This window comes from Crinia signifera, chromosome 9, assembly GCF_055691185.1.
Source record: "Crinia signifera chromosome 9, ASM5569118v1, whole genome shotgun sequence".
NCBI lineage: Eukaryota > Metazoa > Chordata > Amphibia > Anura > Myobatrachidae > Crinia > Crinia signifera.
In genome coordinates, this window is record NC_139225.1 from 93,300,659 (window position 1) to 93,444,837 (window position 144,179).

General features: G+C 45.3%; 1 long non-coding RNA gene across 4 annotated transcripts; it reads left to right on the top strand.

Annotated features, from left to right (window-relative positions):
* Positions 1-8,013: 8,013 nt before the first annotated feature.
* LOC146036654 (uncharacterized) lies at positions 8,014-119,879 on the top strand. 4 transcript variants are annotated; one of them, XR_014460901.1, is made up of 5 exons: positions 8,014-8,205; positions 14,545-14,637; positions 88,056-88,159; positions 118,527-118,814; positions 119,746-119,879. It is a non-coding gene; the product is annotated as an uncharacterized LOC146036654 (long non-coding RNA). The 4 variants fall into 4 exon arrangements; XR_014460903.1 differs by lacking the exon at positions 8,014-8,205 and adding an exon at positions 8,383-8,503; XR_014460902.1 differs by lacking the exon at positions 88,056-88,159.
* The last annotated feature ends 24,300 nt before the right edge of the window (positions 119,880-144,179 follow it).

Here is a 144,179-nt window from a genome sequence, read left to right on the forward strand (position 1 = left end):
ATGGCAAAGAAACAGCGGTATTCACAGGTGCTCAACGCGTTTCCCCGGGTATCACCGGCTTCATCAGGAGCAAGTATGTTTGTGATGGGTTCAGGGCATGGTTTTATACCTGATAGCTAATCAACTATGAGATTCACCTGCGTACATAATTACATACTAAAAACATTTCTATTTTGAGAACCGTGTCTTTCAATATTAGACATAACAGTCATATTTATAATGGAGGCAGTCATATAATCATAAAACCATTTTGCATATCAGAAAAGGTTTTTTATATTAAGAAAAAGAAATCAGGGAGGTCCCTTTGTTGGGTCATGTGACCCGCAGTAATTAGTTCCGTTTTCGGATAGAGGAATAGGTCAAAGTATTTACTTACATATTTTGGGAGATGCTTCCCTGGTTGTGCCACAGTGGTCCCCGCGGCGTATCGCCGTCACGAGCCGATTGCCGGTATCAGCAACGTTGGCGGCGACCCACACACGGGGCTCCGGGCACAACAGATGCGTTGCCGAGCAACAGACGCGGTCACGTGATGCATAACGTGATTCGCGTCGCGCTCGGCAACAGGATATGTATCCTTAGCCGCACTCGTCTGCCGGGGAAGACAACGTCATTACATCACACACGTGTGATGCTCCACGGCAGGGAGGCGGGGTCCGGACACAGTATCGCGTTGTCATAGCAACGCCCAAGTGTCCGATCTCGAGAGATCTGACCAGGGAGCATATTATACTTAAATATGGATCCTATTATGCAAATCCACGTATGAGTTTAAACACAGGCAGTATACCAAATAATGATATTATTATAAAACATCTTTCACTTGTGATGGTCATTTCAAATGAGACAGGCAAATAGCAGAGAATGAAGTACATAAGAATATGGAGTTATTATAAAAACACTAATATATAATATATAGAATATACATAATATACAGAAGAATCATGAAATGTAATCAATAAATGATCAATGGAAAAAAGGGGGGTCATGTAAAACAATCAAGAGTGAAGAAACTTTTTTATATATATAAACAATAATTCATAATAGATAATTAATATCCATAATAATAACGATAATACAATAATGAAAAATGAATAAATAATAAATAAAAAAATATAAATATGAAAAAATATAAAAAAATATAATATAAAAATATAAAAAAGAGAGGAAAGAAAGGAGGCTGGTAATGTATAGTATCACAATATAGTGTTCATTATTTTTCATTATTGTATTATCGTTATTATTATGGATATTAATTATCTATTATGAATTATTGTTTATATATATAAAAAAGTTTCTTCACTCTTGATTGTTTTACATGACCCCCCTTTTTTCCATTGATCATTTATTGATTACATTTCATGATTCTTCTGTATATTATGTATATTCTATATATTATATATTAGTGTTTTTATAATAACTCCATATTCTTATGTACTTCATTCTCTGCTATTTGCCTGTCTCATTTGAAATGACCATCACAAGTGAAAGATGTTTTATAATAATATCATTATTTGGTATACTGCCTGTGTTTAAACTCATACGTGGATTTGCATAATAGGATCCATATTTAAGTATAATATGCTCCCTGGTCAGATCTCTCGAGATCGGACACTTGGGCGTTGCTATGACAACGCGATACTGTGTCCGGACCCCGCCTCCCTGCCGTGGAGCATCACACGTGTGTGATGTAATGACGTTGTCTTCCCCGGCAGACGAGTGCGGCTAAGGATACATATCCTGTTGCCGAGCGCGACGCGAATCACGTTATGCATCACGTGACCGCGTCTGTTGCACGGCAACGCATCTGTTGTGCCCGGAGCCCCGTGTGTGGGTCGCCGCCAACGTTGCTGATACCGGCAATCGGCTCGTGACGGCGATACGCCGCGGGGACCACTGTGGCACAACCAGGGAAGCATCTCCCAAAATATGTAAGTAAATACTTTGACCTATTCCTCTATCCGAAAACGGAACTAATTACTGCGGGTCACATGACCCAACAAAGGGACCTCCCTGATTTCTTTTTCTTAATATAAAAAACCTTTTCTGATATGCAAAATGGTTTTATGATTATATGACTGCCTCCATTATAAATATGACTGTTATGTCTAATATTGAAAGACACGGTTCTCAAAATAGAAATGTTTTTAGTATGTAATTATGTACGCAGGTGAATCTCATAGTTGATTAGCTATCAGGTATAAAACCATGCCCTGAACCCATCACAAACATACTTGCTCCTGATGAAGCCGGTGATACCCGGGGAAACGCGTTGAGCACCTGTGAATACCGCTGTTTCTTTGCCATCATCCTCTCTGCCAAGTGACCCGTCCATCTCTCCCCAAAGACCCTCGTTTTTCCTGGACTGCCTTATTTGTGGGAAAACTGCATGATCCCTAAAATGATCCAGATGTACACAAGAGGACACTAGTGGGAACCTTGAGTCCTTGAAATTATAGGACACCTTATTTGGACATCGTGTCACAACATCAGGCCATTCAAATCGGGCCAAATGGGATGGTAATATACAGCTCAATTCTTTTATTCACAAATTGAACTCCAAGCTAATCCAGCTCAAATATTTGATTATCCCCGTGATAACTAGCTTCAATTTTTCACCAAGTGATTCACCTTTTTATACTTTTTATATTGTTACAATATTGTTATTAATAAATTGTTATATTTCTCTGAGAACCGTGCATTATATTATTCTTAAAACAGCCAGCGCCGGCACAACATCTTTAGCTTTAGGCATTTGCCTGTGCGCCGGCCGCACCCCCCCTCCCCCAACCCCCACTACCACCACCGTGGAGTCGGGTGAGTGGCGCCAACACCACCCCTGCCGCTGACTTGCAAGTCAGTGGCAGCACGACCCACCTCCCCATGTAGCAGGTCGGCGGTGTCTGCACTCTCCCCCCCCCCCATGGAGCGAATAGGCATGTGAACAGGTCCCCTCCCATGGAAAAAGTGAGCAGTGGGGCAGCCGCACCCCCCCCCCCCCCTTCCTGTGGATTGACACTTAATATGTAGATGCAGGGCCAGTGAAAGGCATCTCGTTGCCCAACACCCCCCCCCCCACTGAGTTGCCTTGCACTGGCCCTGATTGAATGCACATGTTTCCTTATGGTTTGTACCATGGGAATGTTAAGGCCAATACACAATAAATAACCCTGCCAGGGCCGAAATTATTAACAATATCAGCCGCAGGTGGGCATTTGGTAAACAATAGTGACATTCGTTCAGTGACATTGCTGGGGCCCGTTGAACATATGGGTCAGTGGCTTTATAGCCAAATTGACCTACATGTTCGGTAGACGGGAGGATAGTTAACGATGCGTGTGCATTCTTAACAATAATGAGAGTACACACTACAGGATAGAGTGATATCTTTTACAATATTGTCTAGTGTGTATGGGCCTTTATTCAGACAATGTCTAGCTCGACAGTCAAAAGGTCGACACCATATTGCCGGTATGGTCTACATCAGGCATGTCCAACGTTGGCCCTCCAGATGTTGTGAAACTACACATCCCAGCATGCTTTGCCACAGTTTTGCTATTAGAGAATGCTAAAATTATTGCAAAGCATGCTGGGATGTGTAGTTTCAAAACATCTGGAGGGCCAACGTTGGACATGCCTGGTCTACATGGTCAGAAGGGTGACACAAGCTAAATGTCAATATGGCTATGTCGACACATGGAAGTTTTTCTTCTTTTTTTCTTAATTTTTTTATACCTTTTGTCATACTTTATTATCCAAAGTTACCTGAAGCATGGGGACGCGGTAGACTAATTGGAGACCATGTGCTAGGGTGTCAGGATAGATACACCAAAAAAGTTAAAAACGAATGTTGACCTTTTCAAGTATTGACCTTTCCTGTGTCATCCTTTTGCTTGTGTGGACCGCTTGTCACTATTTACCTTGAACACATCAACCTTTTGGTATCGACCTAATGTACAACACCCCATGGGAATTACATACAGACATTATGGGGGAAATTTACTAAAGGAAATTTGTAAAAAAATAGGTGTATTTGTATCCAGAAATACACTGATTTTTGACAATTACTATCCCGAAAATACGGCAATTTGTATCCGCATTGATGTGCTATCAATACGAATACGAATTGCCGTATTTCCGGGATAGTAAATGTCAAAAATATGTGTATTTCTGGATACAAATACACCTATTTTTTACAAATTTCCTTTAGTAAATTTCCCCCTATCTTTCAACTACAGGCCTCACATTAGACAGCCTGGACCATAACCTGGTGGTGAGGTGAGACCATTCTAAGGGCGAGATGTATCAAACGGAAAATGCGGTAAAACCCCGGTTTTACCGCATTTTCCAATGTATCAAAAATGATACCGCATTGAAGGGTATCGCCACCTTTGGGTGGCGATACCATATAGAAGCCTATGGGCTTCTTTTCGCCGCCGCCAACGCAAACCTGCCACCTCGCCGACCCCCCCTCTGGCTTACCTTCCTGAAGGGTCCTCCTGGACCCTGGAAGGTAAACCCCTCCTCCCCCTAGTGAAGCAGCCGGACATCCTTCCGGCTGCAGGGGGGGAGGAGGAGGCGCCGGGGACAGCCTGCTTAGCTGTCCCCGGCGTGAGGGGAGAGCCAGGCGGCAGGGAGGTGACGGAGACCCCCCGCACACCAGAGTACAGGTATCGCAGGGGGGCTCCGTCACCACACCGCAATGCCAGCCACATCGCGGCAATACATCCCGCCCTTACCCTGAACCGGTACAGGCTCTCATCACAGATCGTGTCCCAGCAATAGAATTGATTCAAATGGCTCAATAAAACTTTCTTATAGCCGCTCAACGTGTCAATTGTAAATTACACTAATAGGACCTACACACATGCCGATATTAAGGCATTTTCTAAGCGACTTTGCTTAGTTTGGCAAAGTCGCTTAGAAAATGCCCCTACATCGGTGTATATGTGTAGGGGCTATAGTGACAGCAATGCTCGTCCCCGCGCATCGCTGGCCGAGATTGATGAGCAGTGTCCAGGGTTCACTCACCGGAGAACACTGGAGCTGTCAGCTCGCTCAGCACACAGAGCTTGCTCTGTGTGTAGGGTGTCAGCTCTGAGTGCTGAGGGACAGAGGAGTAGAACGGCCCACACACCGGCATGTGTGTAGGGCCCATTACTGTAAAGGGGCAAAATTGAGGATATCCTTAAAGTGGCCCCTAAAAAGTATAGTGTAGGGAAGAAAAAACTATTAAAATACAACTCTAGCATTGCAGCATGGTTTGTTCTTAAATCGCCATTGCAACATGAAATAAATGTATGCTAAATTATGCAATACTGGGAAGTAGGTGTAACTTTTATTTTAACTGTGCCCAACACCCTACATTCCTCACCAACCGCTTAATGATAAAAATATCATCTGTATAATTGTTGTTGATTTGTATTAGAGATGGGCGCTGGGGCCGAAGATTTGGATTTGGATACGTCACTGAGATTTGGATTTGGATTTGTCAAGCGGCGGTTAAAGGTTTTGGATTTGGATTTTTTTTTTAAATGGTCAAAAAACACCCAAATCACATAACTTTTGCGTTCCCCCCCCCCCCCCCTAGAGTAATATTAACCTCAATAACATTAATTTCCAACCCTTTACAGACAATTTTGACCACTTTACAGCTCACAATGTTGTTTAGGCCAAGGTCTATTTTTATTTTTTTGAAGCTGCAGCTTGTCCAAAACTGCGTGGAGGCAGAACAAATCACACACGGAACTTCTGACAGTATCTCACTATGGTGTATTGGGGTGCAGTGCTCACAAACAATAAACAATATTGTTTTTTTATATTTACATTTTATTAAGGAAGCAGCTTATCCAACACTGTGTGGAGGCAGTACAATCTGATAGAACTTCTGACAGAGTATATTGGGGTGCAGTGCAGTGCAGCACAATTATTTATTATAGAGTAGACAAACTGACTGACACAGCCTGCCTGCCTGTACACTGTGACTACACTGAATAACACAGCCTCTGACCAGCACAGTGGCGTAACTATAAATTTTGCTCCCCCCAGCCAAAAATATTTTCTGACGCCCCCCCATGTACTGCCCCTTATACATTATGCAATACATCTCAATGTCACTTACACTATATGATACACACTGTAATGCTACTCACGCTATACACCCCACACCGTAATGTGGTTAGGGCTATAGGCTGCGGGGTTTGTGTGTAATAATGGGCGGGATTCTCCAAACTAAAAATGCAGTAAAAACCCAATTTTCATGGTTTTTACCGCATTTTCATATGCAGCAAAGCCCCACCACCAGTGTTCCCTCTAAGCTGTGCGCTCGTGCGCGCGCACACAACTCGACAAGCGTGCGCACAGACATTACAACAGAGCGCACAAAGCAGCAGTGGTCCCTTTTTTGCAGTTGTGGACTAAATTAATGTGTGTTTCACCCATTAACTACATCATGTGCTGGGTTTTGAATGTTTAATATCATTTTGAAGTAAAGTTAACACAAATGCTGAACGTCGTTTTCTAGTTATATATGTGACGCACAAAAATAAAAAATTCCTTCCAAAGTTGCACAGCCAAAATATTTTGCCGCACACAGCCTTCGTAAAATTAGAGGGAACATTGCCCACCACTGAGGCTTTGCTGCGGTGGGTTACACCAGTTCTAGATGACGTAACCCCATAGAAGCCTATGGGCTTCCCTCCGTGTGCCCTGCGCGCCCCCCGCCGATCCGCGCTGCCCTCCCCTCACCCGTGTCTGGGCAGCCTCCTGCTGTGCTGCCTGGACCAATGACCTCCTCCTCCCTGCACAGCTTCCGGGTGCAGGGAGGAGGAAACGGAGCAAGGTAAGGGTTCAGGGAGGGTGGCGGGACCCGGCCATCGCTTTTGCGTTAATAATCGCATATGTTACTGCATATGCGATTATTAACACTGCGAGTGCTGACGATGTGCAGCCGGAGTTATTAGAGAATCCCGCCCATAGGCTGTGGGGTGTGTGTATGGTTAGATGGTTAGGGTTACAGCCTGCGGGGTGCGTGTATGGTTAGGGGTTATAGGCTGGGGGGGGGGGGAGGGTGTACACAGGCAAACTTCAGCAGGTGTGTTGGTGCAGTTATCGTACTTATCTGCTCCTGTAGCTTTAGAGATATACAGCAGGCAATGCTCTGTGGAGGTCTCTGCTGGCTTGAAGTCTGCACAGCCGTGGAGCTGGGGGGTTCTGTATAACAAGCAATGAAATAGTGCTGCAGGCGCTATGTGGGAGACATCGTCGGGCGCAGGGGTGGATTTAAGGGCTGGCGAACGGGGCGGTCGCCCCCCCTTAGGCCAGTGGAATCACTGCCGGGGCGAGGGGTTTACTCCTCACTGCCGCCAGCCGCATCTGCACCCGCACCTACTAAGTAATGATTGTAGTGATGATGGGGAGATGATGACGCCGCCTCTCTCACCCAGTAGCTGATACAGCTGGGCTTTCTCTCCCCATCCTGCCATCCTATTGGATGGTGGGCTGTAAATTAGGTGGTTTGCCACCCTGATTGCTCACAGACAGTGTGGGGTGAGCTGGGTCTGCAGCACTGCCCGGCGGGCACACAGTGGGTGTGTGCCCGTTGTGTGCCGGGTTTCAGCATGAAGTCACCTGATGAGCGGGAGCAGCCACAGCCTGAAGCTCCCTTATGTGTGCACTGTCCGGCTGCTGGTGTGTCCGGCTGCACATACAGTGTGTTTGTATGTGTGATATACTATGTATGTATTTCAGGTGAGCTGTGTGTGATGTGAAATGTACATGTGTGTTTGTGGTGTGCTATGTATATGTGTGCAATGCAGACCCCCATGCAGGATTTTTTCTTTTCCATTTATCATTGTGTTTTTTATTATTATTATTATTATTATTGGGGGGGGGGGGGGGGGCAGTCTTACAATGGGAGGGGTCAGGTAATTGGAAGGGGAGGAGTCAGGACTGGAGGGGGAGGGTCAAGTTTAATCAGTACCCCCCCCCCCCCACACACCTAGAAGAGAAGTCTAGATCCGCCACTGGTCGGGTGGTGATTGACAGCTCCCCCAGCAGCGGGCTCCATCTCCTCAGAGAGGCTGCACAAACAGCGGGGCTCTCCTCACTACAGGAGGGACGCTGACAGGCACAGCGCGGGCACACTACAGCACTAGGAAACACCACAGCACTGGGGACATGGATACAAAGCGCTACAATTGACTGGTAAGAGGAGGGCGCGCTGAGGGGCTAACTACTAAGGGGATAACTGCGCTGTCACTCAGGGTGTGACAGCGCGGGATTGCGCTGGGGACCGCCTATACCTACGGATGGTGGCTGCAGGGGACAAACAGCCTGTGGGCTGCTGCTGGGGTTGCCATGGAGATGGTTGCCGAGCGCACCTCTCTAACACCTGCGCCCCTGTGTCACTCACATTTTGCTGGGCAATTTTCACACTTATTTTGACAACTTCCCTTGGCACTCAAAGGGTTAAGGACACTCTTTCTGTTTCCTGGGGACTACTGTAAGGCACTAAAACTGGAGAATTGAAACCAGACCTATATAAAAGTTTATCCAAAGAACATCTTCTCTAGAGCCAATGTTGATCTCTATCTATATGGATAAGTATAAAGTTCATGAGTTTTACTAATAGATATCTGAAATAACCACGTTTTTCACTGCTTCTGTCAGTCGTTTATCCTAACAAGATGTGTGAAATGATAGAGTAGACGACATTTTGATAAGCACGAAACTGCTGCACAAAACTATCTTTTCACACCAATTTCCTGCAATGGTGCCTTGATTTTTGCTAAGGTGCATACTGTAGGTCAGGGCTGGGTTAAGGGAGAGGGGTCCCCCATGTAATGTGCATGGATAGCGGCTGCATGCGTACACACACTCCCGCTATCCCATGAAATTTACAATATGCATTGGAGGACACAGCTGAACAGTGTTAGTTAATATATTCATCCAAATGACTTATAAAAATTTATATATAGTCATAAGGACCATACGCATGGTAGGTTTCCGTAAAAAAAAACGAAATTCTATTTCTTGTTTTCCTTGCAATAATGAAAAGTGACAGAATCATAAACGATGGCACTATGTTACTTGTTCTGCAGTTGTCTTGTTGATGTCTGTGTTCATGGTATTCTGCCCTGAAGGCCTGCAGGAGTAATAGTCACAAGCATAACAGAAATGCGTGTATGGATTTGTATATCAATATACATGCAGCTATAAATATGGCAATTACTCTGTGCATAGATGTTTTCAGGGACTTTTCTGTGCCTAATGCAAATACTCTATCACACTTATCTTTGCTCCCTGAACATCCAGGGAACTCCAGGAAGAGTAATACCGCTTTCATACCAGCCTATATTCCCAGGTTGGCCCGGGGAACATCCCGTGACTATCGCTGGTGTGCAAGGTTCCTCGGGCAAATTCCTGGAAAAATTTCCTGGGAATTCAACCCTGCTAGATAGCAGGGTTGCTCCCAGGACCAGCCAGGGAAGCAGGCCGGTGTGAAAGGTACTTACCCAGCATCCCGGCTTGCTTCCATCTGGACAGCGGGTTCCGATGTCCAGGGGTCCAGGCGGCGGGGTCCGGGCAGCGGGTTCCAGACTGCGGGGATCTGGCAGAGGCGGCTGTGGGCTTGTATTGCTATTTGTCAGGCAGTGGGGCGGGAAGAGCTGCTGGATTTGAAAATACTGGCCTGACGCTCTCAGTCAATCAGCGTCCGAGCAGTCTTTCCAAAATGCTTTCAAATTCTCCCACCCCACTGCCCGGCAAATAGCGCTACAAACGCTCCGCTGCCGGATCCCCGCAGTCTGGACCCTGGATCCCAACACCCGCTGCCCAGACCTCACCAACCACTGCACCCTCACACCAGAAAATGCAGGGGCTAGGATGGAGTGAAAGGCGCCAACCCGTGAATGTCCCTGCATCATCCAGGGACCATATTCCCAGGTAAGTCCCTGCATTTTCTGGTGTGAAAGGGGTATAAGTCATCCTCCAGCATTCCATCCTTTTCCTAGTAGGGTGGAATGATGCATTTTGTCCAAGCCCCCTTTTTACAAATCTGTGATTTGCTGCATTATGCAGTTAGGGGGTGTGGCTTTATAAACACAAGCTCCCAACCACCAACCCCTAACAGTGATCAGGTGCTTTACCCCCCAAGATGTTTCTTATGAGGAAAATGTTAAAGCTGGCAAATACTAACTGTATGTACTATATGTATACTTTGCAAATGACTAAGGGACTAAGATCCCTTCAGTACATGATGATGGAAAGAGTTTGTAGATGACAAGGTCACTGTAGATCAAGGCTGGCTAAACCGGTCCTCAAAACCTACCAACATGTCACGTTTTCCAGACCACTTAGCTGGAGCACAAGGGCAGTCATTGCCAACTGTTACATTTTCAAACATGTGCTGCATTCATTCCTAACCGACACATTCTACAGATCCACAGGTGGCCAGGAAAACATGGACCGTTGGTAAATTTCAACGACCGGTTTGGCCACCTCTATGATAGATGAAATAGATCAATTGTTCTCAAACTTGATTCTCAGGACCACAAACAGTTCACGTTTTCCAGGTCACTAGACTGGTGCACTCATTACTCACTTACACATTTGAGAATATCCACAGGTGGAGCTAATTATTTCACTTGATTCTGTGAGGGGCCCTGAGGACCAAGTTTGACAACCTATGAAATTGATGATTTCCTGTTACTAGGGAAATCAGATTTCATTATTCACTTCTCTTACCCTAAATGAAAAACTCTCAAGTCTACTGACACATGGAGGCCATACTGTATGTAATAGGGTCTGAGATTGCTGAAGATGCGGCATGCCAGCCGATCCTGGACATTTTTATAAAATGGCAATCATTTTCATGGCAAAACGTTTACATATGTCTGGTTATCTCTTTTACTATCCATTTTTATCTTAATTTTCTGGTGTGATCCTTAAACTTAAGTAAACATATTATACAGTGATGTATTTTGTGACAGTTCCTGCTTATATTTTCCTGTACAGTATGTATCAATTACGGCTGTTCAGTTCTCAACAATCTTGACCAGGAAGTTCCTTTCTATTTTATTTTATGAAGGAAACCACTGTGTAAAATAAATTATTATAGCAGAGTGGAGAAGTCGGCCATTGCAAAAGTTGCCCATAGCAACCAATTAGCATCTGCCTGCAGGGTTGGATGAGCCCATAAGGGTACAGAGGAAACCCCCAGTGGGAGCCACTGACTGAGGACCCTTCTGCTCTGATGATTAGGTTCCAGAATGTGTACTGCAATTATGCATATGCTATATTATACTGCACAGGACTATGGTGTATTTTCTACAGTGCATTGCTGTTACTAATGCATGCACTTGCAGAATTTACTATAACTATATTTTCTGAGGGGACCAAATCTAATATGTGTAGTTACACCCCCTCTGGAGACTGACCCCACCCCTAAACATGGGCCCCTACAACTGCATTCCCACCCATGCACACTGTCTACCTATCATTTTATGGATTGTACACAAACTGTATTGTGTTTTTGAACAACTCCTGTATCGGTGACTATTATTAATAATACATGTGTTTAGAACTAATTGGGAGGAGATGGCTGTTATCCATTTGCAGTGTAAATCAGAGCACTCCAGTTGTTCCTTGACTTACTCCACAGGCAAACGCAGGTGATCACCTCCATCCCTGAGCTTGAAAAGCAGCTCAACTCATGGACACATGAGACACAGTAGTGTCTCATGGACACAGTAGTAAAGTATATCACAGGGTTGCCGACCCTCCCGGAATTCCCGGGAGTCTCCCGAAAATCTGGGGGACCCCCCTGAGCCCCCCGAATCACGGCATATACATGCCGCAATCCGCGGGTCTCAGAGGAGGGGGCGGAGCTAAAATGGCACAATCGTGTCATTTTAGCCCCTCCCCCTCCATGGAGATCAGTCATGTCGCCTATTTCCCATAATGGGGGCGGGGCTTAATGACATCACAGTCAAGCCCCGCCCCCGATCGGGTAAGGAAAGTCTCCTCTCCGGGCTTCTCCCGGAGAGGAGCATTTAAAAGTCGGCAACCCTGTTATATCAATAATATGATTTTTCTAGAGCTGTGACAACAAGCAGTTTATTCTCTTCAGGCTGGGGGGAACTGTTGTGAAGTATGCATTACCCTGCTGGCTGTTTGGGCACAGTGCTGGTTCTCAAGATATGCGAAACCCCTACTTATTTTGTCCCCCCTTATTTTGGGAACCAGGACCGGCCCATGAGCCTGGTGCTAGTTTTAAAAATCCAGGAGAACCCCAACTTGTTTACCCCCTGAATTTCTAATACCCGGGGCTGGTTATAGCCGTGGAGGGGGGGACCCCACGCCGTTGTTTTTTATTTTTATTTTAAATTTGGAAATACAAATTTACTGCCGTATATGGGTAGGAATGGCTAGGAATACGGCCATTCATAGCCATTCGTAGCTTAGTACATTTTCCCTTAGGTGATATTGTGAGCAACATCACTTACAAATAGCTTTCTAATAGCCTAGTGTGTCTCTCCATATCATTAACGATGCCTGCTCCTGCGCATCGTTAATGACCTCCACCCTCGTCCTGCATGTTCAGATGAGGAATGTCCTCCTTAATGACAGTAACTGCATCCGTAGCATGAATGTCGCGCCCGACGCCGTCAACACCCCCCATTGCCCGGCACCGGTGTGTATGCCGCATCTCTGCCAGAATCAGCTGGTGTGTAGGGGGCTTAGCTCTCTCTGCACATGTCACATTTTCCCCACCTGCCGTGCAAACAGCAAAAGCTAACAGGTCTGAATCAGTGACCATTACACAAGTATACCTAGAAGAACTGATGCTGTTTTGAAGGCAAAGGGTGGTCACACCAAATATTTCTATTTATTTTATTTAGATTTCTCTTCTGCTCATTCACTTTGCATTTTGTTGAGAAGATAAAAGGTTTTCTTTTGACGCTTCTTTTTATTAAAACATTATTTCCACATCTGCCTAAACCATTGCACAGTATTGAATACATAAAAACACAATAAATACATTTTGTAATCATATATAGGGGGTTATTCTAAATTGTTTGGTCCCCCGTGCATTCACAATAGAGATGGCTACTGACTCAATGTCCCGACTCAGTGACTCGAACCATTAGAATGAATGAATGATTCAAGTCACTCGCTGATTACTGAGTAGAGTCAGTCAGCAGCAGTAGCCCTGCCCCCACCTCTCAGACTCGAGTCGGCAGGAGGGACTTGAGTCGGGAGGAGAGACGGAGAGACAGTGGGAGACACCCAGTGGGAGGGAGGCAGGGAGTAGTCATGACTTACTAGTGAGTCAGGGGCAGGGCTGCTGTGCCTGGATGAATCCCTGAGTCTGTCAGTGAGTCAGGACAGTCGTTCACTGTGCAAGCTCAGTGATTCAGTGATGCGGATCAGATTCATGCAGTAGTGAGCCAACTTACTGAATATGTTGTGCACTGTCTCTACATTGCAGACGAGCAACCAAATGGCTCAAATCACTGACTCAACTCACTTTATTGAACTGAGTCGCGTGGCTCGGTTCGTTGAATCATTTTGCCCATGGCTAGTTTGCAATGGTTTGCGTCTGTGCATGCGCAGATGCATTTCTGTGAATGTGCAGATGCAGGGTATGAGCGGGCACGGTGAACACCTAGCAATGCGGGCGGAGGGCTGTGGGGTGGTGGCAGGGGGCAAAGTCCATGAGAATACCCAACATTTCATGGGCTTCCCAAGAAAAAATGGGCATTCCTCTGGAAACCCAGCGATGACGCAGGGGTGGGCAGCTGGTATCAGCGGATGTCAGCCGCCAGCCTTCTTCCTGCACAGGGTGCTCCCAGATCAGAGACACCATAGAGTGGTCTCTGATCTGCGAGTACTGGAGAAATCTGGAGAAATCATTCGACGAGCGCTGGAGAAATCATTCGATTTCTCCCCGACCGCGATTGTATGATTATGCAAATCATCAATATGCAGCCGTGTGGGGGATCGGCCTGTGCGAGGGGGGCAGGCGGCACTGCGGACGGCGTTTGGTCCACAATGCTGCGAATTTGGCAGTGTTGTGTATGGACCAGAATAAGGTCCATACTGTATGATTTTAATATACATCTCACTATGAAGCATATCAATCAGCTTATACTGTAAGAAACATTGATTACTTTCAAGCAGAGTTCTACAGTGCAATAAGCAGTGACTGGCAGAGAATAGGTTAAACAGATTTATCTCATATTCCCTTGGTGAAGCTTACATACAGGGCAATTACACACAGGCCTTTTTTATGCATGATTGAATAGTTTTGAGTGATTGAATAAATCAGTGCCCCATAGGGTTTCTTTATAAAAATATATATTTTAAGAAATAATGCACATTCATGTGATCAGACATCTAAATGCAATAAATTCAGCAATAGATTGATGGCACCCATTAAAAGCATACAGTATTACAGTATGTCGTTGAGATTGACCTTCAGTGTTTTTCATCATATTTATTTGAAGTCTACTGATCATAATAAATTGTTTATTTCTACAGAACACAGTATACTGTGACCAGAATAATAGAACATATTTATTGCCATGGAATCATAAATCCTTGCTTGTGAAAGGTGTATGAATGCTGTATAAGGTATGTACTATATCTGTAGCTTTATTAAAGCCCCTAGGTTCCGTATATGATGTATGTGGTATCTAGCCTCCTTGCATTAACAGCTTTCCTAGTTGTGATATGCCATAGGGTGTCTTCGTAGGGCTAGGTTTCTTTTTTGCAACTTTTCTGTTTATAGAAAATATATTGCTGATAAAAATGATATGTGGCATGCCTATATTCTGTTTGCGCTTGCAGCTGTATCTGTATACAAAATGCTACGTTACAGTGACTTGCATCCATTTTGCAAAATTAGACCTATTTCGATGGAGAAAGTTGCATGCAAGACTCTCTGCTCTATTGAGACACATGGCTCTTGATTGTTATGTGTAATGCAACTTGTAGTTCACAGAGCATGGATGTACAGATGTAGTGCCCCTCATGCTTGCAGGGGCTGGCGATAGAATTGACAGCCCCCACCAGCTGCCAGGCCCCGCCAGCCGTTGGAAACCTCTTAAACACCTCTCATGCCCCATTGACATTTGACAAGGCCGTGACACGTTTCCGTCTCCTTCCAGACCACAGATTTCCTTACTTTCAAGCTATACACTATTTACAATCTATTCTTTCTAAACTTCAACCCCATGACATCACAAATCCCTTAGATTCTGTTATCCGCACTGGCACCCACTCTATCTCTAATATATATGTTTGCATCCGCCCAGAAATAGACACTGACACTGATCTCCCAGACCTACATAAATGAGCTTCACTAGCTTCAACCCCTGACCCCGATGCTATTTTATCCATATTTCTCTTAACTATTAAACTTATCCCTTATAGCTCCTGCCAAGAAATGTTTTATAAAATCCTCCACAGGGCCTATTTTTCCCATAAAAGACGCCACCTGATGGGTGTTGCGGATACCTCTGGTTGCCCAAAATGTCACTCCCCTGGAGCTGACCTCTATCACTGCCTCTGGGCATGCCCTCGCATACACACATTCTGGAACATTATACATAACTATGCTGCTTCCTCTCTAAAGCTACACTTTCAGTAACGCATCTTGGGCTCTATTTGGCTATGTAGCAGATCAAGTATCCAGGCCTAAAAAGTGATAAAAAAACTCCCTGTGATTCTATCGGCGGCAAGCAAGAAAGCTATATTACAACAATGGATTCATGATACTGCACCCTCCCTGTATATGACGGGTGTGGTATAGTGGTCCGACAGTCTGGGTCCCAACAGTCATTATCCCGACATCAGGACCCAGACAGCATGGTGAGCGCAACTAAACCCCTTGCGGGCACAGTGGCTCGCTACGCGAGCCACCTATTCTATTCTCCCTCTATGGGGGTCGTGGACCCCCACGAGGGAAAATAGCAGGTGGCCGTCGGGAACCCGGCTGTTGGTGTTTTGACAGTCGGGATCCCGACGTCGAGTGAATGCCTGTCAGGATCCCGACTCCCGGGACCCCGTCAGGCACCCGGAAATGACAACTTCTATACTTCCTCTTTTGTTTACCATGGATTGGCTGGAAACCTCCCTGCACAAGGAATCTATGACTCCTGCCCTATTTAAATGCTGGGGGAAATACATCCAGACTTTACCATCTGGAATGAGATTGGCAATTCAGACCTGTTTCCAGTGGACTTCATGGTACACTATCCAAACCCTTCAAAATAGGACCTCCATTGGACTTTAATTGCCCATAAATGACCTTTTTTATATTTCCCTCTACTTCCCCTATCACTTCTTCCATTTCTCTTTTCCCCTATCCCCATCTCCTGCTGGATGGCTGGATCGGTCCATGGATGGGTTGATGGCTTGGAATAGGAATGGGCAGATATCTTGCTTTCCTTTTTAGTTATAAGTTTTCTTCTTTCTGTTGTTGATGTTGTCAAGGTTAATGTTATGTTTCCTACTACTGCTCTTACTAATACCATTTACTGATCTCTTAGATTATATTATTCATAACTGCTGTTTAGTAGTGGTCTCGCTGTGAATTGAATATCTAAACCCCTTTTGACTCCATGTAATGGAACCCCTATATTAGTTAACTCTTTCTTGGCACTCATTTCTTTGTTAATGTTTGACAGCGAGAGTCACTTTACTTAATCTTTTCTTGATCATTCTACAGTATATAGATGAGAAATATTGGAAAATATTGGAAAATGGTGGATTGTTCCTCAATCATACCACACTATGCTCTTAATTTCTGTATTTGTTATTATCTATGATTTTTGAGGTTCAATAAAATATATTTTGACATTCGCGGAATGTTGGCATGCGACATGCCCATATTAGGATGTCAACATTAGGGTTAGTCTGTGGAAAATAGGACTAGGGTCAGGCACTAGAGGGAGGGTTACATGTAAAGGTTAGACAGGGTTAGGGATAAGGGAAATCTGGAGCAATAAGATGATTTCACCAGAACCGATAGTCACATGACTGCCCGGACCAGGATGCCACCACTAAATACAGCACTACCACTGGGACCAGGTACATTAAGGGACAATGTTTATACTCTTTTACATTGACATTTCATCAGTGTCTACATGATTACAGATTATTGTCTGTCCTGTAATTAGTTGCCTACTCTCCCAAAATGGTCGAGAAAACCATATAATATTACGGCATACAGTAGTTTGTCTTTTGCTTGTATGATATACTGTACTGCTCAAATTAAAGAAATATTTGAATTCTAGTGTGTTTATAGTTCATCTAAATTATACATCTGTATATCACTCCTACCTTTACTGTTATCCTCATTAATTTTATACCATGGCTTCCCTAGTATTGTGCCTTCCAAATCAGAGAGAAGGCAACGTTATGTCTGCAGGATCATGGCAGACCAAGTAGCACACTGAGAAACTCCAGATTACAATGCTGAGGCAGCAGGGATACAGTATCTATGGGGTAAATTTACTAAGATTGGAGCTCTATTGCCGATGAGATGTTTCCTATAGCAAACAATCAGATTCTACTTATTATTTATTTAGCATCTTCTGGAAGATAATATATAGCATTTGATTGGTTGCTACTGTATGGGTAACATCCCATCTTCAATAAAACTAGAACTAGATCTTAGCAAATGTACCCCTATATATCATACCCTCCAACATCTGGAGGGTAGAAATCGGTGCACATCCGAAACGGGGGCGTGGCCAAATGGGCGTGTCAGTGGAAAAGGGGGTGTGGCCACGTCCCCTTTCCGAATGTGGACTGGCGTCATTCACACCATGTACCCGGGGCCCCAGGATGAGCCGGGTATCATGTAAGCAGCGCCCACCCCACTTTCTTTACCCTTCTCAGCCAGCTATCAGCTGTATCGGCGATCCCCTTTTGCGCTGTGGTGTGCGCACATTTTGCCCTCCCCTGGAAACGGAGACGTGGTGCAGGGGTTCCGGGGCAGAAATCACTATGCAAGGGGAGGATGGCCGTCCCGCTGAGTCCCTCTGCAGTGCTACCTGGGAAATGTAGTCTATCAGGCCACTCACACACAGAGCAGCCAGCAGTGTAATAGAAGAAAACTACAGTTCCCAGAGACGGAGGAGCTGCCTATCAAAAAGCGGTACATTCGGTACAGTCTGATTTAGCCGGTACAGACCATTAAAAAACGGTACTGTACCGGCTAAATCGGTACAGTTGGAGGGTATAATATATGTGAGAGGCGGGTGGCTGGTGTATATACTGTACGTGTGAGAAGGAGTTGGCTGGGGCAGGGTTGGGGTATATGTGAGTGAGAGGGAAGTGGGAGGAGTATACTGTATGTGTATGTATATATATATATATATATATATATATATATATACACTGTATGTGTGTGTGTGTCAGAGAGAGAGAGAGAGAGAGAGAAAGGTGGAGCTGTCATAATGGTAGTAGAGTAATATAAAATTAATATTATATATTGACATGTTATAATAATACCCACCTCCACAGCCAAAATGTTGTCATTTATAACGAAAAAAATGGTTTATGCACCAATTAAAGGTCCACCCGACACATTTTCCATAGCTCCACCCAAGGTTTATCTGCCTTTTTTCTTAGTCCCAGGCCCAACAATGTATTTTGGCAGCCATATGTACATGTGCAGTAGCACATCAGGTCGGAATTCACACCTCCCTGCAGATTCTCGGTCCTAGTACCCAGTGTGGGTGCCCATAGAGGGAACAGTGCCGGAGCGCACAATTCTCTAACAGTAATGTCATGTATGTCTGCAGTCACATGTTACACAGTGCAAGGTGGGCTTTCTTAATTTTCCTGCAAAGTTCAAAGTGGCTAAAGTAAGTGATTAGATTAGTAATACTGCTTTTCCACCAAAATCCCAGGTCTGACCTGGGATTTGGAACACAGAGCCAAACTGGGTCAGACCAAAGACATATCACATTTCCAGTGCAGCTCTAATCCAGATTATCCCCAAGCCAGCACAATTCACACTGCATATGGGGATATACTGTCAGAACAGTGGGGCATGGCCTTGATCCCATTAGGTCACACCATGTTGTTGATACCTCTCTAAATCACACTGGGGGTAAACACAGCACCCTACTGTATGTGCACTGAATGGACACTGCATGCACTCACACTGGTAGCACATACAGCAGGGGCGAATTTAGGGGTCAGGCCGCCCCTAGGCACAACATTTTTGTTTCCCCCCCTATTTTAATGTAATCATATATGTATATACATTGTTATTTATATATTTCATTAAAAACTGTAGCCCACCTTAATATTTTTTTAAGCACTCTGGACTGCTCACTGTACGGATGATCCGGAGGGAGGGAGGCACTTATTAGTACAGTGATTAGCACAGTGTCTCCATCAGTCTCTCTCCGGCTCACACACTGTAACTGACTGAGCGCAAGGAGGATCTGCGCGCCACTCAGCTCAGCTGCTGGATACACAGCAGCCAATAGACTGTGTGTTCCGGACACGCAGGGGACCGTCGGACCCAGCCACTAAGCGGTGATGTAATGTGCATGGCAGAGTGGGTAGGGAGTGGCGGGTGACCAGCGGCGCTGCCGCCGACATATGATAATTCATGTCTGGGGCGGCGGCGCTCGTCACTCGCCGCTGCCCACCCGCTCTGCCATTTAACAGAATGTCAGCCTGCATGCCGCCCTTAATTGGTGCCGCCCTGAGGCCGGTGCCTCACGGGCCTAGGCACAAATCCGACCCTGACATACAGCATTTCCACCAACCTCTCGACTGTGTTTATTAGGACACATTTCACAGGCTGGTAAACATGGAGGCATGTGTATCAATACTGGTGTCCTGCAGAGGGGCTGATGGCAAGTAAGGAGGCATGTGTGGCTCTGATGACATATGTGTAATATATTTTAAACGTTACTTGTTTTTATTTTTTGTAGTAAAATGTTTGGTGCACCAAATCTCTCTAACTTTTTAGAGTGGGACACTCATGATAATATTTGAATACACATGCTTGGGGTATAGTCAAAAAGTCTACAATAACAGCATTCCTGATGTCAATACCATTATGTAGACCAGGGGTTCCCAATCTTTTTTGATTCAGGGCACCCTAGAGAATCAGAATTTTTTTCACGGCATCCCTAGGTCCAAAAAAATATATTTAGATTGGGTTTATATGCGATTCTTAGCAGCAGTTATGTGGTAAAGGGCAGGATTTGTTTCTGTTTGTACACATTCTATCATTGGCAGCCACCAGCACTGGTTTTGCTCATAAATCATTAACCATTAATAATTTGAGTTGGTCCTGCACCACCAAGCCGCGGCACCCCTGCATGTGTCCTGAGGCACCCCAGGGAGCCACGGCACACAGTTTGGGAACCACTGATGTAGACAGTTATAAAGTTGTCATTGTTAAAATGTCAACAGCAACAAGTCTACATTCTCAGGATGTCAACATAATGGTTAGGTTGCAGACAGGAGGGTTAAAGAAAATATAATGGGTTACGGTTAATGATAGTAGCCAAACCCTTACCAATATGCCATAGTATCAATGGTCTGACCCAGAAGTGATGGTCAGTGGACCACAGGGACTTGGAAGACAAGTCTGGAGCCACATGCCACCAAGAGAGGGTATGTCAACACTGGGCACAGGGTCAAAAGTTGTTATTCTGATTCCGTTCAATCTAAGATTTTATTATTGACTACATGATGAATGTCAATATCGTCAATGTAGACATTTTGACCATGTGAAACCACTGTAACACAACACCCCACTCTACACCTTATATCCCCAAATACTGTAAGACCTTTTCTTTAATTTATAAAATGATTACACATTTTCTATGGTCAGAGAAGAAAGAAAGAGCTTCATGCCCATTTCCCACAGAGATCTGTGGAGGCCCAGATTATGTCCACGTACTGTATTCTCCCTACCAACCTTGGTACCGGTTAATTTATAGTCTCTACAATTTACAACACAGGGGTTAAAGAGTTGAGCTTTACGCAAATGGCATATTTAGCAAGGCTATTAATTCAGGCTGCTCTCTGGCAGTATAAAGCTCCCATGGGGAACCTGAGAGCCCAGAGTAATAAAATGATAACATTGTCGGAATCCAGAAACCACACCATAACAAAGAAGTGCCAGGTGCCTAATAGAAGGAGGAGCAGGTAAATAGTATAAAGATCGATAAATCACTCATCCAGTGAAGGGCACTTCAAAAAGGTGCCTACAAATGCAACTGGCTTTTACCACATAAAGGAGGCATTAAATTCCCATTATTGACTCAGCGACTCTCACTGTATTTCTTTGATTATCATTGAATTGGTTTACTCTTGCTGAATTTTTTGCATCAGGACAGAAATATCCACAGAAGGCTGAAGAAAACTTTATCAATCGCCATGAAAATGTCATTTGTCAGACGAAGCGTCTCACATTTCACATTGTTGTTTCTTTGTAGAAGTGAAATAATAAAAGCAATCTCTAAAATAATATCATATATTGTCTTCTATATATATATAAAGGAACCATCACAATAGGCTGGCAAATTGTATATCTCTGTGTGGATTTGAATGCCTTGAGCCTGGACCTGGAATTCATGGAAGTATTTTTATTGATCTATTTTTCCCATTAACCTTGCCTTGTGCTTTTCCACATTTTTTTTTATTAATGCATGAATGTGTCTAAACATGAATGGAATTATTCTCCTGGACAATTAATAATATATTGTTACACCATGATTAATAACATTTTCTCAGAAAGGACAGCTGCCCTGTCTGCATCTGCTATTAATGTGTGCTTGCTCAGTGAAATATAAAAATGCACATGAAAAAGAAGCATCTCTGTGGAGAGGCTTGTGTCAGCTGGGCCTATGTACAGAAAATGGCCTGTATCCTTGAGTTCATGGGCCTTCCTATAATTTAACCTACGCAGAATGCATAGTGTGTACTTTTTCTGATTACAAAGCCTACATTTTCATGGATTTATTTCCTCTCCCTGGATTATATCCCAGAGCACTCTAATATATTCTAGTTATAAATCTGCAGTAGTTTAGGTTATTTATGGTTATACTGATAAAATGGTCAAGACAAGATAAAGCATCCTGGCTGAACATTCACTTTATTCTACATAGTCATAGATTTTTTTTCTTAAAGGAATATAATCTCCTGTGTCAGTATTTATTATTATATTATAATTTACCAGTTATTTACATACCTCCCGACACTGAGCCATCGGGATGAGGAACGCTTCGCGTGCCTCCGATGCACGCCCAAACTTTGGGGGCATGGCCTTGTGGCAAGGGGGAGAAGCCTATTGCCACAAGGTCACAAACACACACACACACGCACCCCGTAATTTTTTGCCGCTGTGCGGGCATGGCTAGCAGCTCTAGGAGGAATAGATGCATGTGCACAGCGTCTATTTACAGGGGACGGAGGGACTCCCACCTGCCGCACCCTCCACCAAGGGACACTGCCGGCCCACGGGAGGGATGCGGGAACATCCCAAAACACTGGGACGGTCTCGCAAAAAGCGGGACAGTTGGGAGGTATGTATTTATATAGTGCACACATATTCCACAGCGCTTTACAGAGAATATTTGAACAATCACCTCAGGCCCTGCCCCAATGGAGCTTGCAATCAGTGGGGCAGATGTATTAAGCCTGGTGAAGAGATAAAGTGAAAGGAGATAACACACCAGCCAATCACCTGTGTTTGAACTATGACAGTTGGGAGTTTTGACTGGTGCGTTATCTCTTTCCACATTATGTAATACTGTACATCTGGCCCTATATTCCATACCACATATACATGCACACACACACTCTATGGTTCATTATTTTAAACCTACCAGCATGTATTTGGATTGTGGGAGGAAACCGGAGTACCCGGAGGAAACCCACACAAGCAAGCGGAGGAAATATGATCTCTGCACCATTGTTGGGAATTGACCCATGACCTCAGTGCTGTGAGGCAGTAATGCTAACCATTACACCATCCGAGCTGCCCTCACTTGAGCTTTGGTAATTATCTCATATTTCCACTGAAAAAAAAGATATGCCGAATTATAATTACTTTGTAATTACTTTAAATGCAGCAGATGTGTGAGCAGGCCTGAACTTATGGAAATGTATTTTATCCATTTTCTATTGCTTAGTTTTATAATACTAATTATATTAAACAGTGATGTACAGAGGATGTGTAATAAAGCTAATGATCTTCTCCAGAGACCAGTGAAATCAAACAGCATTGTTACTAAGAGTGGGGTGCCCCCCACCCCCCTCTTACTCACCAGCCAAAAGTTCTATACTAGTGGCAGAAAAGAATCATACTTCAGCTCTCCTGTTATTGGGACAATGCAGACCTGACAATGACAGCAGGGGCAGAATGGAAACAAAAAGTGGCCCTGGAAAAATTGGTCTCATGTAGACGGCACCAAATCAAATTTAGGTGGAACAAACATAAAACTAGATGGAATAAATACATCACTACCTCTGGAATCAATATAGGTCTAGGGCAGGGATGAGGAAACTTTTTTCATAGAAGGGCCATTTGTACTGTAGGAAATGCTTCCGGGGGCCGGACCAACATTATCACCTTTAAAAGTGTCTCCCCTCCGGCTGCTGATCAATAACTGCAGCCGGCAACTGGCTGCTGCTGGACACTGGACGGCTATTGTGTGTTCGCGCACCCGCCCGCATCACACTCACAGACGATCGGGCTGCTGGGCCTTACAAACTGGCTACGAGGGCCGTTTACGGCCCATGGGCCAGAGGTTCCCCACCCCTGCTCTAGCATCTCTAACTTCATCCTCCTCTACTAGGGCTGGATTAAGGTCTGTGGAGGCTCTAGACAACAAACTTGTGGGGGCCCTTATCAATAAAAATGCTATAAATATTAGGTATTTATCAATCAGCATCATGATTGTGATCAGTTCCATAAAAAAAAAGAAGATATTGTTTTTTTCTGAAAACTAAAATGTAAATCACACTTTACAAAATGTACCCTAATGTTCCATAAAAATGCTGGGCATTCTCCTGCACACGCAGGCGTGTCGATGCCTTCTTGGGGTGGACACATGATGTCAGCGCCCACCCGAATTCGGAGGACAGCGTGTAAACGAGAAGTCAGTTCAGGATGACTTTTCATTATGAACGGCAGAAAAATCATTCAATGCTAGCGAGGGGATTCACGTGGTGGGGGGTGGACATTCGGCCGGGCAGCATGCTGCATTTAATCGCAGGTCTGAATCGGGCCCATTGAGTGCACTTTAGCCCTTGTTATATTTGCACTAAATTTTATTTTACAAGCTCGGATTGGGGGTGTTCGGGTGTATTCGGATTCCAGAAATCCAAACCCGCTCACCCCTAATTACAATGGTAATTATTGTAAAGGGTTTGAATATATTACTTTGACAGGTTGATGCAATGATGCTAAAATACTTTTTATGAGAGGGTTTATATTAATATTGACTGTTACTATGAAGCGCTCTGCAATAGATGGTGGCCACTTATAATATATATTATATACTTTATAGTGTGTATTGTATTGGGGCCACTGTAATGTTATCTGCGTTCTATAGGAAGAAGATTGCTACAATCTATTGAGGATGGAGGTGGGGGGTGTCAAGCTGACTCTTTTTCGTTTTTATTTATAATACAATTCTAGTAGATGTTCCCAAGCTGACTTGTTCTTCTCGCCTGAGAAAATGGCTTAGTATTAATGCAGACTCTATGCAACACCGAACATACATTTTCCTGTGATAAAATAAGCCAAATGAACACAGTAATGGGAAACGAGTGTTAATTACCCACATAAAACTGGGAGTTGCTGCATCTACTTCTAAAAGAAATTAAGAAAGGTTCTATTTTAGTAAATTCCCAGGTCATATTATTTGACCTGAACATAAAATTTGTCAACGCTAGAGTTAGAAGCTATTTCTATAAGAAAGTATTGCAACAACCTTTCTAATTAAAATAATTTGTAATTAATGTGTGGCATGCTTTTTGGCTCATGTACAAAACAAACCTGTATTACAGAATATCATTGGTACTCTTCTACATTTCTTCCCCAGCCATTATAAATGGTACCAGGGTCATAGGGAGACATCTGCTGCCCAGGTCTAAAAGAAGAGGTGTCAGCACCATCACTGCTTATTTGGCACTTTTTCTAGCTTGTGGGGTCAGTGCAGTGGATTAGCATTCTGCTGAACTAATAAGAGCGACACTAGGAAAACATCAAGTCCATACATACTAGGCGATTTTGAGCAAATTTTTCTCGTTTTAAACTACTTTTAGCTAAAATTCACCTAGTGTGTATGGGCTCCCGCATCATCATTGGCTGACGCTGCCCTTTGGCTGTATTACAGGGTGAGTGAACAACTTTCCATAGTCTTATCCTATTGAAATTGGTTCACCCCCCGTAAAAATGCTGTTCCGGGTGAAAATTGCTCAGATCTTTGTGAGGGTTAGCAAAACCATAAGTACCACACATAGAAAAGACATCAGTAAATACATCCTCCACCAGATTATAGTTATATCTTATAGTGATGGCTCATATACAGCATAATACACAGAGAAATTATGTAAAAAGCAGGGGTTAAAGTGGCTAGAACGCGGTGGAACTAAGTTCCACAATGGTGCCCAGCATATCTTAAAGATAGCAGCTCCAATTATAAAAGATTTGCATAGCGTACCGGTCCCATACTGAAGCTTCTTATCACATGGGAAAGAAGCGGTTCTAGTGCCCCAAGGACCGTATTCAGATCAATTCGCACCCCTGCGTGTTCGGACAGGGGAGCGATGGTCAGCAACTGCATCTTTGTGTGAGCAAGTAAATTGCTTATTTGCCGGAGACGAGGGATAGTGGCCATGGGAATACCTAGAGTTTCATGGGCAACACTGAAAACACTGGGCGTTCCCATGTAAATGCGCTGCTGACGCAGGTGCGGACAGCTGACATTGGCGGATGTCAGCTGCCCGCCCTCCTCCTGTACAGGAAGCCCGCAGATCCAAGACACCAGAGAGGTATCTTAGATCTGCGAGCGCTCGCAAAATCATTCAATGGTCGGTGACCATTGAATGATTTTGTTCCCTGCGAATTTCGCAGCTTTGCGTGTTAACCAAAATCACCCCATAACGTGAGCTGATACAACTTCTCCCTCATAACAATGTAAAATGTGTTTTAGTTCCCAGCACAGTAATATGTAATAACTGGAAGTCTGCCCGTATTTACAAGGCAAACCCAACCCAGTTTTGTCTTGTAAATGATTGGCACTTTAAAAATACGGGTAGACTAGCAGGATTGTAAAAACAAAGATGGATACCCTCAGTATTGTGCACTGGAAGCTGCATCCCAGAATTCCTTCAGTGCTCACTCCACATATAGGGCCTTATTCAGATCTGAGCTGAGTACAAATTTGTTTGGAAAATGGACAAAACCATGTGCACTGCAGGTGGGGCAGATAACATGTACAGAGAGAGTTAAATTCGGGTGGGGTGTGCTGAAACTGAAATCTAAATTGCAGTGTTAAAATAATGCAGCCAGTATTTACCCTGCACAGAAAAAAATAACTCATACAAATCTAACTCTTCATCTGCCCCACCTGCAGTGCACAAGGTTTTGCCCATTTTCCGAACAAATTTGTACTGCGATCAGATCTGAATAAGGCCCATAATACATATAGTACCCCTAAAACTACCAAAAAAACTAGAGCCAGTGACATCACATTTGCACAGGTAGGACTCTACATCACCTTACATGTGCTAATTTTTCGAAACAAATGGATTAAAAAATCCATGCACTATACTCTTCCCATGTGGCGTAAATCCAATCTCCATTAGCCGTTGGAGCCAATCACCACTTTTCTAGATGTACTTTTTCAGACATTTTTATTTTGCTTTTAATTAAAACAGTTTTCACACTATTTAACATGAAGATACATAATAAAATGTACAATTCCCTTCTGTGACTCTTATTTATAATTGTCAGCCTGCAAATAGGTAATCATTACTGGTGATTGTGCTGCTATTGTTGCAATGCATAAAGAAGCATAACTTTTCATACTGAGAAAAGGCTTTGTTTTATTTGTTGATTGATGAGTGGTTATTGTATGGAAGATGCTATTCAAAGGAGCCTATTCAGTAAATTACTTTGTTCTCTTCAAAGAAAAATCACTCTGGAGCATTGAAATTGTGTACAATTTGGTGTTAATGATATACTAAATATAAAAATAAAAATATTAAAGATAAAAAATAACCAACAAACGCAATTTATTTCTAATATTTATATATATTGTAAATTGCAGTGTAAATTTGTACCACTTTCAACTGAATTCCAAAAGAGGATTGAAATCCAACAATGGCCAAATTGAAGGGGGTTATAGTCTGGAACATTTTATAAAACATTTTAGTTCCAAAGACTTCAACCTTTTCATCCAGATGCACATAAGCCTTTTCATCCCAATAAATAATACAGGTTGAGACTCCCAAATCTAAAAATCCGATATCTGAAATATTCTGTAATACATTTTTTGAGTGCGACAGACATAGTGACACTTTTGCTTTCTGGTTGTTTATTTGTACAAAAACTTTTTTATATGCACAAAATTGTAAAAAAATATTGTATAAAATTACCTTTGGGCTAAATGTATAAGGTGTATATAAAATATAAATATAAAACACAAACTTTCATGTACAAAATTAAATTATAACTTTTGTCTAAAATTACCTATAGACTTTGATCCCATCTCCAAGATGTATATAGTATGCATATATATTCTCCGCCTGTGGCATTAATCAGCGGCATCCTCAGATCTGAGGAAGCCGATGATTAGCGCCGCAGGCGGAGAAACGCGTATTTGTAGCCCCACACAGTCCTGTTACCACCATTTGTGCTAATAGAGTGCAGTCTCCGAAATTGAGCTACATGGGACTGATTAGTGTGGACATCAGCACCTGGAGTCTATCCCCACAATAAGGGACGATTGCACCCTATCAAATAGGGTAAACATCTATCGCTCTGAGGAAGGAAACGTGTCCACCATATGTCCATTGGAGACCTGTATATCAACAAATGGGATTGGTAAATATTATCAACATTATTGCCTCAATATAACATCAATAAACAGAGAAATTCAATATCAGTCATATACGCCTCATAAAAAGAACATTCCAGTATTGCATCAATTTATGGGTTATGTGTTGTATGTGCTGTATGTCTTTTTATTGATTGAAATACACTTATGTATACAGTATGTAATTATGTATTATTTTCCTTTTTATTAAAAGAAAGAAATATTTTTTTTAAATCGTATTGCATAATATTTTAAGTGAAGCTGCACCTCCTAAAGGTTGTTGTAAGGTGAACCTATTGTTGTCACCACCTGTATAACTTGTCACCACCCTGTATAACTTGATGGAAGATTAATCAGTTGACATAAAGGACACAGGTAAAGGTGGTGGGCTCAATGTTTAAAATAGGGCAGATTACATGATGGAAAAAATTGAGACAATTCACCACATTTTATCAAAAACTAGAAACAAATCCCACAAAAACATTCACCAGTTAACTTAAAAGTTTACTTGGCTCTGTTGTGGACTTGGGTTTACTATCTAAGGATAGTTGGAGGTGTTTGTTTACTCCTTATTTTCCATTTCCTCAAACTTTCCCAACAACTCAAAACAGCTCCACTTTAACTCCCTTCCTTTATTCAATCCTGTGTGAAATCTCTGGAATACCATAGATCTTATTTTCTTACCAAAATACAAGACATTGTGGGAGGATATTTACTCTTTCCCCACATTGGATGTCAATGCCATAACCAATTCTCTCACAGCTTCAGATCACTGCATAAAAAAAGGCTTACCGTCATGACATGATGATGACCAGAGGCCAATTGCCCACATAATTGGCCATAAATGATGATTATAAAATAATGTAAATGTAATATTTTGATGTATTTAGAAAGGTAGTGGGGCTTGTAGAGAAGATTTCATACCCTTACAAGGAAAATCTTTTTTATGGTCAGGGCAGTCAAATTATGGAACTCTCTTCCTGGAGAGTTGGTGTCGTCAGACACAATAAATACCTGACTTGTTCAGTAGTTTAAAAGTCCTTTATTATAGTGGTCCTACGCCGTTACAGAGTTACCTCCGTCATCAGGGACACAAATGCATAAAACAATCACAGGCATTAAATACCTGAACACATACAATAAACACTCCGATTGGGGGGGACATGGATGGCACCGCAGCAAGATACACTGTTCACAAGCAGAGTGCCGGGTAATCCTGTTTTCTCAATATATACATGGATATAACCAAAGGCTGAACTTGATTGATGTACATCTTTTTTCAGTCTAAACTACTATGTTACTAAGGCCCTTATTCTGATCTGTGCGGAAATTCCCGCATTCTTACGGAGCGGTCGGCACGCCACGGTGTTTTGCCGCATGCGGCCATCGTCCGTAGAAACGCCCACGTGTCCTCCGCATTCGGACGGACTCACTCTTTAAAACAGGGCGTGTTTACGGACGACATACAAAGCATGCGTGTGCGGGAGAAACACTCCGATTCGGCACGGTATTACAGAGTATTACAGAGTATGCTCGGGAATACCGCATCCGAACGGGAGCCAAGCGGTGCTACCGCACGTAAGCGGAGTATTTACGCCAAACAACCCACTATGAAGTATCTTCTGCAATACATCACATGACCCACTTATTCAATTACCTATCCTCATAAAAAACTGCTTATTTGGACTTGGAATCAATTAGATTCCAATATATCCTTACAAGCATGCCTAACACATGCATTGCACACATTAACCCTTACAGCAATTGAAGTGCAATGGTTTCAATTAAAGCACTGACAAGCGGCCTATTAGTGAGTAATGAGTAAAGGAGTAGATTCTATTGGGTTCAGGTGTTAATGGTTTTAGTCATTAGGCGTACGTTCGCCTACCGCATGAACGAGTGGTGTCCGCAAAGCAATAGTACACTTGTGGACACCGCACATTTCTGCCCTTTTTGATCGCGTGCATTCGGAGTGGTTTCCGAATGTACGCCCCCCAACATAAGTGTACTCCCCCGTGTCCGCCCATGTTTCCGCCCCGTTTTGCCCACTTTGAAACTACGCCCATGTGTCATTCCGCATGACGCCCATAATACGCCCCTATTTCCCGAATGATAGCGGTGAACAGTTCTGGACGGGATTTGGCCGAACTGGTACCGAGTCAATGCGTGGCACATGCGCGTAGCGTTCTCCACGCATGTGCAGACGCCGTAAAGACGCGATCCGAAAGTATGCGGCAAAGTCCGCGTCAATCAGAATAAGGGCCTATGTTACACTTGTGTGGCTCTGGCCGCATCCACACAACTAGTTACAGCTCCACCTTTCTCAATAAAGTCCCTGAGACATATTCAGCACCAGGCCCATATTGCCCTTAATTAAGTCTTGAGACAGAGGTTTTTTTAAATTAACTTACACATGCTGGTGATCTGAATTAACTACAATAAAAATATGAATAGAAATTCTAGAACTACAAATCCAAATCATTGTTATAATATTTGAAAAATTATGCTACAGTAGGAGCAAGTTTCATCTTTGCTCCTTTGGTCATGGCTAGCCATGGTTATTCTATTGTTCTCAGCTGCAATACAATACGTATTGCATCTGAGAACAATAGAATAGCCATGGCTAGCCATGACTAGCCATGACCAAAGGAGCAAAGATGAAACTTGCTCCTACTGTATATAGGATCCCCCTATGGTTATTTTTTACAATATATTTATTCTATTATCAATTATTATCTATTATTATTTGTTCCATAGTTAAACCTTAATACTGTATGCATGAAGATTTTTAATTAGAAAAACATAGGGTAGTGAGGGCTTCTTGGTTAAAGGCCTGAAAGTCCTACTGCCCATCGGAGAGCTCAGGTGGACACTGAGAGAGATCCTATTAGATCCCGGTCAGGGAGTTATGTTGAAAGAAGCCCTTTTCCTAATAAGGCAATGCCAACTATCTTACCTAATATTTATCTACATGTAAAAAAAATCAACAGAGAATGCACAGTAGTGATAAATATTCTAATTATATTTATACTTATTTATCTAGTTACACAACACAATCAGAAATTATATAGACTCCAACAATTATTATACGTACTGTAAATTGGCAAGAATATATTTTCAATAGTCAATATTCAAGAGGGAATAATGTAATGTATAATAGTGCATATCTTCTACTTCATCTTTAATTTCTGAGGATCATCGTTTAGAATGTCCATCTATACTGACACCTCCTTCTACTCCAACTACCATAACTTTATGATAACAACTTATAATGAAACCCCTTGCCAAAGCAAATGCAGTTGGGGATTCTAGTTGCCTGGATACCCCCCCCCCCCCGTCCCATACACACCCTTCCTTCCCCACTGCCTGGCCAGCGGCCACTATATGATGTATAAAGGGCAGTATGAAGATGTTACGCAGTAGCAGTACATTTTCCTGTAGTCTGATGTGTGCATGTGTCTGTCAGTAGATCTGAGTCCTTACTCCAGAGAAAGAAATTGGTAAGGGTCTTAGAATTTGTGCCTGCCTATGACTGAAGGACTGTATTACATAAACGCCACTTTGTTGCAGACTATAGCTTGTTATAAAAAACCTTTTGTATTTTAAATTGTAATGAGGAAACGGGAGAAATCTCATCTTATTCCAAGTTGCTAATGTCTTAATAGAAAACAATTTTTGCATTGAACAAATATTCATCCACACCTCATTGCCCGCACTTCCATGTATATCAAAGGAAATTCAATTCTAATTCACATCTCTTCTGACTTAGGTCAATAATCTAAGTACCTAATTATTTATGCAGAGACATGTTTCAGGATATACAATAACCTAAGCTGGGTACACACATGACCCTACCGATACTCTCTATCGCCCTGTACACATGACCCTACCGATACTCTCTATCGCCCTGCATTACAGGACATCGCTAACAATCCCACAGGAACGAGCATCGATAACGATGTAGTGCATTCACACTAAACGAAATGCACGAAAACATTAATAAGATTGGTTATTATTGTGCATATCATTAACGATATTGTCTAGTGTGTACGTACCTTTAGTCTTAAAACACATATAGAAATTTAGAATTACCTTACCTAATTTATACATTCAAAACTGTTATCTGTAATAGTTTAATTCAAACAACAATATTACCTAATGAAATGTATTTTCTTTGCACCATGGGTTAACTATATGTAAGCTAGTTGTACTTCTAAAATTAGAGTAGACCATTGCAGAGAAGCAGAACTTTGTAGCCTGAGCCTGCGGCCTAGTAGGGAAGGGGTCAAGGGAGAAGCAGAGCCTTACTATATCTCCTACTAGCCTGTTGCTACCATACTGTATCTGCCAGGTTCCAGTAGTTATAACTATAGCAGGGTACACACTATCCAATTTCTGAATCGATCAGCCAATATTGCATATGCAGTGTTAAGCCCTATACACACTTTTTGCTCAGAAAGGGGCTTCTGAACAATATCGTTAACAATATTGTCTAGTGTGTACACTCAATATTATAAACAATGCGCGCTTTCACGCTTCGTTAACTACCATTGATGTGTTCTGAACATGCATGTAAGGGGTCACTGAGGACTGAGTATGGGATTCATTGCTACATACCATTTATAGTGTTTATTCTGCATTCTGTAGAATGTTTTATGTGTTGTGCTCATAAGTTTACATACCCTAGCAGAATTTGTGATTTTCTGGCCATTTGTCAGAGAATATGAATAATAACTCACAAACTTTTCTTTCACTCATGGTTAGTGGTTGAGTGAAGCCATTTATTGTTAAACAACTGTGTTTACTCTTTAAAATCATAATGACAACAGAAGCTACCCAAATGACCCTGATCAAAAGTTTACATACCCCAGTTCTTAATACCGTATATTGCCCCCTTTAACAACAATGACAGCTTGAAGTCTTTTGTGGTGGTTGTGGATGAGGCTCTTTATTTTCTCATATGGTAAAGCTGCCCATTCCTCTTGGCAAATTGCCTCCTGTTCCTGTATATTCTTGGGCTGTCTTGCATGAACTGAACTTTTGAGATCTCCCCAGAGTGGCTCAATGATATTGAGGTCAGGAGACTGAGATAACCACTCCAGAACCTTCACTTTATTCTGCTGTAGCCAATGACAGGTCGACTTGGCCTTATCTTTTGCATCATTGTCATGTTGGAACGTCCAATTACGTCTCACGCGCAGCTTCCGGGCGGATGAGTGCAAATTTTCCTCCTGTATTTTTTTGATAACATGCTGCATTCATCTTGCCATCAATTTCGACCAGGTTTCCAGTGCCTTTGTAGCTCATACAACCCCAAAACATCAGCGATCCACCTCCATGTTTCACAGTAGGAATGGTCTACCTTTCATCATAGGCCTTGTTGACTCCTCTCCAAGGGCCTTATTCTAGTTCACTCTTTCTGACAAAATCCTTCTTAGATGGACAAAACCATGTGCACTGGGGGGGGGGAGCAGATGTAAAATGTGCAGAGAGAATTAGATTTGGGTGAGTTATTTTGTATCTGTGCAGGATAAATCCTCACTGCTTTATTTTTACACTGCAATATAGATCTCACTTTGAAGTAAAACCCCATCCAAATCTAATTCTCCCTGCACAAGTAACATCTGCCCCACCTGCAGTGCACATGGTTTTGTCCATCTAAGAAGGATTTTGTCAGAAAGAATGAACTAGAATAAGGCCCCAAATGTAACGTTCAAGGTTGTGGCCAAAAAGTTACATTTTGGTGTCAACACTCCAAATGACTTTGTTCCAGAAGTTTTGAGGCTTGTCTCTGTGCTATTTGGAGTATTGTAAGTGGGATGCTTTGTGGCATTTGCGTAGTAATGGCTTTCTTATGGAGACTCGACCATGCAGCCCATTTTTCTTCAAATGCCCTCCTTATTGTACATCTTGAAACAACCACACCACTTTTTTTCAGAGTCCTGTATTTCAGCTGAAGTTATTTGTGGATTTTTCTTTGTATCCCGAACAATTTTCGGTACTTTTTTCCTAGCACGGCGCCCATCGCATACCATTACATAAGGTATGCGATGCAATGCGATAATCGGGTAAATGATCCGGATTGTACAATTAAATATCACTCAGCATCGCATGCCAGCAAATGGCATGCTATGCAATGCGATTTTTAATTGTACAACCCTGATGGGTGCTTACAATGTTAAATGCACCCCCATTGTCCACGCCACCCCCACTATCAACGGCAACCCAAAGCGTGGCGAGCGGAGCGAGTCCGCGAGGGGCAGCGGTACGTGTCCTCCAACCTTTTCATACCCCCACTATCCACGTCGGCATGGAGTTGATTTTAGATAGTGTGGTGAGCGCAGCGAGCCACCGAGCCCGAAACGTGGCGAGCGGACGCGGAATACATGTTAAATGATCCGCGTGCGCTCGCCACACTATCTATAATCAACTCCACGCCGACGTGGATAGTGGGGTTATGAAAAGGTCGGAGGACACGTGCCGCCGCCCCTCACATCATGTTGATAGGGGGGGTGGCGTTGACAATGGGGGTGCATTTAGCATTGTAAGCACCCATCTGGGTGATTTTACAATTAAAAATCGCATTGCATGCCACTATATTGTATTCGATGTGATGAGATGTATAAGATGCAGTAAGATCAAAATTGTGGGCGCCGTGCCAGGAAACAAGTACCCAATTTTCCTTGTAGTTGTGGCTGAAATTTTTGTTGGTCTACCTGACCGTGATTTGGTTTCCACAGAATCCCTAATTTTCCACTTCTTTGAACACTTTTGATTGGCATTCTCAATTGCTTGGGTATCTTTTTATATCCCTTTCCTGTTTTATACAGTTCAATTTTCCCACAGATCCTTTGACAATTCTTTTGCTTCCCCATGACTCAGAACCCAGACACGTCAGTGCAGCACTGGATGAAAGATGCAAGGGTCTTTCAGGAGACAAAAAACTCACTGACATTTTATACACACAAACTGATTACAAGCAAACAGATCACAAGTGAGGATGGTTACCTTTAGTAGCCATTCAAACCTGTTTGTGTCAACTTGTGTACATGTTATCAGGACAAAATCTCCAGGGTATGTAAACATTTGATCAGGGTCATTTGGGTAGTTTCTGTTGTCATTATGATTTAAGTAAACACAGTTGTTTGACAATAAATATCTTCACCCAACCACTAACCATGAGTGAAAGAAAAGTTTGTGAGTTATCATTCATATTCTCTGACAAATGGCCAGAAAATCACAAATTCTGCTAGGGTATGAAAACTTATGAGCACAACTGTAAAGGTCACCTATGTTCATATATTAGTCCAGGGTCAGTGTTCCAATACTCCACAGAGCATGGGACTTGAACCTTGGAATTGTGCCAATATACAGAAAATAGCATCTCAGATGGGCTGCTACCTCATTTACCAACTTACTGTAATCTATTTCCCTGTGTATATCTGATGTATTATATACATGTTCCAATTTATGTATGTTCTTTTTAAGGTGCGGCACCCAGAACTGAACACAGTATTTCAAGTGTGGTCTCACCAATGCCATGTAAAGAGGCCCTATCACATTGGCATCTCTTTAATCCATTTCCCTTTAAATGCATGCCAGTGTCCTGTTTGCTTTTGCTCCACTTGAGCAGTGTGCACTATTACCCAATTTTTAATCTAAAATGACCCCCAAGTCCTTTTCTATAGCATAATTCCCTATAATAAGTAGCTTGTTCATTTTTGTTCCCATAATTAATTACTTTACATTTATCAAAGGTAAACTGCATTTTCCACCTCCCAGCCCACCTTTCCAGTTTAATTAAGTCACTTTGTAGTGTATCCACATCCTCTCCTGAGATAATTTCCTTACTCAATTTCATGTGGTCCACAAATATTGCAATTTTACTCACTATGTCACTTCCTATAGCATTAATGAATATATTAAACAAGGTGGGTCCCAATATTGAACATTGTGAGACTCCACTTTGGACCTTACCACAGCTGGAATGTATGCCATTTAACACCACTCTGTGTCCCTGATTGTGCAACTAGTTTTTAATCCAATTACAAATTTTATCTCCTACCCTAAATTACCTAGTTTTATTAATAACCTGTTATGAGGCACTGTGTCAAAAGCTTTAGCGAAATCAAGAAGTATCACATCAATAGATTTTCCTAAGTCCAGCCCCCTACTGACTTCCTCATAGAAGCTAATTAAATTAGTCCGACATGATCTATTTTTGACAAACCCATGCTGAGCCTTAATTATCACCTTCTCTTGTTCTATGAAATTTTGGATACTATTTCTTATTATTCCTTATAATATTTTCCCCACATGGATGTAAGGCTGACAGGTCTATAATTTTCAGGGTTAGTTTTGCTACTTTTCTTCCATATTGGTACTACGTTAGCTATGCGCCAGTCCCTTGGTATCGTCCCCGAGTTTATTGATTCATCGAATAGCAGATATAATGGCAGTGCTATTACAGAACTCAATTATTTTAGTATCCTAGGGTGTATTTTGTCCAGGCCAGGAGATTTGTTACTATTTAGGTTCTGTAACCTATTTTTGACTATTTTCCCACTCAAACATACCATTTGGGGGCAATCAAGGGTTGAGCATTTAATCTTTGGTAAATCCTCTGAAGATTCTTCCCCTTTAAATACTGAAGCAAAAAATTGTATTGAATAATTCCGATTGTTCTTTTCCTTCTATTACAAGGGTACCCTGCTTATTTTTTAGTGGCCCAATATTTTCCTTCCTTAATCATTTCCAATTTATATTACTGTAGAAGTTTTCGGGATTAGATTTTCTTTCTGCGGCTATTTTTCGTTCAGTCCCTAATTTAGCCATCTTGATTTTATTTTTACCTTTCTTATTACATTCTTTATATGTGGCACATGGTTTGGGTTTTCCATCTTGTTTAAATGCTTTGAGCTCCCTCCTTTTTTAGCTATTTCAAATTTGACTTTGCTGTTAAACCACATCAGTTTCCTTTTGATATTTTTTCTTTTATTTATTTATTTACAGTTTCTTATATAGCGCATACAGTACATATTCCGCAGCGCTTTACAGAGAAAATTTCAACATTCACATCAGTCGCTGCCAATGTTCCCTCTAATTTTACGAAGGCTGTGTGCGGCAAAATAATTTGGCTGTGCAACTTTGGAAGGAAAGTTAAATATTTGTGCGTCACTTATATATAACTGGAAAATGACGTTCAGCATTTGTGTTAACTTTACTTCAAAATGATATTAAACATTTAAACATTCAAAACACAACACAGAATGTAGTTAATGGGTGAAACACACATTAATTGAGACCACAACTGCAAAAAGGGACCACTGCTGCTTTGTGGTCTCTGTTGTAATGTCTGTGCGCACGCTCGTCGAGTTGTGTGCGCGCGCACGTGCGCACAGCTTAGAGGGAACACTGGTCCCTGCCCCAGAGGAGCTTACAATCTATATTACCTACTACATTTACACACACACACACAGACATTCTAGGGTTAATTTTGATGGAAGCCAATTAACCTACCAGTATATTTTTGGATTGTGGGAGGAAACCGGAGTAACCGGAGTAAACCCACACAAGCACGGGGAGAATATACAAACTCTGCACAGTTAGGGCCAAGGTGGGTATCAAACCCCTACGAATAAATGTATCAGTGACCTGCGGTATTTTTTATTAAGTTTGTCACCTTTTAATAGTATCTATACCTCTAAAAAAATCCTTCCAGTTTATATCCTTTAAGGACTCCTCAATCTTACCAAAGTTTTTTTTTTTTAATTTAAGGACCAAGTTACTCCAATATAATTATCTTTGTTAAAATTTAAATCAAATGTGATCATATTGTGATCACTGTTCCCCAATGTCTTCCTTATAGTTATGTTAGTAAGAATGTCCCTATTGTTGTTTATCAAGAGATCACGGATATTATTATTTACGGTTGGACTCATATATTTTACTCAATAAATTGATACAACTAGTGCTCATTCAGGGCATCCAATAAACATTTCCCTTAGCAGGTACGACTTGACCTATCTTTCAGGGTAAAGTCACCCATAATAATAATAATGGAGGTTATTTTGATCGTAGCGGCCAAACGTGCGTACGTTCCCAATTAACGTACGCTCTCCGTACGCGGCCGTTGGGGTTAAGTCCACCCACAAGTCAGCCGCATACGTACGGCCAGAAACAACGTCAAAGGGGAGTGGCGTACAATTGAGCGTACGCCAACGTACACGGACGGCCCAGCCCTTACACTCCGACAACTGGCGTACAACAGAGCGTCCGCCACCGTTTACGGACGTCTCTCGTCCGTCTTCCCACCGACTTCTTGCGGAAATCTGAGCGTACGCCAGCTTGCACGGACGGGTCCCTATTGTTTTCAATAGAAAACTCAGCTTATGTCACCGCTCGTGAGAGTGAGCGTACGTCCGTGCACGCTGGCATACCCTTCACATATATGGACCTGCAAATCTTGCCTTTCAACTACAAATCAGACAATTAATTAATTATTCTAATTGTTATTCAATTATTGTTTTCTATTAACTCAATTGTCTACCTTAATAAAGACCCTAATAAAACAACATTTTAACCCTCATTACATGTATATTTGTTATGTTCTAATGTGCCATTTTAATCACTATCTATGTGTCCCCATATTGCTGTTACTTTTAAATCAAGTTATGTTGGTGTTTCTGTATATGTGCTAAATTATGTCCATAATTAGTTTGTCCAAAATGTGTAACATGTATACCTACCCTGATGTTATGTGTGATGTTTTAATCTAACAACATTAAACATTCATGCATTTTCACTATGTGTTATTTTACTCAAAAACACACACATTCACACATCAATCATTACCCCTCACCTCAAATTACAAATATAACTTACATTACACATCTGTATGTACCTACCCTTACAAGCCCTCTAACATATTTATTATTAAAAACACAGGCAACTTCTAACTGAACATAAACTTTTATTAAGAACAAACATAATAAGGGGGGGATAAAAATAAATTAAATGAGGGCCTCCAAACGTAAAAAAAGAAGATTTAAATAAAAAAGGGTAAGGAATATCTCCCGCAAGATGTTGTCCACCTCCTCCTGGTGCTGTTCAGTGTCTGTAGTGAAGGGATAAAAAAAAAAAAATAATATATAACATACACAAATGTTTGTTGTATTTGTACATAATAAAAAGTTGTGAGTTATGTGTGAAGGCCACATACATTTTTAAACTACATTGAAGATGGGTCTGCTGTAAACACAGTAATAAAAAATAATATGTTAACACACACATACTGTACATAGTAAATAACATTAATTAAATTACTCCTTCTTGGATGAATGTATGCTGTATCCCAATTGGTAGTTTGGTTTTGGGGAACTCTCCTCTAACCTCACAATTAGGCTGTGCTATTTAAGGGTTATGACATTGTTGCGGCTTAAGCACTCCTTACTATTTTAAATTTAGGACATTGCTGTACAAATTATAGGCCTAAAGCTATGTTTGTAAAGCATGCATCCGCATGGCCTCACACACTATTAACAAAACAATCTATAAATTTATGTTGCACATCATGCTGGGAAGTGGAGTTACCCAACACCTGGACCCACATAACTACAACACCACTAATGTCGGATATCTCATTGGATGTACTGTTATGTCAATTATTCAAGTGGTGAGGCATGGCCACACTCCAAAAAACCACCAAGGGGACCCTTGTTCCTGGAGAAGGACAGGCCTCACCTCATGGTCGCCCTGCAGTGATATGTTGCAACTAATGTTGATGTTGGATACACATATGTGGTTGTTGTGATTGTTTATGTGTAGAAATGTGTAGGTAAACATTAGACACATTATTTACTTACGGCTAGTTGAGCCATCCTGCTCGCCGCTGGTTGGGTGTGCGGTGGTTGGGGGGGTCAGGAGCAAGGGGGATGGGATAGGACTTGGGATACTGGTAGTGGGTTGGAGTGGGGATTGGAGAGGTTTGGGGGTGGGTGGTGGAGAGGTGTAGGGGGGTTGGAAATGGGGTGGGGAGGGGGTAGGGGTGTGGGTGGGAGTTGGGGAGGGGGTGGGGGTTGGGGAGGGGGTGGGGGTGGGGGTGGGGGTTGGGGAGGGGGTGGGGGTTGGGGAGGGGGTGGGGGTAGGGGTGTGGGTGGGGGTTGGGGAGGGGGTGGGGGTAGGGGTGTGGGTGGGGGTTGGGGAGGGGGTGGGGGTAGGGGTGGGGGTAGGGGTGTGGGTGGGGGTTGGGGAGGGGGTGGGGGTTGGGGAGTGGCTGGTGGAAGGGGATGGCGAAATTTGGTGGGCCCCAGCTTGACCCATTGTCTCCTCCTCTTCCTCCTCCTCTTCCTCCTCCTCTTCCTCCTCCTCTTCCTCCTCCTCGTCTGGCTGCTCCTGGGCTGCCTGCTCCTGGGCTGCCTGCTCCCGGGCTTCTATGCGTGCTCTTGCCCGTGCTGAAATGTTCATGTTGATGGCATAGAAATCGAAGATTGGGTTTCATAAAAAAGGGGGAAAGAAAAATTCACATTAGTCATGCTCATAACCTTCCAAATTATCATTGCTGTTATATTTCAGACATTTATCATGCAAACTAATTGATATGCTACACCCAAAAACTGAGCAACTACTTAAACCCCCCCTATACACCCCATATACACCCCCTATACACCCATATACACCCCCTATACACCCCCTATACACCCCATATACACCCCCTATACACCCATATACACCCCCTATACACCCCCTATACACCCCCTATACACCCCCTATACACCCCTTATACACCCCCTATACACCCATATACACCCCCTATACACCCCCTATACACCCCATATACACCCCCTATACACCCCCTATACACCCCATATACACCCCCTATACACCCCATATACACCCCCTATACACCCCATATACACCCCCTATACACCCCCTATACACCCCCTATACACCCCCTATACACCCCCTATACACCCCCTATACACCCCCTATACACCCCCTATACACCCCCTATACACCCCCTATACACCCCCTATACACCCCCTATACACCCCCTATACACCCCCTATACACCCCATATACACCCCCTATACACCCCATATACACCCCCTATACACCCATATACACCCCCTATACACCCCCTATACACCCACATACTCAGGAACATATTTATAAAAAGTACAGAAAACATTGCAAAAAAACGCAGACATACTAGTAAATAAAAACTTACATCGGGCAATATGGCGGCGAAGTGTAGAAAGCAACATTGGCTGCCGCCGGCGCAGGTCAGACCAGCGCCGCTCAACTTGGCCCAGGCTTCTGCGGACGCCGGTCCGGGCGTAGATTAGCCGGCGGGCAGCATTATATGCCCGCCGCTTGTCCATGTTGGACACATATGGGCCCCTGGGCCCCAGGCGCCGGTCCATGACCTCAACCAAGGCCAACAGCTCCTGGGTAGAAAACGCCCTAGCCCTGGTTGAAGTCATAGTGGCAATGGCGCAGTTATTAATTGCAGGTACATATATCACTTTTGGTGCTTGCTGATTGGTGTAAAAAATTGTTTGTTTAGTATTAACTTTATTAATCCTTCTTACATTAACAAACTGGATGCGAATAGAAACTTACGCGGACCGTTCCCATATACACACACCATAACCAACAGCATGCATTCAATGTATAGAGAGCAACTGTATATACAGTGTGCGTAAAAGAATACAGAATTATTATCCTAGAAGAAGCAGAAACCCAGGATGAACCGGCAGCATCTTCCTCTGCAGAGCCACAGGTGGAGCAAGTGGTCCAGCCTCCACCAAGACGACACCCCCAGCCCCAGCCACAGGAGACATGGGATGAGAGCGTGATGGTGATGCTGGAGAGGATCGAGCAGCAAGGGGTGGATGCTGCGATCCGTCACCCCCTATACACCCCATATACACCCCCTATACACCCATATACACCCCCTATACACCCCCTATACACCCACATACTCAGGAACATATTTATAAAAAGTACAGAAAACATTGCAAAAAAACGCAGACATACTAGTAAATAAAAACTTACATCGGGCAATATGGCGGCGAAGTGTAGAAAGCAACATTGGCTGCCGCCGGCGCAGGTCAGACCAGCGCCGCTCAACTTGGCCCAGGCTTCTGCGGACGCCGGTCTGGGCGTAGATTAGCCGGCGGGCAGCATTATATGCCCGCCGCTTGTCCATGTTGGACACATATGGGCCCCTGGGCCCCAGGCGCCGGTCCATGACCTCAACCAAGGCCAACAGCTCCTGGGTAGAAAACGCCCTAGCCCTGGTTGAAGTCATAGTGGCAATGGCGCAGTTATTAATTGCAGGTACATATATCACTTTTGGTGCTTGCTGATTGGTGTAAAAAATTGTTTGTTTAGTATTAACTTTATTAATCCTTCTTACATTAACAAACTGGATGCGAATAGAAACTTACGCGGACCGTTCCCATATACACACACCATAACCAACAGCATGCATTCAATGTATAGAGAGCAACTGTATATACAGTGTGCGTAAAAGAATACAGAATTATTATCCTAGAAGAAGCAGAAACCCAGGATGAACCGGCAGCATCTTCCTCTGCAGAGCCACAGGTGGAGCAAGTGGTCCAGCCTCCACCAAGACGACACCCCCAGCCCCAGCCACAGGAGACATGGGATGAGAGCGTGATGGTGATGCTGGAGAGGATCGAGCAGCAAGGGGTGGATGCTGCGATCCGTCAGCAGCAGGTTGGGGAGGGGGTGGGGGTTGGGGAGGGGGTGGGGGTAGGGGTGTGGGTGGGGGTTGGGGAGGGGGTGGGGGTAGGGGTGTGGGTGGGGGTTGGGGAGGGGGTGGGGGTAGGGGTGGGGGTAGGGGTGTGGGTGGGGGTTGGGGAGGGGGTGGGGGTTGGGGAGTGGCTGGTGGAAGGGGATGGCGAAATTTGGTGGGCCCCAGCTTGACCCATTGTCTCCTCCTCTTCCTCCTCCTCTTCCTCCTCCTCTTCCTCCTCCTCTTCCTCCTCCTCTTCCTCCTCCTCGTCTGGCTGCTCCTGGGCTGCCTGCTCCTGGGCTGCCTGCTCCCGGGCTTCTATGCGTGCTCTTGCCCGTGCTGAAATGTTCATGTTGATGGCATAGAAATCGAAGATTGGGTTTCATAAAAAAGGGGGAAAGAAAAATTCACATTAGTCATGCTCATAACCTTCCAAATTATCATTGCTGTTATATTTCAGACATTTATCATGCAAACTAATTGATATGCTACACCCAAAAACTGAGCAACTACTTAAACCCCCCCCTATACACCCCATATACACCCCCTATACACCCATATACACCCCCTATACACCCCCTATACACCCCATATACACCCCCTATACACCCATATACACCCCCTATACACCCCCTATACACCCCCTATACACCCCCTATACACCCCTTATACACCCCCTATACACCCATATACACCCCCTATACACCCCCTATACACCCCCTATACACCCCATATACACCCCCTATACACCCCCTATACACCCCATATACACCCCCTATACACCCCATATACACCCCCTATACACCCCATATACACCCCCTATACACCCCCTATACACCCCCTATACACCCCCTATACACCCCCTATACACCCCCTATACACCCATATACACCCCCTATACACCCCCTATACACCCCATATACACCCCCTATACACCCCCTATACACCCCCTATACACCCCCTATACACCCCCTATACACCCCATATACACCCCCTATACACCCATATAAACCCCCTATACACCCCCTATACACCCCATATACACCCCCTATACACCCCATATACACCCCCTATACACCCATATACACCCCCTATACACCCCCTATACACCCACATACTCAGGAACATATTTATAAAAAGTACAGAAAACATTGCAAAAAAACGCAGACATACTAGTAAATAAAAACTTACATCGGGCAATATGGCGGCGAAGTGTAGAAAGCAACATTGGCTGCCGCCGGCGCAGGTCAGACCAGCGCCGCTCAACTTGGCCCAGGCTTCTGCGGACGCCGGTCCGGGCGTAGATTAGCCGGCGGGCAGCATTATATGCCCGCCGCTTGTCCATGTTGGACACATATGGGCCCCTGGGCCCCAGGCGCCGGTCCATGACCTCAACCAAGGCCAACAGCTCCTGGGTAGAAAACGCCCTAGCCCTGGTTGAAGTCATAGTGGCAATGGCGCAGTTATTAATTGCAGGTACATATATCACTTTTGGTGCTTGCTGATTGGTGTAAAAAATTGTTTGTTTAGTATTAACTTTATTAATCCTTCTTACATTAACAAACTGGATGCGAATAGAAACTTACGCGGACCGTTCCCATATACACACACCATAACCAACAGCATGCATTCAATGTATAGAGAGCAACTGTATATACAGTGTGCGTAAAAGAATACAGAATTATTATCCTAGAAGAAGCAGAAACCCAGGATGAACCGGCAGCATCTTCCTCTGCAGAGCCACAGGTGGAGCAAGTGGTCCAGCCTCCACCAAGACGACACCCCCAGCCCCAGCCACAGGAGACATGGGATGAGAGCGTGATGGTGATGCTGGAGAGGATCGAGCAGCAAGGGGTGGATGCTGCGATCCGTCAGCAGCAGGTTGGGGAATTTCTGGCGGAGTGGAAGGCCACAAACAGGCAGCAGTGTGAGGCCTTCAACCGCATGAATGACACTCTGGCGGCTGGCATGCAAAGCATTGGCCAACACCTCAGCCGCCAGAATGAAATTCTTGCGGAGCTGCTGACCACCGCCAGGTCCCTAAGGGACAATCCCCCATCTGCTGGCCCACCCCAAGCTGCTCCCCAACCTTCCACCTCTGCTGACCCTCCTGTGTCCACTAGGGGAAGACGCCGCAAGCCATCTGAGCCAAAGGCCCCTGTCCCCAAGGCCCCATCTAAAAGGGGGAAAAAAGGGCCCAAATAATGAGACCTGGTTCACTTCCTCTGTGGTTGGACCCCAAATGTTTAAATTGCACTGGACATCCACTTCCTGAGTTGGCCATCGATCCATTTTCGTGCCATGGGCATTAAAGTTCTTATTTTGACCTCTACAAATGCAGGATACATTTTTGGTGGTGTGTATCTTGCTTAGTATTCACCCTGGTTGTTGCAGTACGTATTCTGGTGTCCCCATTTCTTTCACCATTGCATTTGCAGGGTAACACATGTTTGGAGATATGCAACCTCTTGTTCTGGCTGTTTTTTTATTTTTGTGTCTATTTTATTTGTTTATTTGATTTATGACATTAAAGTGTCAAATAAGCTGTGATGCTGAACAGCAAATAAATTTATTTTACCAATTAAAACAAAATTGTTGTATGTGTAATTTCTTGTGTGAAACAAATACTACATTTATGTGTACTTACTGACCAGGGTATTTTTGAACATTTGTTGAAGTGTGGTAGAAGTTTCCCATGTGTAACCCTCTCCATGGCCATTCCCATGTTCCTATCCAACTTTTCCCTGCTAATTAGTTTGTGTCAGCACATGTGCAGAGCAACTTAATAGGTGAGAAAGCAGTTTGTGTGCAGGTGAGGTAGCTCCTACAGTAGTAGGTAAAAGCAGGTCCAGAACAATGCTTTCCTCATGGAGTGGGTGAGGCAGACAAACAAGGGTGAAAAGGTACATTTGTGTAGGAATGCATATGTGTCCTCCCTAAAAAAAGATGTGTGAATCGGCCAAACATGAGAAAATTGCTTGTGAACAAACATGTATAACTTTTTAAATATATATGATTTTACAGTGTCATAAGCAGATGTAGGAATCCTTTGTTAGAGAGATGTGAGTGCAATAATGTGATTGGTGGCATCTTACATCCAGAGTGTAGTAAAATCCAATTCATAGCAGATCAGATAGTGGTACAGTTCTGTATTTTGGGTACTATACAAAGATTGTGTGCAAAATAGTGGGCATGGGCTTAAAACATTGCTGAAACATCCTTTGTAGGTGTTAGATGTGGTTTATGTTATTGTATCATAAATACAAAACCTATGTTTGTATTAGAGTGAACACGTTGACACATGTCGACTTGTGTAGATTGAGTGTGCTACTGTGTAAAGTCTATGAAAGCACGTAGTGAATGTGTCTAACTGTTTAACAAATACCTACCTTAGCATATATAAGCAGGTCTTAAAAAGATTCTTACCTTAAATTAAACAAACCTTTAAATGTAGAGAAGTATAGAAAGATAAGCTTCCAATGTGTTTGAGTGCTGTGTGTGGCTTGCAGGTAGTGAAATCATGGTTTGGACTTAATAGACTGCAGCATTGGTTATTACATTCAGGTGTATGTGTTTGAATAGTAATCAGCGTAAATTAGCAAACCCAGGCGCACGCAGGCATGCGGTATCTGTAGGGGTGGTCTGAGCTGGCGGTTGGCGGCCGCCTGTTTTGTGTCCGAAATGAACGGTGCTTTAGGCGATCGTGCGGTAGTAGCACTGCTCATTTTTGGTGCACACCCCCGTGTACGCCCATATTTACGCCCATTTTCCCTCATTATTTCGGCCGCTCCCCTCAACACGCCCCTATGCCGCCCCCAATGCCCGTACACTCGCGTACAGGTTTTTTCGCACGGAGAGACCCGTCCGTAAGCGTTGTGGAGTGTTCGCGCCTGCGCATTAGCGAATGTACGCATGCGCAGATCATGAAAAACCCCGGAACGTACGCGTACGGCCCGGCCGCACCAACCAGAATAAGGCCCAATGTCCCCTAAGCTGACCGCTTTTTCCACTTGTTGCAAAAGGTCTTTTTCCTCTTCCGTATTTATGTTGGGAGATGTATAAGATGTTCCTATTATAAATTTTTTAGCCCCTTTAATATTACATGTGATTTCTACCCATACCGATTCTACTGACTCCACTGCGCTTATGTATATGTCTTCTCTAATGTATGGTTTTAAGGATGGTTTAACAAATAAACATCCCACCAAGTTTCAGTAATACCTATAAGATCAAAATCTTCCTCCAAAACTAGGGTCTCTAGTCCCCCCTTCATAATCTACCATTTATGTCACAGTTTAGTGAACACGAAACAAAAAATTTAGCTATATCCTCAATTGGTAGGTAGTGGAGAACCATACACACTTCCTAGCAGCTACCTAATTGTGTTTTTTTTTTTCATTTTGCAAGTGTACCAGTTGTGTAAGTGTAAGTTTACCAGTTTATCCTTCTACTTATGTGGCATTATGTGTATAATGGGCACTACTACTATGTGGCATGATGTGTACAATGGGTATTACTACTGTTTTGCATAATGTGCACAATAGATACTACTTCTGTGTGGCATGATGTGTATAATGGATAGTACTACTGTGTGCAATGCTTTGTATAATGGATATTGCTACTGTGTGCCAGGATTGGTTCTTGTGTAGTTTCACAGCGCCAGCATGGCTTCCGGGTTGGGTACGCTCGCCAAACTATCTAAAATAAAGTAACTTAACTCCATGCCAACGTGGATAGTTCATACCTCCACTATCCACGTTGGCCTGGAGTCGAATTTAGATAGCGTGGCGAGCGTAGCGAGCCACCGAGCCCGAAGCGTGGGCGAGCGAAGCGTGGGCGAGCGAAGCGTGGGCGAGCGAAGCGTGGTCGAGCGAAGCGAGCCCCGCTGGCGCTGTGAAACTACACAAGTACCTCAGGATTTGTATAATAAATATTGCTGCTGTGTGGCATGATGTGTATAATGGATACTACTACTACTGGGTGGTGTCATGTGAATTTTGGGAACTATTGTGTGGCATGTGAATTTTGGGCACTGTGTGGCACAATGTAAATTAGAGCATCTTATTATAATATAATGTCACAACATGCTTTAAGCCCGTCCAGCTCCTGTTGAGTGTGCACGCGTATCTAAGTGACCTTAGAGTCACTTAGATATGCATGCACCTTCCACATCGCGGCAGCCGGCTTCTTTCATTGGCTGGCCTCACTATACAATTAAGCATTTGCCACCCCCATCCTTATCCCCTGCATTTGCTCCTGAACTGTAAATGGGGATGCAAATGAGTTGCCCATAAGTTTGGCTTTGGGCTGTTCTGCATTACTGGCTTTTGCTGAAAACTGCATCAGCACTAGTAAGGTTGCCCTAGGCAGATCTGAAAAACCTAGTTTTTCGTATTGGTATTTCCCCTACGACTGCATACGACTGTTTTAGTCGTATGCAAAGTCGTGTTCCGGAGGGGAAATTACAAAGCAGTCAGATACGACTGCTTTGTAACCCTCCGATGGTGTAATGATTCGTATTAGCTGGCCATATATACGGCTGCTAATACGAAATATTTCTAGCAGTCTGCACGGATCAGTCAGATCCATGCAGGCTGCAGAGTGTAAAAATAATTTTAAAAAATAAATAAATGGAAAAAAAATCGGCGTGGGGTCCCCCCCATAGCCGAAACCAGCACCAGGCTGACAGAGCCTGGAGCCGGTAATTAAAAATCAGGGAACCCGACAAATAGGGGTTCCCTGATTTTTAACAACCAGCCCCAGGCTCCTGCTCTGGGGCTGGTTCCCAAAATACAGGGGACAAAATGACTAGGGGTCCCACGTATTTTAAGAACCAGCCCCAGGCAAAACCAGCCAGCAGGGTAATGCCACAGCCGGGGGGAGACTTTTTATGCAAGTCCCCCCGGCCAAAGCATTCATCCCTACCGACCAGTCAGCCTGGCCAGGGGCCCTGGGGGAGTGGGGACCCCCCCAATGAAGGGGTCCCCCCCTCCAGGACTTACCTGACCAGGCTGAAGCCTGGTACTGTCCCCGATGCCCCTGGGCGGTGGGCATCGGGCTGATTATGGTGTAAAAAAAAAGATAAAACTATTGTTTTTTACTGTGGCACTACAAGTGCCAGCAAGCCTCCCCAGCAAGCTGGGACTTGGAGAACCACAAGTCCCAGCCTGCTGGGCATTAAAGGGCCCGCTGGCACTTGTAGTTCCACAGTTAAAAAAATAGTGCACAAAACACACTGACACACATTTGAAATAAAAGTTTAATACACACATCACAAACACACTGATACTTACCTATCTTGATGTGTCGGCGGCTCCGGTGTCGGCAGCTCCAGTGTCGGCGGCTCCAGTGTCGGCGGCTCCGGGTCGGCGGCTCCGAGGTCGGCGTCCTGTCTGAAGAAAATCCATGTTGGACATGTGGAAGTAAATCCTACTCACCAGGTCCTCCATGGATGGTCTTCTGTCTTCTCTCTTCTTTTCCAGGACTTTATTCTTTCTCTTCTGTCTTCTGTCTTCTTCTTTGTTTACGCGCTGCCGGCTGTCGGGACTTTCAGAGCTGGAGAGATGTTGCCTCCTCGACGTCTGGACTAAGAATGAATTCTAGCCAATCAGGAGCCGACTTTACTGGCTCCTGATTGGCCACTAGGCGGCTCCTGATTGGCTAGAATTCATTCTTAGTCCAGACGTCGAGGAGGCAACATCTCTCCAGCTCTGAAAGTCCCGACAGCCGGCAGCGCGTAAACAAAGAAGAAGACAGAAGACAGAAGAGAAAGAATAAAGTCCTGGAAAAGAAGAGAGAAGACAGAAGACCATCCATGGAGGACCTGGTGAGTAGGATTTACTTCCACAGGTCCAACATGGATTTTCTTCAGACAGGACGCCGACCTCGGAGCCGCCGACCCGGAGCCGCCGACACCGGAGCCGCCGACACCGGAGCCGCCGACACCGGAGCCAGCGACCTACCGACGGGATCAAGATAGGTAAGTATCAGTGTGTTTGTGATATGTGTATTAAACTTTTATTTCAAATGTGTGTCAGTGTGTTTTGTGCACTATTTTTTTAACTGTGGAACTACAAGTGCCAGCGGGCCCTTTAATGCCCAGCAGGCTGGGACTTGTGGTTCTCCAAGTCCCAGCTTGCTGGGGAGGCTTGCTGGCACTTGTAGTGCCACAGTAAAAAACAATAGTTTTATCTTTTTTTTTACACCATAATCAGCCCGATGCCCACCGCCCAGGGGCATCGGGGATAGTACCAGGCTTCAGCCTGGTCAGGTAAGTCCTGGAGGGGGGGGGACCCCTTCATTGGGGGGGTCCCCACTCCCCCAGGGCCCCTGGCCAGGCTGACTGGTCGGTAGGGATGAATGCTTTGGCCGGGGGGACTTGCATAAAAAGTCTCCCCCGGCTGTGGCATTACCCTGCTGGCTGGTTTTGCCTGGGGCTGGTACTTAAAATACGGGGGACCCCTAGTCATTTTGTCCCCCGTATTTTGGGAACCAGCCCCAGAGCAGAAGCCTGGGGCTGGTTGTTAAAAATCAGGGAACCCCTATTTGTCGGGTTCCCTGATTTTTAATTACCGGCTCCAGGCTCTGTCAGCCTGGTGCTGGTTATGGCTGTGGGGGGGACCCCACGTCGTTTTTTTTATTTTATTTTTCTATTTTTTTACACTAAAGCCTGCATGGATCTGACTGATCCGTGCAGGCTTAAAGCAAATACGACAGGGAAAGCAAGGTGTATTTTCCTGTCGTATTTGCGTGGGTGTTTTACACCACTTAGCAGCCGTATTATCAGTACGGCTGCTTAGTACATCAGGAACCACCATTCTTTTGAATGGTGATTTCTGTCGTATCCTATCGATGGTGTAGGACATTCGTATTTGTAAATACAAATACGAATGTTCTATCTTTAGGAATACGAATTGTTGTATTTTCGGGATTGTAAATCCCGAAAATACAAATTCGTAAAAAAAAGGTGTATTTCTCCCTACGAATACACCTTTTTTCTACGAATCCATTTTGGTAAATGTCCCCCATAATGGCAATTTGTACTAGTGATATTTTTTAAATGTTTCTATGCTCTTTTGGATTATCGGATATTAGGCTTGCAGAAAGCGACCTATAAAACCATACTGGAGAGTTGAGTGAATTTTCTTATCTCTATTCCAGCAATTTGGAATAATTCAAAGCTTTAAAAAAAAAATCAAAGCTTAATCTTCTTATGTAGATTCTTGCTTGCTTTCACACTAAACCTCTTTCATTACAAATCTCTGGCATTTTGTAGTTCAAGTGACAATAGCCGAACATCATTCTCGTTTTCATATCAGAACTGTTGTTGTGTGACAGGGAAATAATTTTTTTCCCATTGATAATTTGTTACATGTGGAAATTTTCACAGGTTTTTAAATAAAAAGTTATTTCCTAAATGGAAAAAAACAGCCCTTAAAATACACCTGTTTTACATTAGCATTGGAGAATGCAGGTAGTTTGGGTTTTTATGTTTATGACTTTGACTATGGCACCAGAGAAGAGTCTAGCTACACAGCTGCTGTTACCAAAGGTCAGAATGCCTCCTATGAGGGCCGATTCATTAAGCTTATTATCAGGGACTGGGCAGTGGACCTAATTGTTAAGTTTTCTATATGCCATGAGTCCCGGAGAAATCCATCATTGCTCCAGCGTGAAGACAGCTGATCTGAAAATCATCTGTCCCCACAAATCTTTTCACCACTCTGACTATAATAATAATAATAATAATAATTATAGTAATTTACAATATGACATATTGATGTATTATCTAGTACTGTATAATGAGCTATTTGTTCAAGTTGTGAAAATGGCAGTTCTAAACAGGGGGCAGGAACAGTGGCTTGTCAACAACTGGCACAGAGTGTCCTGGGCCCCAAACCCCGGAAGGGGCATGTGGCAAATAGTCTGCACCCACTTTTCTGGACTCTGCACCCACTTTTCTCCACTGCTACTGCTATCCTAGCTGAACTTAAAAAAACAAAAAAAGGAATAATGACACTCGTTAGCAAACACTACAGTAGTGATCCGACCCACCGCCACCACCATACCTCTTCTGCAACTTAAGTGGCGAGTCCTCCTAGAACTGCAGGAATTTCTGATCTGGACCTGATGATTTATGTGTCATCAATCAAGAGACAATGACAAGTCCCACAGTGGGACAATTAGCAACTTGTTAGGAACAAGTTACTCTGCACTTTGTACCCAAAGCAAAAACATATATTCCGCCAAGAATAATATCCTGATTTCACTTTACTCTTCTTTTAAAGTTATAGTAATTTGTGTTTTCCTAACATGTTGATTCTAATGTTGTTTCTTTAAGACAAACATTTAGGAGCTGGCCCCATGTTGGCCCCATAGGGACAACTATAGTGGGTGCAGGGAGTGGCTAATAGGTTTAGGGGTTACAAAGTTGCATACAAATTCCCATATGTGCCTGTTAAGCAATTGGGCTTGATCCATTGGCGAGCCTGAATTGTGAAACACTACATTTTCAGTGGGAGGAGTGGTTAGTGGGTGTTTTCATGGTAATGGGGAACTGTAATGTGTTATATTATGAACTGTAGGGCACTGTACTGTGTCGTAATATCACCTTCTCATTGTAAGGTGGAAAGCACATAATAATATATCAGATATGTCTTTATCTGGAAGTGACTGAGTTAAATGATTTACTAACATTATTTTACTAACATAATGTGTAAACATAATGTTAACATAATGTGTTTTCACCCCTGGTCACACTATTTTAGTATCATCTATATATAATTATGGCTTTTGGAGTAGTGGTCACGGAAAACTGCTCCAAGTACTTTAATTCCCATTTTTAGAACACATTTCCTATACTTATAATGGGAAATGTGATCCGAACAATTTTACAGAAAAAAAATGGTGAAAAAAAATGCAGTGAGACCGGTGATAATAAAGCTATCCTGAGATAGCGTAATTACAGGATTCACTGTGATATCTCTACATGTGCACCGTTTTCTCTGTCCGCTGACAAATAAGCTGTGCTGAGCTCAGGCCAGTGTCTGATAGTTAAACAAGCCGATCACTATGAAAAAAGAAAAAAGACTATACTCATCTACATCCGATGATCAGTGTGCTGGTGAGGGCTGCCGGTCATTGGGTCCTCCTGTGCTGCTGCATGACCCCTGGTGCAATAAAGTGATACTGCAATTGACAGCTCACTTTACAAGCTGGGTCAGATGCACTAAGCTTCAAAGTGATAAAATGGAGAGTGATAAACAGGCAGCCAATCAGTTTTATCACTTTTGAAGCTTAGAGCATCTGGCCCATGATGTGGTGTTTCCCTATTTTGGGGGCGTGACCATTCGACCAGTCCTCCTGAATTGCCTTGCAAGTACAGTACAAATTAAGTATGAGCCATGCGATGTAATCAATTATCACAATGTGGATTGGGCAATGTTATCACATCACATCTGCACCCTCAGATGCAGATTGTATTCAATCTCCCACTAAATATTGACAACCATGGTGATATCATCTGAATATTGTTACATATCCAGAGTCACAGATGCAGTCATTAAGAAGACTGCTCCTTTTCCCTGCCTGTCCCATTTCTCTGCTGGGTAAAAATTAGGCAAAATATTGTATGTGTAGTATGAACAAATGGGCAATATATCACCAATACATCAGCGGGTGTATGCAGTGGCGTAACTACAATTTGTGCGCCCCCTGCCACTAAAACTTGTGCACCCCCTCACTGCAGCCGGGACCAACAGATCCTCCTTCCTGCGGTCCCGGCGCTTCTCCAGTTACATTTAAAATATCACTTGCAAAATGGCCACCACCTTACAGCAGGCACATTTTTAGAATGCAAGAAAAGGCCGCTGCCTCCTCTAGCATCCTTAATAACTGTCTGCTGTGAGGGGGCATTTATAATAGAAATAGGAGGAGTGCCGGGATGGCAGACCGGAAGCTCTGCTGGTCCCGACAGGCCGACAGCAACAAACTTAGCGGCGGCCCCATTAGCGGAGCTATTGTTATGCCACTGCAAGGGAGGATGGTGACAATAGACATTGATACAACATGTAGGCATCATTACCATGTCAAAAATGTCCTTGCAAAGACTGAAAAACAGTAGCCCCTTAACCCCCGACAGACCCCTCTACTTACACTTTGACTGCCATGCACGCCACTTGTACTGTAAGTGTGCAGTACTGTACATGTTGTCACCAGTGCTATGTTGTACAGAACAGTGGCAGTTGCCGGAGGGAGGTTAATCAGCATCAGACGCAAGAAATTCAGCAATCTGCACTATGAATCAGCATTCATTGGTGGGACCCATCTCACAGTCCAGCAGCATTGGCAGGTGCACCATTGCTTGCTGCAGTGCAGGGTGAATGATACTAGATGGGAGTCAGACTTTCCCAAAATTCAGGTGCTCCTGGGACAGAGCCAATTAACTCTGCAGCTGCAGCAGCTGATGCACCGCAAAGATCCATTGGAAGAGCTCTGGTCAAACATGGATCCTGCTATTAACCAAACAGGTGCTGCTGTACATGCAGGTGCCCCTTTAGGTCTTGGAGCCCGGAAGCAGGGGACTCCATTGCCACTGGGATTTATGCCCCTGAGCTTTACAATGCAGATCCTCCCGGTCACTTATGGTTTTACATTGCAGGCTCCTTTAATGTTTGCAAACCCTTAAAATCACAAGTGGTATACAAAGAATATGCTATGCATATTACATTTAGTAAATATTACATTTAAGGGAAATTGCATGTGTCAGGTGCCTTCTCATAGCAACACATCTGCAGCTAAATAGGCTTGCTCAATGCTTTATTATAATCTTCTTCAGCATTTTATCAAGCCATGATCTCCTACAGCATGACACAGAAATTTGGCAAGCGATACTGTATATAACAATGGGTAATACGACTGCCTCTCAGAAGCAATTCAGCTTAAAGAATGTTTGCATAATGACATTTCCAATAGACTATAATGCATTGCCAGTAACAATTTATACATTTCTCTGCTAATTACACTACGTCATACTGGACAGTGGTACATAATCATTTTGACTGAATTGAGATATTTCGGAATGTGCTCCATGTATGAGTGCAACAGTTGAGTCTGAGAAATTGACAATTACCATGGGATCTCTTCTATAAGTAATGTTGCCATCTTAGTTAAGACTCACGGGGCTCCAGTGTCAGCGTTCTACATATCTGTCAAAGCTTTAAGGTTCACACACTGGACAATTTTACCCAGCGTGTATGGACAGTGCTAATGTGAACATCGCTGGAATGAAAATAGTTCAGTGCATACACACTGAGGGATTTTCCCCCTGGCTAGCGATTTGACAGGGGGTGGACGACTTTCCATGGCAGGACACTATGGAAAGCCTCCAAACCCATCGCTCATCTGCTGGTTATACCAGGCGATGATGCAGTAGCGCGCATCAGCACTCAATGCTCATCGCTGTGCACACTGTGCAGCTTTTGAGTTGAAAGCAACTCAAAGGATAAAATTAAACAGCTTTCAGCTCAAAATCTCCCAGTGTGTGTGGGCCTTTAGAGAATGCTGGATCTAATGGAGCTCAGTAGTAAATGAATAAAGTAACAAAGTAACCTCCACCTCCTGTACAACTTAATTGTTAATTGTTCTTATCCACTCTATAATTACTTGCACTAGCTGAATCATATTTGTTTACATTTCTTACAATGTACCAAACATCTAAAAATGTAACCTTTTTTCTTTCACCACACTGTTTTCTCCGGTATCCGATTTCTTATAAAGTTCTATAAAGGTCCATACACACTGGCGACTATGCCCAGCGTGTATGGACAGCGATGATCGCATTCATCGCTGGGGGGGAAAGCCGTTGAGTGTATACACACTGAGCGGCTTTCCCCTTGCCCGACACCGACGGAGGAGGGAGGACGACGTTGCATAGCGGAGCATTATGCAAAGCCCTCCTGATAGCCGCTCATCTGCTGGTATAACCAGCAGATGAATGGCTTTCCCGGCGATGTTGCGGGAGCGCGCAGCAGCGCTCACCAATCCTCACCGGACCATACACATTGGGCGGCTTTTAGCTGAAAGCTGCTGAAACCTGCTGTTTTGAGCGACTTTCAGCTCAAAGTCGCCCACTTGGTGCGGCCTTAACTGTTCAATTACTAGAACCATTTTGCAACCCCTCTGCTACTGGATGATCCCAAGTACTTAAAATTAAGATAGTGGTAATTTATAGAGCTAGAGAGCAGAAAGAGAATACAGATGGAGCCCTCTCATTCAACTCCGGCGCCCACAAAATGTTCCCGCTGGCAAGCGCTGGCTGAGAGGGACTCCATCAGACTGGGACACGCGAGCGTCTCACACGCACGCACGTCCCAGTCACTCGGCGGTGGAAACCCTGCCGTCTCTGTTTCAGGGAGATGGGCAGGAATATGGTGGTGTGCGGGGAGGCAGTTGGGACCAGTGAACAGCGATGGGGAGGCGGCAGATGGCAGCAGGGAGCTCCGTCGGAACGAGGCATGCGAGCGTCTCATGCACGCGTCCCCTCGTTCCGATGGATGGCAGGGCCTGAAGGCTGGCAAGGGCTGGCAATTCTATCACCAGCCCTCGCAATAATGAGAGGGGCTCCATCTGTAGGTAATATCAGATGACTAACCTGATGGTATCACACCAGTGTAGTACATTAATGGTCCACAACAGAGGTCCTCAAGGCACAACAACAGTCCAGGTTTTATGGTTATCCCGGCACAGATGGTATAATCAAGCTGAGGTACAAACGAAGTCACCTGTGCCTAATACAGGATAGCCATAAATCCTGGACTGTTGGTGGGCATTGAGGATCGCGTTTGGGGACTACTGTACTAGATGATGATTTACTACATAAATACCATCAATATCCAACTGGCAAAAGTCATTTCAAGCATAGACCTCTTCTACAGGAAAGCTACAAACACAAACCAAAAATATGTTCTGAATTGCAATGAAAATATATAGAGTTGGAAACATAAAAAACAAAAACACGTGTCACTTGCTCATGCAAAAAAAGCCCAACTCTAACCTTCTAACTACCCAAAATTGTCCAGCCCCTGATATTTGTCTTTCTAATGCCCCCCATACACGGTCCGTTAATCGGATCCGTTGTGTGCCTAAACAGCACACATCAGATCGGATCGCATCCCTAGTGCATGCAGTGTGCATGCACTGCGATCCGATCCGATGTATAGCTAGTACAAAAAGTATGTGCATCACATACTTTTTGTACCGTACTATGTGATGCGCGGGAGCGCGCATCGCATAGTACAGAACGGAGCCATACACAACGGACCGTGTATGGGCTCCTTACCCCTGATCCAATCTCCAATTGAATCAGGAAAAAGTATGTTTGCTGGTTTTAACCCCTATACACATTCAAAGTTCAGTGAGCTTATCATTTTAATTGATTATACATACTTTCTGCAAACACATATTTAATATAGCCATCTATATTAATATTAATATCTGTATAATATTACTCCAGCATCCACTCTTAGCCATGCTTAAGGCCCTCATCCAATACTGCTACTTCCAAGGGGAGTAGTCTCAGACGATCCACCTTGAGCATGCAATATATCTATGATTGGTTTGGTTCAATTGCACAAGACCATGTATTGTAATGAGGAATATTCAACAAGGAGGCCCCCTGCGTATGGTAATAAGGACCATATAGGGGCATTAATACAGGGGTGTGCTACCACTGACAAAGTACATATGCAATAAAGGAAGGAGAGAAAGGGAAGATTTGTTGTGGTGTGGTGCACCTATTAGAAAAACTTGATATTTAAAACATAACCTTTATTTATTACGGTAAATAAATAAGGCAAGCAAAAAAATATTAAAAGAAAACACATTGGGCCTTATTCTGCTTGGTGCGGTCCGTTCCAAATTCTTTTGAAAGGCGCTTTTTAGCCGTCTGCGCATGCGTAGGCAACGCAATGCGCATGTGCAACGTAGTGTCTCCGCACTCGTTCTCGCCAATACCGTCCAGAAATGTGCACCGAAGTGGCTCGGGAAATATGGGTGTAACATAGGCGTCATGTGGGCATACACAAGGGCGCGGTTTCAAAGTGGGCAAAACTGGGCGTAAATCTTGTCGAACTGTGGTAGGCGTGCATTCGGACAGGACACTGACTGCAAGCGAACCAACACGCATGAAATATGCGGTGTCCATAAGCAAGTTTCAGTTTGCGGAGAGCACTGGTTCATGCGCTAGGCATTCGGTTCGCCCAATTAGTACGCCCGCACTTGAAGCACTATAATTGTAGTACAAATAACATTAGGCAATATGCATAATGATGTATACACACACACTGTGTTTATAAATGTAGTTAAGTAGCCTTTAGTATGTGTTACTCATAATTTGCACATTGTAGATTATTGCATTTGACGTGCAAATAATATATAGTATGCATACATAAAACATAGGTAAAGGGGCAACAATGAAGTAATACCACTCAACATGATGTAAGGGTTAATCTAAAGTGCTAGTAATGTGTTTAAGTATCAGTTAGGAATTAATTTATTACATTTAAAAATAAACAATTTGTTATGAGGTTGGCTAATTGCATAAGTGTGTCATGTTGCAGAAGCATGAGTTCCAAATAAAGTAGTGAGGTTTGCGGAAATACCCCGCATCGGTGCGTAAGGGCAGCTTCCCATCCGTTCGCAGAATCTTTGTGTTCCCACCGCACACGCACGTTTGGATGTAGTCCGAAGACACTCCCTCTTCTTAGAGAGTCCGTCCGAAGGGATGCAGACGACCTCTGGGCATGTGTTCTTACAATGTCCGCACGGCGTGGCGTTCGGCCATTTCCAAAATAATTCGTAACGAACCGCAATCACCAGAATAAGGCCCATATAGACAAACAAGTGACTGGTGGTGTGTGTTTAAAATTACACGTGCGGACGCTTCGTGTGTGTGAGATATTTATTTTAAATAAATATGGAGCAAACAGGCTTATTTTGAAACAAATCTATTCCTTGGTTGTATAACTGCAACTGTTTCACTTTATATATTTAATAAGTTGCTGTAAAAGCGTTTAATTGTTACAAAGTATCAAGTTTCACAGGACAAGGATATGTTGGTTCTTCCTACTGGGGGAATTTATAATTTCTCAAAATGACCCTTTGGGTTCTGTTGAAATAATGATTCCTGTTAACCCCTGACACTAGGTATTAATATGACAAGGAGATGACTTTATCACAAATATAGTTCATCTCAAATAATGGGCCCTTTTCAACCAATTCCTTGGCCGATGTCTCGGAAATGGATGAAAGGGGCCCAAATCGCGCTATTAGATGGGGGTTTTAACTCCACCCCTTTTCCTCCTTGATCATAAACTGTACCATGCTCTCCTTTGCCTTTGTATTCGCATCTGCATATACTGTATTTGGTTTATATTGCATGTTTCTGTTTTAGTCATGCTGTACTCAACAGTACTGATTTGCTTCTGTAATGATTTAACGAAGCAACACTTATAATAAATCAGTTATTCTAAACAAGTACAAATTACAAAGAAATCAGTCAGCAAATGTCTCCTGCAACCAAGACATTTTCAACAGATAAACTCACAAGATTATTTAATAGCACATATATCCAGTCTAATCATTAGAAATTAGAGGAACATATACAGAATACTAACAGACTGCTTCATAATCCAGTTCTCTGGCAGCTTATTTTATGCATTTAATTAGCAGGTTTATGAATATGAATATTCTAAGGTTCATTTACACTGAACACAGATCTTAGACTGCAAATGCAGCTATCTGGATGTTGGTCTTTTCTTTAAATGTAGTTGCACTTGTAAATTCAAAATTCTTGGCTTGTCATATGTGTAACCAAATAAAATAAGAATGATTTCACTGAAAGCCAGAATAAAGATCAGCATGATCTTTTTTAGGGAATAATGAATATAAGGTAAATTCGGTACTTATGTATTATCTGGGCTCCCATGTTAAATGCACCCCATTTTTTCATACCCCTACTATCCAACTACGCATGGAGTTGATTTTATATAGTGTGGCGAGCGCAGCGAGCCACCGTGCCCGAAGCGTGGCGAGCGCAGCGAGCCCCGCGAGGGGACGCGGTCTCATAAGAAAAACGGGAGCCCAGATATTACATAAGTACCGTAAATTCATACACCAACAATAGTGAAATCAGGGTACTTGTTTAGTTTCACGGCGGCAGATATTGCATGCGCAGCGAGCCCTGCAAGGGTACGCGGAATGCATGTAAAGTAATCCGCGGCCCCCCGCAGGGCTCGCTGTGCTCACCACGCTTCGGGCTCGGTGGCTCGCTGCGCTCGCCACACTGATATGCAAATCGCATGCGATATATCTGCCGCCGTGAAACTAAACAAGTACCGAAATCAGCGCCCCAGCATAAAAGAACGATCAATAATTGGACATATCAAAAATTAATACAATAAAATATTTTCATCTCTAAAATGTATAGTTGCTCATTGAGGCTGGAGTAATTATCTTTGACTTTGACAATTATAACATGATGTTGAAGGTCAAAACAATAAACAAACCTGACGCGTTTTGGCCCGTATAGACTTCATCAGGGGCTATAGACCTTAAAGCTGGGGTAGCCAACCCTAGTCCTCGAGAGCTACCAACAGTGCATGTTTTGCAGGTCTCCTCACAGAATCACTAATGAGCTAATTAGCTCCATCTGTGGATCTTTTAAAATGTGTCAATGATTAATGAGTGCAGCTGTGCAGCAGCTAGGTTGTCTGGAAAATGTGAACTGTTGGTACCTCTCGAGGGCTAGGGTTGGCAACAACTGCCTTAAAGTAATCTTAACTCACAAGTCTTAATAAATAATTTGTTTCAATACAACATTGATAACCGCATTTATATGTGGGAAGTATTCTCAGAGTGAATTTGACTCACAAGATCTCATGTAAATTGTCTCAAAATGACAGAAACAAACTGAATTCAAATATGGGTTGAACCCTCAAAGTAGATTTACTGTAACTCTCAGGACTCCATAAAAATGCCTTAATGCAATAGGAATGGACTGAATTGGAATACGCGTTGAATCCAGCTACAACTAGATGATAGTGATTGCTTTTCAATTTACTCGCATAGACCAAAGGATTGTATGTAACAAGCACCTATTGTAAAAAGGTGAATACTGGAAGTATCCTCTCCAGTGTCCTAGTACAAGTGACAATTCAAAGTTAACACTATCCAATTGAGAGTCTAATGGGCCCCATACAACAGCAATCACAATTTATGGATTTCCAGATACAGGGATTTTTTGGCCAGATAAATGGATTTTACAATCTATCTGACTTTGCCCACACATTACAGATTTATTTCAGTGTTCGGCAGATTTTTCCATCTAAAGATTGCATCTTCATATCTGGAAATTGCCCAATCGATTGTCATTTCAGCTGTTCATAATGTAAATAGATGAAGAAGACGAATTGGGAATGCCCACACATATAAAATAGATCTGCAGATAATACCAGATTATTAAACATGTTTAAAAACCTGATTAAGCAATCAATTGGCGATTTTGATTGGGATTGCCAAAAGGGGGAGCCAACACATCTAAAATTAATTGTGGCAATCATCTCCATATCTAAAAATTGTCACAATTAATTGCTGATGTATGGGGCACTTTAGGACAGTTTTCAAGGAACAGTTCTGCTTTTTGGTGAACAAATGGTTGAGGGGGTAAGGAATTGCAGGTCTAATCTCGATAAGGTGTGGATTATTAAATTGACTGTAAAAACAAAGAATGCTATATTTCAAAATGTTGTGCTAATGCGCTGCTAGTATGCTTCCATAACGCAAACCAAAGGGCACACCAATGATCCATACAACATAATACACAATACAAAATGAGAATGGGAAAAAATCTTAGGCACTATAATTACAAATAGATAAATTATACAATACATTACTTTTGGTGTTGAAGATGTGACTTTCCAGTGAATCTACTTGTGGTCAGGTCAGATACTTATTGGTGAGGTTGATATGGTCTAGGTCAGATGGAGCCACTGCCATCTATCTCTTTAAAATAGGATTAAGTCAGTAATTGGATTACTCTACTAATCCCCTACTGTATTGTTCTATGTATTGTATTGCAGCTGAGAACAATAGGATAGCCATGGCTAGCCATCCTGAGCCATGGCCTAAGGAAGATAGATAAGATGGGCTCCTACTGTATGTCGACATATGTTGACATGTACACTCTATAAGCATAACACCTCCTCTCGCATGCCTGCTGCGCTGAACTATTACATTCCCTCTCCACACCCACTGGGATCATAAGTAAGAACAAGTCGGTTTCAAAACGTCATGAAAAACATGTGTCAACCTTTTTGTCATTGTTGACCTAGTCCATGTTGACCATTTTCATGTGTCAACCTACTGCCTATTGACCAATAGTGATTGACCTATTGACTGTCGACTCAATGAGTGGATACCAGCTTGACTGCCTAGGGAAAAGCTATATGATGAAACAGAGGGCATGAGGCCAGTTGTTGCTCAGTCCTCACTGTGCCAATGTCTCCTCAATTTGGGTCAAAATAGGGCCATACGGTAACAATTTACTGAAAGCTAGTGCATTTAGAGCGTCCCACTTCCCTTTGTAAATGTGTGAGTGCACAAACTTTTTAGTGGTCATAAACAAGCAATGGTGCAGCTATAGGGAGGATAATCTTTTCATGACCATGGGGGAGTTGCACTAAACCTGACTGATAAATGATAACGTGGAGAGAGATAAAGTACCAGCCAATAAGCTTCTACCTACCATGTTATAGCCTTTATTTGAACAATGAGGAGCTGAATGCTTGGTAATTTATCTTTCTCCAATGTCTCACTCTCCAAGGCATAGTACATGCTACATCTTGGTGCCCCTAAATCACTAGGGAGCCAGGACTGGGGGGAAGGGGGATATCTTGTAGGTAACAGCCGAAGAATAAAATTAGGACCTAATTTAGTCCACGTTTGTCAGCTTACACCTGTCCTGATGTACTGTGGGGGTAAAGTTCTTAAGGTGACTGCCAGATGGATGTGCCAGTGTAACTTACTGAAGGAACCATTACTTTATGTACATTGTGCTACAGCGCCAGCTGGGCAACCTAAAGCCAAGGTCTCCTACACAAACCACGAGCATTAGCTCCTACATGCCAGTTGTATAACCTTCATTACATGCACATGGACAGTATGACTATAAATGCAGTAGCGCACGCAGGGGGGGTTTCTGAGTACCCAGGAACCCCCCCAGGAGTCTAAGGACCCTAGGCTGAAAGCTGAGGGTCCCCTCTTTCCATGGGTATAAGAATTTTAAAAATCGGCCCTTGGGAACCGGAGATATCTGACTTCAAAGCAGTGGTCCCCATCCAAGCCTATTAATTGCTCTTTCCAGTCAGATATTTCAGGCTCTATTTGACTTAGAATTTTTTTGAGGGTATATTCCAAAAGCTGGGACTCTCCCCCTTTGATGGACACTAGTAGCTTGTCTCTACTGTTCCCAAAATCAGAGATATCAGCCTTCAAGCAGCTGGTTACTGCTCCAGCTCCACACACCTGGTATGTAGTTTTAAATGCTCGTTGGCAGATTGCTCTTCCTCCTGAACACTGATCCCCTAGTCCCCAATACAATTTGGTAGGTGGGATTCTCTAGTTTTTAATTCCATTAAAATCTAAGAAATCTATTTCTGGGAACTGGAGATATCTGCAGTCAAGCAAGCTGTCTTCCCACCAGAAAATTATGAATAATAAGCTCCACTATACACCCCTCCTCTGCATATTAAACATCCTCTACCACCCTGGAAGTTATGTATCAGGGCCCTTTCATTCAGCCCAATGCCCCCTTCTCCCACCCCATCTCCCACCATCTGTGCAGTAAAGGGGTAATTAGTGGAAATTACTGATCCAGGCCCTACATGCTGAGCAGTTGATATAATACCCCCTACCACCCGGGGCAAAGCTTCCCCCACCCCTACCGCTGGAGGATCGGTAAGTGCCCCAATACATTGCTATGCCCAGGGGTCTACACTGCTGTTGATGCCCCTGTATGTATATATATATATATATATATATATATATATATATATATATGTATATATATATATATATATATATATATATATATTTTTTTTTTTTTATTATTATTATTTATATACATTTGGTCTATCTATAATACTTTAACTGACCCGACATATACTGGGTCACCTAAGTGTCCATCTCCGTGCTTTGCTCCGCCCCTCTGGAAACCCCCTTCTGAAAATCCTGCGTTTGCCACTGAAATGTCCCTAAGAACTCATACACGTGTGTTTAGCAGCACTACATGTGTATCAGCCTAGGGGACCTGGAACCTTTAATCAGGCCCTGGCTGGGGATGATTTCAGAAGTCATTGCCAATCATAAGCATATTGTCAGGTATATTGCTGAGCAATTCTAACATTAGACCCGATTCAGTGCTATATACAAATGCAATGACTGATGGTGAGAGAACTGCACATGTGGGGTCTCCTTTGAGCCATGTTAACTGTTTTCTTTGATATCAAGGGATATAAGTACTATGTTGATGTTGGACAATGTTCATTGATTAGAAACACTCCTTTATTAATGTTGGGATGCCATGGCTAAAACTAAACACACATTTACTGGGAGATGAAGTTTTATATTCATTTTTGAATGTTAGCAAATGTGTGTTCTAGCCCTGGAAGTCCAATATCAATTAAGATAGATTTTTATGTTTATCAACATTGATTAAAAATATTCCAACATTGACCAAAAATCAATGTAAATATAAATAAAAACAAGTTGAGTATCCCTTATTCAAATTATTAAAAACATAGTAACTGGCACTACTGGGGGCATGATAAGTAACTGGCACTACTGGGGACATGATATGTAACTGGCACTACTGAGGACATGATAAGTAACTGGCACTATTGGGGACATCTGTAACTGGCACTACTGGGGACATCTGTAACTGGCACTACTGGAGACATGATATGTACTGTAACTGGCACTAAATATGTGCAAGAAAAATATTGCTTGGCATTCAAAGTCAGTGCCTGAGATAGGACACAAACTTTATTTCATGTTTTGAAACCTTGTTTCATGCACAAATAAAATATATTTGTGTGTATTTCATGTGTTTGATGTGTTTATACAACATAAATGCAAGATACCTGTAAGGATTCTGGGAGTATCCCCGGTACCCTAACTCCGTTGCTTCTGGCTGGGTTTGACGGATGTGTGCGGTGCTAGACTTCACCTGGGCCCGTCTCGGCTGAAGGGCAAATTAGGTCTGCCCCACTCCGCTACAGGCAGGTCTTAGGAAAATACAACACATCCGCCGAGGACAGGAGAGAGCAAGGGGAAAGCCTAACTAGACCCCAGAACCGGGGAACTCCCAGAAACCCCAGGAGAGCAATACTTGCTCAATAGGAGACACAAAATGGCAACAATGCTTGTGAGATGTTATATAAAGAAATGGCAACAATGCTTGTGAGATGTTATATAAAGAAATGGCAACAATGCTTGTGAGATGTTATATAAAGAAATGGCAACAATGCTTGTGAGATGTTCTATAAAGAAATGGTAATAATGCTGACTGATAAGCCCAAAAAGAACTGATGCCAAACAGCGGGAGAAGCAGCACAGGGTAAACCCTGACTTATCTGGTAAGATGACAGAGAACCAGACAAACCTTGGCAGACTTCTGCGAATGATGAGTGACAGCTGGGCACACCAACGGAACTCCAGACACTGCAGGACGAAGCAGGCAAGGCAACGCAAGGCAGGTGGAGAACAGCAAGGGGACTTCCGACAGGGACCAGAACCAGGAACACGAACTTAAGCAATGGCTGACAGAACGCTATAACCGGCGTCAGTGAGAGAAAGACGCCGGCTTATATTTAAAATAGCCGCCCCCTGTGGTGACATCACTTCCTTGTACGCTCTGCATCGTCTTCCCCGTGCAGGAGCGTCCGGAGCGGAAGTTCGGGGTGTTGCCTAGCAACATCCCCGAAGCTTCCTGACGACGCGCGTCGGAAGATGGCCGCCGTCCTAGCAGCGCAAATGCTGCCGAGGGACCTGGACGGCGGCGACGCCAGGTACGGCACCTAACAGTACCCCCCCTTGAGGAGGGGTCAAGGGACCCCCAACCCTGGCTTTATTGGGAAATTCTTCAAAAAACTTCTTTTTAAGAAAAGGAGCGTGAAGCTCGTTGTCCGGAATCCAGGATCTCTCCTCCGGGCCATATCCTTTCCAGTGCACTAGAAACTTGAGCTGATTGCGAGTCACCTTTGAATCAAGAATCCTTTCTATAATAAACTCCTTGCGACCTTGGACAAGAATGGGTGCGGGTCCTTTGCGCCTGGGCTGAGAAGCCTGCTTGAAAAGAGAGCAATGAAAAGTATTATGAATCTTCATGGTCCGGGGCAGTTGGAGCCTAAAAGCTACTGGGTTGATTTGACTGATGATTTTAAAAGGACCAATAAAGCGAGGCCCCAGTTTCTGAGAGGCTTGGCGAATCTTAATGTTCCGGGTTGAAAGAAAAACCCAGTCTCCTACTCTAAAAGAGCAGGGCCTCCTGTTACGATCGGAAAATCGCTTGGCAGATGCAGAAGCCGTGAGAAGAGCCTTATGAACTTTGTTCCAGATGACCTTCTTTCGTGACAACCAAGAACCACCCCCGGAAGATCCGGGATCAAAAGAATTGGCTCTGGGGTGTTGACCAGAGACACAGAAAAACTGAGACATTTTAGAAGCTGAGTGCCATGCATTATTGTATGCAAACTCTGCGAAAGGCAGATGCTCTGAACATTTGTTCTGACACTTGGAAGCATAACATCTTAAAAATTGCTCAAGGTTTTGGTTGACTCTTTCAGTCTGTCCATTCGACTGAGGATGATACCCAGAAGATGGACTGAGGTTGATGTGATGCCCAAAGCTGCACAAAGGGATTTCCAAAATCTGGCAACAAATTGTACCCCCTATCTGAAACGATATCTGTGGGGAGCCCATGGAGGCGAAAAACGTGCAACAAAAATAATGAAGCCAATTTTTGAGCGGAGGGAAGACCGACCAAGGGAACAAAATGCGCCATCTTGCTGAAGCGGTCCACAATGACCCAAATGGTATCATGACCAGAGGAAGAAGGCAACTCTACAATAAAATCCATAGAAATATGGGTCCATGGTCTCTCCGGACAAGACAAAGGAAGAAGTTGACCCGTGGGGGGGGGGTGCGGAGGGACTTGTTCCTGGCACAGACCTCGCAGGACTTGATGAAAGATTCCACATCCCTTCTCATTGATGGCCACCATACTGAACGGGAGATTAAATCCAATGTCTTGGCACAACCCGGATGACCGGCCGTCTTGGCCGTATGAAACTCAGCAAGGACTGTCCCTCGGAGTCTAGAGGGAACAAACAGTCTCCCTGAAGGGGTGAGGTCGGGTGCCTCTGTTTGTGCCCGTAAGACTTTATCTAAAAGTGTCTGTGCCATACCGACATGAATCCGAGACGATGGAATAATGGTCTCAAGTGCCGACTCCTTGTCCTGAAGACCTAAAAAACTCCTAGACAAGGCATCTGTCTTGACATTACGGGAACCCGGCCTAAAGGTGATACGAAAATTGAAACGAGCAAAAAATAACGCCCACCTTGCCTGACGGGCATTAAGTCTCTTGGCATCCTGAAGATAAGAGAGGTTTTTATGATCAGTGAAAATGGTCACCTGAAATTTGGCTCCTTCCAGCCAATGCCTCCACTCCTCCAGAGCGCATTTTATGGCCAGTAATTCTCTGTTCCCCACATCGTAGTTACATTCTGCGGAAGAAAATTTACGAGAATGGAAGTAACAGGGATGTAAAAGACCATCCTTGGGATCTACCTGCGAAAGTACAGCCCCAATGCCAATCTCAGAAGCATCTACCTCTAAAATAAACGGACGGTCAGGATCTGGATGACGTAAGATACGAGCAGAAATAAAAGCCTCTTTGAGAAGACGGAAAGAGTTATGGACCTCTGTAGACCAGAGAGCGGGGTCTGCACCCTTCTTGGTGAGTGCAACGATGGGCGCGACTATATCAGAGAACGCCGGAATAAACCTGCGATAGTAGTTCGCAAACCCCAGAAATCTCTGGACTGCTTTCAATGTAGTGGGCTGTACCCAATCCATGATAGCCTGACCCTTGGCAGGATCCATACAGAAGCCCTCCGGGGAAATAATATAACCAAGGAAGGAAATACTATGAACCTCAAACTCACATTTTTCGAGTTTAGCATAAAGACAGTTTTCTCTGAGTCTCTGTAAAACTCTTTTAACATGCATTCTATGTTGCTCCAAAGATGAGGAAAAAATCAAGATATCGTCCAGATAAACGACCACAAAAACCCCCAAAAAGTCCCGAAGGAGGTCATTAATGAAGTCTTGAAAGACCGCCGGAGCATTGGCCAATCCAAAGGGCATCACGAGGTACTCATAATGACCAGTATGAGTGTTAAAAGCGGTCTTCCACTCATCCCCTGCTTTGATTCTAATCAAATTATACGCACCTCGGAGATCAATTTTAGAAAAAACAGTGGCAGAGCGCAATTGATCAAATAAGACAGAGATCAGAGGCAACGGGTAAGAATTCTTAACAGAAATTAAGTTTAGCTGTCTATAATCAATACACGGACGTAACGTACCATCTTTTTTGCCGACAAAGAAAAACCCCGCCCCCACAGGAGATTTTGAGGGCCGAATAAAGCCCTTCTTTAAGTTGTCAGCAATATACTCCTCCATCGCCTTAGCTTCGGGTAAGGACAATGCGTACAAACGACCCTTGGGTAATTTGGCCTGAGGAAGGAGGCTGATGGCACAGTCGTACGGCCGATGGGGAGGTAAGGTGTCAGCCTCCTTTTTGGAAAAGACATCAGAAAAAGAGACATAAGTCGCAGGGAGCAAAGGATTGGCGAAACTTGAGACCCTGACAGGGAGGTTCAGACATGAGTCAGCGTATGACTCACCCCACCGCAGCAGTTCCCCCGTCCGCCAATCGAAATGAGGGTTATGTAACCTTAACCAAGGTAAGCCCAGTACCACAGGAGCTAAGGGACTATGAATAACGAGGAATTCTACACTTTCAGAATGGGTAGAACCTATGCTTAGGTCTAAGGGCACAGTGCGAAGTGAAACTTGACCCTTGGGAAGGAGACTACCATCCAAGCCAAAGACAGACAACTCGGAAGGAAGGGGGACGAGTGGGATGGCAAGATCCTGAACCAGGCGAGAATCAATGAAGTTCCCGGCTGCTCCGCTGTCCACAAAGGCTTGGGACTCCCATCGTTGAGCCCCCAGACCTAGACACACCAACAACAAAAGAGAATTATTGGGAGATAAGCGGGACTGGCCTAAGAGGATTCCTCCCCTAGGCCCTGGCGTTTCCCGGACGCTCTGGACATGTGCCCACAAGGTGCCCCTTGCCCCCACAATATAAACATAAGCCTAGAGAGCGACGACGTGCCTTCTCCTGGTTTGATTAGCGAGATGCACCAATTTGCATTGGTTCTTCAGACCCGCCCACCAGCTCTCCTCCAGTCTCGGCCGGATAGGAAGGCAACTCTCGCTCAGAGCGCCTCTCTCTGATGCGCCTGTCAATGCGTACCACCAGCTGTCATCAAGAGACGCTGCCGCCGGATATTGTACCAGGAAATCTTTGATCTGATCTGCAAGGCCAAGACGGAATTGGCTTCGCAGTGCAGGATCATTCCAAGTGGTATCCCCAGCATAGCAACGGAATTCGGAGCAATAAGCCTCTGCAGTACGGCGACCCTGCCTTAGAGCCTGAATATGAGACTCTGCGGAGGCTGCCTTATCGGGATCATCATACAGCACCCCATAGCTGTAAAAAATGCCTCCACAGTACTGAGCTCAGGACTATCTGCCCCTAAACCAAAGGCCCATGTTTGTGGATCTCCCTGGAGTAGAGAGACTATCAACCCGACCTTCTGGGTTTCGGAGCCTGAGGAGGCAGGACGGAGACGGAAATATAATTTACAGCTCTCCCTAAAATTGAAGAACAATTTCCTGTCGCCAGAAAAACGATCGGGTAGATTCATCTTAGGTTCTTTGACAAACTGATGACTAGCAGGAACTACTCTCCTGACCTCCTCCTGTGTCTCCACCCGCAGAGACAAGTCCACCATCTGCTGCGTGAGGAGACGGACCTGATCAGAGAGTACTTGAGCTGGACCCCCTGCAGAGGGATCCATGATGGTAGAAAAAACAAAAGACACCCGAGCACAACAACTGAGTACAGGAAGATCCTCCAGAACCGCTGGGGGATCCTAGTCTTTTTTGGCCGGTTATAATGTAAGGATTCTGGGAGTATCCCCGGTACCCTAACTCCGTTGCTTCTGGCTGGGTTTGACGGATGTGTGCGGTGCTAGACTTCACCTGGGCCCGTCTCGGCTGAAGGGCGAATTAGGTCCGCCCCACTCCGCTACAGGCAGGTCTTAGGAAAATACAACACATCCGCCGAGGCCAGGAGAGAGCAAGAGGAAAGCCTAACTAGACCCCAGAACCGGGGAACTCCCAGAAACCCCAGGAGAGCAATACTGCTCAATAGGAGACACAAAATGGCAACAATGCTTGTGAGATGTTATATAAAGAAATGGCAACAATGCTTGTGAGATGTTATATAAAGAAATGGCAACAATGGTTGTGAGATGTTATATAAAGAAATGGTAAAAATGCTGACTGATAAGCCCAAAAAGAAATAATGCCAAACAGCGGGAGAAGCAGCACAGGGTAAACCCTGACTTATCTGGTAAGATGACAGAGAACCAGACAAACCTTGGCAGACTTCTGCGAATGATGAGTGACAGCTGGGCACACCAACGGAACTCCAGACACTGCAGGACGAAGCAGGCAAGGCAAGGCAAGGCAGGTGGAGAACAGCAAGGGGACTTCCGACAGGGACCAGAACCAGGAACACGAACTTAAGCAATGGCTGACAGAACGCTATAACCGGCGTCAGTGAGACGCCGGCTTATATTTGAAATAGCCACCCCCTGTGGTGACATCACTTCCTTGTACGCTCTGCATCGTCTTCCCCGTGCAGGAGCGTCCGGAGCGGAAGTTCGGGGTGTTGCCTAGCAACATCCCCGAAGCTTCCTGACGACGCGCGTCGGAAGATGGCCGCCATCCTAGCAGCGCAAATGCTGCCGAGGGACCTGGACGGCGGCGACGCCAGGTACGGCGCCTAACAATACCTCAAGATACCTTATTGAAATATAAAAATATTCCAATATACGGAATAATCCGTTATCCAAAATTCTTCTAGTCCCGGGCATTTTGGATAAGGGATACTCAACCTGTATAAGTAAATATACCCTCAAAAATGTTAAATTTGCAGACTGGACACCAGAAGGTGCAGCAGTGAATAAACTAGAATAAAAGAGGCCAGAGTTGTTAAAAAATAAATCATTTAGGATAATGCTCCCGCCCACACAGCTAGCAGAGTAGCAGTTTTTGGCCAGGAAACATGTTGCAAAACTTACTGTAGCAGTTACTGAGATTAAGAAAAAAACGATGGAGCTATTGAGGCAGCTGACAAATAATGATCTATAGCACAGCTGTGACCAATGAAAAATAAGAATGCAGTAATGTGTGTTAAAATGTACTTAATTAAACCCAACTTTTAGCATTAGGCTCGTTATTTAATAGCCACGCCTCGTATTTATATTCATTGAGTACAAATTATTACATTTCTAGAAAGTGCTAAGGATCTCCAGGAGAAGTGTGGGCTACTTGTTTTGCCTGATCCTCCATCCTCCCTAATTTCAAATTAAATACACGGTTCCCTTTAACATGGGTCATATTGAGCAGCTAGGTTGTTTTGAGCATGACAAGCACTAAAATGTGCAAAAGTTGAATAAAAGATAAATGGCGGCTTTGTAGGGATGAAAGCTGGGAGTTTTCAATCAAAACATACTGAGGGAATAAAACAGCAGTTTATACTATTCAGTTCAATAAAGGATTTCCTTAACCTGTTCTGTGGCAGATATCATTCCACTTCTAAACTCAGATGAAGCATGGTATTCATTATGAGTTGTATGATTCCTTGATACTCATCGAAAGAGTTAATTGTCATGAAGTGTGTGAGCTCCAAAGGTCAATGTCCCTCTACACTCTACTGCAACTCCTGTATGCCTGAAAATTGAGTGCTGAGTACCATTTTCTGATTTTATTTTCATTATGGTAATTGCTTCTTGAATATGATAGCATTAAATGAATACTATGATCAAACCTATGTTTAAAGAAGTGTTTTGCAGAGTTCAGTCCAAGTGAAATATGGGTACTTGTGTATAATCATGGCGCCCACGAAATCGGCCGCAAATTGCATGCAAAAATCGGATGCGATTTTGCGGCCGATTTTGAGGCCGATTTTTCTGGCCGATTTGCATTCTGTTTCATCATTGCACACCTTGCACACCCCCGATCTCCATTGTAGTGCATTGCATGCAATATAGTGGCATGTGATGCATGCCATGCGATGCATGTGAAGCGATTCGATTTGTAATTGTACAATCACCCTGATGGGTGCTTACAATGTTAAATGCACCCCCATTGTCAACACCACCCCCACTATCAACGCCAACCCGAAGCGTGGCGAGCGCAGCGAGCCCACAAGGGGCGGCGGTACACGTCCTTTCGACTTTTTCATACCCCCACTATCCACGTCGGCATGGAGTTGATTTTAGATAGTGTGGCGAGCGCAGCGAGCCCCCGAGCCCGAAGCGTGGCGAGCGGACGCGGAATACATGTAAAGTAATCCGCGTCCCCTCGCGGGGCTCCGCGTCCTCTCACTGCGCTCGCCACGCTTCGGGTTGGCGTTGATAGTGGGGGTGGTACAGTATGAAAAATGACATTTGGGGTGCATTTTACATGATTTCAAGTCATGTCCATAATTTCAGTGAAAAATTACATTGCATTTATCAAAAATGCATAAAAACCTGGTAAAATCGCATTGCATCGCATGCCATCGCATGCCACTACATATGGCATGCGATGGGAGCCGTGATACTACACAAGTACCTAACATGCAAATAGATAGATAGAATCTTATTGATTTTCGGTAGGAATAAAAAGCGCCGAAAATCGGACGCAAATCGGACGCAAAATCGCATCGCAGATCAAATCGGCCAAAAAAATCGGCCGCAAATCGGCCGATATATCGGATGCGATATCAGATGCGATATCGGATGCGATTTAGATTAAATCGGGCGCCGTTATAATACACAAGTATCGAAATATGTAAAAATGGCCCTGGGTAAAGAATATAAATCAGTTGCTGACGAAGGAATCTGCTCTTACAAAACAAAAGTACAGGCACAAAGATTAATTAGGGTCGGTTTCTCAAAGTTTGATGAGAGATAAAGTGGAGAGGTGGGGAGAGGTAAAGTAACAGCCACTCAGCTTATAAAAATATAAAAATGCGTTTCGCTCCTTGCGGGGAACTATTTCATAGACTCTACAAGGAGAAAAATGCGTCAGAGGAGGAGGATGACATTGTTCCCTTTCATCCTGTGATAACAGCAGAGACCCACTTGATTTTCCCCAGTAACTCACCTGATGAGTAGTCATCGCGCTGGAGTATTCCAATGCTGCCAGTGCTGCATACAGAGCAGCACACCTACAGTATATTGCAGTGAGTGACAGCTCCGACCGGCGGGACAGATCTGACAATCACGGCCAGATGAAGACTGTGGGGTGAATTTACTAAGATGAGAGTTCTGTTGAAGATGGGATATTGCCCATAGCAACCAATAAGATTCTATCTATTATCTTCTTGAGGGTGCTAAATAGACAAGAAGTAGAATCTGATTGGTTTCTATGGGCAACATCCAATCTTGACTAGAACTTCCTTCTTAGTATATTTACCCCTGCATGGGCGGCCTTCGACAGTCTAATTCTCTGGTGGCACAGAGGTCTATTACGTGGGGATAGGTAATGTGAGAGTTCATAGAGACTTCATCTAGTCAGAAAATATATAATTTACATACGTAATACACCTCTTCTATAGTATTGAGTATACATTTTTCTCTTTCAATGGTCCTGGTGACACAGCTCAACATTGGGATGTAGGAGGCAAGAGCCAGGCACCTATCCTAAAGCTTTTGGAGGGTAGGCTTCTCCCCTCTGCATCCCAGACTCTTCAGTTCGTGTTAGGTGCCCACTGGAGTGGGTGCTATTCTAAAGGGCTGCCGGAGCAGCTGAAGGATTAGAGTTAGTTAGGGTTTTTTATTATTTTATTAACTTTTACACTAGCTAGGTAGGCACAGTGTGAGGATTCTCATTAGTGAATCCTCACACTGACAGCGCAGCAGGAGCTGACAGAAGCGCATCCTGTCAGCTCTCTGCGCACAAGGGAGACGCTGTCTGGCCTCCCTGTGCAGCGCTTACAGCTTCTTTTAAGAAGCTGCCTGGGCTCCGGAGCGCTCTGAAACCGGCTTCACGCTAGGTGGGGATCATGGGGGACAGGCGCTCCGTGATGGCGGCGGCCATTTTCTGCGGAGCTTACACACTGTGCTCCTATATGAGAGGACAGCAGTGTGTTACAGGCATGTTCCAGCTGAGGGGGAGATACTGGAACTAGGAGATCCTGCAATGGGAGCGGCTGTCTGGGGGTGGTTGGTGCCAAAAGTCACGGACCCCGCAGCAGCAGGGACTTGGTCTCTTCCCTCACTCTGTTTTGGCGCCATTCGGAACGCTTGCAGCGGAGCTGAGCTGGCTGACAGATCCTGACAGAGTGATTGGATTTCCTGGGCATCGTTTTCCCCATTCTGAAGACTACAGACAGCTAAGTGACTGGGTGCATTGGCTCTGTGTAAACACCTGTACATTTTGTGCTGTGACTGTGTTATTTGTGAACATCATGTCTGTGCATCAGTCTGTGGTTTTGGGGGAGGGAGCCCCAGATACATTGAGCGCTTGCAGTGTGTGTGCACTGAAATTTGTCCCTGAGCAGATGGCCAAGGGGGGCTTGTGTAATTCTTGCGCTGCTGTGAAACCCATGGGGAGTGAACCCCAGAGGGTAGAGCAATTGGAACCTGCGTGGACCAGTGCCCTGGGAAGGTCTGTGAATGCTTTAGTGCAATTGCTGGATAGACAGAGTGATGTTTTGGTAGATTCTCAGAGACCTATGTCATCATCTCAGCAGTCCTCTGGCTCCTTGCCTCTGACCCAGGCAGATCCTGGTTTTCTTCAGGTCATGCAGGATACTGCTAAGGGGATTAACAGGTTTAGTGAATTGCTAGACAAGATTGATGTTGATGCTGTGGGGACCCCTAAAAGGTCTTATTCAGTGCCTTTAATTGTTGATGAAGAGGATGGAGCATATGCAGACATCCCCTGGGAGCAGGGTGATGATTCTGAGGATTCCTCAGCCGCAAGGGTGAAGGATTTGATCACTGCTGTCAAACAGGCTTTGAATTTGTCTGTGGAAGATAAAACTCCCGCAAAAGGTATGTTTAAACGGCAGCGTAAGGAAGCTGTTACCTTCCCTGCAGATCAAGGGTTAACAGGATTTATTGGAAGGGGCGTGGAAAACGCCCGATAAAAGGCTGCAAATGCCAAAGTGATTTCTCAGTTTATACCCCATGCCTGAGGCTCATGCAGATCTCTGGGAGAAAGTTCCAGTGGTAGATGCTTCTGTGGCACGGTTGTCAAAAGCCACTGTGCTACCAGTGCAAGGGGGAGCAGCTTTTAAGGACCCCGTAGACAAAAAAATGGAGGGTAACCTCAAGGCAATATTTGAAGTGGTGGGATACACCCTACGCCCTCTGATTACTTCAGCCTGGGTCTCTAAGGCCATGATAGTGTGGGCAAGTGATTTGTGCACTATTTTACACGCGGACCCTTGTGTGTTATTGCTTGCGGAGAAGCTTAAAGCAGCGGCAGAGTATGTACTGGAGGCTGAGGAGGAAGCTCTCAAAATGGCTGCCAGAGTTTCCACAGTGTCTGTAAATGCCAGGAGAGTGCTCTGGCTTAAGGCTTGGGAGGCAGATAATGAATCTAAGAAGGCCTTAGAGGCATTAGCTTTTAAAGGAAAGCTGTTATTTGGTTCTGAACTGGAAGAGATTATTAAGCAGGCCACAGGTGGCAAAAGTACTTTTCTGCCAGCTCCTGCAGCCAAGCAGACATCAAGGTTTTCTGCTTTCAGGCCGTCCTTTAGGCCCTCCCCTAGAGGAGGTGCACCCTTTCGAGGGCAGTCTTTTAGGGGAAAGTTTCAGTCCTCCAGGGGCAAGGTCCCAAAGTCTAAATTTGGTTCCTTTCATAAGAAACCAAACGCAAAAGGAGAGGACAAACCCTCCGCATGACTGCCAAGGGTTTTGCCCGGCGGTGGTCAAGGTGGGGGGACATCTGACACGGTTCAGAGACGCATGGGCATTGTAAGACCGGGATCCTTGGGTGTTAGAAATTGTATCCCAGGGTTACAGAATTCCCTTCAAGGGTCTTCCGCCGAGAAGATTCATTCCCACACCACTACCAAAGGAGGCTCGGCTCCGTACGGCTCTCTTGGGAGCGGCTCACTCTCTCTTAGAGAAGGGCGTAGTAGTCCCGGTCCCCAGAGCGGAGTGGAAAAAAGGCTTTTATTTCACCCTGTTTTTGGTGCCCAAACCAGACGGGTCTTTCAGGCCGATCCTAAACTTAAAGTCATTGAATATCCATTTGTGGGTAGACCATTTCAAAATGGAGTCTCTACGGTCAGTGCTGCTAAGCCTGGACCAGGGAGAATTTTTGGCGTCCATGGATGTCCAGGACGCATACCTTCATGTTCCCATCCACCCAGAACATCAGGCTCTATTGAGGTTTGCGATAGGAGACCTGCATTTGCAATTCCAGGCGTTGCCCTTCGGTTTGGCTACAGCGCCAAGGGTATTCACCAAAATAATGTCAGTAATGGCGGCAGCGCTTTGACTGAGGGGAATCACGGTGATTCCATATTTGGACGACCTGCTGTTCAAAGCGGAGTCAGCAGGAAAGTTGAAGAGTCACTTGGCAGAAGCCATCGGGTTTTTGCAGGCTCACAGCTGGCTTTTAAATTTACAAAAGTCTCAGTTGGTGCCGTCACAGAGACTCCAATTCTTGGGAGTTGTGCTGGATACCCACCTGCATCGGGTATTTCTACCAGAGGCAAAGGCCAGGGATCTGGCTGCCTTGGTACAGGAGATCCTCGAGTCTCGGAGCACATCAGTATGGAGGTGCCTCAAACTGCTTGGGAAGATGGTGGCGTCTTTCGAGACGTTACAGTTCGCCAGGTTCCACTTTCGAGTGTTCCAGTGGAACATTCTGACAGCCTGGTCAGGAAATACTCAGACCATGAAGTCAGAACAAATAGTGTTGTCTCCAGAAACTCGATCCTCCCTGAAATGGTGGACGGAGGTGGATTCCCTTCAGTGGGGCCGGTCCCTGCAGTCCTGGAGCTGGCTGGTAGTCACTACCGACGCCAGCCTCAGGGGCTGGGGGGCAGTAGTCTTGGATCTGCGTCTGCAGGGCTTGTGGACTTCAAAGGAGTCTGCCTTACCGATCAACATCTTGGAACTGAGAGCTGTGTGGAAGGTGATTTCTCTGGCGGGAGAAAGATTGCAAGGGCTCCCTTTAAGGATTCAGACCGACAACGCCACAGCTGTGGCATATCTGAATCACCAGGGAGGCACACGCAGCAAACTGGCTATGTGGGAGGTGTCCCGGCTGGGCGGAACAGAATGTTTCAGCTTTATCAGCGATATTCATACCAGGAGTGGAGAATATAGAGGCTGACTTCCTGAGCAGGGAGGAGCTGATGGAAGGAGAATGGAGCCTGAACCCACGAGTATTTTATCAGGTTACACTGAAATGGGGAACCACGGAGGTGGACCTGATGGCATCCAGGTTCAACCGTCAGGTACCCAGGTTCTATGCCAGGATGAGGGATCCACTGGCAGAAGTGGTGGATGCTATGACCATACCCTGGGAGGGGAATCTTCTTTATGTTTTTCCGCCAGTTCCAATGCTGGCAAGAGTTTTAAAAAAGATACAGGCCCAAGCAATCCCGGTGATTTTAGTGGCCCCAGATTGGCCAAAGAGGTCCTGGTACTCGAGGCTTCAGAGATTGTCTGTGGACTCGTGGCGTCTACCTCTGAGGTCAGACCTTCTAAACCAAGGATCGTTCAAACATCTGGATTCAGCTCGGTTAAATTTGATGGCTTGGCTGTTGAAACCGCCATCTTGAAGAGCAAAGGGTTCTCAGAGGCTGTGGTTAACACTATGATTAAAGCTAGAAAGTCAGTGTCTTCTGCAAATTATTATAGGGTCTGGAAGACCTATATTCAATGGTGTGAGAGGCAGAAATCACACACATCACGATTTAGATTGGCTAAATTGCTGGAGTATTTGCAGGATGGCTTTTCCTCTGGGTTAAGCCTTCAGTCACTCAAAGTGCAGATCTCGGCCTTGTCGATTTATTTCCAAAAAAGGATAGCATTGTTACCGGAAGTACAGACCTTCCTACAGGGGGGTTTCTCGATTGAAACCTCCCTACAAGCAACCAATAGCACCATGGGATTTATCTCTGGTTCTGGAGTGCCTTCAAAAGGCGCCTTTTGAGCCGTTAAGGTCGGCTGACCTTAAATTCCTTACATGGAAACTGGTATTTCTGTTGGCAGTGGCGTCAGCAAAAAGAGTATCGGAGTTGGGAGCGTTGTCCTGCAAGTCTCCCTTCCTTATATTTCATGATGATAGGGCTGTCCTTCGGACAGTACCCCAATTTTTACCAAAAGTAGTCTCTGCTTTCCATTTTAACCAGGAGATAGTTCTGCCTGTGTTTCAACCCCCAGAGGGTTCAAGGAAAAGGGACAAATTGAGGAATTTGGATGTTGTGCGCGCCTTGCGCATTTATGTGGACAGAGTGAAGAGTGTCAGGAAGACTGATACTTTGTTAGTTTTGTATGATGTACACAAAATTGGTTGGCCTGCTTCTAAGCAGACCATTGCTAGGTGGTTGCGTTCTGTAATTGCTTTTGCATATACTAAAGTTGGTAGGCCTGTGCCGGCCAGGATTAATGCGCATACCACCAGGTCAGTCGCAACCTCTTGGGCGGTTCGACATGGGGCAACAGCTGAGCAGGTTTGCAGGGCTGCCACTTGGTCATCTGTTCATACTTTTGCCAAATTCTATAGGTTCCATGAGTTCGCTTTGGAGGATGCATCATTCGGGCGAGCAGTGATGAGAGCTGCAGACCTGAGCGTACCCACCCAAAGGACCGGCTCTGGAACGTCCCAATGTTGAGCTGTGTCACCAGGACCATTAAAAGAGAAAAAGGGATTTTTGTAAGAACTTACCGTTCGAATCCCTTTCTCTGACATGGTCCTGGTGAAACAGCGATCCCTCCCTTACGCTCAGTAAGTATGCCAAGTTCATGATGTTTCATGTTATATATGGTTGAGAAGTTAATTTTTAAATTGTGCATATAATATGTGCAGGCGTTTGTACTGAGTTAATGTATTCCAGTGGCTTTGAAAGATTGAACTGAAGAGTCTGGGATGCAGAGGGGAGGAGCCTACCCTCCAAAAGCTTTAGGATAGGTGCCTGGCTCCTGCGGACCCTCCTACATCCCAATGTTGAGCTTTGTCACCAGGACCATATCAGAGAAAGGGATTCGAACGGTAAGTTCTTACAAAAATCCCTTTATATCTATCTATCTATCTATATATATTTGGTACTTATGTATTATCTGTGCTCCCATGTTAAATGCACCCCATTTTTTCATACCCCTACTATCCAACTACGCATGGAGTTGATTTTAGAGTGTGGCGAGCGCAGCGAGCCACCGTGCCCGAAGCGTGGCTAGCGCAGCGAGCCCCGCGAGGGGACGCGGTCTCATAAGAAAAACGGGAGCCCAGATATTACATAAGTACCATATATTTATATATATATATATATATATATATATATATATATATATTTTTATCATTATTATTATTATTTCTTTATTTATTTTCTGACATAACCGGTAATTAGAAACTGTTTAATAAATGTATGGACTAATTTAGGCTTAATTTTCAAAAGCAAACTCCTTTACTGGACAAAACCTTGTGCACTGCAGGTGGGGCAGATGTAACATGTGCAGAGAGAGTAATGCTGGGTACACACCAAAACGATTTTGGCACAATCCCATCAATCTGGATCCAATTCAGACTGATTGGATGCAGATTGGATGCAGATTTGGTCAAAATCGTTTGGTTGGATCTGAATTGGATCTGAATCCGATCCTACCTGCTGCAGGTAGGATCTGTAAAAGATCCATTCATCTGAATACAGAGGGGATCGGATCGTATGCAAATTGTATGCAAATTGTACGATCCGATTTGCATACGATTTGCATCCAATCCAAATCGTTTTGGTGTGTACCCAGCATTAGATTTGGATGGGGTGTGTTCAAACTGAAATCTAAATTGCAGTGTAAGAATAAAGCAGTCAGTACAGTATTTAACCTGACAAAATAACTCATCCAAATGTACAGTAACTCTCTCTGCACATCAGCCCTCCTGCGGTGCACATGGTGTTGTACCATTAAAGAAGAAGTTTGCTTTTGCAAACCAACCTGAATCACCCCATGATGTAGAACCAATTAATATTTTTGCTAAAAGTTCTGGCTGGAAATGTAAAAAGATTTGTGATAAAATAAATGGACTTTAATTACAAAATAAAGGCCCAGCTCTATCGTCTAGTTTAAATGTATCAATCACATACTTTTGTTTAATTAAAACTGACATCTTAGGAGTTACTCCTGGAAAGTAATGACAAACCTTAATGTAAAATCGCTTCAATGAAATTATACTGGAAATAAATAGGGTGAACGTAGCTGTGTTCGTCACAGTCAACATCAGAGGACATATGGGCATATTTAATAGAGCTGAACTCTATAATGTATTTCTTAATGCATCTTCTTTACTTTTATCCTCTTGTTATGCAGTAAAGTAAATATGCTCTCTATCTAATCAAGTCCCCGGTAATTAGTATGTCTCTCCCTTAGTTCTGAGTTTCCCAGAACAATATAATGCAGGAGAAAATTTCTTTTTAGCTTACAAAAAGCCCACTTCAAGTCTATTGTAAACCACTTCAAGTTGGTGATGTCTTTTTCAGCTTTTCAGCACAGTCAATAATCAATCTATAGTAGATTAGCTCATCTGGCTTTGTGTATGAATGGTACATAGACTGCCCTTAAGGTGTGTACACATGGTGAGATGTGATGGCCGCCGATATTTATTGCCAGGACCCATCAAGGAGGGAGAGACAGTGGTAGTGGTGGTGCGGGGGGGGGGGGGGCAGGGGTCATGCTGCATGGCTCTCCTTCGAACTTGCAGTTCAAAGCAGAAATTGAATTGCCTGCACGGCATTGAGATTGAATCTGGATTGAATGTGGCTAAAGGCCCATAACTACTGGGCAATTTTGAGCTGAAAGCAGCTCAAACTTGGTGTGTACGGCCCAGCAATGAGAAGTCATGCTCGCTCCTGCATCATCACCGGTAAATACGTTCATCTGCTTGTATTACCAGCAGAGTAAGTTTGATGAGCTGTCCCTCCTCATGGGAAGCACAAGGTCGAGCATTGCAGGATCATCTGTCCTATGCTTCACAGAGACTTGGCTGGATGACCACATTGCTGACCCCCCGGTGTCCCTGCTAGGTTTCGCTCTCTACAGAGCTGATCGCTCCAAGGTTCTCTCAGAGGCATCTGCTTCTACATCAATGATAGATGGTGCACCAATCTCACGATCCTAGGCAAATCATGCAGCCCTCACCTGAAGATGCTATGTATCCACTATAAACCCTTCTTCTCACCCCTGCTCTTCTCCCTGTACACCAACAACTGCACCTCAGAGTCACAATCAGTTAAGATAATTAAATGTGCTGATGACACTACCATCATTGGCCTCATCAAGGGGGACGAATCGGCCTACAGACATGAAGTGGATCGATTGGCCCGGTGGTGCAGCAGCAACCATCTAGAGCTCAACCCACTCAAAACCATTGAGATGGTAGTGGACTTTAGGAAGAAGTCTGTTTGTGTTCCTCTGCTAACAATTTCTGACCGTGTGGTGTCGCTAGTGGACTCCTTCAAGTTCCTTATGAACCACAATCTCCAGGGACCTTAAATTGGGGCCCAACACTGATAATATTGTTGGAAAGCACAGCAGAGGCTGTTCTTCCTTAGGCAATTTAAGAAGTTTAACATACCACAGAAGCTTCTGCTCATCTTCTACTCCGCGATTGTAGAATCTGTACTGTGCTCCTCGATACTGGTCTGGTACGGCTCCGCCAGTGAGAGAGACAAACGCAGACTCCAAAAGGTAGTCAGAACTGTGGGACGGACCTTCCCTCTGTCCAGGACCTGTACCTGTCCAGAGCAAAAAAGCGGGCAACAAGGATAGTCAAGGACCAACTACATCCTGGCCATGGCTTGTTTAACCTGCTGCCTTCAGGCAGGCGCTAAAGGACCATTCCCACCAGGTCCACCAGAAGCCTAAAAAGTTTCTTCCCTCAAGCGGTTCACCTGTTGACACATGAACTCGTGAACACCTCACTGTCTAGTCACGCCATAACCTTTTGCACATAATCTAACACTGTTTCCACTCGGAATAACTTTCTGTATGACTGTACATGTTCCCCTACCTGTTTCTATTGTTTATACTGTATACTGTTTACTTTTACCCTCCTTGCTGCTGCACAGCAAACCGAAAACAAATTCCTCGTATATGCAAGTATACCTGGCCAATAAAGCTGATTCTGATTTTGATGAGCGGCTTTGTGGACGGCTTTGCATATCGCTGACAGCACTGGGTAGGGGGAAAGCCACTCAGTGTGGATGCACTGAGCGACTTTCTCCCCAGCGATCACAGCGGTCATCGCTGTCCATACACCCTGGGCAAAATTGCCCAGGGTGTATGGACCTTAACACTGTGTGATTTTAAATAACTTTCTATTCGATTTTGACTATATAGTCAAAACTGAATAGAAAGTTACTGTAGTCAGAATCGCGCTGTGTGTACACAGCATTAAACTTTCAACGTGGGATATTTATGTACATTTGTGTAACTACCTGTATACTGACGGAGTATACGTACAATAAGTCACACTTCTGGTTCTAGGATATAGATCTTGTCAACTAAATGTCTCCATAGATTGCATATTCTACACAAGCTTCATCTCTAAGAATAGCTTTTGACAAAACACCAAAGGGGAGAGAGATAAAGTGGGGAAGTTTTTTTATCAATAAGCCTCTCTGTCATCTAATATAGTCTATAAAACAGAAGCTGATTGGTTGCTATGGGCAACTTCTCCATTTAATACTTTGTATTAAGTCAGGATAAAAAAGTTGAGGGATATGACAATTTTCGGTATGCAGGGGATATCATACAGTGGATAGCTTTGATTACTCTGATTGTAACAAGTGTGCCTTTCTTACAAAGACACATGGCTGAATGATTGCCTGATTAAAAGTCATGCTCTGGAAATCAATATAATCAAAGTTAGCTGTGAAGTTAACGGAGTAGGAATTGTAGTTGAATCCAGACCTTCTTGTCTGCCTACACATCCAACCTCCTAAGCCTCTTTCAGACATGATGACAAGAATTTGCTCGGTCTAAAAGCTGACATATTCTCAGGTCACAGCCCCGACCCTGGTGAAGAGCATGGCCAGCTCCCTTGGAATTTAGCTGTGGACACATTAGAATCAGGCATGTCCAAACTGTGGCCCTCCAGCTGTTGTGAAACTACACATCCCAGCATGCCTTGCTATAGTTTTAGCATTCCCTAATAGCAAAACTGTAGCAAGGCATGATGGGACTTGTAGTTTCACAACAGCTGGAGGGCCATAGTTTGGACATGCCTGCATTAGATGATATTTCAAATATATGCATGATAACGGGCAGTCATAACGACATTTTGTGTATACTGTTTGTATCATCCAGGGTGTATCGTCCACACTATATCAGAAAGGACTCCTGGATGTGGCCACTGACAATATATTTTTGTGAAACGCACTATGGAGGTTATTCTGGTTAGCATTAATATACACATAAATCTCCAATAGGTCACTTTATGGATATAGGTAGTGAATGGAGTTCCCACACTGTAGCCACCAATATAGCAGTCTCTGTATTTGTGGATTAAGTATAGTTACTACAGTATTGTCACTGGATTATTCCATTTTAGGATGCATGTCAGCAGTTGTTTTCTCCATATGGTGATGAAAGGGGATGGTCCAGAGATGGTTGTATGAAGCAGGGTGGTGAGCGAAAATAGGTTTTTATGTAGGCGGCTGGTCCGAATCCAACATGGGGTGCAATAAAGTGCTGGGAATGGTGTCCAGACAAAGTTGCACTTTGATGCAGAGAAACACGTCAGGCATGTCAACCTTTTGCACCTGTCGATTTTAAGCACTGTCGCCCTTTCGTCTATGGACCTTTTGTACCTGTTGACCTAATGCATGATGACCATATAGCACGGGTGTCAAACACAAGGCCCACAGGCCAAATCCGGCCCGACAGACTTCGTCATGTGGCCCGCGCAGCCGCCGCCAGCCTTCACCTTTTATTCTCTTTTTTGAGATCTTTTTTGAGAGTTTTTTTTTGCACTGCCGGCGGCCATGTTCCTGTGGTCTTTTAAGGTGTCTGCGGCCACAGGAACATGGCCGCCGGCCTCCACGGCTACGTGGAGGAGGGCCCGGCAGCCTGTTCCCTCTTATTGAGGCAGTGGCAGACGCTGGGTGGGGATGTCATGACGTCACGCGTCTGCAGAGACGAAGGAAGGCAGGCCGAGTCGGGGGGCCGCAGCAGGACAGGCCGCGGCGCAGAGAGTGGAATTGAAATTACTGGAGCCGCAGCAGCAGCAGCAGCAGTAAAGGAGCCTGAGGGATAAAATACAGTAAGTTACATAAAAAAACAATATATCTGGTGGTGGTGTAATGGCATTACTTTTATATTATACAGGGGGAGCAGCCTGTGGTGTCATTATTATTGTACAGGGGGAGCAGCCTGTGGTGTCATGGCATTATGCCATGACACCACAGGCTGCTCCCCCTGTATAATAATAATGCTATGACACCACAGGCTGCTCCCCCTGTATAATATAAAAGTAATGCCATGACACCACATGCTGCTCCCTCTGTATAATAATAATGCAATGACGCCACAGGCTGCTCCCCCTGTATAATAATTTGTGTCATGGCATTACTATTGTTATATTATACAGTGGGAGCAGCCTGTGCTGTCATTGCATTATTATTATACAGCGGGAGCAGCCTGTGGTGTCATTGCATTATTATTATACAGCGGCCCTTTGAGGGTGACCAAACTGCTGATGCGGCCCCCGATGAATTTGAGTTTGACACCCCTGCCATATAGTGTTGACCTAATGACTGTCGATCAATCATCCAAATAACCATATAAATTACGTATCTTCCACTTTTAATGCCTTTTTTTCCTGCTCTCAAAAGGTATATCGAAAATCAGAAATACACCATATCTGCCACTCCATACTCCAACCTTATCATATTTGCTGAACATCTTAATAGAAAAATTTGGACTAGATGTGTTTTGAAAGGAATTGTCCCCACCTGCACTGCACATCCTGGACCTATAATAGATTTAATAGATACACCAATGTGTAACTTCTAAGTCAATAAAAAAACGTAATAAATAAAATATTTTTTGTGTCAGATACATAACTATAATGCATATAGTCTGATCTAGTCTGATCTTAATTTAGTACAAAAAGGAATACACAAAGAGTGTAACTATTAATTGGTGAAAATATAATGGAAAGGCCGGAAGGAAGTCTCAGGAATTTAATATCTAGAGCAAACCAGAAGGTTAAAATGCTAGGGTAAAGCAATCCGAGAAGTGAGGAGAAAGACCACCTAATCCAACATTAGTATGCTGACAGACAAAAGAAAAGGACCACAATGGAATAATTAGTAATCGTTCTCCAAGATAGCTAAATAGAATGATGCGGCAGGCAGTGTCAGGTCCAGACAGATCTTATAGAGCAGGGGTCCTCAAACTATTTTGCTCTGGGACCCCATCAGACAATAAAAATAATGACAGGACCCCAGCAAGGTCCTGCAGAAGGTCATCACATATGTAGTCAGCAGACAGCACATATATAGCAGCATTGTGGAGGCACAAAGTGATGGGAGGAGTCTAAAATAACAAACAATTAAACAGACTTTTCAGACTCCTTGAATCACTGACTGAGATTAGAAAAGTCATCAGCCTGATAGTCAGCAACATTGAGTCGCGACCCCATGCTGAGCAGGCCGGGACTCACTTTGGAGTCAGGACCCACAGTTTGAGAACCGCTGTTATAAAGTAATTGGGGGACCAGGTGCAGGGGGTTTTGAAGGAGCACCCACAGAGGTACCCCATTTTGCAACAAGATAGTGTATACAATAGTTAATTTTCAGTTATCTAATACTGTAGATGCTTTGCAGTCCAGTTTGGTGTTTTATCTTGCCCATATAATCCTACAGATATACAAGTTCAGCTTCTGAGCAGCAAGAACCTGCTCATGGAATAGTGCCACTGGGAGAGCTTGAAATGGTGTAGGCCTCACCCGGGTGACACTCTTATGACATGATTAGAACATGCATTACCTGCAGCACTCGGGTGCTGTGACAATGTTGGAGCCAACAAAGAAGGCATTGCAGTCTCTGGGATGGGATTCTCCAATATCCACGCCCATGGTCCGCCTCACATCGCTGACATAATTATCACATATGCGATAATTGATGGTACATGTACTCCGCGTCCCCTCGCGGGGCACGCTGCGCTCGCCACACTTCGAGCTCGTATTCCGCTGCGATCGCCACGCTTCGGGCTCGGTGGAGCGCTGCACTCGCCACTAAAATCAACTGCACGCCGATTGTTGTCGTTCATAGTGGGGGTCGCGTTGACAATGGGGGGGGGGGCATTTAACATTCATGGGGCATTTAACATTGTATGCACCCATCAGGGTGCTTGTACAATTAAAATCGCTGCGATCGCATCGCATGCCATTTGCTGGCATGCGATGCAATGCAATATTTAATTGTACATTTTGCCTTTTTCAGGCAAAAATCGCATAGCATACCATCGCATACCTTATTTAGTGGTATGCGATGTGATGGGCGCTGTGATAATACACAAGTACCGAGGTGTGCACCAGGCATTTTTCCTATTTCTGTTTTGGATTTGGATCTCCTGGCCCGTTTTGGATCTGGATTGATTTTGGCAAAACCGCCGTTTCGGGTTTTATTAATGTGTCAATAACTTCAAAGCATAAGGGCTAAGAATGATAAATATATCCAGTTTGCCGTCCCCATTGGGAATAAAATCTGATACTGTATATCCTGTATTAGGCTTGACTTAAAATAGGCACATTTCTGCATGACTTTACGGTAAACGGGTCTTGATAATGCAATGTTTCATATTTCGATGCACAGAAAGCATGTGTGGGTACTGTGGGTACAACTGTCCCAGGCCCCAGCCTCTGGAAAGGCCCTGGCAGCTCATTCTGCCCCCCCCCCCCCCCCCCAATGCCTCGGCTGTCCTGCCTGCTTCTTCGATGCAGGACGCCAGAGGCCATTTAAAATGCTGCACTGACTTTTGAGCCAATCAGAGCTTGTGTATTGTTGGCCAATCAGAGCAGCTGCCGGTACACGTGCTCTTATTGGCCCACCAGCCAGTGCTGCAGTTTAATTGGCCACCAGCATCTTGTATTGAAGAAGCTTATACTTCGGGACCTGCAGCAGGAGCCAGTTGGTAAGTGAAGGGAGGGGGGGGGGGGGGGATGGGGAGGGGAGGGGCCCGGACTGGAAATCAGTCACAGTCCCCAAAATTCCTAGGGGCAGCCCTGGCTAAATTTACATATTTGTTGCTTACAAATTTGATGACGGTTTCTTATTCACCTGTCCATTACCTGTCACTTGAATAAAAACATGGGCTCTCATGAACCCGTCCCTTACCCATGTGTTGCACTACCTGCCTTTATATTAATACATTTCTAAGTACAGTCTGTCTGCACAAATGACAGGAAATAAGGATGAATTATTTTAGTTTTCATTCGACGAAACTGTAATACACTTATACTTCCTCCCAAAGGTAGAGTCTGATACCTGACATTTCTCCTGTTGATATTGCACTTGCTTTCATGTTGACCCAATTGTGCCTGGAAGATATGCAGAATAATCAGACATTTGCCTCAGGTAAGTCACTACTGCCAAAGCTGGATGAAACAGAGTGTTTGATCAGATCATCAGTACACAGTATTGCTCTGTACTTCACATCTCAAATTACTGTTGGTGATTATTAATTATGATTCTACCTTCATATTTCTGTAATAAAAAAAAAAAACATTTTCTAAATAGGCTAGGAATGTGTCATTTTGTCATTTTGCATGTGATTAGGATAATTTTCTTTTTCCCTTCTGGCAATTCAGTTCTTAGGATTCTGATGCAGATAAAATCTATTGAAATGTGTGTGTGTGTGTCCATTAAAGTCGATAGCTGCAAAAGCTGCATTAGTGGGAACCAGAAACAATGGTGCCCTCCGGTAAACAGAATGGCAACTGTTACATGTAGACTTGCTGGGGAATGGCGGTACTCGAAATAACATCAGACCAGATTCACAACCACAGTCTGGTCTGATGTTATTTCGAGTGCCGCCTTTCCCCAGCAAGTATATATATATATATATATATATATATATATATATATATATATATATATATCAACTAACATATTACATATATATAACCATCACAGACTTTGTGGACATGTGACACTTCCGGAAATAGAAGTGTTCACACTAGAACTAGGAGCCCCACTAGCTAGGGGAGCACAGCAGGCTGTCCCCTCCTACTGCAGCATCTGAGCAACTGGCCTTTTTTCTTACCCAGAGACAAAGGCGTAACTACCATAGGTGCAAGGGGTGCAGCTGCTATGGGGCCCAGAGCTGAAGGGGGCCCATCTTTACTGTCTAAGTAATATGTTTTACATACATTTATCACCATCAGTTGCTAAATGGGGGCCCTTACCAACTTTTGCTATGGGGCCTACAAATGTCTAGTTATGCCCCTGCCCAGAGAGCATAGGGAATGTGACTTGTGTGCAGGAAGATGGAGTTACATAGGATTGCGCAGTATGAAAATAAGATTGGCGGCATGCCGGCAGTGCCGGTTCTAGGGTGTCTGGCGCCCTCCTGCAAAATCTATATTTGCGCCCTCCCTCTCCTAAAGGGACAGCGCACACAAATAAATGGTGTGGTATCATAAGGAATGATCATAGCCCGGTTTAATTACACCTTACAGTAGCACAATCTTATTTACATTACACTGCAGATGGTGCCCATGATTCATAATACACCACATAGTAGCATCCCTTGTACACAAAGCCCACAGAAGTAGTGCCCCTTAAACACAATGCCCACAGTGGTGCCACTAAAAACACCTACAATAATTCCCCTTATACATAAAGCCCACAGTAGCGCCCATTACACATAAAATTCACAGTGGTAATGCACCTTATACTCATAATGCCCACAATAGCAGTGATGTAAGGTGTGAAGAGAGCAGAAGAGGAATAAGTAAGGGGATCAGTGAGAAGGGTATATGTAAGTGGAACAGTGAGTTGTCAGGGGAACAAGGGAAAAGTGTCTGCTGTTGGAAAATGGATAAAGAATAGAAATGATAAAAGTTAGGAAAAGGAAAAAAAAGATAGAAGGGAGAAAGCCAGATACTAGGCAGAGAGAGGGTAGGAGGACCATATACTCGGCAGAGTAAGGGGGAGGGGCAGCCATATGCTGGGCAGAGAGATGTGGGACAGATATGGGGAGAGATGCTGGGTAGAAAGTGGGGGGACAGATGCTGGGTAGAGGGGGGCAGTTGCTGGGCAGAGAGGGATGGAGGGAATTGTGATGGGTGGCGAGAGGGGAAGAGAAGATGTGCAGGGAGAGGGGGCAGCAGGGACGTGCGGTGAGGTAAATGGCTCAAGAGTCCCTGGCAAGTACCAGAGCCAGATATGCACACAATTTATGAGCCATGGGGTACATGCCGGCATTATACACATGTGCAGCAGTATATACTGCTGGAGATTCGCTGAGTTTTGATAAGAGATGTGTAGAAAAGGTAGCCAGGTGAGGCACTGCCTCACCTGCCATAGACTTTTTACTCCAGAGTTTTGACTATAAAAATGAATAGAATTATAAAAATAAGATTTTTATATATATATATATATATATATATATATATATATATTCTTTGCATTTTTGACATATTTTGTAAATTCAAAACTCTGGCATATACGCTAGTATGACAGGAAAGGCTGTGCCTCACCTGCCTCACCCCACAGCACGCCACTGGGGGGCAGATACTTGGCAGAGGGGGCAGATGGTGGGGGGATGTGGACAGGTCCTGGGGAGATACTGATAGGGGGGAAAGATTATGGGCAGGAAGATGGGGTACAGATGGGCAGAAAGGGATGGGCATGGAGAGGGGGCAGATACTGGGAAGGGAGGAGGGGCAGATGCTGGGGAGAGGGGGACAGATGCCGGAAAGAAGCAGATTGGGGGTGCAGATGTGGGGAGAGGGGGCAAAATGCTGGGCAGAGAGGGATTGGGGCCAGATGATGGACAGGGAGAGGGGGAACAAATGCTGGGCAGAGAGGGGGAGATATGCTGGGCAGAGAGGGGAGATATGCTGGGCAGATACTTGGCAGGGAGTGGTGGGGCAGATACTGGGCAGGGAGAGAGGGGTGGGCACTGGGCAGGGAGAGGGGGAGATATGCTGGGGAGAGAGAGGGGGAGATATGCTGGGCAGAGAGGGAGGGGCAGATACTGGGCAGTGAGAGGGAGCAGGTACTGAGCAGGGAAAGGGGGACAGTTGGTGGGCAGGGAAAGAGGGGACAGATGGTGGGCAGGGTAGGGGGAGATAGATGGTGGGCAGGGAGTGGGGGGACAGATGGTGGGCATGGAGTGGGGGGACAAATGGTGGGCAGGGAGAGAAAGGGACAGATGGTGGGCAGGGAGAAGGGGGACATATGCTGAGCAGGGGGAGGGGGGACAGATGCTGGGCAGGGAGAGGGGGGATAGATGATGGGCAAAGAGTTGGGGGCAGACAGAGGGGGACAGATGCTGGACAGGGAGGGGGTGGTAGAGAGAGAGAGAGAAAAGCTGCAGAGACAGTGGAGGCAGGGCACAACACTCACAGACAGGTCCATGCTGACAGTCAGATCCTCCATGTTTCATGGATCAGAGGTAGAGATGGGTCATTCGTGAATGAAGCGTATCTTTTGGGTCCCTTTAAAGAACGAGTGAGCCGCCGATCCCAAAAAGGTGAGCCGTCGGTCTTTTTACGGTGATTTTCAAACGGCAGTAACCCACCTTCCCGCCCGGTGGATACAAACGAAATTGAGTACAGGGGAAATCTCGCGAGAGCTATCGACCTCTTGCGAGATTTTATGCTTTGTTAATATAAAATTAACCCTTTTTCAATGTGAGTCGAAGATTCGTTTGAACGATCCGGGTCTTTTCACTGACTGGTTCGCTGGATCCAGACTCGGCTAAGTGATCCGTTTTGCCCATCTCTAAAGAGGAGCTCCTCCAATCAGGTTCTCTTCTATTCAGCATGTGCAAGCTCCCCCAATCACAGCTTGGCACATGCTGTCCTGGCTCTGATGATGACATGAGGGGGGAGGGGGGAGGCACCGCAGTCACCAGTGAGGAAGGTGCAGGGACATCCCCTGCTGCTGCTACTGTATATCAATCACAACGTAAGTTCTCTCTCCCCTCTGCTGCCGATGCTGCTGCTTGCGCTACACTGTCACTGACAGGCGCAGGAGCAGCTGGCAGCACCTTACATCAATGCACACACTGGCAGAGCTGCAGGGAAGGGAGAGAGCGCCTTTACAGCCCAGTGCCTCCCTGCTTTGCAGGCTCTGCTGAGTGGGCAGCGCCGGCCCTGCATGCCGGAAGGCACTTTGGTAGGCTGATAGCTCTACATCAGGAGGTGTCAGCTACATCCTTATCGTCATGTGGATAACTACAAAAGATAATACCAAATTAAGAGGCTCATCAATGAGCGATAAAACTAATTGAGAATGATAGAATTTGTTGCATATGATGAACTGCACTTCAGCCAATCAGCCCCTGTCATATGTCATCCTGTCATATGTTTTAAAAATGACAGTTGCGGGCTGTCTGGCTGGAGCATCATTGATCAAAAGCAATTAGTTTTATCATTCACAATGAGTTTTATATGAAATCAAATATAGCCCAATCAGGGGTGACAGTGATCTTTCACCTTGTAAGTGAAGCCCCATACACACAAGGTGATATACAGATGGAGAACCTCTCAGCAAGCAAAGGGGCTCGGCAGAATGCCCCCGCTGGCGAGCCGGCTCTCCATCTGACGAGACATCATGCGAGTGTCCCACGCACACATGAATCCCAGTTTCCTGGCGGTGGGGGACGTGAATCCTGCCCGTCTCCGCTTCAGGGTTGGGGGGTGGGGCGGGGAGGTGGGATCAGGAAGCGAGGACCAGCGGCAAATCGGTGGGGACCGGCGGGGAGCTCCGTAGTAAGGGGACGCACCTCGCGCGCGCGTGTCCCCTTCCAGTGGCTAGTGGCTGGCAAATCCACCACCAGCCCCTGCAAAAATGAAGGGTTCACCATCTGTAGTAAAATATTGTTTATAATGCGTGCCCCTGCACATCGCTAACTACCCTCTCCCTCATCTGAACATGTACAGATGAAGGAGGTCCTCATTAACAATGGCCATGCTGCAGCTACAGCCTGGCTGCTGCTACCCCATTGTCACTTCCTTTCCCACTGGCATTGCAAGTGTGTATGCACTTGCGGATGCCGGTATTCCGCCATGTCCCTGCCACCGCCACTTTTGCTTTGACACAGCAGAGGTCAGAAGTATTATCTGCACAGACGTGCAGCAGGTATCTAGGGAATGGGGAAGATACAGACAGTACAAACACTGGTCAGGTGCCCACTGTGATAACACTCATAAACTTGATGGACAGTCTCTGCTTGGCTAAGCCTACACCTGCATTGAAACTCTATACACACCCTTCCTATACAGCAGGGGCTGGCCGGCAAATTTTAGCCTGGGGGGCAAGTCCAGAGCACTGGCCCAAAAGTAATAGCGTATTGTTCATTGCAGGTTTTTAATTAAAAAAATATGTATTAATTAAAAAAAAGATTAGGCCTGGAGTTGATTATATCAACTCCAGACACCACAGGCTGCTCTCCTGCATAAATAAAGAACAGGATACCACAGGCTGCTTCCTTGCAAAAAAGAATGGGACACCACAGGCTGCTCCCTTGCGTAAAGATCAGGATACCACAGGCTGCTCCCTTGCGTAAAGAACAGGACACCACAGGCTGCTCCCCTTGCGTAAAGAACAGGACACACAGGCTGCTCCCCTTGCGTAAAGAACAGGACACCACAGGCTGCTCCCCTTCCGTAAAGAACAGTACATTACAGGCTGCTCCCCTTGCATAAAGAACAGGACATTACAGGCTGCTCCCTTGCGTAAAGAACAGGACACCACAGGCTGCTCCCTTGCATAAAGAACAGGACACCACAGGCTGCTCCCTTGCATAAAGAACAGGACACCACAGGCTGCTCCCCCTGCACATTAACAGATCCCTTACTCTTCAGTCTTCTGAACTAATCCGGGATCTGTCCATGTGTCTAGCAAAATTGGACCAAGTTCTCAGAATTCAGCCCAAAAGGACACATCTACGGAAATGTCCATAGCCTTCTATATACTTGTGGAATGTATGACGTGAAATTTGCACCTCCCAAGGTTGCATGCTGAAAAAAGGTATATAATGCCCATAGTAGTAATGCCTCAGATACACATAAGGTGCCCAGTAGAAGCAGTGTTGTAACAAAACATTTTGGTGCCCTGTGCCTAAAAAAGAATCGCTGCCTCGCACACTCACTTAAACAGGGACAGTGCGTGCCGAAGGCACGCCACAAAAAATGTACACAGTAAAGCCCATTACACATTGTCACCCACCATAATGCCCATTACACATTGTCACCCACCATAATGCCCATTACGCATTATGCCACACATCGTAATGCTTATTATACATTATGACGCACATCGTAATGCCCATTACATATTATGCCGCACACCGTAATGCCCATTACACATTATTCAGCCCAACACGCATTATGCTGCACAACGTAATGCCTATTACACATTATGCCTCACATCGTAATGCCCATCACACATTATGTGTAATGATGTAGAACACTGCAATGCCCCATTACTCCTGCATATGATTCCCCCAGTAGTGTCCCACACACAATACTTCAAGTTGTGGCATTTACATTATATTCACTGCTTCTGCTATTCCACCATATCCCCTCCACATACCTGCTGCTGTGACTGTCACATTCAATCACATCCCCTGCTGATTATGATGGCAGACTTGGAGATGAGGTGAGTGGAGCGCATTCCTGCTAATCTCTCAGCAGACCCGTGCGGCCAGGAGTACACATACTAGATGGCTGGGCACAAATTGGGCCGGGTACATACATCAGGCAGCCGGGTGGCTGATGCAAGTGCCATATTCTGGGGCCAGTCACAGCTGACCTCCTCCCCCTGTGCCCGGGCCTGCCTTCATCTGTCGTCCTCAGTCCCACTCCTCCGTCCTCCTCCGGCACAGAGCGCGGCCGCGGGCGGCGTCATCATGACGTCCCACTACGCACGCATTGTCTCTCTCAGCGCCGGCACCGGGCATCAGGATAAGGAGGAACAGACGGCCATGTTCCTGTAGCCACGGGCATGTTCTGAACGCTGGCGGCGCGGGCTACAGGATCATGGCGGCCCGCCGGCGGAGGATCAGCTGCCTGCAACACACTCTGATAGAGCGGCCTGGATGGCACATGGCACCCTGCCCCCGGCCCAGCCCGCCCCTGCTATACAGTACTTATTCCTAAATGTGCCATACCACTACAAAGAAGCAGGTTGGCTCTTTACATTCATATACCCTAGCTAACAGTGTAAAGTCAGATGTTCTGACTGGCACCACCCGAATAATACCAATGACAATAATACTGTACATGCCTGGAGTCAATAATTGCAGCTGTGCACCCAGCCTGCTCACTGGTATGCACATCTGCTCACATATCAGCTCACCTCACTTTACCTCACAGACTGATGTTGTATGGAGAGCAGGGAAGCAAAGAAGTGGTTTGTAGTTCCTTCATATTGTTGTTCTTTTTTTTCTTTTTTTTTCTAGTTATGACACTGCAGTTAAGGCCCATACATTACATACTAGATGATTTTGAGCTGAAGGTAGCTCACTTTTGGTATGTTGAGCTACTTTCAGTGGAAAATTTTCAAGTATGTATGGCTGATGCGCACTCCAGCAATATCGCCGTCCGCTGCCGGCCATCGGGCTGTTTTTCCAGTCCCCTACTGTGGAAAGTGCTTCACTGCCTGTGTAAATCGCTGGGCCAGGCAAAAACATAAAGACACACTGAGCGATTTTCCTACCAGTGAGTTTCACACTAAGGTGCATACACACTGGGCAAAAAGTGTGTATGCACCTTTACTGTTACAAAAACTTTTTCGACCAAATATAAAAAGTGTTACCTGCTGGTTGTCAAATCAACAGAAAAAAATAAAAAAATATAGGGTAATAGGATGAGAGATTTAGAAAGTGAGAGATTTGGTAAGAAATCTCCATTTTTATTAAAACGGCAATCATTTACACTGCAAGATCAAACTGGTTTTGCAGTGTAAATGATTGCTGCTTTAAAAAAATTTCTTTCTTACAAAATCTCTCATCCTATTAAATTTCCCTCATATTTATTTCTGATTTATTTTCTATAAGATTAAATGTTTTTTTTTTTATATATTCTTCATTAATATGACATTTTTGTGCTTAGTTTTTGACATTAAAAAAAATATTTACCAATGTAGACGTGTACGGAGAGGACATAGGTTTAACCCCTTCCCGACATTTGACGTACATTTACGTCATGGCCGGGATGTATTTCCCGACACATGGCATAAATGTACGTCATGCCATTTAACTGTCACCGCGTCTATAGACGCGGTGACAGTTTAAACATGTCTGCTGTCCCTGACAGCAGACATGTCCCTGCATGCCCAGGGGGGGTGGCGATGCCTCCCCCCCGTCGGCGATCGCTGTGATTGGCTGTTCAAATGTGAACAGCCAATTACAGCGTTTTCTGTGTACCGGCGAATAACGTTCGCCGGTGACACAGGGATCGGTGGTGATTGGTGCTGTAAAGTACAGCACCAATCACCACGGGGTGTAAGGGTGACACTGGTGTCACCCCACCTCACCCAACCCGCCCCCAAAGGCCGTGATTGGTTTGCCGGACCGACGGACCAATCACAGCCATGGAGGGTGATTTAAACTAACGGTCACTGCACTGCAGACGCCATTCCGGTCTGGAATTGCGTGCAGTGCGGTCACCGTACCTATCTGCCGTGATATACTGACCTGATCCTTGCAAAATACTTACCTGATCACCTGATCACCTGATCACTGCTTGTAGCGTGCTGGATGCTTCCTGGATCTGACTTCTTGTGACTTCCTGCTGCTGCTGCAGTGTGATAGAGTTATAGATAGAGAGAGATAGAGAGAGATAGAGAGAGATAGAGAGAGATAGTGACAGAGTGTGCTATATTTTGTGTCTGCTACCCCCCCTTTTTGGGGGTGCAGGGTTTTTTTTATATATACAACTGTCAGTGCTGCTGCTGCTGCAGTGTCATAGAGTGATAGATAGTGATAGATAGTGAGATATAGAGAGATAGAGAGAGATAGTGATAGAGAGTGCTATATTTTGTGTCTGCTACCCCCCCTTTTTGGGGGTGCAGGGTTTTTTTTATATATATAACTGTCAGTGCTGCTGCTGCAGTGTCATAGAGTGATAGATAGTGAGAGATAGAGAGATAGAGAGATAGAGAGAGATAGTGACAGAGAGTGATAGAGAGTGCTATATTTTGTGTCTGCTACCCCCCCTTTTTGGGGGTGCAGGTTTTTTTTTTATATATATAACTGTCAGTGCTGCTGCTGCAGTGTCATAGAGTGATAGATAGTGATAGATAGTGAGAGATAGAGAGATAGAGAGAGATAGTGACAGAGAGTGATAGAGAGTGCTATATTTTGTGTCTGCTACCCCCCCTTTTGTGCTGATCAGTATATCTGTGCTGATCAGCAACTTTTTGGGGGTGCAAGGTTTTTTTTTTTTATATATACCTGTCAGTTGCTGCCAGTTGCACTGTCAGTTGCACCAAAGGTTGTGCACCTGCTGCCCCTCACTGGTAATCAGTGTCGCATCACTGATCACCTTTTTTTTTTTTTTGAGGGTGCTGTGGGGTCTTTTTTAAATTTTTTTTTTTACACACACTGTGATTTTGTGGGTGTCCTGTGGCCACTGTGCGCTGATCAGTGACGTACATCACTGATCAGCTTTTTCGGCACAGGGTTGATCTATTTTTTTTTTTTTGATCAAATTCCTGTTGCCTTTGAGCGCTGTTCAGTGACGGACATTACTGACTAATATCTGTGCTCAATTTTTGGCGCAGGACCTTTTTTTTTTTTTTTTTTAACCCCTTCAATTTTTTTTTTTTTTTATTGGGATCAAATTCCTGTATAAAGTATTTTTTTTTCTGCACTACATACACACTACACACTACATACCCCCCGTGTTGAAATAAAGTTTGTACCCCCCCTACACTATACACGTGTTGAAACATTTCACTACCAGAAACACAAAAATAAAAATGGCATCCCAAATGTCATCCCAAATGTCATCCCAGTCATCCAGAAGAATGTATTCAGCGGAGGAGGCATATGCCATGCTTGCCTCTGACTCTGACACAGCCAGTGAGGCAAGCGGGGAATTTGAAGGATTCATCTTAAGCTCCTTTCCTCCTCTAGTGATGAGGGACCCCCTCAAAGACGCCCCCGTAGAGCAGCTGAGACCCCCCCCCCAATAATTGATCTCGTATGGACCCCACCACCAGACAATTTTGAGCCCCAGGTTCCTGAGTTTTTGGCCATCCCAGGAATCCAATTTGATTCCACAGGTCTCAGAGAAATTGACTTTTTCAAATTATTTTTCTCTGATGATTTTATAAATTTAATGGTGGACCAAACTAATTTATATGCCCAGCAGTTTATTGCTCAAAACCCCACGTCATCATTTGCTAGGTGGACCCCTGTAGATGCAGTAGAGATGATGACGTTTTGGGGTCTGGTGTTTCATATGGGCATAGTAAAAAAGCCAGAAATTAGGCAATATTGGAGTACAGATGTTCTGTACAGCACCCCACTTTACCGTATGGCCATGACCCGGACTCGTTTTGAGTTAATCCTTAAATTTTTGCATTACAACGATAATGCACAGTGCCCACCCAGAGATGATCCCACCTTTGACCGGCTATTCAAAGTCAGGCCGGTCATTGATCATTTCAGTGCCAAATTTCCAGAGAATTTCCCAGATAAATTCATTTGCATAGACGAGTCCCTTATACATTTTAAAGGAAGGGTTAAATTCCGCCAGTACCTTCCCAGTAAGAGGGCAAGGTATGGCATAAAAATGTATAAGCTGTGTGAAAGCACCTCAGGGTACACTCACAGGTTTAGGGTATATGAAGGGAAGGATTCAAGAATTGAACCGCCAGAATGCCCCCCCCTCCCTCGTAGGTGTTAGTGGAAAAATTGTCTGGGATTTAGTGCACCCCTTCCTGGATAAAGGTTATCACCTCTATGTGGATAACTTTTACACCAGCATCCCCCTGTTTAAGGCCCTTGGTTCAAGAGGTACAGCAGCTTGCGGTACTGTGCGCAAGAACCAAAGAGGCCTCCCAAAAACGCACATTGCCCAAGTAATGAGAAGGGGTGAAAGCAGGGCACAATCCACCGAAAATATGTTGTTGGTCAAATATAAGGACAAGCGGGATGTCCTTATATTGACAACAATTCACGGAGACAGTACCACCTCCGTCCCTGTACGAGGTACCAGTACCCACACCTCAAAACCTAATTGTATCCTGGATTACAATAAGTACATGGGCGGAGTGGATCTTTCAGATCAGGTACTGAAGCCGTACAGTGCCCTGCGGAAAACAATCTGGTACAAGAAGCTGGCCGTGTATATCATCCAGATGGCACTGTATAACGCTTACGTGCTATTCCGTTCTACCAGCCAGAGGGGGACATTTATGCACTTTCAAGAGGAAGTCATAAAGAGCTTAATATTTGGGAACCAGCAGGCAGAGGGCCCCAGTACTTCTAGTACTGGCCCCCGTATTGTACGAGGGCAACATTTTCCTGATGAAATCCCCTCCACTGGAAAAAAGGGCAGGACACAAAAAAGGTGCAAAGTTTGTTATAAAAAGGGAATAAGAAAGCAAACTATTTTCCAGTGTGACACTTGCCCCGACAAACCCGGCCTATGTATAAAGGAGTGTTTTAAAATATACCACACATCTATGGATTATTAGGTTCATCATTTCACCGTGCTTCGGGGGTCTTGCTAATGCCACATAGCACCCACCATTCATTCCACCAGAATCTGAGCCGCAAAATCCAAAAATCACTCCTTCCCTTCTGAGTCCTGCCATGCACCCAACTGGTATTTTTTGGTCACATGTGAGGCATTGCCGTACTCGGGAGAAATTGGGGCACAGATTTTGGGGTGCTTTTTCTCCTTCATACCTTATGAAAATGAAAAATTTTGAGCCAGAACTGCATTTTTGTGTAAAAAAATGTAATTTTTCATTTGCACAGCCCAGTTGTATCAAAATTGGTGAAACCCCTGGGGGTTTGAAATGTACACTATACCCCTAGATGAATTCCCTGAGGGGTGTAGTTTGCAAAATGGGGTCACTTGTGGGGGGGTTCCGCTGTATTGGTGCTTTGGGGGTCTTGCTAATGCGACATAGCACCCACCAAAATTCCACCAGAATCTGTGCTGCAAAATCCAAATATCACTCCTTCCCTTCTGAGTCCTGCCATTTTTTGGTCACACATGAAGCATTGCCGTACTCGGGAGAAATTGGGGCACAGATTTTGGGGTGCTTTTTCTCCTTCATACCTTATGAAAATGAAAAATTTTGAGCCAGAACTGCATTTTTGTGTAAAAAAATGTAATTTTTCATTTGCACAGCCCAGTTGTATCAAAATTGGTGAAACCCCTGGGGGTTTGAAATGTACACTATACCCCTAGATGAATTCCCTGAGGGGTGTAGTTTGCAAAATGGGGTCACTTGTGGGGGGACTTCCACTGTATTGGTGCTTTGGGGGTCTTGCTAATGCGACATAGCACCCACCAACATTCCACCAGAATCTGTGCTGCAAAATCCAAATATCACTCCTTCCCTTCTGAGTCCTGCCATTTTTTGGTCACACATGAAGCATTGCCGTACTCGGGAGAAATTGGGGCATAGATTTTGGGGTGCTTTGTCTCCTTCATTCCTTGTGAAAATGAAAAATTTTGAGCCAGAACTGCATTTTTGTGTAAAAAATTAAATTTTTCATTTTCACTGCCCAGTTGTACCACAATTGGTGAAACCCCTGGGGGTTTGAAATGTACATTATACCCCTAGATGAATTCCCAGAGGGGTGTAGTTTGCAAAATGGGGTCACTTGTGGGGGGCTTCCACTGTATTGGTGCTTTGGGGGTCTTGCTAATGCGACATAGCACCCACCAACATTCCACCAGAATCTGTGCTGCAAAATCCAAATATCACTCCTTCCCTTCTGAGTCCTGCCATTTTTTGGTCACACATGAAGCATTGCCGTACTCGGGAGAAATTGGGGCATAGATTTTGGGGTGCTTTGTCTCCTTCATTCCTTGTGAAAATGAAAAATTTTGAGCCAGAACTGCATTTTTGTGTAAAAAATTTAATTTTTCATTTTCACTGCCCAGTTGTACCACAATTGGTGAAACCCCTGGGGGTTTGAAATGTACATTATACCCCTAGATGAATTCCCAGAGGGGTATAGTTTGCAAAATGGGGTCACTTGTGGGGGGCTTCCACTGTATTGGTGCTTTGGGGGTCTTGCTAATGCGACATAGCACCCACCAAAATTCCACCAGAATCTGAGCTGCAAAATACAAAAATCACTCCTTCCCTTCTGAGTCCTGCCATGCACCCAAATGGTATTTTTTGGTCACATATGAGGCATTGCCGTACTCGGGAGAAATTGGGGCACAGATTTTGGGGTGCTTTGTCTCCTTCATTCCTTGTGAAAATGAAAAATTTTGAGCCAGAACTGCATTTTTGTGTAAAAAAATGTAATTTTTCATTTGCACAGCCCAGTTGTATCAAAATTGGTGAAACCCCTGGGGGTTTGAAATGTACACTATACCCCTAGATGAATTCCCTGAGGGGTGTAGTTTGCAAAATGGGGTCACTTGTGGGGGGATCCACTGTATTGGTGCTTCGGGGGTCTTGCTAATGCGACATAGCACCCACCATTCATTCCACCAGAATCTGTGCTGCAAAATACAAAAATCACTCCTTCCCTTCTGAGTCCTGCCATGCACCCAAATGGTATTTTTTGGTCACATGTGAGGCATTGCCGTACTCGGGAGAAATTGGGGCACAGATTTTGGGGTGCTTTGTCTCCTTCATTCCTTGTGAAAATGAAAAATTTTGAGCCAGAACTGCATTTTTGTGTAAAAAAATGTAATTTTTCATTTGCACAGCCCAGTTGTATCAAAATTGGTAAAACCCCTGGGGGTTTGAAATGTACACTATACCCCTAGATGAATTCCCTGAGGGGTGTAGTTTGCAAAATGGGGTCACTTGTGGGGGGCTTCCTCTGTATTGGTGCTTTGGGGGTCTTGCTAATGCGACATAGCACCCACCAAAATTCCACCAGAATCTGAGCTGCAAAATACAAAAATCACTCCTTCCCTTCTGAGTCCTGCCATGCACCCAAATGGTATTTTTTGGTCACATGTGAGGCATTGCCGTACTCGGGAGAAATTGGGGCACAGATTTTGGGGTGCTTTGTCTCCTTCATTCCTTGTGAAAATGAAAAATTTTGAGCCAGAACTGCATTTTTGTGTAAAAAATTTAATTTTTCATTTTCACTGCCCAGTTGTACCACAATTGGTGAAACCCCTGGGGGTTTGAAATGTACATTATACCCCTAGATGAATTCCCTGAGGGGTGTAGTTTGCAAAATGGGGTCACTTGTGGGGGGACTTCCACTGTATTGGTGCTTTGGGGGTCTTGCTAATGCGACATAGCACCCACCAAAATTCCACCAGAATCTGAGCTGCAAAATACAAAAATCACTCCTTCCCTTCTGAGTCCCGCCATGCACCCAAATGGTATTTTTTGGTCACATGTGAGGCATTGCCGTACTCGGGAGAAATTGGGGCACAGATTTTGGGGTGCTTTGTCTCCTTCATTCCTTGTGAAAATGAAAAATTTTGAGCCAGAACTGCATTTTTGTGTAAAAAATTTAATTTTTCATTTTCACTGCCCAGTTGTACCACAATTGGTGAAACCCCGGGGGGTTTGAAATGTACATTATACCCCTAGATGAATTCCCTGAGGGGTGTAGTTTGCAAAATGGGGTCACTTGTGGGGGGCTTCCACTGTATTGGTGCTTTGGGGGTCTTGCTAATGCGACATAGCACCCACCAAAATTCCACCAGAATCTGAGCTGCAAAATACAAAAATCACTCCTTCCCTTCTGAGTCCTGCCATGCACCCAAATGGTATTTTTTGGTCACATGTGAGGCATTGCCATACTCGGGAGAAATTGGGGCACAGATTTTGGGGTGCTTTGTCTCCTTCATTCCTTGTGAAAATGAAAAATTTTGAGCCAGAACTGCATTTTTGTGTAAAAAAAATGTAATTTTTCAATTGCACAGCCCAGTTGTATCAAAATTGGTGAAACCCCTGGGGGTTTGAAATGTACACTATACCCCTAGATGAATTCCCTGAGGGGTGTAGTTTGCAAAATGGGGTAACTTGTGGGGGGCTTCCACTGTATTGGTGCTTTGGGTGTCTTGCTAATGCGACATAGCACCCACCAAAATTCCACCAGAATCTGAGCTGCAAAATACAAAAATCACTCCTTCCCTTCTGAGTCCTACCATGCACCCAAATGGTATTTTTTGGTCACATGTGAGGCATTGCCGTACTCGGGAGAAATTGGGGCACAGATTTTGGGGTGCTTTGTCTCCTTCATTCCTTGTGAAAATGAAAAATTTTGAGCCAGAACTGCATTTTTGTGTAAAAAATGTAATTTTTCATTTTCACTGCCCAGTTGTACCACAATTGGTGAAACCCCGGGGGGTTTGAAATGTACATTATACCCCTAGATGAATTCCCTGAGGGGTGTAGTTTGCAAAATGGGGTCACTTGTGGGGGGCTTCCACTGTATTGGTGCTTTGGGGGTCTTGCTAATGCGACATAGCACCCACCAAAATTCCACCAGAATCTGAGCTGCAAAATACAAAAATCACTCCTTTCCTTCTGAGTCCTGCCATGCACCCAAATGGTATTTTTTGGTCACATGTGAGGCATTGCCATACTCGGGAGAAATTGGGGCACAGATTTTGGGGTGCTTTGTCTCCTTCATTCCTTGTGAAAATGAAAAATTTTGAGCCATAACTGCATTTTTGTGTAAAAAAATGTAATTTTTCATTTGCACAGCCCAGTTGTATCAAAATTGGTGAAACCCCTGGGGGTTTGAAATGTACACTATACCCCTAGATGAATTCCCTGAGGGGTGTAGTTTGCAAAATGGGGTCACTTGTGGGGGGGTTCCTAACTTTTAGCATCTTATGGTGCCTAGAAACCTACATGGTGCCTAAAAAATAATCTCATAAAAAGGAGGCTCCAAAATCAAGTAGGTGCTCCTTCTATTATGAAGCCTGTGGTTTGGTCAACGTGCACACTAGGGCCACATATAGGATATTTATGAAAACAAAAGAATTGGGGGAATCAATTTTTAGTCACATTTCTCTAGTAAAATCTACTGTGTTCCTTAGAAAAATGTATTAAAATTGCAAATCTGCAAAAAAAATGAAATTTTGAAATTTCACCTACACTTTGTTTTAATTCCTGTGAAACACCTAAAGGGTTAACAAACTTCCAAACTGCTGTTTTGAATACTGTGAGGGGTGCAGTTTTTGAAATGGCATCATTTATGGGGGTGCCTCACATACAAGTCCCTCAAAGTCACATCAGAACTGAACTGGTCCCTAAAAAAATCAGTGTTTGAAATTTTCTTGAGAATTTGCTATTCATATTGTAAGCCTCCTAGTGTCCAAAAAAATTAAAAGGAGGTTGAAATAATGATGGCAACATAAAGTAGACATATGGTCTATGTTAGTTATTAACTATTTTGAGTGGTATGATTATTTGTCTCACAAGCAGAAAATTTAACATTTTGAAAATTGCAAAATTTTCCATTTTTTTACTACATTTTGGTATTTTTCACAAAAAAACACAGACTGTATCGACGAAAATTTACCACTAACTTGAAGTACAATGTGTCACGAGAAAACAATCTCAAAATCACTGGGATAAGTAAATGCAAAAAAAAGTTATCCCCACTTAAGTGATACCTGTCAGATTTGAAAAAAAGGGCTCTGTCAGGAAGGCAAAAACTGGCTGCGGCGGGAAGGGGTTAAGGAACCTATGGGATTGTAAGGGTATTCCTAAGGAATCGCTCTAAGCCTACAAGGCACCTCACCACCCACAAGTCGAACCTTGACCCTCATTTCCTAATTTTCCTTTACAAATCACACAGAGAGACCGTAGGTCCTGGGCACAGGACCCACGGAAGCTTAAAGAGGCCTAGTATAGACACTCTTAAACCGATTTGGGAATCTCCCCTGGTGACACTTGTTCTGGAACATTCCCACATATTGGAGACCACACACTGGTGTACCTCAAAAACACTATTTAAAACCACTGAAGGTATTTACCTGAAGCCCACTAGGTACACAGGTACCATTCCCAGAATTGTAGTCCCTATGAACATTAGTATGCATCGGCTTCTTTAGGACTTTAACTGCATTTATATTTTATAATAAATTAGATTTTCTTCCAACATTTTCAATTCTCTCTCTCTTATTTTTTTTCTATACCAACACCACTCACCCCTCACATTCAACACCAGCAGGACAGCGCTTACTCTACCCATCTTAAATGTACCAGGGATAGGGCTACCCCCTCTTGGTCGATATCTACAAACGAATAAGTTAATACTAATCAGGTTGAATATCTTGCTAGCTTATAGCAATTATACGTGCCCCATAGGGGTCAGGGTCTTTTGCTCTAATTGTTACCCTTTATTAGGTCAACTGAACACTGTGGATACAATATTGTGATAGTTTACTGCCTTGTGCTCTAATTACTACTGAGTAACTCAAGGTGCAACTTGTGCTCAGGTACCTTCCCCTCTTCCCTTTTCCCCAACAAAATACGCTGAATAGACGCTGTGCGCATGCGCACAGCATCTATTCACTTCAGGCTGGGGGGACTCCAAACTGCCCCCCCCTGCCGGCTCCGGGTGGATCGTGGGACCAACAAAAAAAATCAGGATGATCCCGTGAAAAATGACAGTTGGGAGGTATGCCAAATTAATGACCGCCATATACTGAATAAATACATCATAGCCCTGGGCAGTATAAGATAACTTATAAATAATTAAAGTACACAGTGTTGAACTTAATCCTTAGAGGCAGTGGGACACAACAGATATTTTTTCTGTACCCCTATGGGCTAATACAACCCTGCTTGCATTATCTGTCCAGTCAATTCACACTTCAATCTCCATTTTGTTTTATCCAAGCAAAGCATCATTCACAATGTAGATGCTGTAAGTTTGTGTTGTGCCGCTGCTCCACCCCGGCCCCCGATGACATCAGTGATCCGGCTTACTGCCAGGTTGCACCTTGCAAATGTCGGGTCGCTCCCGGGACAGACATGTCCAAATCCTAAATGTGTCCCCTATTTGTGAGGTCACTCCCATACCCACAAGGCCATTGCCCTTTTTGCTGGAATCGAAGAGCAGTCCACCTGCACTGGATGTCATCTGAGGTAGGAAAGCCTCTGGTGGATTATATAATAGATATGAACTGTAGGTGTTGTGTCTCAATTATAAAATACTGTATAATGCTTTTAACAAAGCTCTCAACCATAATATAGTTGCAAAAATAAATGCTGAACATGTTTCTTTCAAATTGATATGTTAAATTATCCACTGAGGACTGAACATTCAGTGATTTGTCTCTTTATTAATGGTTGTAATTTTAAAAGATTCTCAGCAATTGCCTGAAATTAATTGGATTATGTTATTTTTAAACTTAAATGGATAAATCACTGATGCAATAAGTCTGCTGTCTCTGCATGGTGATAAAGGAGATGTCTCTGAACAATGATTCACCTGTCTACATTATTTTAGTGTTTTTGCCATCTTTTCTTCCTTAATAGTGTATATGACCTGACAGTGGGTCTACCTCAGGTGCGGTTGTTCTTGCTGATTCGTCGCTATATTTGATCTATGCAATTGCGATTATATGCTAATAAGGGCAGAAGCTAATCTGGGCATGGGGGCGCCCAATGCGCCACATCATTTCTGTTCAACAGCGTATAATTGCTGAATCATGGGTCGCATTGTCATAGCTGGGATCATGTCAGAGAGTCTTGAGTGTCTCTGTAGACACACAAGATGAGCTCTACTGCTGAAAACGCTATCTGAACAGCTATGACACACCTGCGTTTGGCCGATCACTCCCCATATCCAACCCCAATATTCCTTTCACTCACATTGTGACTTATTCCTTGGTGTGATCAGGGGTTAAAGTGAACCACTAAGACGGTTCCTTTTCATTTGTATATTATGCCAATGGTGAGTTCAGCCACTATGGAGAGATACGAATGAACACAGCCAAAGAAACTGCTATATGTGCTTACTCTGTATTTGTGCTGTAAGTAATGGTACGCATTGGTTACGTTAATAGTCATTCCACTGAAGGCGAATTCCCATAAAGAAACCTTTACATACACAGTGACCTATTATTCCTTGTGAGTTTGGTACGATATGTGGTTTCCCTTGTACCCTGAGATATCTTGAGAATCCTCACAAGATTTGGACTTTTATATTTTACCTCCTTCTTTTTCGGTACTCACACGTTGTCATATTGGAGCGGCGATACTAAGGAACTGGACAGGACCAAAGAAACCTTTATAAGAGGGTCTAGAGTCAGTATCCAGTGAGTACCTGTACGTCATCCATATAGGTTGATGTTGACACAGAAGGTGACCCTTTAAAAAGATACCTTGATACACGAGATCTCACTTACTCATTTGTGAGTTTGATACGCCACTATCTCTCTTCCCTGTATACTTCACTGATTCATTCATTTTCTGAAGGAACTGATACATTGTCTTCTTTCCCCTATGATCACAACTCATCATGATACATCACACAGAGTCAGGCGCCATCAATGTTATTTTTTAAGCTACAGATTTCTACAAAAGGAGATCTTCCAGTGATCCTCTATTAACATTGAGGTTGCAAGGACTTCAGGGCTGCGCTTTGGGACATTCTGCTTTTTCTGCTTTTCTGCTTGTCCACCACAATGTGGCTGGACACTGAAGAAAGCAGGATTCCAGCCTCTGTGCTGGCTGTCAGCAAAGTACATAAGAGTGTGCAGGGCTGTTAACCCCTGCCAACTCGGTCACTAGCATGGCAATGACCACTGGGACCCTGGGGGATTTATACACATTGGATATGTTTAATATTTCTGCTGAGGTCCTCACTAGTGCAGCCTGAGCTTGAGCACTGTGCATGTAACCCCCCTGGCACTGTGCATGTAACCCCCCCGGCACTGTGCATGTAACCCCCCCGGCACTGTGCATGTAACCCCCCGGCACTGTGCATGTAACCCCCCAGCACTGTGCATGTAACCCTTCTGGCACTGTGCATGTAACCCCCCCCTGGCACTGTGCATGTAACCCCCTGGCACTGTGCATGTAACCCTCTGGCACTGAGCATGAAACCCTCTGGCACTGAGCATGAAAGCCCTGGCACTGAGCATGAAATCCCTGGTAAAGAGCACAAAACCCCCTCTAATGAGCAAGTAGGTAATAGACATTGCCGTGTGTGGCATATTCTGTAATGGGCATTATGGTCGTGGCATAATGTGTAATGGGCATTACGATGTGCAAAGTCCCGTCCGAAAAACCCATGCCCTAAATTTTTACTGCATGCCATCGGCGTGCACTGTTACACTTTTACAAGGTGTTTGGGTTGTCTTGCACTGTGGGGCACAATTCAATTAAGGGTGGTATTATATGGCCCGCATTATTCTTTTCAATGCGTGGAGGGGAGGCCGGGGAGTGAGTTCCACTTTAAGCACTGGGTGTGATCACAATCACAATTCACTTGCTTGCATGTGCACACTGCGGCTCAGATGCATGCACAGTAAGAAAACATTTAACCAATAGCTTCTTTGTGACCAACCCTGAATGAGCCTTAATAATGGGGGGTCAATCACAGTAGATGTTTAGTATTCTCTTAATCAGTGTTTGCACGAGTAACACTTTTATGTATGTACAGTTTATTCAGCCCACCACCATCCACCCGCCAATAACGGCTTTCCAGAACCTCAGGTGAAAATGTGGAGGTGGCAGCTGAGATGTCCAATATCTGTTGTTTGATGTTCAACAAGGATGCGTCTCTTAGGGGTGTATTCAATTTGGCAAGCGAGGGGGTTAAACAAACAATCCTCGCTGAAAACAAGCGATCCTCACCATTGAACCCCTGCGCTGGCCGCTCACCCTATTCACAATCTGGGGGAATCCTCGCTATCAAAGGACAGCAAGGATTCCCCCAAACAGAGAGACTCGTGGCTAATGCAGGGAGCGCGCTGCATTTAGCCGCAAGCCTCGCTGTTTTAGTAGCTGCATACGCCATTTCCCCCTCGCTCCAAAACCGAGTGAGGGGGAAACGGCGTGTTCAGCCACAGCTCGCACAAAGCATTGAATACACCTCATAGATTCATCCTTAATTTTGTGATAATCACACTCAGGGACACCCCTCAGATTCCGAAACCCCTGGGAAGTTGCATAAAGGTAGAGCTGTCCCTGCCCTTATTACTGGATTGCACCTAAATAAAATTATTCTCTCTAACCCAATAATAGGTAATTGAGAATTCTTGATCTTTAACCACCACCAGTCACTGCTCTCATCTTGTTTGATAAGCAAGCCAATCCAAACACCGTCATCCACTTGGTATATTGGGGCAGATATTTTAAGCCGGGTGAAGTGATAAAGTGGATGGTGATAACGCACCAGCCAAGCAGCTTCTAACTGTAGGAGCTGCTCAGCTGGTAACTTGACAGTTAGGAGCTCAGCTGGTAACTTGGCAGTTAGGGGCTGTCTGGCTGCTGCATTCTCACCCACTGATTTATCACCTAACCAGGCTTAATAAATCTGCCCCATTGTCTTTGGAGGCACCATTTCCATACAACACGACACCCTTAGCATACCTCCCATAAAGAAATAGTAGTACGTTTATTTAGTAGACAGTAAGTGAAATAGGACCCATGGTTGCTAAACATCATAAGTTATTTAGTAGACAGTAAGTGAAATAGGACATAGGACCCATGGTTGCTATACATCAAGGTTTTGTCTGGACATCCTTCTTTTTATTAGTTACTGTAAGAATACATTGATTAAAGCTATTTGGGATATGAATGCATTAAGAAGCTTGGGATAAGTTCCAGCCATTCAGAGTCAATAGGTCTCTAGGGGAGGTAAAGTAAGTGGGATCGGTATCAGCCAATAAAATTATAGTATGCAGAATAAAGACATGAAATTAAGTAGAAAAGCAAAGAGACATTCTAAACCCAGGGCCGGTGCAAGGCACGGGAGCACCCCAGCCAGTCAGGGGGGCGCCCCGGCGCTCACCCGCTCCACGGGGGTGGGGGGATGGGGGGTGCGTGATGTGGCCGCCGCGTTGCTCGGGGGGAGGGGGTACGGCCGCCGTGATGCGCTCCAGCACTTACCCACTCCACGAGAGGAGGGAGGATGCGTGTTGCTCCGGGGGGAGATACGGCTGCCGTGCTGATGGGGGGCGGGAGGTTGCGATGCGGACGCTGCATCGCTCCACATTTGCCGGGTGATGTGCAGGGGGGGGGGCGCAGGTGATGCAGACAAGTCACTAGGGGAATGGGGGGGGTAATGACCGCCGCTTCCCTCCATCCAGGGATCCCTGCTCACAACTAGCACCCTCCAGTGGTCGGCACCCTAGGCAAATGCCTAAAGCTGCCTAATGGTGGCGCCGGCCCTGTCTAAACCAGAGTTTTGGAAACTGAAGGTTCCACCAACCTACACCCCAAAAAAAAATAATGGGTCAATTAAGATCAAGTACTATTTATTATTTCATTTCTGTAAGCAATCAGCAGTCAGGAGGGGATATTGGTGAAGCTGTTGCATGTTTCTGGTACTATTATGCAAATCTCTTTTTAAATATGTTAAAATTGTCTAGTAGATATAATACTGTTTGGCCTGACAAGTCTCCATTAAACTGTAGGACTAGCTTGAGTTTGCTATATTAATGTTGATTCAGTCACCTCTACTGACCTCCGCTATAGTAATTTTTGTGTTCAGAGTGTTAGTGTCTCCAGTTGTTCTCAGACGAGAAACCATGGGAGAATAGTAAGGTCCATGGCTTCCGTTATACAGGAATAGGGAAAGTTAAAAGATGTGGAGTCACACAAAATAGTTGCAGGACATTAATCAAAAATGCACAATAAGTTATTTAGCAAAAATAGAAAGTACATTTAAGACTAACCGAGATTCTAGAAATATCTAGCAATGTATTCAAAGCATTACTGACTACAAAATGAATAAAGCTGGTCCTGGAAAGTAGGATGCTTCTTCTGTTGAAAACAAAAAAAATAATACTACAGTATGCACAATTTGATGGAGAGAAGTCACAAATAGAATAATGTTGCCAGAGGAAATTCTGCTTGTTTTTTTTTTTATATGAGTGAAGCTGGAATTCACAGATAAAATGCCTGTCAGACTGACACTCATTTTATCTGACAGCCTCACACCCATCAGATATCATGGGCAATCACAGGGCCAGATGCACTAAGCTTCAAACGTGATGAAACGAAGTGTAATAAAACAGCCAGCCAATCAGCTCTTACCTGCCATGTCACAGACTGTGTTTGGAAAATGTCAGGTAGGAGCTGATTGGTTGGTTATTTATCACTCTCTATTTTATCAGTTTTGAACCTTCGTGCATCTGGTCCTGTGCAGTGAGATATCTCAGACAGTGGCATAACAGTGGCACTGCAGCCCAAGCGCTGGCTTGGAGGAGCCAACACTGTGGGGACGCATGGTCTTTGCAGATTCCAATGACCGTCAACCCAAATTAGTAGTAGTAGTAGTAGTAGTAGTACGTTTATTTATAAGGTGCCACAAAGTGTCCGCAGCGCCGTACATAGCAAACAAAAAAAAATTACAAGGTAACCTACAGGGTGTGTTGATAAAATACAGCATAAATAGGGGTATAGCTGGTAGAACTAAAATCAGCATCAGTTCAGAAGTAGGTTTAGAAATTGTCGAGGAGACTGAAGGTGAAGTAGAGAAAGGGAAGAACAGGACAGGAGCACAGGTGAGGTAAAGAGGTAGGGTGAGTACGTGAGGAAGGAGGGCCCTACTCATAAGAGTTAACATACTAAAAGGAGGTGGGAGGACAAACAAAAAACAATAGGATAAGTAGGAACGGATGGGAACGGAGGCAGGATAGGAGGATCAAAAGAGGTTAGGAGGAGGGATAGGCTTGTTGAAAAAAGTGGGTTTTGAGGGAGCGCTTGAAGGAGGTAAGGGAATTAGAAAGTCTGATGGGTGGCGGAAGGTTGTTCCAGTGCAGGGGGCAGCGCAAGAGAAGTCTTGGACACAGGAGTGGGAGGAGGTGATTAGGTGAGAGGTCAGTCGGCGGTCAGCGATGGAGCGAAGAGGACAAGAGGGAGTGTGGATAGAGATCAGTGAAGAGAGGTGGAGGAGGAGAGAGCCTTGTAGGTGGTGGTGAGGAGTTTAAAGAGAACTCGGAAAGGAATGGGAAGCCAGTGAAGAGATAGACAGAGGGGGGAGGTGGAGGTAGAGCGGTGGGAGAGGAAGATGAGCCTAACAGCAGCGTTAAGAATGGATTGGAGAGGTGCAAGGCGGCTGACAGGTAGCCCAGAGCGAAGTAGTCAAGGCAGAGATGACAAGAGAATGAATGAGAATTTTGGTCGCGTCAGTGGAGAGGAATGGTCTGATGCGTGAGATGTTGCGTAGGTGAAAGCGGCAAGACTGTGAGAGAGCACAAATGTGGGGGGTGAAAGAGAGGGAGGAGTCAATGATGACACTGAGGCAGCGCGTGTGGTCGGTGGAGGTGATCTCGGTTTCACCAATGGTGATAGTGGGAGAAGAGGGGATGTTCGGGGGATGGAAGATTAGAAGTTCAGTTTTAGCCATGTTTAGTTTCAGGAAGCGTTGGGTCATCCAGGCTGAGATGGCCGTGAGGCATTCGGAGATCTTGGACAGGAGTGATGGGGATAGGTCGGGGGAGGAGAGATAGATTAGGATATCATCAGCATAAAGGTGGTAATGGAAACCATAGGAGCTGATGAGGGTGCCCAGAGAGGTGGTGTAGAGGGAGAAGAGGAGAGGGCCAAGGACTGACCCTTGGGGAACACCGACTGGCTGCGGGGTAGTAGGAGAGGAGGAGCTCGGAGTGGAGACGGAGAAGGAGCGATCGGAGATGTATGAGGTGAACCAGGAGAAGACCGTGCCAGTGATGCCAAAGGAGCGGAGGGTGTTGATCAGGAGAGGGTGGTCAACAGTGTCAAAGGCAGCTGACAGATCAAGCTAGATGAGGATAGAGAAGAGGCCTTTGGATTTAGCCGATAGTAGATTGTTAGTGACTTTGGTCAGGGCAGTTTCAGTGGAATATAAAGGGCGGAACCCGGATTGGAGGGGGTCTAGAATGGAGTTAGCAGTAAGGTGGCTTAGGAGACGATTATAGGTCAGATGTTCTAGGAGCTTGGAGGCAAAAGGGAGGAGGGAGATGGGCCTGTAGTTGGAGGGAGAGTTGGGGTCCAGATTTGTTTTTTGAGAATTGGGGAGACAAGAGCATGTTTGAAGGAGGAAGGGAAGATCCCAGAGGATAGGGAAAGTTTAAAGAGGTGAGCCAGGTGGGAGCAGACTGACGGACTGAGACGACGGATAATATTGGAGGGGATAGGATCGAGCGGGCAGGTGGTGGGAGAAGCGGATTGAAGGATAGAGTGGACTTCAGTGGCAGTGGTGGGGTAAAATGAGGACAGGGGTGGGAAGGAGGGGAGTGGAGATGTAGGAGGGGAGGAGGGAGAGAGTGAAGTCATGGCAGCAGGGATGGCAGTCCTGAGAGAGAAGATTTTGGTTGAAAAGTAGGTAGCAAAATCAGCGGCTACGATAGAGGACGGAAGAGCTGGAGGAGGGGGGAGAGCAAGGAGTTGAAGGTGGCGAAGAGCCTGCGGGGTTTGGATGATTGGGAAAGGATGAGGGACTTAAAGTAGCATTCCTTGGCCAGAGCAAGGGCAGAGCTGAAGGAGGAAAGAATTAATTTGAAATGGAGATAATCCGCGAGGGAGCGTGATTTCTTCCAGAAGTGCTCAGCAGTGCGAGAGCACTTTTTAAGGAATCGAGTGATAGGCGAGTGCCACGGTTGGGGGTTGGAGCATCGAAGGGGGATAGAGGAGGGAGGGCAGGCAGAGTCCAATGCTGATGATAGGGTGTCATTATAGAGGGAGGCGGCGAGGTTCGGGCTGGACAGGACGGCGATTGGGTCGAGAAGAGGACACAGCGTGTTTGAGAAGGCAGCAAGATCAAGTGTGTTGATGTTATGCCATGAGACAATTTGCTTGGGAGGGGGGGGGGGAGAGGGGGAAGCAGTGAGGGAGAAGGAGATGAGGTGATGGTCAGAAAGAGGAAAAGCCGAGATAGTGTAGTCAGTAAGGAAACAAGAGCGAGAGAAGACGAGATCAAGGGAGTGTCCTTGGATGTGGGTGGGAGAGGTAGTCCACTGAGATAGGCCAAGAGAGGAGCAGAGAGAGAGGAGTTTGGAGGTGCCAGGATAAGCGGGGTTATCCAAGTCACCAAGAATGACAGATGGCAGGTCAGAGGAGAGGAAGTGTGGAAGCCAGGCGGCGAAGTTGTCAAGAAATTGGGAGATAGGGCCAGGGGGGCGGTAGATTGCAGCGACATGGAGGTGGTAGGGGTAAGAGAGGGTTCAAGGTGAATGACACTGTAGGTGCATGAGGCTGAGAGGAGAAAACCCACGCCGCCACCTTGGCGACCGTCAGGCCTGGGGGTGTGAGAGAAAGAGAGGCCACCGTGGGAGAGAGCAGCTGGAGAGACAGAATCAGAGGTGGAGAGCCAGGTCTCGGTGATAGCAAGGAGGTGGAATGCGCTTGAGATGAATAGGTCATGGATGGCAAAGAGTTTGTTGCAGATGGATCTGGCATTCCATAGGGCACAGGAAAGATGGGGGTGGGTTGTGTATTTATGTGGATAAGGTTTTTGGGATTGCAGAAGCGAGGGGGGGTCATTGGGAGGGTGGGGGTGCGGGGCGAGTGGTCAGGATAGGTATGGGATGGGAGGGGGGAGGAGCGGTAGGAGAAAGTGAAGTTGAGAGATTAACAGCCATGAGGACCAGAGGTGAGAGGGGAGGTTAGTGAAATCAGACAGAGAGCAGAGATTTGGGAAGACAGACAGCGTCTGTAGTAGATTGCGAGGATGTGGTAGATAACAGAGGGCCTTATTCTGGTTGGTGCGTATATTTCCGAATTCTTACGGATGGCGTTTTTTAGTCGTCTGCGCATGCGTGGGGAACGCTATGCGCATGTGCCACACATGGTCTCCGTACTTGTTCTCACTAATACCATACAGAAATGTGCACCGCAAACACTCGTGAAATATGGGCGTATTATGGGCGTCATTCAGAAATACACAGGGGCGTACTTTCAAAGTGGGCTAAACAGGGCGGAAACATGGGCGGACACGGGGGAGTGCACTTATTTTGGTAGGCGTGCATTCAGATAGCACGCCGAATGCACGCGAACAAAAAGGCAAGAAATATGCGGTGTCCATAAGCAAGTATTGCTTTGCAGACACCACTCGGTCATGCGCTAGGCAATCGCTACGCCTAATCACTAAAACCATTGTCAGCTGAACACAATACAATCCACTCCTTTACTCATTACTTGTTAATTACACGCTTGTCACTGCTTCAATTGGAACCATTGCAGCTTAAATGGACCATTAGTAAGCACACACATATATGCTGCACTTTTCACACACTTTTACACTGCAAATAATGAACACAACTTAATATTAATAATAGAAATACACATGTCACTTCTACATGTATCAATTTAACCACACATTTGGGGGAAACAAAAAAATATTTATTACATGAACTTAACAAATAAAATGGAAACCGTAACAAATTAAAAGGTACCATGCCAGGAATAAAATTATAAAAAATATCATAAAGACATGATTTTTTGACATACATAGCCACAGCAGAATCATTAGGAACACATCAGGTGGCTTCACAACAAAAGTATAGCACCAACACTTCAAGTACAGCAGACAGTAATGGTAGCCGAAAGAGGCCAACAGGGGAACCAAACATGACATTCGAAACGAGGGCAAATGTGGGTACCCTCTGCACGGAATTGGACACAGGAAGCTGACACACACACAGCTCAATGAAAGATTTGGGAAGACATAAGGGTGGAGATTAATGCGGACACAAGTTCATTTGCGGGCACGTTTGCCCCTGGCAGGCTCCTTGCCACGTGCAGCAGCTCTTCGGCCACGGCCACGGTCAGATGGTGGCCCAGGTGGAGCAGATGCTGGTGAGGGGGTGGATGGTCTTCCCCCTCTGGCAGCAGGGAGTGCTGATGGTGGGAATGCACCAGAAACGGATGACATTAGGACCCTATTGCTGGCAACTAGCTCCACCATAAGCTCATTATGGTGGAGGAGGAGGTCATTTTGCCGCAGGGCTTGATCAGCCAGCACCTGCAGGCTAGCAGCAATTGATTGCTGGGTGGCAGCCATAGCCTGCAGGCTCCCAGCGATACTCTGGTGGCTGCTGACCAAACCCTGCAAGACCTCCTCGGTCCTACGCACCCGCTCTGATGCCGACTCTCCCTGCTGCTGAATATGGGAAAGCACCTGCACCCACCCGGTCAATTCAGCCTCGGTCAGTGGCTGCTGCTGCTGCACGGGCCTGGTACTGGTGGCAGGTGGCACAGACTCCTCAACCTCCTCAAGAGATTCTTGACCAAGCGGTGGGGATGCTGGTGAAAGAGAACATTACAATTACAACACATTCCATGCAAAATTTGAACCGGCTACTTATGGCATGGCAAATAATTACCTTCAAGCAAAGAAGCCATGACTTCCGCTGGGGACTCGCTGTCCATGGTGCTCACCCCCCGGACCTCCTCGACTGCAATGGTCGACTGCAAACTCTGCCATCTCTTCCAGGGGGGTGAGCTTCAGCTTTGATGGCATGGGGCCAGCCCCAGAGGTGTGGCTGTGTTCCCACCGCTGGGTCAATTTCTTCTTGAGGTTCGTTTTGAAGTCGTGCCACCTGCAATCAAAGTTTACATAATAATACATGTCACTCCTCATGTTTGCTGTACCACCCATTGCAATCTGCAACAGATTACAACATGTGCCTCATTACACCAAACTTACATTATATTATATTTGAAAACCAACCCTTAGAAGATACACTCACACTCACCCTACAATAACTATCAATTAAATTACATGGCAAACATGTCTGTGCTTCCAAGCAACGTGACCGCCCATTGACCAACTCCATCTAACATCTAATGTAAACATTACTGGTCTTGTACTGCTCAAATGTAACACACATGAACTTGCCTCTTCTTAACGTGCTCCGTCTCACGAACTTGTGGAGCCACCGCATTAATCTCCGCCGTTATGTCCTCCCAGATCTTCCATCTCCTTGTGTGTGTCAACCGGTCCTGTGGACACTCGATCCAATCCCGTGCGCGGGGCACCAGGATGGCAAGCTCCTGCGCTTCGAATGCCATGTTTCTGGTGGTTGGTTCCTCTGTTGCCCTATTTCGGCCACGGCCACTGCCACGGCCACTGGCACCACCACTGCCACGGCCATGGCCACTGCCACGGCCACGTGTCGCTGTACTCGAAGTGCTGGGCAGGCTACTCTGTTGGGAAGCCACCTGCTGTGTTCCCAATGATTCTGCTGAGGCTGAAGATGGGCCAGCTGCCGATTGGCCTGATGTAGATGGCCCATCTGGCTGCTGTTCTCCCAATGGCTGGTCTGGGTTGATGAGGACATAGGTGGTGCTGGAGTCCATGTTGGCAAACAGGTCCTGCAACACCTGGTCTTCCTCTGATTCTGAGCCAGCCATGTTTGCAACAACATTGCATTTGTCTAACACACCTTTATATCCTATTACGGCAGCGTCGACCGTGCGGCACATAGGCCACGCCCCTAGCTGCGGGAAAAAAACAATTAAAACCTGGCAAACTTAGTAAGTCTGATTTAGTAGGTAATTGCAGATTTGTACTCCAATGACCAAATAAAACTGAGGTCAGACATGACATGTATATGTGAATGTACATCTGTACTGAGCACTTGTTTGGTATGTAGTACAAATGGTATGTAGTACAAATGACACTACCCATTCCATATGTAAATCCAGTCCACCACTTAGGCAATAGTAATCAGTGCTATCATCCAAATCACATGTGAAAGGTCTCCAAATTCTGCCTTGATGCTAGCTACATTGCATTCCACATCTCTAGTGTGGGCCAGTAGAAGGTAAGTGTACACATGGCACCATGGCCTAATATTGGGAAAAGGTCTGGAACTATTTGCTATGTTTCTGCTGTATAGCTTTCACTATAATGAAGCTGTTTAGTACCTTGTAGAGTTAGGTGTAACTGGCCAGTGATGCACACTATTTCACCTGTTGTTTTCACCCATGTTTGGTGAATGTAATAGATTATATATACTGGGTTGCAATCTTCTTTCACCCTGTATGTGTAGGAGATCCTAAGTAATGGCATGGTCTGCTCAACTATGCAAAGGTACAGCCAGAAGCGCCAAGCATATGCGGCTTCCCGCAGGCGCATATTCGTGCGCACCCAGGTGCGCAGGACCATCGCCCAGCTGGAGCGGCGATGGTCTGATCTGAGGCGCCGGGAGCCCGAAAAGCTCCAGCAAATAAGGGCCAGCATTGCACGATGTAAGTGTTTACACATTAAATGGCCAATTGTACATTAATGCTTCCATTACTTTTTTTTCCCAATAAGGTAACCTGGTTCATCATGAGTTAACCATGACATACTCTATCTGTGTGTTTGACATGCTATAATGTGTGTGTAATATGTCATTTTTTGGGATGCAGGATGAATGAACAAATCATGTGACTTATTTAACACTCTGCATTTTGATTTTCCTTACAGCACGTGACCGTGCAAGACGGGCCCGTGAAGAGGGCCAGGAGGAGGAGGCCCCCCCTGAAGAAGTGGCGGAGGAGGAGGCCACAGAAGTGGTGGAGGAGTAGGCCACAGAAGTGGCGGAGGAGGAGGCCACAGAAGTGGGCGAAGAGGAGGCCACAGAACCCATGGTGGAGGCCACAGATGAAGTGGCCGAGGAGGAGGTGGCCTAGGAGTTTATGGGCCACGAGGAGGTGGCCGAGGAGGTTTTTGAAGTGGAGGAGGCATGTGAAGTGCTGGAGGAAGAAGGAATTGGTAGGTAAACATAAGGCATCATTAATAATTGGTGGTAGTACTATTTGTTAGGTACCACTGGTGAATCTAGTGTGTTTTACTCTATTATTAATAAATAAACTAAAGTGGGTTACAACAGACACACTTAGGGGTTAGAGGCCCAAGCTGCAAACGTGGAATCTAGAGCCTCAGGTAGGTGATGCGTTTTGGTTTATGGAGGGCCTTTCTATTTGTTTGGTGTAAGGAAGCGGCTTAGTGCAGCAGCTTCACCTATCTGGCAATGTGACTATGAATCCGGAAGTAAGGGGTAGAGGGACTAGGCTAGCCTTTAAATGTGGTATCCATCCATCCATCCATGTATCCATGTATCCATCCATCCATCCATGTATCCATCCATCCATCCATGTATCCATCCATCCATGTAACCATCCATCCATCCATCCATGTATCCATCCATCCATCCATGTAACCATCCATCCATCCATCCATCCATCCATGTATCCATCTATGTATCTATCTATCTATCTATCTATCTATCTATCTATCTATCTATCTATCTATCTATCATGCAGTTTAGCTATTAAGCAGTGACATGCAGGTAAATATGTATGGCAAAATGTGGCATGTAGTATTGGATGTAGCTTTCTAGTAGATTGGTTATTGGTAAGGCAGGAGATTTGTATCAGTCACATATTCAGTAGTGTAAGCCAGTGTGTGTGTGTGTGTGTGTGTGTGTGTGTGTGTGTGTGTGTGTGTGTGTGTGTGTGTGTGTGTGTGTGTGTGTGTGTGTGTGTGTGTGTGTGTGTGTGTGGCCCATTTTATTTTTTACCATTACAAACAGTATTGGCTATGTAATTGTTTGTATGTATGATTTTGCATGCTGTAGGTACTTAGGATTGACAGTACAAGGTCGACATGATTAGCATAATTTATGTTTATCCCCCTTTAACAGATGACCAGAGGATAGAAGGCGAGGGGTTGCGAGGGGCCCTCCTCAGACTTTACCAGCACCTTGTGCTTATGGCCGAAGAGGTGAAGCATGTCTGCGACCTCCTGGTGTGAACCGGTTTTGTGTTTACATTTTCAACTGTGTAAATAAATTTTTCAAGTTAAAGTTATAAGTGGTCTGTGTGTTATTGTATAATTTTACAGCATAAGTATACATATAAGTATAGAAGTCTAAATAGTGGTGTTTATTTATGTATGGTGCAAAAGGGAGATACAGTATATATAGATGGATTTAGTGCATAAAATTAGCTGCAAGTGAAGGATAATGTAAAGATGTCCATAGTGTGTTGATTTGTATGTGTGTGTTTGCGGGTGAAGAATAATTGATGATGTAATATGCATACAAAGAATGTTGTGAACTTAGCATGATGAAAGGGTTAATGTAAAGTGGTAGTAAAGTGTTTAATCTTCAATTAGATAAATAATCGATGACTATTAAAATCAATCCGTTTTTAATGAGGTTGCCTAATTGCATAAGTGGGTCATGTTACAGATTTGGGTGTTCTGAGAAGAGTGTTGATTTGTGCGTAAATACACCGCATCGGTGCGTACGGCCAGGTTCCTGTCCGTTCTAACGCGGTAAGACCGTGCTTACGCTGTAAGACCGTGCAGAATCTGTGCGTGTCCACCGCACACGCAAGGTTTATATGTCGTCTGTAAACACGCCCTGTTCTTAAAGAGTGAGTCCGTCCGAATGCGGAGGCTCGGTGGGCGTTTCTACGGACGATGTCCGCACAGCGAGGCGTGCGGACCGCTCCGTAAGAATACGGGAATGTACGCACCAACCAGAATAAGGCCCAGAGTGAGAGAGCTTGGCATATGAAAGAGGAGAGAAGGTAACAGGCAAAGAACAACTGTCAGAGAGGAGACAAGTGGGTAAAATCAGGTTGATAATCCAATTAAGTGTGAAACAACAACAAGCGAGAGGATGAAAGGAACAGAGAAGGAAAGAAGCGAAGCAGATGTGAGCAGGTGTGAAAAGGGAAACAGAGTGCAATAAATGTGTGGCAAAGATAGTAGAAAATAAGGTACTTATGTAGTATCTGGGCGTCCGATTTTGTGATTGTATGCCTTACCTTAAGGCATACAATCAGATGCGATGCGATTCGATGCGATTTTGCATAGGATTCAATGTTAAGAAGGTCCTGTTCATTTCCCCACTATCCAAGTGGGCATAGAGTTGATTCTATATAGCGTGGCGAGCGCAGCGAGCCACCGAGCCCGAAGCGTGGCGAGCGAAGCGAGCCCCGCGAGGGGACGCATATTTCTTAAAAAGTATTCTGTGTCCCCTCGCGGGGCTCGCTACGCTCGCCACGCTTCGGGCTCGGTGGCTCGCTACTCTCGCCACAGGTTTATATCCAACTCCATGCCCACTTGGATAGTGGGGAAAGGAAAAGGACCCCTTTTTCCCAATGAATTCTATGTTAAAATGGACTCAGACCATTTTAACATTGAATCCTATGGAAAAATCTTGACCATCGCATCGCATACGATTTGGTCGCATGCGATGCGATGCGATCCGATTTCTAAATCGGACGCCCAGATACTACATAAGTACCCAGCTGTTTACATGTAAAACAAGCATTCGGACATGTAGGTAGAGTTGCTGGCTATTGAGAGGTGATTGCATATAGAGGATATTTATTAATATTTACTTAGCATATTCCTCTAGCATAAACACGCATACGCAAACCCTTCACCACCGGACAAATGGCCTAATTTGTCCGAATTTGTTCTTGCTCATTGAGAGAGAAGCTTGCAGTCTAAAGTGAAGCTTGAAGACTTAAGTGACTTGTGAGTTGGACACTGAAGCAGGTGAGTTAGAATACTGGTGAAAAAGGTGAGTTTGAACTCATTCTAAATTTTCATATTCTATTTTATTGTGATATATTCATCTTCTTTCTATCCTATTGTAACCTGTTTCTCAATTTTGACATTTAATTCATTTTATCTATATTTTTCCAACATTTATTTTCGGTACTTATGTAATATCTGGGCTCCCGTTTTTCTTATGAGACCGCGTCCCCTCGCCACACTTCGGGCACGGTGGCTCGCTGCGCTCGCCACACTATATAAAATCAACTCCATGCGTAGTTGGATAGTAGGGGTATGAAAAAATGGGGTGGATTTAACATGGGAGCCCAGATAATACATAAGTACCAATTATTATTATTATAATGGGTATGAATGGTCATATTCATACCCATTCAATGTGAAATACATATGAGTATATCATAGATAGAATATGGCCGTTAAAGGCTATTCTTTTCAATGGAACTGACAAATTTACTAATGATTCGTAATGGAGAATATGAATAGGAATTTCAAATAGACCATGGTTTTTGGTAGTATTTGAGGGAAGCCTGCATGGATCAGTCAGTACTTCTTAGTGTAAAAAATCAAGAAGATAAATGCATTATTGAATAAAAGGGAGTGGGGTCCCCCCCACGGCTAGAACCAGGCCCAATCTCAAAAATCTAGTCCTGGTTTTAGAAATTGAGGTGCCAAAAATGTGAGGGCTCCTCCAGATTTCTTAAGCCCAAGCTCAAGGTCCGGTCCTAGTTCCCAAAATCCAGGGGAAAAAATTACTAGTGGACCCCCGTATTTTGAAAACCAGCACTGTGCCCATATAGCCAGCAGGGTAATGCCACAGCCGGGGGAACTATTTATATTAATTCCCCCAGCCAAAACATTCACCCTGTTGCTGGTCAGGCCAGGCAGGGACCCTGGGGGAGTGGGGAACCCCCCAATGAAGGTGTCCGCCCTCCAGAATGAACCATGCCCGGCCAGAAGCAGGGGCTGTCCCCGGTCCCCCAGGGCAGTGGACACAAGGCTGATTGTACTGTATAAAAAATAGAATAAAACTATTATGCATTGTTGTGGAACTATGAGTCCCAGCAATCCTGCACTGCATGCAGGGACTTGGAGAACCACAAATCCTAGCATGTGGGGCATTAAAGGGTCCACGTGCTGGGACTAGCAGTTCTATACCAATGCAAGCAGTTAAACAGGGGTCCCTGCCTGGCCTGACCAGCCATAGGGCGAATACTTTGGCCGGAGGAACTAATACGAATAGTTTCCCCAGCTGTGGCATTACCCCGCTGGCTGTTTGGGCCCGGTGCTGGTTCTCAAAATACGTGTGACCCCTAGTCATTTTGTCCCCAATATTTTTGGAACCAGGACCGGCCCTTGAACCTGGTGCTGGTTTTGGAAATCTGGGGGAACTGCAACATTTTTGTCCCCTTATTTCTAAGACGAGACCGGTTCATTGAGCCCCAGGCTGGTTGAAGCCGTGGGGGGGACCCCACCTTGTTTTTCTTCAACGATTTATTTATTTTAAAACATTTCTTACACTGGACAGCATTGCATGGATCACACTGATCCGTGCAATGCTGCCATTCCATACTTATTTGGTGGTCGTATATATGGCCGCGAAATCCGTATACGACCTGGTACAAATGGCCACGACATCAGAAAATACAAATGAGAAAAATACGACAGCTTTGTAAATTTGCCTTATTTCTCATTTGTATCTTTCCACTGTATGCAGCCAATCCCGTTCGTACCTGTTTGTAAAGGGATCAGGGTACTTATGTATTATCTGGGGTCCCATGTTAAATGCACCCCATTTTTTCATACCCCTACTATCCAACTACGCATGGAGTTGATTTTATGGTATCCGGACTTCTCATCGACAGCCCTTGTATAGACAGCACTTACATCGATTCTATTATGTAGAATATTAATACATAGACATTATGCAATAGCCGACAGCACCGAAATTGGTACTACCTTTTCCTGGAAAATTATTCTGCCGATGGACATGTTACATAGACAGCAATAACCTAGACTCTTTACAAATCGACAATATTCTATGTAGAAATCAAAATAGTCGTCAGCAAACACCTAGACAGCCAAAACGTTGACAGCTTATTCATCGACAATTATATTGGTCGACAATTTTAAAATAGACAGCTAATACCTCGACATTTATAATGATCGACAAATCCAAAATAGACAGCTAATTCATCGACATTTCCTATCATAGACACTTCAAATACCTCGACATTTATAATGATCGACAAAACCAAAATAGACAGCTAATTCATCGACATTTCCTATCATAGACACTTCAAAGACCTCGACATTTATATTGATCGACAAATCCAAAATAGACAGCTAATTCATCGACATTTCCTATCATAGACACTTCAAATTCTTCAAAATTTATGTTGATCGACAACTCCTAAATAGACAGCTAATACATCGACATTTACTATCAAACACACAAATCCTGATATAGACACGCGCTTACAACGACAAATTTATTATACAGATACAATTACAACGATAAATGAATGATAGACATACACTTGATAGACCTCCCTGCCCGCTGCGACTCCCGCTCCCAGCCCGCTGCGACTCCCGCTCCCTGCCCGCTGCGACTCCCGCTCCCTGCCCGCTGCGACTCCCGCTCGAGCCCCACCATGATTGGGCATTGCGCAGCCTGCCAGCCCCCAGCTTCACCTCCCCCCTGCCCAGCGCTGCCCTGTATGCTCGCCGCCACTCCATCCAGCGGCGCCCGCAGCTTCCATTAGGCGCCTTACAAGCATCATTACGCAGCCTGACTGCCCCTAGCTTCACCTACCCCCTGCCCAGCGCTGCACAGTATGTCCGCCGCCAATTCATCCACCTTCGGCCGCAGCTTCCATTAGGCGCCTTACAAGCATCATCACGCAGCCTGCCAGCCCCCAGCTTCACCTCCCCCCTGCCCAGCGCTGCCCTGTATGCTCGCCGCCACTCCATCCAGCGGCGCCCGCAGCTTCCATTAGGCTCCTTACAAGCATCATTACGCAGCCTGCCAGCCCACAGCTTCACCTCCCCCCTGCCCAGCGCTGCACAGTATGTCCGCCGCCAATTAATCCAGCGGCGCCCGCAGCTTCCATTAGGCGCCTTACAAGCATCATTACGCAGCCTGCCAGCCCCCAGCTTCACCTCCCCCCTGCCCAGCGCTGCCCAGTATGTCCGCCGCCACTCCATCCACCGTCGCCCGCAGCTTCCATTAGGGCGCCTTACAAGCATGATTACGCAGCCTGACAGCTCCCAGCTTCACCTCCCCCTGCCCAGCGCTGCCCAGTATGTCCGCCGCCAATTCATTCAGCGGCGCCCGCAGCTTCCATTAGGCGCCTTACAAGCATCATTACGCAGCCTGACTGCCCCTAGCTTCACCTCCCCCCTGCCCAGCGCTGCACAGTATGTCCGCCGCCAATTCATCCACCTTCGCCCGCAGCTTCCATTAGGCGCCTTACAAGCATCATTGCGCAGCCTGCCAGCCCCCAGCTTCACCTACCCCCTGCCCAGCGCTGCCCAGTATGTCCGCCGCCAATTCATCCAGCGGCACCCGCAGCTTCCATTAGGCGCCTTACAAGCATCATTACGCAGCCTGACTGCCCCTAGCTTCACCTACCCCCTGCCCAGCGCTGCACAGTATGTCCGCCGCCAATTCATCCACCTTCGGCCGCAGCTTCCATTAGGCGCCTTACAAGCATCATCACGCAGCCTGCCAGCCCCCAGCTTCACCTCCCCCTGCCCAGCGCTGCCCAGTATGTCCGCCACCAATTCATCCACCTTCGCCCGCAGCTTCCATTAGGCGCCTTACAAGCATCATCATGCAGCCTGCCAGCCCCCAGCTTCACCTCCCCCCTGCCCAGCGCTGCACAGTATGTCCGCCGCCAATTCATCCAGCGGCGCCCGCAGCTTCCATTAGGGCGCCTTACAAGCATCATTACGCAGCCTGACAGCTCCCAGCTTCACCTCCCCGCTATCCTATACTTTGAATTGACATTTGTAGACCCAGAATCAGCTTTCCTTCCCTCAGTGCACATCAGGCTATGGCTGTATTAATTACAGTTAACAAAGGTGCAGCAGACAAGCTCAATGTATCCTCTGTCTGCTGCTTCATAGGAGAATTGGTCCGACTTGTCCTAAGGACAAGTCGGCCTAATGTATGGGGGCCTTTACAGTGGTTATATTGAAGCTGCTAGTATTCCTACTGTCCTCTTATTTATTGCACTTGTTCCATGGGGAATGGATAATAACCCTATGTTTACAGGTAATTTGTGTGAAGCAGCAGACAGAGGATACAGCCATAGCCTGATGTGCACTGAGGGAAGGAAAGCTGATTCTGGGTCTACAAATGTCGATTTAAAGTATAGGATAGCGGGGAGGTGAAGCTGGGATCTGTCAGGCTGCGTAATGATGCTTGTAAGGCGCCCTAATGGAAGCTGCGGGCGCCGCTGGATGAATTGGCGGCGGACATACTGTGCTGGGCAGGGGGGAGGTGAAGCTGGGGGCTGGCAGGCTGCGTGATGATGCTTGTAAGGCGCCTAATGGAAGCTGCGGGCGAAGGTGGATGAATTGGCGGCGGACATACTGGGCAGCGCTGGGCAGGGATAGGTGAAGCTGGGGGCTGGCAGGCTGCGTGATGATGCTTGTAAGGCGCCTAATGGAAGCTGCGGCCAAAGGTGGATGAATTGGCGGCGGACATACTGTGCAGCGCTGGGCAGGGGGTAGGTGAAGCTAGGGGCAGTCAGGCTGCGTAATGATTCTTGTAAGGCGCCTAATGGAAGCTGCGGGCGCCGCTGGATGAATTGGCGGCGGACATACTGGGCAGCGCTGGGCAGGGGGTAGGTGAAGCTGGGGGCTGGCAGGCTGCACAATGATGCTTGTAAGGCGCCTAATGGAAGCTGCGGGCAAAGGTGGATGAATTGGCGGCGGACATACTGTGCAGCGCTGGGCAGGGGGGAGGTGAAGCTAGGGGCAGTCAGGCTGCGTAATGATGCTTGTAAGGCGCCTAATGGAAGCTGCGGGCGCCGCTGAATGAATTGGCGGCGGACATACTGGGCAGCGCTGGGCAGGGGGAGGTGAAGCTGGGAGCTGTCAGGCTGCGTAATGATGCCTGTAAGGCGCCCTAATGGAAGCTGCGGGCGACGGTGGATGGAGTGGCGGCGGACATACTGGGCAGCGCTGGGCAGGGGGGAGGTGAAGCTGGGGGCTGGCAGGCTGCGTAATGATGCTTGTAAGGCGCCTAATGGAAGCTGCGGGCGCCGCTGGATGAATTGGCGGCGGACATACTGTGCAGCGCTGGGCAGGGGGGAGGTGAAGCTGTGGGCTGGCAGGCTGCGTAATGATGCTTGTAAGGAGCCTAATGGAAGCTGCGGGCGCCGCTGGATGGAGTGGCGGCGAGCATACAGGGCAGCGCTGGGCAGGGGGAGGTGAAGTTGGGGGCTGGCAGGCTGCGTGATGATGCTTGTAAGGCGCCTAATGGAAGCTGCGGCCGAAGGTGGATGAATTGGCGGCGGACATACTGTGCAGCGCTGGGCAGGGGGTAGGTGAAGCTAGGGGCAGTCAGGCTGCGTAATGATGCTTGTAAGGTGCCTAATGGAAGCTGCGGGCGCCGCTGGATGGAGTGGCGGCGAGCATACAGGGCAGCACTGGGCAGGGGGGAGGTGAAGCTGGGGGCTGGCAGGCTGCGCAATGCCCAATCATGGTGGGGCTCGAACGGGAGTCGCAGCGGGCAGGGAGCGGGAGTCGCAGCGGGCAGGGAGCGGGAGTCGCAGCGGGCAGGGAGCCGGAGGAGCTGGGGGGAAGGGAGCGGGGGTCGCAGCGGGCAGGGAGCGGTAGTCGCAGCGGGCAGGGAGCGGGAGGAGCTGGCCTGTAGGTGGGGTGGCTTCCTGTAAGGCGCCTAATGGAAGCTGCGGGCGCCGCTGAATGAATTGGCGGCGGACATACTGGGCAGCGCTGGGCAGGGGGAGGTGAAGCTGGGAGCTGTCAGGCTGCGTAATGATGCTTGTAAGGCGCCCTAATGGAAGCTGCGGGCGCCGCTGAATGAATTGGCGGCGGACATAATGGGCAGCGCTGGGCAGGGGGAGGTGAAGCTGGGAGCTGTCAGGCTGCGTAATGATGCTTGTAAGGCGCCCTAATGGAAGCTGCGGGCGACGGTGGATGAATTGGCGGCGGACATACTGTGCTGGGCAGGGGGGAGGTGAAGCTGGGGGCTGGCAGGCTGCGTGATGATGCTTGTAAGGCGCCTAATGGAAGCTGCGGGCGAAGGTGGATGAATTGGCGGCGGACATACTGGGCAGCGCTGGGCAGGGATAGGTGAAGCTGGGGGCTGGCAGGCTGCGTGATGATGCTTGTAAGGCACCTAATGGAAGCTGCGGGCGCCGCTGGATGAATTGGCGGCGGACATACTGGGCAGCGCTGGGCAGGGGGAGGTGAAGCTAGGGGCAGTCAGGCTGCGTAATGATGCTTGTAAGGCGCCTAATGGAAGCTGCGGGCGCCGCTGGATGGAGTGGCGGCGGACATACTGGGCAGTGCTGGGCAGGGGGGAGGTGAAGCTGGGAGCTGTCAGGCTGCGTAATGATGCTTGTAAGGCGCCCTAATGGAAGCTGCGGGCGACGGTGGATGGAGTGGCGGCGGACATATTTTGGCCAGCGCTGGGCAGGGGGGAGGTGAAGCTGGGGGCTGGCAGGCTGCGCAATGGCCAATCATGGTGGGGCTCGAGGGGTAAAGCAGCGGGCAGGGAGCGGGAGGCGCAGCGGACATGGAGTGGGTGGCGCTGGGCTTTAGGAGCTGTTTCCATGAAATTAAATCTGGTTCAATTTGTCGGTGTAAGTGTATGTCGATCAAGTGTATGTCTATCATTCATTTATCGTTGTAAGTGTATCTGTATAATAAATTTGTCGATGTAAGTGCATGTCTATCATCATTATTTGTCGATCATTGAAAGTGTCACTGATAGCAAATGTCGATGTATTAGCTGTCTATTTAGGAGTTGTCGAACAATATACATGTCGAAGAATTTAAAGTGTCTATGATAGTAAATGTCGATGTATTAGCTGTCTATTTTTTAAGTGTCTAACTAAATCATTGTCTGTGAAGTAGTTGTCGAACATTTAGTGTTCGAACTTATATAATGCCGTCAAACTATAATTCGTTGTATTACATTGTCGATAATATATGTGTCGATATTGCTAAGGTGTCTAGCTATATTCATGTCTAGATTGCACTTGTCTACTTTATTGATGTCTAATAAAGGTGTGTCGATGTAATTTATTGTCTACAAATAGTTTAGAGCTATATGTAACGTCGATGTAAATTACTACGAGATAAACACTGTGTCTAACATTACGCATCGAACATTGACATGTCTAACTCAAACCTTTGTCGATCGAATACAAATGTCTGTGTATAAATATTCTACCTTAAAAAAGTCGTTCCTACATGCATGTCTATGTATCGCTGTCGACCATATTTCTGCCGTGCGTCATTGCTTCGCAGCCGCGTCCCAGATCCGATTTTATATAGTGTGGCGAGCGCAGCGAGCCACCGTGCCCGAAGCGTGGTGAGCGCAGTGAGCCCCGCGAGGGGATGCGGTCTCATAAGAAAAACGGGAGCCCAGATATTACATAAGTACCGGGATCAGCCGTATACAGCCGATATTAGTAAATTTCCCCCTATGCATCTAGTTTTTTTCTCTAAAAGGCGAACATGACATGTATAAAAGCAGCAACTACCAATCACAGTTAAATATTACTTCTTTCTACACTAAAGACACACAAACAAATTAAAATGAGTCATGCATGCAATTAGAAATGTAAAAGGTAAATCTATATTGCCTCAAGCAGTGCAGCTCATTAAAAAGACATCAGATGAAGAGTCACAATACAACTGCAGAGGAGACCATAACGCTAGTACAACTTTTTTCTTTAACCACTGCACTACAATGCAGTATATTGGAACTTAATTCTAAAGACTGTATAACATACATGTCCTAAATAATAATGTAATTTGATTAAAAAAACAAAGCTAAGTAAAATGCAGACAATAAATATGTCATCAGCAATGGCACCAGCCTAGGAAGCTTTTGAAATATTACTTTAAGTGAGTGTGTGATGTACCAAGCCTTTTCGGGACATCCTGAGTGAGATTTAATAGGATGAGAGATTCAGAAAGTGAGAGATTTGGTAAGAAATCTCCAGGTTTTTTTTAAAGCGGCAATCATTTACACTTCAAAATCAAACTGGTTTTGCAGTGTAAATGATTGCCGCTTTAAAAAAACTGGAGATTTCTTACCAAATTTCTCACTTTCTGATTCTCTCATCCTATTAAATCTCACCCCCTGTCTCTTACCGCATTGACACAAATTGAATATGTACTATTATTATCACAAAGAACAGTTCTCCCCCCCCCCCCCCCCCTTTACAATGGCCACACTTCTGATTTCAGCCCCAGGACTCTGTCATACCTCGGCTTCCAAGATTTGAGGGAAGGGAAGCGGGACCCTGCGCACACAGAAATTTTGGGGGGGTTACTTATCGGTAAGGGGGCCACACCCCCATTTTCATGGCTGTGGGGGCATGGCCAGCGGTTCTGGGAGGTGCTGGCCATGCACTCAGCCCCCCTGTCTCCAGAATATGCGCACAGCATCTATTCACCGCAGAGCAGCAACAGGCAATTGCCCACCCACCGCGGGATTGGCTTCAATTTGCATAGGGGCAGGGCCAAAATTACAATTATAATGAAGTTAATCATTAGAAACATAGAATTTGATGGCAGACAAGAACCACTTGGCCCATCTAGGAGAGAAAACCACCCACCTTTAACCGGTTATGGGCGGGATGTTGTAACATCCTCTGCCCATTACGGCCCCCTTCGCTGGCCACCGTATTCTTAAAAACGCCATATGCTCTAACATATGCGGTTATTAACGCAAGGGACAGCTCTTGCGATAAGAGCTGTCCCTTGCGATGCGGTGCCGGCACTAGACTTCCGGGACTGCGACCCGGGAGTCCATCTGTGCATGTGCAGAGTGACAGCGCCGTTCGCAAGGCATGTTGGGAGGGATCCGTGACGGATCCCTCAAACAGCGCTGCGGTAAGAAGCCCATAGGCTTCAACAGGTTTTGCTGGCGATTGCTGGCGATGATTCCCTCCACAGTGCTGCCACTGCGGAGGGGCCATAGAGCACACAGAAATGCGGTAAAAACCCAGATAACGGGGTTTTTACTGCATTTCTGCTTTAGAGAATCTCCCCCTATATCGTTTAACTGGCTATATCTTTGGAACCAACTGGCCCATTTATATGAGACCAGTATATATTAAAGAACTTTTGAGTGGGCTTTAAATGATTTTGGTCCCGTGAAACAGGCCATTTGATTCCAGAGAAATCTGCCCTCAAAGAACATGAAAAGCCATGAAATTATATTTCAGAAATAAAAAAATCGGTTTACCGCAATAGCTCCGGAACCAATTGACCCATATGGATCAGCCTAGTATAAGATTGAAGGCCAAGTGATTTTGGTTCGAATGAGATCAACCATGGGGAGGGGTGGTGGGGGTGGAGCCGTCGGAACTGTGTGGGGTTCAGAATTAGCAGGTCCCATGTTATCCTATGGGGAAAATGTTCCAGTTTGCCCGCCAGTATCTCCGGTACCCAGTGGTTTAGCGAAGTGGGGCTGCACTCTTTGGAAAGCCCCGGTTCTCAGTTACAGAATGAACTATGTCAGAAAAAATAGGGCACATTGCTAAGTATTGTGGGCCGGATGCTCTAAACCAAAAATGCAGTAAAACCCCAGTTATCTGGGTTTTTACCACATTTTCGTATGCTCTAAAGCCAATCCACAGGGCATTACTGCAGGGGAAATCACCAGCTTTTTCTGTAGAAGCCTAGGAGCTTCTCTCCACAGTATTGCTGGGGGGGGGGGGTGATGCACTGAAGGAAAAATGCAGTTTTATAGCATTTTTGTATGCGGGAAAACCCGCATTCCGGGTTTTCACTGCAGGGAGGGAATCGCCCCATAGAAGCCTATGGGCTTGTTACCGTGACCCACCACCACCTCGCACAGACCCCCGTCAACCCCCCTCACCTGTGTCCGGGTAACACAGAGCAATTGCAGTGTAAAAATAAAGCAGCCAGTATTTACCCTGCACAGAAACAAATTAATACCCCTTTCAGACAGAAAAGTCTGAAAATCCCAGCAAATACACGGCATTTAAAATGCCGGGTCATTTTGCAGAGAGCACCCTGACCCCCCTTTACACAGAAGAACAAATTACCGGCTTGACAATTTTTACACAGTAATTTGCTGAATAACATGGTTATTACTTCTGTGTGAAAGGGTCAACCGGTGTTGTAAATCCTGTGTCCTCGACCCTGGTAAATTCTAGGGTCGGAGGTACAGGATTTATGACCCGGGTGTTCCCTTTCACAAAGAAGAAATACCTGTGTTATTCAGCATATTACTGGGTAGACATTTTTTAATTAAAAGCAAAGTCAAATTTGAAATAGCTAAATAAAAGGACGGCATTCAAAATGTTTAAACAAGATGGGACACCCAAATAATTTATCATTTGCCGCATATAAAAATTTAATAAGAAATGTAAAAATACAATCAAGATAGCTAAATTAGAGACTGAACGTAAAATAGCAACAGATAGCAAATCTTATCCCCAAAAACTCTACAGTTATATAAATGGGAAATGGTTAAGGATGGAAAATATTGGCCCACTAAAAAATAAGCAGGGTACCCTGGTAATAGAAGGAAAACAGAAAACAGAATTATTCAATTAATTTTTTGCTTCAGTATTTACAAGGGAAGCATGTTTAGAAGATCTCCCACAGATTAAATGCTCGGATCTTGATTGCTCCCAAACTGTTTGAGTGAGGAAATAGTCAAAAATAGATTACAGAACCTAAATAGTAACAAATATCCTGGCCTGGATGAAATACACCCTAGGATACTAAATGAATTGAGTTCTGACATAGCACTGCCGTTTTATCTGATATTTAATGAATCAATAAACTCTGGGACGGTACCAAGGGACTGGAGCATAGCTAACGTAGTACCAATATGGAAGAAAGGTAGCAAAACTAACCCTGAAAATTATAGACCAGTCAGCCTTACATTCATTGTGGGGACAATATTAGAAGGAATAATAAGAGATAGTTTCCAAAAATTTCTTAGAACAGGAAAAGTGATAAGTAAGGCTCAGCATGGGTTCGTCAAAAAAAGATCATGTTAGACTAATTTAATTAGCCTTTATGAGGACGTCAGTAGGGGGCCGAACTTAGAGAAATCTGTTGATTAATACTTCTTGATTTCACTAAAGCTTTTGACACGGTGCCTAATAAAGTTTATTAATAAAACTAGGTAATTTAGGGTTAGGAGATAAAATTTGTAAAAACTGGTTGCACAATCGGGGACAGAGAGTGGTGGTAAATGGCATACATTTCAGCTGGGGTAAGGTCCAAAGTGGAGTCCCGCAAGGTTCAATATTTGGACCCACCTTGTTTAATATATTCATTAATGATACTATTGTAAAGCACAACGGAATCTGCTGCGCTATATAAGAGACTGTAATAAATGATATTGAAAGTGACATAGTGAGTAAATTTGCTATATTTGCAGACAACACGAAATTGAGTAAGGAAATTAACTCAGTAGAGGATGTGGAAACACTACAACGTGACTTAAATAAACTGGAAAGGTTGGCGTAAAGGTGCAAAATGCAGTTTAACGTTAAAAAATGTAAAGTAATTCATTATGGGAACACAAATGAACAAGCTACTTATAGGCTAAATGGAGTTATTATAGGGAATTCGGCTGTAGAGAAGGACTTGGGGGTCATCATAGATGAAAAATTGGGTAATGGCATGCATTAAAAAGGGGTATGGATTCAAGGGATGCCAATGTGATAGTGCCTCTTTACAAGGCATTGTTGAGACCACACTTGGAATATTGTGTTCAGTTCTGGGCACCGCACCTTAAAAAGGATATAAATGAATTGGAACAGGTACAGAGAAGGGCAACTAAGCTAGTGAAAGGTCTTGAATCACTAGAATACAAAGATAGGTTAACCAGGCCGAATATGTTTTCACTGGCGATACAGAGGTTGAGAGGTGATATGATTAGTATGTTCAAATACAGGATTGGAAATCATATGGAACTGGGAGATGATTTGTTCACTAACAGGCCTATACTTAGGACACGCGGGCATGTACTGAGGTTCGAGGAAAATAAATTCCAGACTGAATTAAGTAGAGGATTCTTCTCCATTAGAGCAGTAACCTTCTGGAACTCATTGCCGGTGGGGGTGATTACAGCAACTACTGTTAATTAATTTAAATCAAAACTTGATGCATTTTTGGCCACTAAGGGAATCCTATAGATAGGACTTACTGAAGTCAGTAGTTACAAGTTAGATAGGTTGAACTTGATGGACTAACGTCTTTTTTTTAGCCTTAATTGCTATGTGACTATGGGGGTTATTCTGGTTGGTGCGGGCGGGCCGTGTTCGCGCGGTCCGGAGGTTTTTTTATACTGCGCATGCGTATCATTCACTATGCGCATGTGCGGCGCCAGCATACCGCTGACGAACAGACTGTCCCGAGCGAAAAATCCTATCCGCAATCGCATGTTGACAGTGGGCGTGATGTGGGTGTTTTTAGGGGAGAGGCTAGAAAACTGGGCAAAACTGGGCGTATACCTGGGCGTACACGGGGGTGTGCACTCACACTGCATGGAGGGACAACCGCCTCACTCGGCAAGCGCAACATGCATTTTGGGCCAAAAACAGTCAGACGTTCCGCCTGAGTACGGACACCCTCGTCTGCTAATTAACGCCAATTACAAGTAATTTGCATACACCTGACTGCAATATTAAGCAATGCTGCAGCCTATTAAGTAGAGATGTGCGGCGGCCACTTTTTCGGGTTTTAGTTTTGGTTTTGGATCTGGATCTCCCTTCGTGTTTTGGATCTGGATTGGTTTTGGCAAAACCACCCTTGTGGGTTTTGGTTTTGGATCTGGATTTTTATGAAAAAATGCTAAAAATGTCTAAAATAACAGAATTTGGGCCTGTTTTTGCCCCTAAAGTATTATTGACCTCAATAACATTAGTTTCCACTCATTTCAAGTCAATTTTGATCACTTCACAGCTTACAAAATTGTTTTCATTTACTGTAGTTGGGCCAAAAGGGTATACCGAGGTAGCTGGATGACTAAGCTAAGCGACAGCAGTCGGCATCACATACATGTGGACCTTACACTTCCAACCTGGCAGAGCGGCACTGCAGGGGCAGACAGGGTGGCAGTTTAATAAACTATCCCAAAAAAAGAGAAATGCTCCAAACAGCAAATACAAAGAGGTATCGGCCTTGTCATGACTGGTGGTAGCAGCTTCAGCACTCCCACTATTTCCTCCTCCATCATCCTCCAAAAATGTGTTTTTATTTTATTTATTACTTTTATTTCTTTTTCTTACTTTACACTGGACACAGCCTGTCACAATGGACACAGCCCCTTGGACACTGGACACTGCCCCTGGACACAGCCCCTGGAAACTGCCCCTGGACACTGGACACAGCCTGTCACCCTGGACACAGCCCCTGGACAATGGACACAGCCTCTGGACACAACTCCTGTACACTGGACACAGCCGTCACACTGGACACAGCCCCTGGACAATGGACACAGCCGTCACACCAGGGCCGGCACCACCACTAGGCAGCTCTAGGCATTTGCCTAGGGCGCCGGCACCTGGAGGGCGGCAGTTTGCCCCTCACCCCCAGCATGGAGGGTTAGCGAACTGTTGTACCTGTGTAAAAAACTTGCGTCCCTGCATTGCTGGTGCGTGCAGGGGTGTCCGTGCCGCCGGGGGAACCTGCGGCGCTGTCATTGTGTATAAACTGGCCGCGGCTGGGGGAGTCCCTACAGTGAATAGAAAATAACTAGCGCTATGCCTGCGGCGGCGCGGGAAGCGCTAGTTATTTTCTATTCACTGTAGGGACCCCGCCGGCCGCGGCCAGCTTATACACAATAACAGCGCCGCAGGTTCCCCCGGCGGCACGGACACCCCTGCACGCACCAGCACTCAGCAGGGATGCCGGGGACGCAAGTTTTTTACACAGGTACCACCCCCCCCCCCCCCCGCAACGGGGGGCCCCCACCCCGACTCGCCTGGGGCACTCCGGTGCCTTGCACCGGCCCTGCGTCACACTGGACACAGCCTCTGGACACCGCCCCTGGACACAGCTCCTGTACACTGGACAATGGATATATGTCGTCACAGTGGACACAGGATATATGTCGTCACACTGGACACAGGATATATGTCGTCACACTGGATATATGTCGTCACACTGGACAATGGATATATGTCACGCTGGACACAGGATATATGCCGGCACACATTACATGTCACACTGGACACAGGATATATGTTGTGACACTTGACACAGGATATATTGTCGTCACACTGGCCACTGGATATATGTCGTCACACTGGACACAGGATATATGTCGTCACACTGGACACAGGATATATGTCGTCACACTGGACACTGGATATATGTCGTCACAGTGGACACAGGATATATGTCGTCACACTGGACAATGGATATATGTCACGCTGGACACAGGATATATGCCGGCACACATTACATGTCACACTGGATACAGGATATATGTTGTGACTTGTGACACTGGACACAGGATATATTGTCGCCACACTGGACACAGGATATATGTCGTCACACTGGACACAGGATATATGTCGTCACACTGGACACTGGATATATGTCGTCACACTGGACACTGGATATATGTCGTCACACTGGACACTGGATATATGTCACGCTGGACACAGGATATATGTCGTCACACTGGACACAGGATATATGTCGTCACACTGGACACTGGATATATGTCGTCACAGTGGACACAGGATATATGTCGTCACACTGGACAATGGATATATGTCACGCTGGACACAGGATATATGCCGGCACACATTACATGTCACAATGGACACAGGATATATGTTGTGACTTGTGACACTGGACACAGGATATATTGTCGTCACACTGGACACTGGATATATGTCGTCACACTAGACACAGGATATGTCGTCACACAGGACACAGGATATATGTCGTGAGTGACTCGTGACACTGGACAATGGATAAGATATAGGCCGTCACACTGGACACAGCCCCTTGTATTACTGCAGCCCCTGTACACAGTGTACTACTCAGCAGCACTGCAGCCCCTGCGTGTGAGCACTGCAGCACTGAGTTAGTTAGTTAGTTAAATCACAAAAAACACAGGGTTCAGGGCTAAATAAATCACAACACAGGGCTTAGGGCTAAATAAATCACAACAGGGCACGGGCCACAGGACAGCCCCTGGACAGTGGACACTGCAGCCCCTGCGTGTGAGCACTGCAGCACCTAGTTAGTTAAATCACACTACAGGGCTCAGGCCTATAAACAGTCACTGACTCTCAAGTCTACAACACAGGGCAGTGAGGGCACAGGGCAGGTCACGGAGCACAGCACAGGGCAGTGAGGGCACAGGGCAGGTCACGGTGCACAGCACAGGGCAGTGAGGGCACAGGGCAGGTCACGGAGCACAGCACAGGGCAGGTCACGGAGCACAGCACAGGGCAGTGAGGGCACAGGGCAGGTCACGGAGCACAGCACAGCACGGAGCACATGGCACGGAGCACAGCACAGGGCAGTGAGGGCACAGGGCAGGTCACGGAGCACAGCACACGGAGCTTCCCAACCACCCTCTTCCCTCTCCAAGATTGGAGTGAAGATGGCGGGGCGCGCGTGCGTCTTTTATAAGATTTCGCTCCCGCGAGAATCCGACAGCGCGATGATGACGTTCGGCCTCGTTATTGGTCCGGAATTCAGGCGGGAACTCCCGAGCCGGCTCGGATCTGGCCCGGATCCCCGATATTCGGATCTGTCGGATCTCGGGGATCCGGACCCGCTCATCTCTACTATTAAGTGAAATGCCTAATGTCAGTGCCTGCAAGCCAGACACAGCCCTGAAATACTTTGGAAGGATCTCTTTCTACACTTCTCACCATTTAAAGGTTGGTTTATTTTTATGTAGTATTAATCCAATTAAACATGTTTTAATATGTACATGTATTTATTTTGTATACATCTACACCCTTAATGCAAGTGTGTTTCCCATATTTTGAAAACAGGACCCACAAATCATAGGAGTCGACATGTGTCAAGTTTTTCACTGCAACACAAACATACAAGTCGCTTTACTTATTTTCACTCATCTTTCACGTCTAACACCAACAATGTGTTTTTGGGTCACCTTTTCTACTTGCAATATTTGTTAAATGTCTTATGCTCATGGACACGCTGAGCCTCTGAGCGAAAAAGGCCGAGATCTGTCCGTGCACGTTGGCGTACGCTCATTTGTATGCCAGGTGACGGTGGGTAAAGGGCTGAGATCCGTCCGTGCACATTGGCCGTCCGTGTGCGGCTGTTCTGTGGGTGGACTCACGCTCACCGTTAAAGTGCGGAAAACACTTGGGGGGACATTTACCAAAATGGATTCGTAGAAAAAAGGTGTATTCGTAGGGAGAAATACACCTTTTTTTTACGACTTTGTATTTTCGGGATTTACAATCCCAAAAATACAACAATTCGTAGTCCTAAAGATGGAACATTCGTATTTATATTTACAAATACCAATGTCCTACACCATCGATAGGATACGACAGAAATCACCATTCAAAAGAATGGTGATTCCTGATGTACTAAGCAGCCGTACTGACAATACGGCTGCTAAGTGGTGTGAAACACCCAGGCAAATACTGTACGACAGGAAAATAGAACACCATTTTCCTGTTCTATTTGCTTTAAGCCTGCACGGATCAGTCAGATCCGTGCAGGCTTCAGTGTAAAAAAATAGAAAAATTAAATAAATTTTTAAAAAAAAACGGCGTGGGGTCCCCCCCACAGCCGAAACCAGCACCAGGCTGAAGGAGCCGGGGCCGGTAATTAAAAATCAGGGAACCCGACAAATAGGGGTTCCCCGATTTTTAACAACCAGCCCCAGGCTCCAGGTCCGGGGCTGGTTCCCAAAATACGGGGGACAAAATGACTAGGGGTCCCCCGTATTTCAAGAACCAGTCCCAGGCACAACCAGCCAGCAGGGTAATGTCACAGCCGGGGGGAGACTTTTTATACAAGTCCCCCCGGCCAAAACATTAACCCCCTGACCGGTCAGCCTGGCCAGGGGCCCTGGGGGAGTGGGGACCCCCCCAATGAAGGGGTCCCCCCCCTCCAGGACTTACCTGACCAGGCTGAAGCCTGGTACTGTCCCCGATGCCCCTGGGCGGTGGGCATCGGGCTGATTATGGTGTAAAAAAAAGACTAATCTATTGTTTTTTACTGTGGCACTACAAGTGCCAGCAAGCTGGGACTTGGAGAACCACAAGTCCCAGCCTGCTGGGCATTAAAGGGCCCGCTGGCACTTGTAGTTCCACAGTTAAAAAAATAGTACAATAAACACACTGACACAATGAAAATAAAAGTTTAATACATACATTACACACTTTCTCGGCTCCTGATTGGCCGCTAGGCGGCCAATAGAATTCATTCTGAGGAGAGGCGCCAAGTATGAAATATCTCAGCATCTCTCCTCAGCGCGAAGCGGAGACAGCGGGGACCGGCGACAGCTTCAACATTACCTGGATTACGTCGGACAGGGAGAAGACTTCTTCAGCGCAGGACCAGGTGAGTAGGATTTCCTTCCACAGCTCCAATATGGATTTCTTCGGACCCGGACACCGCCATGGACCTGGAGGACGACGCAGACAGCCGACATGGACCTGGAGGACGACGCAGACAGCCGACATGGACCTGGAGGACGACACAGGACATCAGGACCAGGGCTACCTACGGGATCAAGAAAGGTAAGTATCAGTATGTGTGTAATGTATGTATTAAACTTTTATTTTCATTGTGTCAGTGTGTTTATTGTACTATTTTTTTAACTGTGGAACTACAAGTGCCAGCGGGCCCTTTAATGCCCAGCAGGCTGGGACTTGTGGTTCTCCAAGTCCCAGCTTGCTGGGGAGGCTTGCTGGCACTTGTAGTGCCACAGTAAAAACAATAGATTAGTCTTTTTTTTACACCATAATCAGCCCGATGCCCACTGCCCAGGGGCATCGGGGACAGTACCAGGCTTCAGCCTGGTCAGGTAAGTCCTGGAGGGGGGGGACCCCTTCATTGGGGGGGTCCCCATTCCCCCAGGGCCCCTGGCCAGGCTGACCGGTCAGGGGGTTAATGTTTTGGCCGGGGGGACTTGTATAAAAAGTCTCCCTCTGGCTGTGACATTACCCTGCTGGCTGGTTGTGCCTGGGACTGGTTCTTGAAATACGGGGGACCCCTAGTCATTTTGTCCCCCGTATTTTGGGAACCAGCCCCGGACCTGGAGCCTGGGGCTGGTTGTTAAAAATCGGGGAACCCCTATTTGTCGGGTTCCCTGATTTTTAATTACCGGCCCCGGCTCCTTCAGCCTGGTGCTGGTTTTCGGCTGTGGGGGGGACCCCACGCCGGGTTTTTTTTTCCATTTATTTATTTTTTTACATTTTTTTTACACTCTGCAGCCTGCACGGATCTGACTGATCCGTGCAGACTGCTAGAAATAATTCGTATTAGCGGCCGTATATATGGCCAGCTAACACGAATTGTTACACCATCGGAGGGTTACAAAGCAGTCGTATATGACTGCTTTGTAATGTCCCCTCCGGAACACGACTTTGCATACGACTAAAACAGTCGTATGCAGTCGGAGGGGAAATACCAATACGAAAAACTAGGTTTTTCATATTGGTAAATTTCCCCCTTGGTGTGCACGTCCGTACGCACGTTTCACCGATCCGATCAGAATAAGGCCCTATGTTACTATGTAAAAAGGTTACCCGTGTTATTCACAAAATTACCAGATAGAACTGCTTCACCTGGGTATTTTGTTTTCTGTCTGAAAGGGGTATGTCTCATCCAAATCTAACTCTCTCTGCACACATGTTACCACCTGCAGTTCAGCGTGGATTTTTCCTTTAGAGAGTGAATTTGCTTTTGTGAGTGAACCAGAATCGTGCCCTTAGTGTATAAAAGTAAATGCTCTGAAACAACGGCGATGGAAAAGGCAGAGCAATGTGAATTCAAGATAACTGAATGCAGACATAGAATACAAAAACACTTTAGTTGAACACTGCAGTACAATGTCAATAATAGAAGACAATAATGATAAAGTAAGACAAGGTAATATCTCAATACAAATGACAGTGTCAAGAACAATGCAATAGAAGATAATGGCATCATGAAGATAATATCACTTTTAATGACAAAATGAAGACAATAAGATGCAGTGCGGATAGAACTCCATAACTGACTCTGTAATCATGACAATGAGGTTGTGTAACAAAAAAACATTTTACTTTAGGACTCTTCACAAGTATTCATCCATAGGATTGAAGCCAATAAAAATAACAGGTATGCTTAAATGTTGAAGAATACTGTATGAAGCCGCAACACATAACACCGTGATATGATGTTCGCTACTTCTGGACCCATTCAGCGTGTACGCGAATAGCTGCTGCAACAGTGGAAGCAGGAAGCCAGCAGATTCTGGGACAGAATTATTAAGCCTAGTGAAGTGATAAAGTGGCCAATGATAACGCTCCAGCCAATCAGCTCTTTACTGTCCCTTTTCAAACCTAGCCTGTAACTCAACAGTTATGAGCTATATGGCTAGTGCTTTATCACTTGCCACGTTATCATTTCACCAGACTTAATAAATCTGCCCTTCAGTGATTGACAGTTTTCTGCCATTCAGAGGGTGCGAAGAGGGCAGCAAAGGTTTCTGTTTTTGAAGACATGTGCTGCTGCATTTAGGGGGTGGGTTGTAGGATAGAGATCCGATGCTGTATTCTAGGGTGCAGGTCAGATCACTACTTAAGCAGGAGCCGTCTGCCTGTAATCAAGGCTGGTGCTACCCGCTCAGTAAGTATGCGGTGCTGGTAGGCACCAGACTGGAGAGGCGCTCTCTCTGCTGCTCTCATACCTTGCGGCGCGCTGACAGGCAGCAGCCAGCGCCAGCAGTGTGATCTCCTATGTCCCCCATGCTGCAGCTTTCATGCTGAAAGATGGACAGGCAGCAGCACCTTCACCTCCCTGTGACAAAGTGTAGGGGGGTAAGTTTCACAGAGTGATGTGGGGGAAGAGTGTGACAGAGTGGTATGGAAGGAGGGGGGAGAGTGTCACAGATTGATGGGGGATGGGCAGGGCCGGATTAAGAATGGGCCTGATGGAGCTACAGCTCCAGGCCCACTCTCCGAATAAGCCTATTTTGTAGCTGAGGGCCAGGGCTTTCCAACGAGCCCGGCCTCACATCACTAGGCCCCCGGGACCCGGAGATACCTCCTGGCAAAGCTGGAATGTTTTCCCCATAGGATATCATGGGACCTGCTAATTCCGACACCCACCCAGTTCCAACGGCTGGCAGGTCCCCCTCCAGCATCACAGAAGCTCAAGGTTGATTTCAGTAAAACCCAAATTGCTGGGCCTTCAATCTGATACCAGGCTGGTCCATATGGGTTCATTAATTCTAGAGATATTGTGGGTAAACCGATTTTTTTCATTTCTGAAATGTAATTTCATGGCTGTTCATGTTGTTTGAGGACTGATTTCTCTGGAACCAAATGACCCAGTTTCACATGACCAAAATCATTTGAAGCCCACATGTAAATGGGTCAGTTGGTTCCAAAGATATAGCTGGTTGTTTAAAGGGGGGGTGGTTCTCTCCCCCTCACACCAGAAAATGACTAGGCTGGTGTAAAAGGGGTGTCCCTGCATGATCCTGGGACCATATTCCCGGGTAAGTCCCTGCATTTTCTTGTGTGAACGGGGTATTGTTTTAAATAGCAGTGCTTTGAATACAGCCGGGCAGCCCCCTGCTCTCTGCCTGGCTGTCAATGGCTGTTATTTCTGCCCGGCGGTGGTTGTCCCCCAGTTACCGGGAGCATGTATTCCCCCTTGGCAATGAGTATGGAACCCCAGGCAGTGAGCATGGAACCCCTGGCAATGAGCATGGAACCCCTGGCAATGAGCATGTAGGTAAGCAGCACTTATGTAGCATCATTTTTAATAGGCATTATGGTGTTTGGCATAATGAACATTATGGTGTGTGGCTTAACATGTAATGGGCATTATGGTGTAAATTTTTAATGCATTATTGCATATTCTGTTCGGTATTGTGTGTATTTTGGCTCAAGTCATGTGGCAAAATGTGAATTTTGCCTTAAACCGTGTTCCATAGTGTGAATTTTGGCTCATTCCTTGTGGCATGATGTGTAAGAGGCAAGTACAGTGTAAGGGGGTTACTATTGTGTTGCATGATTTGTATAAGGGGTATATGGTGTGGTAAACTTAGGTGACCAAATATTTAATATATGATACATTTTTTATTAGCGCCGGAACCTGTTGGACTGTGATTGGTACTCAGCCAATCACTTCCCACAGACTTCTCTTCTTCTGACCACATAAAAGGTGCTGAAATGTTGTCTACCAAGTTTCGGCTTTTAGTATTTTTTTATGACTGGAGTGCCGCCTCACCCTGCAAGTATCTTAGGACATTGACATCCTGCGGGTGCACCTTTGGAGGACACCCGTTAATATATCTCCCTGCATTTTTGCTATTCCAGCCCCCTGCCTTATCCAGGACTATATAATTAGTTAAAAGTGTTCACACAAATAGAGACACACCCATGAGCAGACCACCCAAACAGAACACTGGTCACGCCTCCCACATTATTAGTTGCTGGCCACAACCCCTATTATTGCGCATAATAGGCCCTTGATCATTTTCAGCTCCAGGCCCATTTAGACCTTAAACTGGCACTGGGGATGGGGGGTTCACAGAGTGATGTGGAGGGGAGATTGTGACAGAGTGATGTGGAAGGAGGGGAGAGAGAGTGTCACAGAGTGATAGGAGAGGGGGGAGAATGTGACAAAGTGATGTGGGGGAGGAGGAAGAGTGTCATAGAAAATTGTGCGCTGGGAGGGTGAGAGTGTCAGAGTAATGTGTACTGGGAGGGGGCAATGGCATATTATTATGTGTGCTGGGAGGGGAGAGTGTCAGAGTAATGTGTACTGGGAGGGGGGAATGGCGTATTATTATGTGCGCTGAGAGGGGGAATGGTGTATTATTATGTGCGCTGGGAGGGGGAATGGTGTATTTTTTTGTGTGCTGGGAGGGGGGTATAGCATATTAGTATGTGTGCTGGGAGGGGGGAATGGCATATTATGTGCTGGGAGAGGGGGGGTTGCATATTAGTATGTTTGTTGGGAGGGGGGCATGGAGTAATAGTCTGTGTGCTGGGAGGAAGGATGGCATATTATGTGTGCTGGGAGGGGGATATAGCATATTTTGTGCACTGGGAGGGGGAATAGTGTATTAGTATGTGCGCTGGGAGGAGGTAATAGAGTATTATT